Source organism: Aplidium turbinatum, chromosome 14 (genome assembly GCF_918807975.1).
Source record: "Aplidium turbinatum chromosome 14, kaAplTurb1.1, whole genome shotgun sequence".
NCBI lineage: Eukaryota > Metazoa > Chordata > Ascidiacea > Aplousobranchia > Polyclinidae > Aplidium > Aplidium turbinatum.
The window spans coordinates 3,196,124-3,340,302 of record NC_137485.1 but is presented as its reverse complement, the minus strand read 5'-3'; the positions used below and the strand labels follow the sequence as shown (position 1 = coordinate 3,340,302).

The 144,179-nt window shown below is 38.3% G+C and overlaps 9 protein-coding genes across 12 annotated transcripts in view; 5 read left to right on the top strand and 4 right to left on the bottom strand.

The window, feature by feature from the left end:
• The window catches only part of LOC145783053 (putative ATP-dependent RNA helicase DDX56), a 16,247-nt gene extending 1,233 nt beyond the window's left edge, over positions 1 to 15,014 (top strand). Inside the window, exons 1-11 of one of the 2 annotated variants that reach the window (XM_082594820.1) lie at positions 4,360 to 4,542; positions 5,471 to 5,651; positions 6,026 to 6,170; positions 6,907 to 7,129; positions 7,298 to 7,509; positions 7,931 to 8,030; positions 11,435 to 11,532; positions 11,800 to 11,925; positions 12,375 to 12,546; positions 13,140 to 13,335; positions 14,372 to 15,014. In XM_082594820.1, the coding sequence (XP_082450946.1) occupies positions 4,474 to 4,542; positions 5,471 to 5,651; positions 6,026 to 6,170; positions 6,907 to 7,129; positions 7,298 to 7,509; positions 7,931 to 8,030; positions 11,435 to 11,532; positions 11,800 to 11,925; positions 12,375 to 12,546; positions 13,140 to 13,335; positions 14,372 to 14,550 (1,701 nt within the window). In that variant the 5' untranslated portion in view covers positions 4,360 to 4,473 and the 3' untranslated portion in view covers positions 14,551 to 15,014. Of the gene's footprint in view, positions 1 to 4,359; positions 4,543 to 5,470; positions 5,652 to 6,025; positions 6,171 to 6,906; positions 7,130 to 7,297; positions 7,510 to 7,930; positions 8,031 to 11,434; positions 11,533 to 11,799; positions 11,926 to 12,374; positions 12,547 to 13,139; positions 13,336 to 14,371 lie in introns of those variants that run through there. The other variant, XM_082594821.1, reaches the window with a different exon arrangement.
• Positions 15,015 to 23,958: 8,944 nt separating this feature from the next.
• On the top strand, positions 23,959 to 25,494 carry LOC145783653 (kelch-like protein 12). The gene has a single exon (XM_082595538.1). The coding sequence runs from the start codon at positions 23,959 to 23,961 to the stop codon at positions 25,492 to 25,494; it is 1,536 nt and encodes a 511-aa protein (XP_082451664.1).
• A 13,238-nt stretch (positions 25,495 to 38,732) lies between these two features.
• On the bottom strand, positions 38,733 to 39,605 carry LOC145783652 (kelch-like protein 23). Its single transcript, XM_082595537.1, has one exon. The coding sequence runs from the start codon at positions 39,603 to 39,605 to the stop codon at positions 38,733 to 38,735; it is 873 nt and encodes a 290-aa protein (XP_082451663.1).
• Positions 39,606 to 39,621: 16 nt separating this feature from the next.
• Positions 39,622 to 40,275, bottom strand: LOC145783651 (kelch-like protein 12). Its single transcript, XM_082595536.1, has one exon. The coding sequence runs from the start codon at positions 40,273 to 40,275 to the stop codon at positions 39,622 to 39,624; it is 654 nt and encodes a 217-aa protein (XP_082451662.1).
• A 3,974-nt stretch (positions 40,276 to 44,249) lies between these two features.
• LOC145783255 (uncharacterized) lies at positions 44,250 to 48,006 on the top strand. 2 transcript variants are annotated; one of them, XM_082595073.1, is made up of 2 exons: positions 44,250 to 47,026; positions 47,156 to 48,006. In XM_082595073.1, the coding sequence occupies exon 1, from the start codon at positions 44,334 to 44,336 to the stop codon at positions 46,587 to 46,589; it is 2,256 nt and encodes a 751-aa protein (XP_082451199.1). In that variant the 5' UTR covers positions 44,250 to 44,333; the 3' UTR covers positions 46,590 to 47,026; positions 47,156 to 48,006. The 2 variants fall into 2 exon arrangements, with proteins under 2 accessions (XP_082451199.1, XP_082451198.1); XM_082595072.1 differs by having other exon boundaries at positions 44,250 to 47,548; positions 47,622 to 48,006.
• An 18,750-nt stretch (positions 48,007 to 66,756) lies between these two features.
• Positions 66,757 to 84,066, top strand: LOC145783605 (RING finger protein 150-like). The gene is made up of 9 exons (XM_082595498.1): positions 66,757 to 66,963; positions 67,791 to 67,997; positions 68,452 to 68,530; positions 71,197 to 71,320; positions 74,072 to 74,207; positions 75,099 to 75,247; positions 75,796 to 75,892; positions 81,239 to 81,316; positions 81,563 to 84,066. The coding sequence occupies exons 1-9, from the start codon at positions 66,820 to 66,822 to the stop codon at positions 81,668 to 81,670; spliced, it is 1,122 nt and encodes a 373-aa protein (XP_082451624.1). The 5' UTR covers positions 66,757 to 66,819; the 3' UTR covers positions 81,671 to 84,066.
• A 1,954-nt stretch (positions 84,067 to 86,020) lies between these two features.
• Positions 86,021 to 111,078, top strand: LOC145783413 (phosphatidylinositol 3,4,5-trisphosphate 3-phosphatase TPTE2-like). The gene is made up of 10 exons (XM_082595285.1): positions 86,021 to 86,240; positions 91,110 to 91,241; positions 92,339 to 92,456; positions 93,662 to 93,824; positions 104,067 to 104,148; positions 105,787 to 105,937; positions 106,907 to 107,093; positions 107,970 to 108,067; positions 108,711 to 108,806; positions 110,696 to 111,078. The coding sequence occupies exons 1-10, from the start codon at positions 86,041 to 86,043 to the stop codon at positions 110,906 to 110,908; spliced, it is 1,440 nt and encodes a 479-aa protein (XP_082451411.1). The 5' UTR covers positions 86,021 to 86,040; the 3' UTR covers positions 110,909 to 111,078.
• Positions 111,079 to 112,221: 1,143 nt separating this feature from the next.
• On the bottom strand, positions 112,222 to 123,736 carry LOC145783539 (Golgi-associated plant pathogenesis-related protein 1-like). 2 transcript variants are annotated; one of them, XM_082595439.1, is made up of 4 exons: positions 123,653 to 123,736; positions 114,060 to 114,183; positions 113,103 to 113,248; positions 112,222 to 112,699 (listed from the first exon to the last, which is right to left on the bottom strand). In XM_082595439.1, the coding sequence occupies exons 2-4, from the start codon at positions 114,149 to 114,151 to the stop codon at positions 112,437 to 112,439; spliced, it is 501 nt and encodes a 166-aa protein (XP_082451565.1). In that variant the 5' UTR covers positions 114,152 to 114,183; positions 123,653 to 123,736; the 3' UTR covers positions 112,222 to 112,436. The 2 variants fall into 2 exon arrangements, with proteins under 2 accessions (XP_082451565.1, XP_082451564.1); XM_082595438.1 differs by lacking the exon at positions 123,653 to 123,736 and adding an exon at positions 115,173 to 115,346.
• A 16,266-nt stretch (positions 123,737 to 140,002) lies between these two features.
• Positions 140,003 to 144,179, bottom strand: part of LOC145782768 (proton-coupled amino acid transporter 1-like) — an 11,681-nt gene continuing 7,504 nt past the window's right edge. Inside the window, exons 9-11 of the mRNA XM_082594529.1 lie at positions 143,816 to 143,985; positions 143,234 to 143,402; positions 140,003 to 142,830 (exon numbers count right to left, since the gene is read on the bottom strand). Coding sequence (XP_082450655.1) covers positions 142,578 to 142,830; positions 143,234 to 143,402; positions 143,816 to 143,985 — 592 coding nt within the window. The 3' untranslated portion in view covers positions 140,003 to 142,577. The remainder of the gene's footprint in view (positions 142,831 to 143,233; positions 143,403 to 143,815; positions 143,986 to 144,179) is intronic.

The window sequence follows — 144,179 nt, the reverse complement described above, 5'->3', positions numbered from 1 at the left end:
CATCGAGTAATCTATGCTCTGCTCTAACCCTTGCTGATCGCAGTTTCTGCAAATATTTTTCCGCAGTTCCGCGGTTTCCGCTAACCCTAACCCTCGAGTTTGTTTGCGGAAACTCCGATCAGCGACTTCGGCTTTTTTTAATTTTTTCTCTCGATCTTTTCAGGGTACGAACTGAGGGTCCGAACTGTTCAGGGTACGAACTAGGTTGCACCCGTTTCCCTGCTCTAGTAAGGCATAGGTAAATCAGTTATTTAGCTAAAGGTAAAAGCTTAAAACCCTTGGCCGCAGAAGCTCAAACAAAGAAGTTTTTTTTTTCACATTTAGAATGTCATTAATTGTCGTGCATAATCATACCCATAGCCACGTGTTCTTTGATAGTAGGCTATGGACAATATTTCTCGGCGTGTGAAAAACTTTGCCTTGTTTATGAAAGGTTGCAAGTGAAGAGAAAAAAGTATTTGGAGCTGGTATACAAGTCCCCCCTCCCCCCCTTGGTAACTCATGACGGATGCAACCTAGTTCGTATCCTGAACAGTTCGGACCCTCAGTTCGTACCCTAAAAAGATCGAGAAAAAAAATTAAAAAAAGCGGAAGTCGCTGATTGCAGTTTCCGCAAACATTTTAAAATTTTCCCCCTGAAAAGATCGAGAGAAAGATAGCACAAAGCCGAAGTTGCTGATCGCAGTTTCCGTTAACCCTAACTCTAACCATAGACTAATCTATGCTCTAACCCTAACCTTCGCTGATCGCAGATTCTGCAAACATTTTTCCGCAGTTTCCGCTAACCTTTACCCTAACTCTAGTCTCTAACCATAGACTAATCTATGCTCTAACCCTAACCCTCGCTGATCGTAGTTTCCTTAAACATTTTTCCGCAGTTTCCGCTAACCTTTACCTACCTTTACCCTAACCATAGAGTAATCGATGCTTTAACCCTCGCTGATCGCAGTTTCCTTTTAAAACATTTTTCCGCAGTTTCCGCTAACCTTTATCCTAACCCTAACTATAGAACAATCTATGCTCTAACCCTAACCCTCGCTGATTGCAGTTTACGCAAACATTTTTCCGCAGTTTTTGCTAACCGCAGTTCCGGCTTACCCTAACTCTAACCATCGAGTAATCTATGCTCTCTAACCCTAACCTGCGCTGATCGCAGTTTCCGCAAATATTTTTCCGCAGTTTCCGCTAACCCTAACCCTCGAGTTTGTTTGCGGAAACTCCGATCAGCGACTTCGGCTTTTTTTAATTTTTTCTCTCGATCTTTTCAGGGTACGAACTGTTCAGGGTCCGAACTGTTCAAGGTACGAACTAGGTTGCACCCACTCATGACAAAGACAGGATTCGACCAAACATATAGGGTGAAACTACTTTATCTTTGCTTTACTGTTCACCAGTGTTGTACGCGTCATTGAAATAATTTGACGGTGTCAGCGTCAGCGCGAATTGCCTAAAAACTTTACGGCGTAAAGGACTGCATAAGCTCTTGAAGAAATTGACGGCGTCAGCGCTATTTTTTAGCGCTATTTTTTGCCAGCGTCTCATAAAACGGAAATATTTCAACCAACTTCAGGCTAACAATAATAAATAAAGAGCAGGTATTATGTTTTGAGTCTGTATTGTAATTAGCTGCTCAGCCTATTAGTTATTTCCTTGCAGAAAACAAGCATTTCAAAACGTTTGTCTGACAATCTGCTGCGTTTGGGACGCATGTTCAGGGGCGCCGGAGCGATTTTTGACTGGAGTGGCAGGAGTATGAAAAAAGGGCACTTTTGTTGCTGAAAGGCCAATTTTTTTTTTAAGATTTAAGATAAGATATAGCGATAATGCTCATCTATCAGCTCATTATCGAGTAATGATACAAGTGTCCGCTATACAAAGAACAATGGCCCGGAAGGGCATCATGCTATTTTAGCCTATAATGATGTAATATAACTTACTGTGATGGAGAATTTTGTGCCGTGAATATTATTTTGAGGCAAAAATAGAACATTATGATTAGGCTAAAAGCGAATAGCATAAATTGTTATATTGCAAAGTGTGCAGTAGCTTACATGACCTTAAAAGGGCACCGTTGCCCCCTCTTTCCTCCCCATCCACAGAAATTTGAGGGCAGGGGGGCATCCGCTCCCCCTGCTTCCCCCCCCGCTTCCGGTGCCCCTGCGCATATTGTCCTTTCCAAGTGAAAACATGCGTTCCACAGCAGCGCTGGTTGGTATTGGTGTGTTGTATTTCAAAAACAAGTTGAAAACGTTTAGTCGGAAAGGTATCACTGTCTATTTTTTTCTTTTTTTTTGTCAGAACGCAAAAGAAATTATATTGTGAAAAAGAAATACAGTAACAAAACCAACAAAAGGAAAAGGTGGCAAAACCTTAATGGTTTAAGACGTGCATAAAAAGATCTAATATTGCGGTATTTGCATCGATAAATATAGTTAAGCACGGCCACCAAACCTGATACTGTAAAACAAGTAGATGAATTAGTTAAGAATCAGTCGCCTCCTCGTTCCTGAAACAATTGGAGCGCCAATTCTTAAAGCAATGAGAACACGACTGAACCTAACAACATCACAAAAACAAACTAACACACACACACACATATTGTAATTAGGTAATGGACTATCAAAACATGGATTATTTACAAATTTTATACAGAAATAAAGTTTTCGCAGCAACGATATTAAGTAGCCTATAGATTGCAGAACAAATACACAATATGGCAGCTCAGTATCAAGATAAAATAGTTAAAAAAGCTTTGTTTTTTAAATTAATTTCCTGGACATGTAAAAGCATAAGAAGCATGATGATATAGCAGCTGTGCTGTGATAGTTTAGCATGTATAAATCTTTTAACGAGGTCCACTGCACCAACATCGCTCTTTTCAGGGGCATAGAGGCCTTGAAATAAAGTAGGCTATATTTAACGTCCGCTATGCCATTCATGGATTTTTCGCTTTCTGTCTCTGATCTCTCGTTCTCAATACATGGGTAATCAGGTAATCACCATTTGGCAAACTTCTTCCGCATGTATTCCAGGGAGCCATTCCAACCAATGCAAAAGTCGGTAATTCAGATGAGTCGCGCTGGCCAGAATACATTGTGAAACCATAGGTGAAATTCTTATTGTGAAACGAGATTTTCCATGAAAACAAAAAATGACGCTTAGCGCTTGACGCTTAAAATTGGCAAAATAGTTGACGGCGCTATCACTTCCGTCAACTGAAAAATAAATTAACGGCACTAGCCTCAGCGTCAACAAAAATTTGACGCCGTCAAATTGACGGCGTCAACGTACAACACTGCTGTTCACACACTTCAATCCACATGTTTTGGTCAATTCCTCTTTGTCATGAGTTACCAAGGGGGGGGGGGGGGGGACTTGTATACCAGCTCCAAATAATTTTATTTTTTATGTTTTCCTGCAATCTTTTATCCAATGCATTATGACAGCTTCATCATCATCAAAGGTGCAGTATATTATAAAGGTTGCTACCAGTGCAGGCCTCGAAACTGAAGGCGGCCATCGCGGCCATGGCCGCAATTAACCTACAAAAACCAACATTTTGTCCGCCGGGTCTCGCCCTTCCGTCGGCCGCATTTGTCCGCCATGAAGTTCCGATAAATTTTTACGCAAATGGCCTTGTGAATAAAGTACTTTGCCACTTATAATCACAAAGGATTAGAAAGCACCCGATAAATCACAATACACACTGTCTATGCTTGAATTGTTATTATTGATTGACCCAGCAGGACGGTGATGTCTGACATAAGCAGGATGCAAGTGACATCACAATATACTTTATTCAGTCTTCGAAATTAGCGTCGGCAATGCGTGAATGGATCATTCAACGTTGTTACGTGTCAAATTAATGTAAAACAAGCATAAATTTTTTATTGGGCATTGTTATGCAATATAACACGCCGAAAAATTAAATCGATTTGTGCTGACTTGAACGTTGAATCAACCTAAAATTAACTTACTTTTCTCCCCGTGATTTATTTAACTTGAATTACTGTAACAGTGTGTGATGTGCGTATCTTGTTGCTCGCTTCATCACTACTTTTGGTATTATTACATCACAACAAATCAAACAGTGCGGTCGTGATAGACTACTCTAGTATATTTTTCGCTTCTCGTTTTACATGTTTTAGTACAATTGTTTCGTAATAAACGTTTACAGCAATTGCCGAGGCAATTTCAACTTTTATCGTTTGGCCTCGGCAACGTTTCTGCCGAAGTAAAAATGTGCTAATTTTGAAGACTGTACGTTGATGTGTGTCGAAGTTCCGATGGCCGCCATGTGCTTGTGATTGGCCGCCGAACAGCTTGCTTCAGTCGGACATGTTTGGCCGCCGGAAAAAAAAAGTTGTTTCGAGGCCTGCAGTGCACAATAGGCTTCACACAGATTTGTGTAGTTTTGTTGTTTATTTGTCTTCCTGATACATCCACCTGGTTTGCATCGGTGTAAGTGGCAACATGACAGACCAAGCGGATGAAAAGAAGATACAGTTTCATGAAATGGGGTTAGATGACAGAATTTTAAAGGTAAAATTAGCAATTGTTTTAACAAAATGTTTCAAAGTTAATAAGGACTTCAGGCCTCCAAGCTCCTTTATTTTTTCGGCAACCAAGCATGGCCTATCAGAGCTTCCTCCCAGTGGGAAAATTCTTGTGCTCAAAATGCAAAATGCGTTAAAAATTTGTGTTTTTAAAAATCCATTAATTAGTATCGTGTTTTTGCGTTCACTTGGGTAAGAACAAGGCCCTGAAATATATTTGAAGTTGCATTTAAATGCACTGCTTTTCATGTAGATTGTAGAGCTACTCTTACTGCTCATAGCTGCTCATACTTTTTGAGACATTTTTATCAGCAATATTTCCCGACGTGATAGAGACTTTAACTTGTGTGTGAAAAAAGGTTGCAAATGCGAGTGAAGGGTATGGCCCAAAAATGATAGTAACATATTGTGATACGTTCATGCTCACAGAAGACATTGTATATACAATCTTTGTATATACATTATACAAACTTCATTACCAATTAGTATTGTAGCAATTAAAGACCTGTGTATATACTATATGACTTGAGAAAAAGCAGATTAAAGTTTTTTCAAAGTTGTTAATTATTTTATTTCTTTGCAAACACCAGAATGTGTTGTCGCAAAATCTGGTCATTTTTTTAATCAAATTTAAACTCAGGTCTTCAATTATGTTTTACTTATTATGTATTATTATTCAGTTATTGTGCTTATGTTTTTTGTCCCAAAACAGTAAATCTGCCATAATGTTTTCTGCTCAATCACTTGTTTAGGTTGTATATATGGTTAATTATCATATCATCAGCTCAATTGTACTTGAACCTTTTGGACAAACTTATTTTGAAATTTTAAATAAATTTGAAAGCACTAGCGGTAACAAAATTTGTTTAAATCAGATAAAATTTTAGATGTTGATGCTTTTAATCTGTTTTCAGGCTGTTGCAAAACTGGGGTGGTCAGATCCTACGCTTATTCAAGAAAAATCCATTCCATTAGCACTTGATGGAAAGGATATGTTATTGCGGGCATGTACTGGATCAGGAAAAACTGCCACATATTCTATTCCGATTATCCAGCAACTGTTACATAAGAAGAAAACAGCCAGTGAAGAACTAGGTAGCATTGATTAGGATGTTACTTGTTTTGTCTAAATTTAATGCTACTAGTTTAGTGTATATGTTTTCACTTCGTGTATTGCATAATGCATAGTTGTACAATGTACAGACACAATTTACTATCATCTGATGGATTTTCTTATACCAGATGGGCTCGTATATATGATACAGTTTTAAACGTCTTCAATAATGTAACGGATTTACAAGCGATCTGTGCTAGCATCACCTTTTCGAGCAACATTTTCAATTTTGTACATGTTTACCTAAAACGAGATGTGGTTGAATGATGAAATACATTGGCCTGCAATTTGTTTCTTTGCGCAATAGATGTATTGAGCATTTGTAATATCAGTTATTGATGATGTCATCTTGCAGCTCAAGAGGTGCGTGCTCTTATTCTTGTCCCATCTCGTGAACTGTCACGACAAGCTCACACTATGATGCAACAATTGACGTCATACTGCTCTAAAGATATCAAGGCGGTCGACGTCTCCACAGAAGCTGATCCTCAGCTGTTAAGGTAAGCCACCTTTTACAGTATATTCTCTTGCTCCTGTGGTATTGTGCATGTACATTGTACACCGTACGGTCAAGCGTAACCTTGGATTACAACACCACAGTACCTACTGTTTCTCAACATTGTTCAGATTGCAAAGTACTGAACGTGCAATGAGACCAAACCATTACATCAACGTACTAACAGTACAATTTTAGTGGGTACGGTACTGTATTGTAATCGTGGCTGCGCTGATTGCTTTCATTGGTCAATTAAAGGAGTATTCAACCTCTGATTATGATTTTTTTAAAGTTTTATATGCTTGTGAAGCTTTCAAACGCCGTTGTTGTTCCGTTCGAATGCTTTGATTACAAATTCAAAGCGTTGTTGTTATTCCCCGGTCTTCTCAAAGACTCAAACTATCTCCTTTATGCTTCCTATCTCGAAGATCACGATTTGAGAGTTTGCGGTACCATCTGAGGTCGCTACCCATAGTTTAAAAAGTACTTGAGCTCATTCATTGTTGCATTGCGAGATATTCTCTTTGAAACTGAGTTACTGGTCGTTAAATTGTGAGATGATCTGTGACACAGATCCGGTCACTGAAGTTGGTAGTTTGTTGAACTCTGAATTCGATGCCAGTAAACTAAATTTGAAACACCAAGTATCCCTGCACAGAGAGCATGGTTGTGGCTGCTCACCCGGAGAGTTGAACCATTGTCACTTAATCTATCTTGTAAATTTGTTAACCCATTCCCAGGCCAGCACTAGCAGTCAAACCCGACATCGTGATTGGCACTCCCAGCCGTGTCCTAGCCAATGTACGAGCAGGAAACTTAAATTTCTCCTCATCCCTGGAGTGGCTGGTGATGGATGAAGCGGATCTTCTCTTCTCTTTCGGATACGAACCTGACCTGAAAAACTTAATCCCTCACTTTCCCAACACCTATCAAGCCTTTCTAATGTCAGCCACATTCAGTGAGGTAAGAGGTTCAATGGATGAAAGTTGGTGTCTCTTCATAGTTTTCGAAGTATGTCCTGTGAATTTTACGTAGAGAGTATTTTGTTGTTGCATGTATTTCATGTCTTTAAACTCTACCTAGAAATTCAGTGCGTTCGAAAATAAGGAAGCTGATGATTTTGTATCACAGGATGTCGATTCTTTAAAGAAGTTAGTTCTACGTAATCCTGTCACCCTCAATCTCGACGACGGGGATCTCCCCAGCAACGACTCCCTGATCCAGTACCACGTGCTTAGCAACACTGAAGACGACAAATATTTGCTCATCTATGCTTTGCTGAAGCTCAAGCTCATTCGCGGAAAAACTTTAATTTTTGTCAACTCCATCACAAGATCTTACAGGTTACTACGTCCCTCCAGACAACAAAATCCTTCATTTTTACATTGATTCAACGTATGCAGACATTGAATCAATGTAAAAATGACGGATTTTATGTCCCAGACTGTTACGATCAACACGATTTCTTTCAAAACTTGGCGGTTTGATCGATACAATTTTTTAATGTAGAGGCGTAGTTTATAAATTGACTTTACTTCGCTGTAGTTTGGTCATCTTCCGTGGCCTACTCATCTTCTCATTTAGTCATGCGTGACTTCAGCGCTTTAGCAGCCACCCTGGCAGTTGGTTAGCAGTGCAAGAATAATAATATAATTTGTCCCAAGATTCGAAAGAACTATTACTGATGGTTTGAGGAAAAACAATTATTGCAAAATGTAAAGCTAACAAGTGTTGCAAATATTCGAATGCTTCTTTTCTCGGCAGGTTAAAGTTATTTTTGGAACAGTTTTCAATATTTTGTTGCGTCTTAAACTCGGAACTTCCAGTCAACACACGCTGCCATGTCGTGGAGCAATATAATAAGGTAATTGAGTACTGTCTGTAAATGCACAAAGAGTACTTTTTGTAAATGCAGAAAGAGTAGTTATTGTGTTCTAACTTGAACAACTTATATTCCAGAACTCCAACCACCCAATAGTTTTGCTTGATAGCGTTGAGCCTATAACCGTATTTTTCAAGTAGATCTTTCTTTTATCGAGATTTGTAGCAACACCATGAATCAGTGTTGCAGAATTTATAATTTGAAAAATATTGTAGAGAAATGTATTTGCGCATTAGTAGGGTGGGCTGAAAAACACTTATTTTTGGATTTCAAAAAAAAGGTGTTCTAAAAAGCTGCCAAATCGACCTAGAAATCATTTCCCAAAATTTTGGGGGGTGGCCCCCTCAATCGGCCGTGCCACCTGGCCCAAAAGGTCAGTTAAAGGTCAAATCGCCATATCTCGAAAACTACTTGGGCTGGAAGGATGAAACTAAGCTCAAAAGAAGCAGAAACATAAAGTTTCTATCTGTTCCAAGAGAACTTTTTAGTATAGTTGCACTACAAATTGAGATATTTAGAAAAAACACATATTTTACTAAAACGAGTGGTTTAAGTCTTGGAAAATATGTAGAAATTTTCACTTTGGTGACGCATTTAGTCTGGGATGTAGCAAAAACATACCGTATATATAACATTTAAATAAAATCACTAGTAATAATATATATCCAAAAAACCTTTACAGCCTGTTTCATCCTATGATGGGATTCATAAGGTTCTTATTCAAGAACTATCTGAAGATCCCATTACAGGGTGAAACTGGCTGTTACGGTTTTTGGTACTAGTAATTTTATTTGATTATATTTCACTGCTTGGCCATGTGTTTGGTATTGAGCACTTATTTGTAGAGTTAATAGTTCAGTTTATGTATATATAATATATATAACATTCAATGGTTTTACTTGACATGTAAATGTATATAATATTTTGCAAAGCATGCAAAAACAACATAGAATTTAAAGCAGTTAGTTTCTCCTGTAATGTGTTACAAGTACAAAGTCATCAATTAATCCAGCATTGCCTTTTCAGTTACGTACTTGCAAAGTCGAGTGATTTGACATGATTATTGCTATCATCAAATTATGAGTAATGGGGAACAACTATATCAACTATAATATATCATACTTTCTACAACCAGTGAGCAAATCGGACACAAATTAGCAAGAAAACATAGCATAATATACATATCCGTTTTTCTCTGAAATTGGTAGGTTCATTTATGATAGCCGTCAATAATTTATGGGGCACATTGACTACTTAATTGCATGCATCCCAACTCATAGATCTATGTATGTTGTATGAACCGCATTTAACTGCACCTTGCATCAGCACATTTCAATCCTGCATCACATATCTATTATATAGCATAGAGAAATATTATTCAATCTGTTGCTAATTTACATGGTGAATTGTTTTTTTGTCGAAACATTTTCATCAGTTTTCATGAAAGGATTCTTTGTCGTATCATCCCATCCCTTCTTTCAAATGTTGCAACTGAACTGGATGCTTCAGATACAAGTTTGACATGTCTTTCCACAGTTTGGTTATGGCAAGGATGTTCAAGTTACAATGAATTTTGTCTGATTTGTTCAATTTCACTATCACTGAGATGTCTTTTTTAGAGGAGGTTCTTGCAGGCCAGGAAAATCCAGGCTCACCATTTTGTGAAATGCCTTTGCTTTTACATTGATTTTTGGAATTAAAAACTAACGAATTGAACTTGCTGCCCTCTGGCTCTGCCTGTCTTGATCTTCTAGTTCCAGAAACCCTCCTTCAAAGTTGTGGTTGCCTAATTTCAATTCAGGGATCCTTCCACGCAGGGACAACACTTTGTTTACAGCTTGCCTGTGGATACTTTCATCCTCGTGTCCAAGCATCCCCATAATAACTTGTTCAGGATGTGCAAAAAAGCCATTTCTTTGCACAACTTCAAAGGCAATATCAGCAATTTTATGATCCTTTGTAGCATATTATAGAAGTTTTTTGATCCATGTGTAATTTTGTGATTTTGCTTTATTTCAAACCATGATGGAAAATATATCAGCATGCAAAATTTTGCTAGCAACACCAAATTGGTTGAGGGATTTTCTGTTGCAGTATAAAAACGTAAGATGCGACAAGCCAGAGTTAGCCACCTTGAGTGCACAATTGGACCAACCTCGATCAGCTTCAAGTGTATGTCAACAGATTCAACCATCACTGCTAAACAAATTTTGTAAGCTTAATTTTGATCTGCACTGAGATCGTAAATAACATCGTTAGGCAAAAGCGAAAAGTTTTGGCAAGTGTCAACGGCTTTTCCAATAGGCCCAGTAAAACTATCTGGACTATGGTAATGCCATCGAGAGTTGCAAAGACATGGCGCAGAGGGATTTCATTTGCATGTAAAAGGCACACCAACCACTGCAAAGGTCTCTTAAGAAGTACTTCCAGGCGTCTTATGTATCATCCAGAATGAGGTCCAGTCATTGCAGGAGTGCCATCTGTTCCTACCATAGCAAGTTTTGTTTTCAATGCAGTGCCTTCCGTAGCTTCATATACACAATTTGCAATAGCTTTTCCATATTCAGGTGAGAAATGTGTTAAGTAAAACCAGCCTGGTTCACCAACAAATACATAATGTTCTTCCAAGACAGTGGCTTGATAGTGCCTGCCATTATCTGCTTCAAGAAGTGAGAGTGTGGCATCCTTTCTGCCATCGATTGTACGTACAGCCCATTAACGAGATCAAAGAACTTTTCCTCATTATTTCGTATTTCTGCTCTGCTTTAAATCGGCACAGGAATCAATTCCGCAGTACTGATATACTTAATAATTTACAGTTTCTGTGATTTTGCCCCTCAAGTTTACCATAAAAAGCGTTTTTTTGAAATAACATAATTTGTAGTGCAACTATGATAAAAACATCTCTTAGGACAAATAGAAACTTAGTGTTTCTGCTTCATTTGAGCTTTGTTTGACCCTTCCAGCCTAAGTAGTTTTTGAGATATTATGGCGATTTGACCTTTATTTGACCTTTTGGGCTGGGTGGCACGGCCGATTGAGGTGGCCACCCCCCAAAATTTTGGGAAATGATTTCTAGGTCGATTTGGCAGCTTTTTAGAACACCTTTTTTTTGAAATTCAAAAATAAGTGTTTTTCAGCCCACCAATAAAATGTCAAAAGTAATGTCTGTGTGACTTGTTACGTAACTCGGCAGTCGAGTGTAGTGCTTTGTAAAGCGCTAGCAGCAATGCTTATCTGCGATGGATACAGCCAGCAACACACACTGTAATGTTATTATCATTATCATACCTCCCAAGTTACAAAACGCTGAAATGGCAACCCTGACTTTCTCTAACATCGGTTGCATGTGAGTAGATGTTTGTGACTTACGTTTCTTTTTTCAGGGTTTGTATGATTATTTAATCGCCACGGATGAAAGCGCACAAGTGATCACTGAACCGAAACCGAATGAAGAAACATCTAAAAAGACTGGAAAGTACAAGTAGGTTTCATAATTTAATGTTTTTATCAGGTTTAGAATTTGGTTTACCTGAGTTCCATTAGTTGATCTGTCCAGTTAAATGTTCGTTGCGGCAGATATTAACGTTCAAGTTAACCGGTTCCGAATTGCTGCGTCTCTCTTGTAAAGAAATAGATTTTGGCTTGTCTGCTCTGAAACTACCTGGATTGGTACACTACATAGCTTAGGGTAGCAGTGATCGGTGCAGCGCTATCCTATGAAGATTACTTTGTGATCCAAACTTTTTAGGAAAAAGCGACAGACGAAGATGAAGGAATACGGAATATCTCGAGGAATCGACTTCCAGGATGTTTCCAATGTCATCAACTTCGACTTTCCATCGACCGTGCGTTCCTACATCCATCGCGTTGGGAGGTGATCGTTGTTTCATTATATTTTGAGTTCTACATCTCCTCTGGTTTTGTCAATGTCAGGGCACCCCTGGGTCAGTCACTGCTTGCATCGTCAATGGAGAGCAGGACTTCTATGCCATGAAGTGGTTTGTACAGCGAGCATTCCTTAATTATGTGAGCTGCGTCTGCATGTCACCACACTCACGGGCAGCGCTCTTTGCCAAGCCCCAGCGCAACATGTCTGCACCATAGTGTCCCACACCAGTGAGCAGGTTACGCCTTGGTGAGGCAAGTCTCAAGAGGCCATGACCCAACTGGTTTTCAGATGGAGATCCGAATACTTGACGAAGTGGAGATGTGTTGCCTGACCATATTTACATGTGCTGCATGTCGATCAGCGTTTAGTTGATATAAGACTCTCTTCCGACCTTTTGTGTCGGTGCTATCACTAATTAACATCCGCTTGTGCAGAACGGCGCGTGGCGACAAGACTGGAACGGCTTTGTCATTTGTTTTGTCCGAAGAGTTGGAATTACTCCAGAACGCACAGAAAGCTCTGGCCACCGAAGACGACGAAGATGGACCGATGAAACCTTTCAAATTCAAAATGGACGAAATAGAAGGTTTGAGATACAGATGCAAGGTAAGCGGCCACATATCTCAACTGTCTGTTTGTGTGTTTTGCGCCGTGCACGCTATATGCATATTTTCAAACAACTATTCAAGCTCGCTTTAAATTCATCGAGTTTTGATCTTTTCTCAATCATTTGGTATATCACTTACTATAACTAGGGCTATCTTTGTAAGCGAAAAATATATGGTTCAATTCATTACTAGTTGCAATAACTTTTATATTTTGTTGGTGATATTAGCTCACATGTATTCATAACATCGAAATGGACAAAGTTTAGACTTTAGAGAATACTTTAAATGTAAATTAATATTTTACTTAGCAAGTTCAAAACTGATTAACTTCATTTGGTTGGTTAATGGTTATCCTCATTTTTACAAATTTTAACAGTTGTGTTTTTATAGCTGCATTCCCTTCTGTGAAAGAAGTGGCCTATTCTATTGTTCAATGTGCGAAGTTTGCTGCTTTAATCTTCTGCAATTTGTTATTTTCATGTATTCTGTGGCATCCCAGACAGCAAAATCCATCATTTTTACATTGATTCAACTACAAAGCAAAACTTGTAGTAGTCTACGTCATACTAAAGCGCACCTGATTGTTTTTAGGACGCTATCCGCGCCGTCACCAAGGAAGCGATTAAGAAAGCGAGAGTGAAGGAGCTACGGACAGAAATCCTCAACTCGGCGAAACTAAAAACTTACTTCGAGGAGAATCCGAATGATCTTCAAGTCTTACGTCACGACACGGTGCTGCGACCAATCAAAGTCAAGCATCACATGAAGAATGTTCCCGAGTACTTGAGTGAGTGTAGTAGTAGGATTAGGATTTTTTGGTGCATGTTTTTCTATATGGAGCATGTCCTTGCTTACCCCCAACCTCCATTTAAAGACCGGAGTGGTCTTGATGACCGAATGCCTCTGCACGACAACTAACGAGTTCGGCCAACCCGGGATTGATTTAACTTTTCCTTCTTGAAAGATGTTGCCATTGTAGCCGTTGTAGCATGTAGCTATCCTTCGCCTACGCCGCTAACCTGCCTGGCACGGGCATCAAAGTGGAGTGGTTCTATCTTTAGTGCTGTTGCGGCCAACCTGCGAACTGCTTCCATTCGGCAAGCTTTTTCATTATGAGCCACACGCAAGCGGTCCAGAGCATCACATGAGTTGAACTCGGTCATGTCCTTTGCAGACTATGGTATTTGAGTAGATGTTGCATCGTATGTCCCTGTCCGCAACTAGTGTTCCACCATGCTGTGTCAACGGTTTTACTCTTGAGGCATGGCCAATATTTTTATTGCTCATCTATACCGGGAGTGAGGCAAAGTCAGCCTAAATCTTGAATAGGACCTCTTTTTATGCTTGTCATTTGCTTTTAAAAATACTATACCGGTACCTCTTTTGCATGAGGCAGTTTTGAATCTTGATAGCTACCTGCACACGTAATAGCTTAGTGGTGTCGTATTCAGGCTTGTTCAGCAACCATGGCTGCCTGTTTTGATTTAGATTATCTGAATAGACGCGAATAGAAGCAAGTCAATCTATGTGTCCAACTTTTAGCGTGGTTGAGTGCCTTGCCAAAGACACAGTCACATGTTCTTCAACAGTGTTGAACATGCGTCTCTGTAATGTCGTGCAAGCTATCTCACAGCTCCGCCACGCATCTGACCCCGTTCTGGGGTCGCTGGAAGCTTCATGTTGTCGAATGCACTGAACAATTTCTGTGATCGGTTGTATTGTTCGGTTCAACCGTTCAGCACCAACATTTCGCGCGCACGCCTTGTTTCAACCATATGTTTCCCGTCACAATTTTGTTATGGTACATTTATTTATTTTTGCAGTACCCCCTACTTTAAAAAGTATGTACACCGGAAGGCCACTGCCCCAGAAACGAGAGCGACCTCCCCCATCACACAATGTCAAGCAGGGCCAGAAGAGACTGAAAATGGGCACCCCAAACCCCAAGTATCAGAAGAATCGTCAAGATCCCTTGAAAAGCTTTAAATACGTCAAGAAATGATTTGTTGGTTTTAATAAAATGAGATAACTTGGAAATGTTGAGATATTTAGTCCGTGTAGCCTTGTGGTTGCTCTATTTTACTTTTCTTTGCACTGCCTCTGGATACAATCGACTGGGCAATAGCCATTAACCAGCGTATTTTTTTTTTGTCGGAAAACAACAGCAATGATAAAGATACTAATAGTTTACGGAAACAAACCAACAAAAGGAAACGGCGGCAAAACCACATAAGTTTAAAACGTGCATGCGATATAAATTAAGCATACTTCGATGAAAGTAAAGTTAAGCACGGCCACCAAACCTAACAGTTTAAAATAGATGAATTAGTTGAAAGAATCAGTTGGCTTCACATACCTAAAGCAACCGGAGGTGTGGCAGTAGATGAAGCTATGTGGGGACGACTGAACCTCACAACCAATACAAAAAAAAGAAAAATCAAAAATACGAGCATTTAATAAACGTACGGTGTGTTTATTATACAAAAAACTATGTACAGTGTTTCGTTTGTAAATAAAATGAACTGTTCGCAGCAACGACAGTGATTTAGTTTTAAAACAGGAATCGATAACTGATGCGTTCAGGAATATACACTAATCACTGGTCAACACAACTTTTCTTGCATGGAGTTTTTCAATGGATTTAGGGTAATTTTGGGGTGCTGAATCCGAATCTGACCTCAGATTTATCCTGTCACATCAGGTTTGTGAGATATGATAACAGCAAATTGTTACTTTTGTCAAAAGTGGAAGATTTGACGTTGCGTTTATTGCACATAGCCTACACATTGTGCTATATCCAGAAATCCAGGCCATGTAGGCCTAGTACATAAGTAGCTGAAATACACCCACCAACTATAATTTTGATACCAATTTGTTTTCTAAGCAACTTATTAACCATGCCATAGTAACAAGCTAAAAGGGAGGATAAAAGTATAACTGACCCCCACCCCCGTCAATGTTTTGCATGAAACCACAAAGATTTAAGCAAGTATATGGCAATGCTTGTTCAGTAATCTTATTTAAGCTGTTTTGGCCTGTCTAACACTAACCTTTGTTATAGCACTGCATATGTTGATGGTAAACGCAACGCCAAATCTTCCACTTTTGGCAAAAGTAGCAATTTGCTGTTGTCATATCTCACAAACCTGACGTGACAGGATAAATCTGAGGTCAGATTCGGATTCAGCACCCCAAAGTTACCCTAAATCAGTTCTCAAAGTCCATGCAAAAAAAAAATTTTTTTTTTGTTGACCAGTGTTATTATTTGTACATTATATTATAGTGATGATCAATAAAAATGGCATGCGAGTGACTTCGGCATCGGAGAGGGATGGAGTTTCTTGGCGTTTTTCAAATGAATTTCCAACCAAACTGCTGGAGAGTGATGCAGCTTCATTGTTGTAGTACCGTACCGTATTCATTACAAACAAATCTATACAACAAAGTAATGAGAATCAAAAGGTTCTTTGAACAAGTACAATATAGGCTACGTAGCTCGGCTAATTTAAAGGCGTATTGCGTTGGTAACATATTAGCATCTAATAGCAGCCTATCGAAATTGAATAATTTTAGGTGGTGGTGGCAGACGCACAACAGTGACTGTTGAAATAAGCTAAGCAGATACTTGGTGTTAAACAGCAGTACTTGAAAGATTAAATATACAAAAGTTGACGCATGCTAATCAGCTTGAATTTCAGTTCGCAGATGGGCTTTCAGTTTGCTGCAGAATAATGAAAAGGTTTCGATTTCAGTAATGTTTTTGGGGAGATCGTTCCAGACTTTAACTCCACTGAATTGGATGGATTGTTGGGTTAACTTTTTGTAGTACGGTAATAGGGAAGAAAAAATCGATTGCAGTTTCTGGTTGATATGTGATGCAAGTTGCTGTTAAGTTGAAATAACGAGTTAAACTTTTTTGGCAGTTGATTATGTTTCAGTTTAAACATAAATTTGCTAGTTTCGATGGTATAAAGGTTATCAATTGTGAAAAAACTGTCAACATTGTATTGTGGTTCATGCTTGGTAATCATTTTTATGAATTTGTTGCAATTTTTTTGCAATTTATTTACAATGGTAACATGACCATGCTTCCAAGCACTAATGCAATATCTTAGATTGCTTTCAATAAGTGAATGATAGAGAGAAATCAAGTTCGTGGTGTTTAGCCTAAGTAAGATTTAATCTTGCAGATTATTCCGAAATTTTGTCGAACCTTTTGTAGCAGTGAATTATATGAGATTTCCATGACAAATTTTCATTCAGTAAAATACCTAGAAAACTAACAGTGTTAAGAGTTAAGACGTTCAATTGGTTGATCATAAACAGATAGGCTAATGTATGGGTGAAGTTAAAAGACTTTGTATTATTATTATTGTTAAATAAAATGTGCTTAGTTTTATTTACATTTAACCACAGCCTATTTGTTGCCAGCCAGTCTGTTACATTTAACATTTCCATATTAGCAAGTCTATAAAGTTCGCTAATATTGTTACCACATAAAAACAAATTGGAGTCATCGGCAAACATTACAGATTCAGAGTGTTGTAAGCTGTTACAGAAATCATTTATATATAGCAAAAACAGTAAAGGTCCAAGTATTGAACCTGCGGGACTCCAAAACATACTTTGCGTTTAGTAAACATTGATGGAGATATTTCTACTACTTGAAATCGGTTTAGTAGGTAGGCTAACTGCTGAACCAGTCATGGGCTACACCCCTGATACCATAATAGTAAAGCTTGTTTAACAAAATTTGGTGATCAATAGTGTCAAATGCTTTGGACAGGTCTAAAAATATACCAAGCGTGGCTTCTTTTTTTCAAATGCATTTGAAATTTTACTAACAAGATGCAAAACTGCCAGATTAGTAGAATGATTTTCTCTGAACCCAAATTGATGGGGGTAAAAAAGTTATGGTTTTCAAGAAAATTAAACACTAGAAAATTATAGTTACTGTGCATTGTGCAATAGGTTGAGTTGCTTTTAGCAGCATGATTGTTGCTTATATTTCACAATGTAGGTATTAACGACCTGTTTTAGCCTGATGCTGCGAGTTCGCTGTGGTAATAGCGAATTATTGCCACAGCGAACTCGCAGCATCAGGCTAAAACAGGTCGTTCAACATCTACATTGTGAGTACGGTACTGTGATTGACAAGCAAGAAAACTAGTTTCTCATGTAACCGATGTTAGGCTACCCTCAAATTAATGCAATGAAACCAACTTAATGTGATTGCATTAGTGATCAATCCTTCGTTTAGACTGTCAAAATAGCAGTGAAGCTAAATGAAAGTTTCTTGCTTATGAGGCAGCAATTCTGGCAACATCTCCCAACGTTGGATCAGTGTGGAGGTGACGAGTTTAGCTGACTGAGGTCTAAAATTATCGCTTTATCAAAGCACGCTTGATATCTTCAAGACATAACTTTCCTGGGTATAATTAAATTTCCGCAAGATGATGATGTTGTTTTTGCTAGTTTGTTTTACTTGTTTTTGTCATTGTTTTCATGTCGTCAAGTTATAGCCTATCTATTTTGTGAGTCGTGCAAGGCCTATGGTGCGTTGCGCTTGAAATGGCTTTGCCCGTGGTAGGATTTCTTTGTGGGGTTTTCTTTGCCTGCCTTGCTCTTCTTTGCTATGAGCTAAACGCATCAAGACGTGTTCCCCTTATGACCATCAGCACTCTTGATAACGCACCATGGCCGATCTTCATAGCAACTGTCCATACAAATCTTAAATATATCAGCTAAAGCCAGTGGCGGCTCGTGGTATTTATAACAGGGGGTGCTGCAACCGGAGGTATACGTGAAAGAGCGAGCGCAAAATCTGCGATGCCAAGCTAGGGGGTATGGGGCATGCGCCCCATAAAATTTGACCTTATTTTAGTGGTATTTCGTGCATTCTGAGGCTATTTGAGCAGTTAAAACTGCCACGGTTTTTTTATGCATTTTTCAGAAACTAGCTTGAGCAAGGCTTTGATTTTGAACTGCAGTGTTTTGCGAACGGTAGGCTAGGCCTAACTGCCAGAAGAAAAAAATTAAAAACATGAAATTTGTTGCATTTTCAACAGTCTTTTACAATATGTTTACAAATTTTGTGTATTTTTTTGTGAAAATGACTAAAATTTCTGACAAACTACAAAAATGTTGTGTGTTTTCTTTTATTTCTTTGTTTCGGTTTAGATGTCTAAAAAAAACCTTTAAACTGCGGTAAACGTTACCGCTAGATGTCAGGCAAGTGTTAAGCTTTCTACGTTGTCACGGTGATATTTAAGCGTTACCGATACCTTATACGCGAAGAAAGAACCACATAAACTTCACTTTGCACAAAAAAAATTCTCTATAAATGATTAAAAACAGCAGAAAAAATTCAAACACTAAACCTAATGATTTTTTCAACTTTTAGACAATACAAGCCTTCTTCTTTCTAAAAAAGTAAGACCCATGTAGTTTGGCAAACAAAAACCAGAGTTATGGTGATTGCAAACAGTGCGTAATGTTTAGGGCTTGGGGCCTTTAAAGAGCTCGTGGCAGTTGAAGGGTTACTCCTGATGTTCAACAAGTTTAAATAGGCTGTTTTAGCATGTGAACTTTGGCCTTAACTTGTTATCGTAAGTTAGCAATGAACCTAGGTGTAACAACAATAATGATAATTTAATTCAATTCCATTCAATTTTATTTTTTGCTGCTGGCGCAAATATGTACAGAACGGCAAAGTAAACATACGAATTTGACACCAACAAAAGGGAAAGATGGCAAAACCCAAAAGTTTAAAATATACATCGATAAAACAGTAGGCTACCGGTACTAGCTAAACTACCACTATCTTAAAGTTGTACAGCGACCAAACCTAGTCTAAGCTTTATGTTTTTGTGCAGAAAGCAAAGCACATTAGTCTAACCATGTAACAGCATAAGTCGCAGCCACCCATTATCGTGCTTGAAAACGATGAAGTATACTTGCTACAGTAATTAGCCTCACCAGCAACTGCAAAATTTGCAGTTCGGAATTGTGGGATTTTAAAGCAACCTCAGCCAAAAATGACGTCACAATTTATCTTTGTTCTTCTTTTATAAGATCGCAACTGCAGAGCTTGCAGTTCAGAGCTTCCAAATATAAAACTTGAAAAATCATAATATTTTCTAAAATCCAGAAATTATAAAACTTCTAGTCGGTAGTATATATAGAGACAGTGAGAAAAAAACGTGAAATTAATAAAAAAAAAAAAAATGCTGAAATGTGCAGGGGGTGCTGCAGTTGTGCAGTTTCTATGCACGAGCCGCCACTGGCTAAAGCTATGTGGGCTAATAAAGCTATAGCCTAAATATATGTTGTTTTCGTACCATTTTCTTCTTTTTTTTATTTTCCCTTTATATCTTAGATTTTTCTGAAGGTGTTGCGACCGTGCCAAATTTCTTTCAACTCAATAACTTACTTCGGTCTCAAGCACGTTTTAACGTTCGCGTTTTGTCGCTTCTACCTTTTTCTCGACCTTTGCTATGCTGACGTGTATTGTTTTGATATGATGGTCAGAAATAAAAACAACTGAACTGAACTGAATTGTTATCATATTGTGCTTGAAGCGACCAACACCAGCCTGAAGCAGGGTTGCCATATTGGCGTTTTTCCTGCCAAATTCCACAAATTTGGCGTTTTTTGAAAGCGTTTGGCAGGAGAAAATTACGTTTGGCAGGAGAAAATTACGTTTGGCAGTTGGGCATTTTTTTGGCAGTTTGTACTTTAGTGTTTTTTTGGCATCTTTTGGCGTTTTTTTGTAATTATTACCGGAACAACTCACCACTAAAGTTTTTCAAATACTTTTATCAATGAAAGTCCATCAAAAAAGTTTAATTTATGGTCTGGAAACTCTGAATTCCTAATTTATTCAAATGGAAGCTTCAGAGGCCACTGGCGGCTGGCCAGTCACCAACCAAGTCCAAAGTTGGAGTTGGCCTGGACAGCTGGAGGGATGCGTTTTGACATTTATTTTCTTGCCAATGGACTAGTAAGTGTTAACAGGTTATGGTTAATAATGCGATGTCGCACCGTTTGAGTTGAAAGCATAGCGTAAGCCAGAGACCTTGTAGAAATTTGAACCGGAACGTATTTGGCATACCGGCGTCAATGCAGATGCCATGCATTTCTGCTAATAACTGTAGCCTCTTGACATGTAAAGTTAGCAGGTGTAGTGTAGGTGTATTTCCTTTATGCCATTAACATTGTGAAAATCCTTAAACCTTAAAAGTTTTTGTGATATTTACCAATGGTGTTTCTTGACATTGTCCTCTTTTCACCTGTTGAAGTTTAACACTGAGTTTTTCTTGTTTTTCAGACTTTGGCTAGATTGGTTATAAAGCATGCATTAAATTGATGGCCTACTGTAAAAAGTAGGCTACCGTAGATATGTGGGACAGAATGTTTGTGTCGCCAAGCAAGGAAAACAAACCTGAACTAACATACCACCACCAGTGATTCTGATAATGAGGAATGCTATTGCATGCAGGTTAAACTTATAAAACCTGCTAGAAAAGCAGCCCTTCCCCATAGATTCCCCCAGGCCAATTGGTCTTTATCACCTTCTTCTAATGCGCTTTGTTGATACTTGACAGCTTCAACTATTTGGCTGCCCCTACAACCTTTGAAAGTTTGTTTTAATTTACTAGCTTGATACATACAGTTTGTGGTTCATTATTCATACTAAGTGGTCTATCAAGTTAAATGAAGACAATATACCATCAGAGCTATATTTAGCACCATATATTATGGTGTATGGCCTTGCTGGTTAACAGGACAAGCCGCACTAACAGTTTGGCAGTTTTTTTGAAACCCTGAAAAATTTGGCAGTTTTTTGGCGGTTTTTACGAAACATTTGGCAGGCAAAGCTATTTTGGATCTGGCAACCCTGGCCTGAAGCCAAATGAAAGCTGAGCTGCGACGGCAGCTTACCATTACAGCAAGAGGAATTTTTTGCTCGCTTCGGTGATTCAAAATGTATAGCATATGTGTTCAAAAGTAGATTTAGAAATAAATTAGAGATACTACGCCCAATTTAGATATATAACGGCCCTGGGAAGGAATGACATTCGGGACTCAGGATTTTCAAAAATCTGCAGTTTGCAAACTTCCCTTGATTGGACGTTTATGGACAGATCCTTAACGAAAGTGGCAGAGTAAAAGTTTCCGATTGTCGAAGTGTTGTTTTTTGTTAAATATCCACGAGGTGCCGCTGAATGGAAAGCAGTCCTGAAATGCTTTCCTCATGCGTAGGCTTCACCCCGAGAGTCAAACCAGCGCCGCTTGATCATGAAGTTCCTTCGTGTAGGCCAGTGGTTCTTAAACTTTTTGAGACACGCCTCCCTTTTATAATTCTAACAAATTCGCGCCTCACTTTGTTTCAAAATCAAAAAACATTAAACAGAACAGCAATTCATTTCCAGGTAAGTTGCATTAATGCGATGGATGTAACTTTTTGGGATATCAAATGTTTAATTTAGGGATTAGCAGCAGATAATGCATATCTCAGATCGGCTTCACATTCAAGTTTGTTTCTAGATTTTGTCTTTATGTTCATGAGAGTAGAAAAACCATTTTCGCACAAGTAAGTGGGTGAAAATGGAAGAAGTGTGCGTATAGCCACAGCACTCACACTCCTGTACAATTGTACATGTGCACATATTTCTCCCAGAACTCTGTTAGTGGCATTGCTTCAAGGTTGTCCCTTGCAATAGAATTTCATTTTAGCTTCAAGAATACTCTTGTGATTTGTCTGGAAGAATTTCTTTAGTCAGACGAAAGAGATTCCTTGTCATCTGCCATTCTGGATGTTTGGTGTCACTCAAGTCTGGAAAATAGAGTTCAAATTCCTATTTCCAAAGTTGAAGGTGGCATTCCACATTGAACTTAATCTCGCCCTTCAGTTCAATTTGTTTTTTCTCAAGGACAGTATCAAGGTTGGAAAATGAAGCTGCGTTTCCTTTTTGAACTCGACGATGCCACAGTCCCAGTGTTGCTATGAAAAGCTGGATGGCATCATAGTCTTTGATGCGATTAGTAGGCTATTCTTGCCCTGCAGGAGAAGATTTAAATTATTAAGGGCTTCGAAAATGTCCACGAGGTAGGCCAACTTGATGACGCTAAATTCCGAAAAACGCTTCTACAACTTCCGCCGACGACGATTGGCGAAAGAACTCGCTACTTGGAATCTTCATTTTTAAAAGAGTCTTTCTTGCATTGGAAAAAAGCTAAAGGTTTAATTTGATGGTCAAGGTGTTTTTTTTTTCAAGATGACGCTGCGAACGAATTGGTCTCAAACCGTCGTTGCTCAGATTTTGAAAACATATGACGCATTGTTGTACAACTTGGTCTTTTACTATGGCGTCTTTTAAGCCAAATTTCAGATAGGCTAAGTTTTGTCCTACTTTCTCTTTTTCCCCACTCATTTTATGTCAATGGAACTGATTAATTAAAAATAAACCTAATTAAATCAATGCTAAAATTAAAAAAATAGTTTACGCATGGTACTATTGTAGAGTTGGGGATACTGTTGTACTTCTAGCCTCTGTCACTTGTTGATCAGTCGTTGCTATTATTATTACAACTAAAGCTCGAGGCTGCTGTGTCAGAAAGCCATTGTGTTACGAGAGTTAAGGTGTCGCGCAAACATTTAGCAACGTCTAACTAAATCATCACAAAGAATGCGAGATGTGACAACAACACGCTCTACAAACACTGTGCCACTGTAACACAAAGTTTCATCTTCAACAATCGACTGTCCAGCGTAGTTGTGAAGACATGTTTATTCATCATTCATGCAGAGTTTTTCAATTTCTCGCGCCCCCCCCCCCCCCTTGTGAGCCTCACACGCCCACCAAGGGGGGCGCGCCCCCAAGTTTAAAGAACCACTGGTGTAGGCTATAAAGTCTGCCGCTTAACGGGATCACCATCGACGCAACGTAACAACTGAATAGTCACTGCAGACAGTGAAGAGAAAAAAGTGTTGTTGGCAAGTAAACGAACAGGGTGAGGAGGAGTATTTACTTTATGAAGCAGTTTTGTTGTAGGCTTGATGGCGCAATCCATGCCACACATTTTACAATGTTACCTAAAGCTTAATGATTAATTTCAGATCTCATTTCTAGCTTATTAATAGATTTTAGTCATTTATACTGCTTTGACAGTTCTCTATGCAGGCTATTCACATGGTTCAAAGCTAGAAAATTGTTGTGTTAATTCTTCGAAAATATAGCTTATTAATGACTAACATAGCCTAAAGTTGTTCAGCTGTTGTGCAACTGAATATTGAGATTTTTGCAGGAATAAGTTAACAGTAAAATACCTAATAATGAAATCTAAAAACTTTAAAAGTAATCACGCTTTAGAAATTCTGTCAATGTTGAACAATGACAGAATCAAAATGAAAAACTATTGTGATGTCACTTTAACAGCTGGATCTAATGACTTTCCTGGACACAAATGTATTTTTGGAGTGTTCTCAACATTTTTCTCGAAAATGTTTTCTGTTGAAATGAAGGAAAAGTATGAAGGAAAAGGAAATGTCCAAGGAGTGACTGAAGAAACACTTGAAGCTGTTTTAAACTTTATTTACACTTGTGACATCACAATCACAAGTGAGAATGTGTATGACTTAATAGAAGCAGCTAATTACATGGGGATTCCCCACTTGAAAGAATTTTGTGTGGAGTTTTTACTTGAGGAAATTGATGCAACAAACTGTCTACATATTAGATCGTACTCAAAGTTGTATAATCTTGACAAACTTGTAGAAAAAGCAAATTTTGTGATTGCAAACAACTTTACAAATCTAATCAAAGAGAAAGAATTTATTGAGATGAAATTCAAAGAACTCAAAGAAGTTTTTGAAATCGAAGATAAACAGGTGACGTCTGAGGAAATTGTTTTCCATGGAATGATTGAATGGATCAAACATGACGTCGATGCACGTAAGCAACACTTGACTGAGCTTTTCAATTTATTGAAACTTGAAAAATTATCTGGAGATTTCTTGCGTGATGTTGTCAGCCAAGAAGAATTGATCATGAATAACAATGAATGTCTCAAATTGTGTTTTAAATTAACAGTATCTCGAATTCCAGTTAAAGAAAACTGTGAATCGGTTTTTGAACAACAAGAACCCAGCCAGATTATTGCTTTTGTTGGAAAGCAAGTGTTGAAATATGATGTTACGAAAAAAGAAACTATCAAAGTTCCAAACACATTGTTTGATCATAGTCAGGGTTCAATTGCGAGTCACAAAAGGAAAGTTTATGTCATAAAAGGGTGTGATACTAACGCGGTGGAAAGATTAGACCTAGATAACCAGGGGTCAGGTTGGAAGGAATTAGCTTTTACAAATATAAAAAGACGTAAAGGTTCTTCTGCAGTGTTCAATGGTTGCATTTTCAATTGTGGTGGCGCTGTTGATGCTTCACGATCTGGAGAGTGTTACTACATTGACGAGAACAGATGGAACAGCATTGATGACATGAATGAAGGACGTCGTGACTTTGCCTTGGTTTCTACCACTAGAGGAATATATGCAATTGGTGGTTTCAATAATGATTTCTTATGTTCAGTTGAATATCATGATCCTCGCCAAGGTGGTTGGAATATTGTTCCTTCAATGAAAGTTGCAAGGTCTGGTCTAGCAGGTGTTGTTCTCAATGATCAAATATACGCAATAGGAGGTAGGAACATGAATGGATACCTCAAATCAGTCGAACGGTTTGATCCACGAAATCAAACTTGGTGCAATGTTGCAGAGATGCATTATTCTAGATCTTTTCATGGAGCTTGTGTTTTAAATGGGAAAATATACGTTGCTGGAGGAATATCAGATGCTGTTGAACTTTACGATCCAGAAAGGAATGTTTGGGAAATTGAGGCAAATGTCCATGAATTCAAATACGTTCGATTCATTGTTGATATTTAACTTGTGTCGGACGTTTGTTACATAAGTTGACAAACTAATTTGATTTTTTTACGGCATTAAATTCTAAACCAATCGAACTTTGGTTTGATAATTTGTTGAAATGCTATACAAAGTATGTTGGTGTGTTTTAATTTGTAGTTTGTTATTTGATAAAGCTTTGGTAAAGACTTTGCTTTGTTGAACCATAGAGAAATATAACATAGTAACCTTACCGGGATTAACATACTTTTTTACACACAAAAAATATAACATAATTAAAATAAACTCAAACGTTTTCGACACGTACGTGTGTCCTCATCAGGAATTAAATCTGCAATATAGACAAAATGAAAATTTGTAAGATAAATTTGACTTTGCATTATAACTGTAACGACACTCTGGACTGAAAAGCACAAACTGAACAAATGACAGAAGAATGATTACGAGTAAATTATGTGGTGGGAAACAGATCACATGAGATGTAAACTGCAGGCATTGGACAAACAATTAGAACACACACAAAAGGAACGATGAGCCACAGGCGAATAACTGACGGTTGAGAGATGGATTGTTACGTGTGATTCTTAAGGCTTCCATGATCTTTATAGTCTGAAAATCAGATCTGCCTCGAGAGATGATTTTAAATTGGTCGATCGAGGCATTGTCAGTACACGTTTCACAAGAGGCCATGTGCTCTTTAATTGCACTTTTAGTTGTAAGGTTTAGGTTTAAGTGCTCCCCGGCCCTTGTCAACAAATGTCTGGTTTACATACCAATTTATGTCTGGATTGCGTCACGCAAACAACTAAATTTATACACAACATTCGAAGAAAGAGCAAAGGGGGCAGGCGACTTCAGTTGAAAATATTGGTGTACTTTAATTGTTTTATACACAGGATGAATGTCACATGAAAATTTCTTTTTTATAAGTTTAGCTAGGTTTTTCGCAAAACTTGTTGAATCTTTTCCTAGAAAGGATATACTAATAAAATAACTAAAATCTACTTCTTCAGGCGTGTCTTTTGGTTCATCAGCCATGAAGGTGTTTAGGACTTTATTGAAAAAGTGGGAAGGATATCCATTTAAATAAAACATGTTTTTCAATTTCTTGATTTCTTTCTGAAACAACTGGTCATCAGAACGTACCAAATGAGCACGAGATAACAGACACAAGATTAAACCAGATTTCCATTTGCCAGGGCATGGAGCGTTATAATTTAAAAGCAAGCCAGTGTTGGTAGGTTTTCGCCAAATCCAGGTGTCAAAACAATTGTGTTTAATTTCAATTTCAACATCTAAAAAAGCGATGGTATCATTAGATTTTTCAAGTTTAAATTCGATATTTTTATGTTGCGAATTCAAAAGGTTTAAAAATTTTGAGCACTATTCATCATCATCAAAAATGGAGAAAATATCATCAACATAACGTAAATACAGTTTGGGATAAAAATCACTATCAAATTCAAATATTTTGGCTTCGATGTGTGCCAAGAAAAAGTTTTCCAGTGTTGGGCCCAATGGGGAACCCATGGTGACGCCATCTATCCGTTGAAACAAACTATTGTTGTACAGGAACATGCCTTCTGTGGCTAAATGTAATAATTTTATAAAGTAATTTTTCGTAATGGTTGTGTCTCTGTTTACTAACGTGCCTCTGAAAGAAACTATTACTATAATTGCTGACCATATTTTTGGTGCAAACCAACCTAATCGACAGCTCTGACGTGTATGAATGTATACATTGATTTGTTATGATGTGGTGACTGACTATACAAGGCTTATTGTCTTTCACTAGCATCCTGATGATGCCATGAACCCAGGCTACTGTTTTCAATGTGGATATTATTTTAACAACTTTATTCACTTTGTTTGTTATATGGCGCCAATCCCTGAATGATGCTGTCAAAAAAACCTGACCGGCAAACCACCTGGTCTTTTATCTTTTTGATTATCTTTTTTCACATGTACTGTATATGACACCACACTGAATTACGCAACTGATAAGGCATTCAAGTCTAGTGTACGATTTACGGCACTGATGAGACCTTGTTCACGAAATTATGGCCAAGCTATCTGTTTCCGTATTGTGACATAGATTGTAGCGCAATCGTGACGTCATCATTGCGATGCACTGTCACGCTTGAGCTAAAATCTCTCCTTATTTTTTTTCTAATTTACTAACTTGTGTTTTCCAAACGTGTTTCGTCTTTCGTCTTTCTTTTACGATGTGTGAATCTAACGGACGGACGTAATTAAGAGTGTGAAGTGACTATTCCACATCACAATTGAACCCGTCTCTTGTTAACAATATACAATCAATCTTCACTCAACACATGTGGAACTTGAGTAGAAAGTTAGGAAGAAGACAGGTTGGATAGCAGTTCATACATAGCTGTTATCAGAAAGAAAGAACAGACCTCAAGGACGAAACAGTGGTGTCATGTTTGCAGTTATGCTTTAGTATTGCTTTTCATATGCTTTTCCAACTTATCTTCGGTGCTTTACTCGAGAAAGGAGACAACGGATATTACGATGATATGGCTTCAAAACAAAAAAAACTTTAAATAAGAGTTGGAAAAATTTAAGCAAGACAAAAATCAACATCAAGCAGATGCTCTAGCACAAGTATTAATGGAAGACAAATCTACTAAAAAGTTTTGGAGTCAAGTTGAAGTGCCTCAAGAAGTCAACTCTCTTTCTTGCACAGTTGGAGATGCAACTGGGGCTGAAAACATAGTTACAATGTGGAGAACTCATTACAACAGTTTGCTGAACTCAGTAAATAATTCCAAACATGAGAACGTTGTTAAAACTCATTTGAATAGAAACCTGGCAGACCATTATGGTAATGTCAGCAAGTTTTTATGTACCGTACTCCAGAGTCAGTTAGTCCATGAATCCATAAGCTTCCCTTAAAATTAAATCATGCTTCTGGTAATGACAACATTTTTACTGAGAACCTGGCTTATGCTGACCCAATGTGTACTTGAGAATATTTTTCATTATGTGTTTCGTCCATTGGTACCAAGCCGAACATATCCTCTCAACGATCCTGTTACTTGTTTGGGCACTCATGCTATTTGGGCAACATTGTGGGTACAGTCATTGGCAACTGGAGATGCGGCATGATTTGTCACATTTTGCAGACTTTGATTACAGCTACTGCTAGCGTTTGACTGACATTTTCTGAGATTTTTTTACTTTTTGCTATCTCCTAATGATATAAAAGCTTTTTGTTGTCTTGGGGAAGCAGTAGCAAATGAAAAAAAGCAAGTTGAAAAACGCTGAATCAGACTGTTATTGAAAAATTAACAGTCTGACTAAAATCTTCGAAATCAAATTTTCTTTGTTTTTCAAGATCTGAGGATCTTAAAACCTTTTGTGTCATCTGGGAAAACCAGTTAAGAAAGCGTAAAAATATAATTTTTAGAAAAATTTATTTAAACATTCGCCAAAATTAGCAAAATCTAGAAATTTCTGCAAAATGTGACAAATCAGGCCGTATCTTTAGCTTGCCATGGTAGCCTACAGTATACAAAATATCCGTGAAATAGCTGTGCAAAGCAAGAGCACTGGATAAAAGGGCTGGCCAAGTAGAGAAGTGTTATTATTAGCATTAGTTTTTTATTTCCCGGAAAACTTATGGGTGATCAGTGAAGAAATGGATGAACGATTCCCCTCAGACAAGTGATGAAAAAACGATACTAGGTCACGTGTCGTGTCAGACTGTAGAGACCCGGTACTAATTCTCCATTGTTTTTTACACATTTTCTATGTATTATTGGTGTTATTGAAGCCCACATGTTTGAAACAGAAATTGACTGATAAAGCCTAATTTTGAACAGTCCTTTTGAAAATGTGCTCTAAAAGCCCTAAAAGAGTGCTCTAAAATGGTGCTCTAAAAGCATTTTCCATACTTGTCTTCGATTTCTGTTTTGGACTTTGGTCTCACATTGTCAGTAACGGCAATTTTTACATAGATTCAATGAGTGCGCACGCTGGGTCAACGTAAAATATTAGTTTGCTGTATCAGCCTGACCTTACTGTCTATTAAACATTTGGTTTTGAAGTGTGTTTAAATATTTTGCTTTGGAGTTTTGCTTGCGGTTTGTACTTAACCAACTCTCACAGATGTTTTGTATTCTTATTAAACTTCTGCTTGTACACGTTTTTGAAGATTTATTTTGAACTGCTGACTTGGACTTTCGGTCCATTTGTCAAAAATATCACTTCTCCCGATCGGTGCCTTTGCAGATTGATTCAACGTCTGTGCCCTTTGTAGCCTATCAACGTGAAAGAGGATTAATTTTCGATGTATGACGTAATTTTTATTTCTGCAAGTCCTACTTTGATTGAATACTTTGCTACAGTTGCACGGCCTTCTTTTTTCTGGTCTGGAGATGCTACAAACACCCCCAGACAACTATAGTGTTACTCATTACAGAGAAATATTTTGACTGTTTCAATCGTGGTCCGAAATTTATTGTGCGTTTGAATTACCGTCTCAGATTATTGTTCGAATTATCATCAAAACAGAGATTGGGATCATTATTATTTGAGCTATTACAGAGAGAGATTTTAATTTTGAAGGAATTAAGATTCAAAGGCTACCTCTGGTCATTGAAGGAAAAGTTGCGCTCAGCAGTAAGTAGTCTGCTGTTATCGGGGTCATTTATTAATCTGAACTCAACCATCTGTTCAACTATCAACCAATTATATCTTTTATCGCTATAAAAGAATTGAAATCCCTGACCCTGCAAGACTATTACTTGAGTTTGGTGTATGACTGTTCCAATTCTCAATGCTCTTGTCGATCTAAAAGGAGCTATTTGATAAACATAAAATCATGTTCAAGCATTAATTTTTTCCTTTGTGGTTGGTTGGTTTTGAATCTTTATCCTTGGACTGAAAAAGCCTCTGATAAGTTATTCCTGACAGTTTCGTATACTTTTAGATGCTTTGAACCACTGACACACTTACTGAGATTGACAGACTAACGTTTCCGATTGTCAAAGAACACCCCAAGAGCTGAACTCAGGGGCGTTGACAGGGGGGTTTAGGTGGTACTTTTGGACCCGGGCCCGGAATATTTAGGGGGCCCGGATTTAAAATATTCCCCGCGACTTCAAACATTATCAAGATCTTAAAATAATCAAATCTAAAGGAATTGCCATCAGAGGTTAAAACAGCCACTTCAACCGTCAGATGATAAAGTACCGGGCCCCCTTCTGGGTATTGCGATTTCCCTAACCACGATTTTTTTTTTCAAAAATACGTACGAAATATTTTTCTTCACCCACTCTTTAATTCTGAATATATAAATATTTTTGGTGGTAATCACTTCTAGCTACTTGCATCTACATCATAGCCGTAGGAGATGAGGGGCAGAGGGAGACGGTCGCTACCCCACTGAAAAAAAATGTCGCTAATTTGGGCAAAAATGTCCAGTTATTTGGGCAAATCAATCTTACCACAATGTTTCGACGCCTCACCAGTTTAGAAACTTTACATATGATAGTTGTTGTAATTTATGAGATACATTAATATTTTCCAATAAATGTAAATGTATTATCACCGACTTTGAAAACTGTTGCATGTGGTAGCCTATTGTAATCTGGGCAGAATGATAAGTTTCGATTCGACAACTGCAAAATAGAACTGTAGAAAAGCACAGTTGGAAAACAGAGGTAAGCTTATTAATGATATTCACTAACATATAGGCTGCATTTCTTCATGGGTAAGATTTAAAAGCCTACTGGGTACTGGAAACTTTATGAGGCTTTTTGTTTTTTCTTTATATCCCACTAATGTACCGTAGTTGTTTGTAAAAATGTTTGGGCAAAACTATCCAATTATTGGATAAGTCAATTTTACCACGAATTATGCTATGCTCGCAAAACTTGACTTTATAGCTTATCATTTTTAGATATGGTCAAACAAAATAAGCATTTGTTATAAACTTTAATAATATTAATAATTAATAGTTGTGAGGCCACATACACACCACTTTTGTGAGCACTTGATCCCGGCCACTAACTATAGTTATGTACAAAGTGAAAAAGTATATTAAATTTAAATGAAAACAACTTGTAAATTTTCCTGTATTTAGTTTCATGTTTTTGTGAGCTATGGTTCAACTGCTATCTATATTGAATTTTTTTGCATAAACTGCTGTTTGTCTTTGCCAGTCCCAGGGTTGATATGCTCAGCTATTTACTATCTATGACACAGTATTATAGACTAGAGCAACAACAATCAAATATAAAGACACATGTTATGTTGTTTTGAATTGTCATCCAATTCATGCAGTTAATATATCAGGCAATGCAAACAGTGCTATTTTTGTGTCATGTTTTGGTAATGTGGTATGTGTTTTGTGGCAACGATTGAGTTTGAAGTTATTATCTGGGAGTCATTTTTCTTCAGTGCTTGTGATTTAAGTAGGCCTAGCTGCTTCATTGTGAAGTAAGATTATCTTTGTAAAGATCTTCTGAAAAAACCTTGACTATGATTTCATTGTAATATAATATCAATACTTTTGGTATCAAAAGTAGTTTTGTTCAAAGGTGGAAGTTTGATGCACATAGCATGCTGCATGATAAACTGTCAAATTCTTTTCAGGCTGTAGGATTTGAAGCAGCATGGTTTGATAAGTAAACGGATTGTCATTTTAGGTTTTTTCAATGCAAATTTACAAATATTGAGTCTTTGGAGTATCTTTAAATTGAAAAGATTGAGCTACTTTTGGTCAGGCCTTTTATTGAAGTTGGGCTGGAGATTTTCATAAATTATAATCTGGTGACATGAATATTCGGCAATTATTGTTATCCAGTTATTGGTGAAGTTTCAGTTCAAGTTTTTTTTGAATCCAGTTAGGCTTAATATACCGTATATTTTTTTGAGATACACAAGGATGTTTTAATTTGATGGTTTATTTAATTGGGACACAGACTATGAACGTAGATTAAAGTAAGTTCAGCCTTGTTTTGCTGTTGTACGTGTTTTTTTGGCTATGGCTATATTTACACTATATAGTGTAAGAATAGCCTCAGTATTGTTGCCAGATAAGGAATTCTGCCTTAATTTGAGCAAAGTTTAAAGCTGTTGAAAACAAAAACTTGTATTTGGAATTTTTTTTAGTCCTGGGCAAAGATCAAAACCCTAAACATATTCCTAACTCTAGCCCTTTCCTTAATCCTTCCTAACTTTAATCCTAACTCTGGCAACTCCTCATTGTGTAAAAACAGCCACTTCCTTTTTTTTGCTTGTGTTTCGTACATAGGCAAGTTGGTGACTCTCAGAGATTGTGAGTAATTTTGCATTTTTGAAAATCTAATATACGCAAAGACAAAATTTGGGCAAATTATGTTCGCCCCCCCAAAATGTTTTACTCTCCTACCGCTACTCTACTTTACAAAGAATTAATTTCAGCCGAAAACTCCAACAATTTTAACATACCGACGAAGATCATGATTGAGAGCAAGGATTTTGTGGTTTTTGGAGAAATCCCTAATTAGGCTATGCGTAATGGCACAGTTGGGGAAATTCGTGGATACGACAAATCTTTGAGAATATATTTAAATGATATTCCTCTTAATTTTCTACTTTGAACGGCATGTGTCATCCTCATTTTAGCAGCAATTTGTCGGTGAAGGGGGCCCGAAAATGAATGGGTACCGGGCCCGAGAAATCCTGTCAACGGCCCTGGCTGAACTGGAGTCGCTTGATCTTGTGTTTGTTTTGTGCAGAAATCCAGGCGCTTAAAAACTGAGCTATCGTGGCGAACGGGTAATGAATCTAATGCAGCTACTTCGGGTAATGTAGGCCTATGTCATTATTTATCACACAGTAGGCCATCTTGTCTTATGTTCACACCTTTTTTCTAATTCATGCTTTTCAGTTTTCAGTATGAACCAGAAAAAATTAAAATCATGTTTTCAGATATATGTGACTCGTTATGGCAAAACCGACAGCAGATTGAAAATCCGTTCTCTTAAACTAACCAGAAAGCATAGTTTTCATATGTGCTTCTGGAGTTTCATTCATTTTTGCAGGCCAGTGTTAAACACAATCAAAAATGTAAATATTTAGTTATATAAAAGTTACATCAAAACACGTCAAATTGGGAAACAACTTGCTGCAGACCTAACCGCCAGAGATGTTGAATCTACCTTTTCCAAGATCCTGATCCGATTTTGTTTCGACGAGTTCAAGCCCTGACCCCTGATCCTGTCTTGGTCCCATGGTTTTAAAAATTTAAAAGATTCTGTGCTGATCCTGCCAATTTTCAATGAACCTGGATCAAGGCGATCTCTATAACAGGCCTGGACACCACGCGCCCCCAGTCGAAAACTGGAGGCGGATGGTATAAATACACATTTCCTCAATAAGACTACATATTTTTGGAGTCAAGGTATTTTCTGCTAAGCATGGGTCAATAGCAACTATTTGGGGGTGATGCAGGTTGTTTATAACATCATAGAAGATTATAATATTTTGTTTGATTGATGCATTTATATAATATACCGAACTGTATACCTTGTACAACACATGAATGTGCCTTGCTTGTTGGCAGCACAAGAAAAACAGAGAATAACACAAAACCTTGAAACTACTGTAACTCAGCTTATTGCATTCCACATAGAACAGTAACAACCAAATTTATCAGAACACAAGCACCTATTAATTAATGCAAAAAACTTTGTACCTCAAACACCCAACATATATAACATCGCTTAATGCTTATTAACATCAGGGATATCTAAAGAAGGGGATATGAAGGCTTTTATTACGTCAGACAATAGAAGGGCTTTTGTTTATTGTAAATAATCTGTGTTTATCGTAAAATGACAATTGGGACCGATAGTAGTTTAATAAATCTTGTTATGACAACTTGCATTGCGCTATTAGCATCAGGCCTGGATATTGACAGCATGCTCATGGTTGCTTGTTAATTCAACTACTCATATACTTGCTTTAGATCTGGCCTACTGCAAAGACTTTGTTAAAAAAAACAGCTTACTGGCAACTTTTCAACTGACTTTGTAGACAAGTATTCTTTGAATATGCTCTATGTAACGTTTGCTAACTGTCTTCTGTAGCTCATTGTATCAGCTGCACTACAAAACTTTCTACGATTTTAAAAAGTACCACATGTTTAAAGCACTACAAACTACCGCCCTGGTAGTGTCACGAGAATAAGGCAATCGCTGCGAGCCTTATTCGGCATAACGCGCCCAGCTCAAGATCACGCAGCGCTGGTTTGACTCTCGGGGTCATATCATTTTTGGAGTAATTGATCTACTGAAGCTTGTAATGTAAAATTGTAATCCACAAAATGCAGAAAAGCATGGATTTGAAACTGCTCAAGTAGGCTTTTTGAATGAGGCAGCTTTATTTTGAATTTCCTATCTGGCCTGGTTACACTTGAAAATGACACAAGCTACAGTAGATCAATTACTCCAAAAATGATATGACCACGAGAGTCAAAGCAGTGCTGCGTGATCTTAAGCCGGGCGCTTAACCACTGAGCTAACAAGGCGGACTTACGCCTGGCCAACGCAGTTTTTGAAGTCAAGGTTATGTTGGTCAAGCAAAAATAGTAGGCCACACGCTTAGCCAAACGCAGCAGCACCAGTTTTCAAGTTAAAACAATAGAAAATTGATGATGCAGAAATCAGTAGGCTTAACAGCATCAAATTTTACGGTTTGAAGCAGTTTAACATCGCTTACCTTAATACGAGAATGATTCGTTCTTGATGAGATACATTTGAAGTTACATATACTATGATCGAAAAATGCTTGGAACTGCCTATTTCATTCAAAAATTTATTTTTTTTAAGTTGGTACACTATCATTTTAGTGGCAAAAATGGGCCCCCCTCAAACGTGGAAAAAACAAAAAACTACTCATTTTTCCTTTACAATGTTATGCTAGGGGGAAAAGTTGCCCGACTTTTCCCCTTTCGGAGCCCCTGGCTGTGTATTGCTATTGGATATGTGTAATTATAAATGAGTTGATGTCATGGTTTCTGTAACACTCATTGCAAACAGTGGTGGATTAAGGTTGGCAAGGGTCTTTACCAAAGCCCAGTCAGCCTTGCCCAAATTTGCAATGGATCAGAGTCGAAATATATTTTTTCTGATTTTGATAGTCCTGATGTTTTCAGGTTGAAGGTTTTCAATATTTTTTCACCACATGATAATTTTTGTAATGCGACCCTGATTGTAAGTAGTTTCTTATAAATTTCATGGAAACCAAAGATGTAAATTTTGAAACTTAATGTCATATAACATTGTAACATTATTGCATATGAGTCTTTGCTACTTATTTTTGGGATTGAGTTTTTTTGTCACATATCCATGATTGTTGCTTGCATATCCTTTGTACTAACTAGTTAGAAAGTATTTTAAGCAGTACTTAGTCAGTTTGTACCTATTATGTCTTAACACATAACTATTGGTGCAAATAGTTCAAATATAGCATTTTCACTTCTTCACGTTATATAGCTTTCAAACTAAAATGTCATTTTTTATTATTATCAGCTTATGTGGTTAAAATAGAGACAAAAGTTGCATTAGAACATATATAAACATGGACCTTCTGGAAATTTTAAGCCAAAAACCAACATTCTAGCTTAACCAGTTTCCAAGTTATGGAATTTTCATGAAATTTGACCCTCGGATGACCTTTAAAAATTATGGGCCACCTGGGTGTAGGTGGCACAAACCCAAAACCTTCTCAGAAGCTGGTTTTAGGTCCATACGCCACTTTTGGTTAATCTGATTTTTTGATTTGAAAAAAAAAATTTTTTTCACTCCACCCTATCGGACATGTTGTATCGTTCGGTACATTTAATCCTCCCCAATTCAAAGTACTGGGTATAAGAGCCAAATTTTTCAAAGTAAAAGAAAGTGGCGTCACTACAAATTTTCTCTTTCATTGTAACATACCGGTATCCATTATCCAACTAAGTAAACAATGGCTTGCAATTGATCAAATGATAATTTTTTTTCTATACTTGGCAATCCCTCACACACTTCCACTTCTGACAAAACCATTCTGTATAAACATAGATTGCAAACATGCCCTGCTGGTGCACATACAGAAGAAATGTCAATTCCCTAACAACATTGCCAAATAATTTCTCAAGAGGATCTGTTGAAAACTCACTGAACATATATAACAAACTCATGATCTGCTGATAAAAGGCTTCGAGCAAGATCAACTCGACCTAAGCAGTTATGATGAAAAGCTGAGCTTGTTAAACTGGACAACTGTTGTATTTATACTGGTTTTCTTTGAACTCTACCCATACATGCAACTGAATTAGCCAACTGTGTTAAAATCTTCAGCTGAATGTCATTGTCAGATCTTACAACATCTCTGACAGGATCCTTAAAGCACAAATTAGCTCCTAACCCTTTCACATTGACAATCGTCCAAAACTGAAGAAACATTTTTATGAACTTATTTTTGTGTTTTATCAACCAAGGTTTGTTTGAAATTGTTTCAAAATGTTTGAAAAAATACCTATTGACTTGGTTTCGATCACAGATTGTATCACCAATATGTGAACAGCACTGCTCAAGTTTATCGATAATAATGATGATTTGATCATATTGAAAGTCTGCTGTTAAATGATAAACTGGTATCATTTTTAATAACAATTTGTGACCGCCAAAAAATACTTAACCATAACTGCTAGAACAGTGGTTGCTAATTGTTTAGAATTATATTGAGCTTTCCAAAAAATCTTTCTTCCATGGTAAGACATACTAGGCTTGACATAGGCCTAGGCCTATATTTCGTTTATAGAAAGAAATACCGTACTTGCTTCTGGCAACTCTGCAATGTATCTAAAATAGTTTTTAAGTTAAAACCTTGTATATATATTATTAACTTTTGATGCAATTCTAGTAAGAGCGCGCTCTCTCTCTCTCGCTTCACTATCCTTGGGTAAGTGATACATTAATATTTGTTTATTTCCATCATAATCAGATCTGGCTCCAGTAACACAACACTTTCTGCCCAATACCGGTATCACTTATCACATTAGGGTTAGCGGTGTCTCTAAACTACAAAACATATACCCTTAACAGCACACAATTTAGACTAATTAGCTTAGATTCAATTTTAACTCATGTACTAAACATATCTAACACACTAGCCTGCTGGCTGGTCGCCTCAAGCTTTACTGCTAGGCTAATCTAGTTTCACACATAAAAACCTCAAATTCTCTGAAAAAACTGCAGTGCCTAGTTTAAATTTATTGTTATTAACCATATTTAGCTCCCTGAATAAAAATGCACTCGCAAAAATCAAAAGCACTTTGTGTGATAGCTAAAAACCTCGCTTGAACCATCCGCCTCCAGTTTTCGACTGGAGGCGCACGGTGTCCAGGCCTGTTATAGAGATCGTCTTGACCTGGATCCTGTGAAAATCTTTGCTAAGTGCCTTTTCCTACTACCAGTGTTGCCAGAGGCTTTTTGGATTTCCAGCATACATGACAAAATCTTGTTCAATATTTAGATGGCTGTGAGGCATAAACGTAGCAAAAAAACACAAAAAATACAAAACTACAATATTTATCAACTAATATACCGACTACTAACTTATATTGGCAACTCTGAATGCAATCATGTTAAAATAATAATAATAACAATATTTATATAGCGCCACATCCACAGTCAAACTATGCTTCTGGGCGCTGTACATGACAATAGTGATCATTAATACGGTACTTTCAGTCTTAAAACAAAAAGATCACACGGTGAACTTTGTCAGTAGAGGTCGCTATGAGCAAAACAAAAAGATATCACATAAATATGAAAACCCTGTTGCAAATTGACATAATGTTGGCTATGTACATATTCAACAAGCCAAGTGTACCTACAGTACATATTACTTTATAAGGTGAACAAATTTTTCTAAAGCAAAACGTGAGACCCATTTTATAACCAATAAGAATTGCATATTCACTAGCCTAGGTGGTGTTTTCACACAAAAACAAACTTGCATGCATTTCAATCATGCAATGGATATGAAAAAGTGGAAGGATTTGATATTGGATGAAAGTCCAAAAAGAGTTTTTTATTCACCATTGTGTCAAGACTTTTTCCATACGCGGGTGATTGGCTCTACTCGCTTCACCAGAGCCTCGTTTGCTTAATGGAAACATCTTCCAGCGTTTCCACGTCTGTACCGCGTTACTAGTGTGAAATAAATTATTATTTTTAAGTCAAGAAAAATAATCGAAATTAGATATCAAAAATATGCTGATTGTCTGTTAATTTCGAAATTTTTCCCTCAATTTTCCAAACATCCTCATCTGAGTTATAAATTTCCACAGCATCTAATCCCCTTCCAACGATGCAGATTTTTCCATTTAAAACACGAGCTCCATGATAGCATCTTCGATAATTCATCTCCGCAACATTGCACCAGGTTTGGTTTCGTAGATCAAACCGTTCGACCAAATCAAGTGTTCCATTCTTGCCGTTGTATCCTCCTATTGCGTATATTTGATCATTGAGAACAACACCTACGAGATCTTGCCTTGCAACTTTCATTGAAGGAACAATATTCCAACCACCTTGGCGAGGATCGTGATGTTCAACTGAGTTCAAATAATCGTTGCCATAACCACCGATTGCATATATTCCTCCGCTGGTAGCAACCAGAACAAAGTGAGAACGTCCTTCATTCATGTCATCAATCTTGTTCCATTTGTTTTCGGCAATGTTATAGCATTCTCCAGATCTTACAGCTTTCCATCCACCACAACCGTAAATGCGACCATCGAAAACAATAGAAGCACCACAACCTCTCTTTACATTTGTGGAAGATAATTGTCTCCAACCTGACGCTTGGTTGTCTAAGTCTAATTTTTCCACTGTTTTAATGTTCATTCCACTTATGGCATAAACGTTCCCTTTGCAACTGACTACTGAGCCTTCGCTATGATCAAATAATGTGTTTGGAAGTTCAGTTGCTTGTTGTTTTATGACGTGATATTTCCACGCTTGCTTTTTATAAAGACCTAAAAAATGACCTTCTGATTTTAGTTGCTCCTCATTAGGCTGATTGTTTTGTTGAACTCGAAGTCTAGAAAGTGTTGATTGAAAACACATTTTAAGGCATTCATTGTTATTCATGACCAATTAATTCTTCTTGGCTGACAACATCTTGCATGAAACTTCCAGTTAAATTTTTAAGTTTCAATAAACTGAAAAGCTCAGTCAAGTGTTGCTTACGTGCATCGACGTCATGTTTGATCCATTCAATCATTCCATGGAAAACTATTTCCTCAGACGTCACTTGTTTATCTTCCATTTCAAGAATTTCTTTAATGTCTTCAATTTTCAATTCGTTGAAATCTTTCTCTTTGATTAAACTTTCAAAATTGTATGAAATCACAAAATTTGTTTCTTCAACAACTTTTTCAAGATTATACAACTTTGAGTACGATCGAATTTGTAGACAGTTTGTTGCATCAATTTCCTCAAGTAAAAACTCCACACAGAATTCCTTCAAGTGGGGAATCCCCATGTAATTAGCTGCTTCTATTAAATTGTACACATGCTCACTTGTGATTGTGATGTCACAAGTATAAATGAAGTTTAAAACAGCTTCAAGTGTCTCTTCAGTCACTCCTTGGACATTTCCTTTCCTTTCATACTTTTCTCGCATTTCAATGGAAAACATTTTAGATAAAAATGTTGAGAACACTCCAAGAATACATTTGTGTCCAGCAAAATCATTGGATTCAGCAGTTAAAGTGACATCACAATAGTTTTTCATTTTGATTCTGTCGTTGTTCAACATTGACAAAATTTCTAAAGCGTGATTACTTTTATAGTTTTTAGACTTCATCGTAATTTTTAATGATAGCCTCACTGTTTCTTATTTTGTCTGAAAAATGTTAATAATCTGTGTAGTCCATGTTAGTTACACACGAATGCAGCCAAATCGTAGGTTCAATAGCTCAATTGGTCAATTGGTCAATTGGCACCGATAGCTCAATTGGTTAGCGCGTCATTTCTGGAACGAAGAAGCTTCAAGATCAAGCGGCGCTGGTTCGACTCTCGGGGTGTGCGCTTGAGCAATGCACGTTAAGGACTGCTCTCCATTCAGCGGCATCTAATGGATGGAATAGTTCCCGGCAACAAGACTTCAACAATCGGAAACTTCACTCTGTCAATCTCGGTGACCGGGCCTGCGTCAGTGATTCAAAGCCTCTACAAGTATGCGAAACTGCCAGGATTAAGCTCTGCAAGAAGCTTTCCCAGTCCGAGGATAAAGATTCAATCAATCAATCAGTCAAATTACAGTATGTTAGCAACAAATTGTAGCCAAATATATCAACATGGTCGTCTACAGAGCAGCAGACACATTTAACTAGCCCATTTCCTCCTGTTATTAGAAGAGCGGTTGTAAACTACAGAACGATGACAACAAGTCCTTGCATGCCACTCTGTAGGTCTGCGACCTTAACCCTATTCGGACTAACGGGTAGACGGTGTTAGATTTTCAACAGGTCCTTGATAGGCCTGCCTTTCGTTTTACCGCATTACTCCCGTTAATTTGTGTATTCGCCACCTAGCGTCGTTTCCCCTTCATTGTTATGTTATCGCTCTTTGCAAATGGCAACACTCACCACGAGATTGTCTATGGAACTTTCGAGACGTTTTCGTTTTTGCTGCTAGTTTGCCAGCTAACCGAACTTGTTAGTTACTGTAGTTTGTGACTGAAAGTTGATTGATTGATGTTTATGCTTTGTTAGCTGCTTCTCTGTTATGTATTTCTACAGGACTTAAGTTTGACAATTGTTAGGGTGATCCCTATTTTTCGTGTAAGCTGTCTGATTCCATATTTGCAGCTCAATATCTCTCAGAGTTCAACTTACTGGTGAGCTTATTTGTGATGTAATAATGTCTTGTATAACTGAATGTTGACTGTCTACCGTAAACAAACGTAACGTATCTCTGATGTGCGTAAATTGTTGTTAGGCTAATACTTCAAACTTAAATATTGCAGAGTCAATCACTATAGAATCCTTCGCGTACAAGTGCATCATTTGGCATTACTGATCCGGTCATACTACCGGTATGTTTGTTATTCTGAATTGTATGATCAATTGATTTGTGTCGTGAATTGTGGATTTATGTTTACTACTGAATTATTGACCAATAATTTGTCAGCCTAATGGAAATTAATTCTCGTAAACCGATCTTAACTAGGCCAAGTGAATTGCCACGTTTCTTTGTTTTTTAATGATTATTGACCTAGCGCTATGGTTGTACGGTACGGTAGCCTACGTAATAATTGTGTAAGGTAACATCGCGAATTTATTTATTCAGTGCGTCATTGGCCAACCTGTGGAACTTGTGTACCGTACAGTGGATTGAGAACTGTTTGTCAACAAATTTGGTACGTTTATCAGTTCGACTGTTGTGCTTGCTGAATTGTGACTAGTGTCTTATGTTGTGTTATTTCTTGACAGAAAAACCGTATAAACTTCATTGCTGCGAAGCAGTCATTGGAAACCGAGTGATTTCTTCAAGTTGGCGTGCTTTAACAGTTGCTCAGTCCTGCCGGGTGGATTAGGAAAATCGTGACGTCACCGGCGCAATTAACTACCGCACCTGTTGTGTTCGCGTCGCACACAACATCGTTTTTCAAATTTGACATCAAAGCTTAACCATCTTTGAACTGAAGCTGATTTCGTCAATTGAACCAAACTGCTGATCTTCACCAACCTGACGATCAAATTTGCGTTTACTTACCAAGTTCCCATCAGTGTTACGTGACATCTCTCATTTGCTGAAGTTAGCTTATGCTGTTACGAAGCGGATTTGCATACACAGTTATGGATTCCAAAGCCGAAGCTATTCTACAAGCAGCTGATACTTTGAGAGACAGCTACAAGCGTGGTGAACAGCTGATGAGCAAACGTGAAAACCTCACAGAAGTACAGATTATCCTGTTAGAAATTGATAAAAATTATGCTTCTTTAATGGCGCTTTGTGTCGATGTCCCTGACAATGAACAAATTCCAGGAGGTCTTTCAACCAAACGGGATTACATTCAAGGTAAAGAAGAATTTGCTGATAGAGTCAAACAGTGGTTCTCGGAATGCGAGAGGACAGACACTAAAACTCCTCCACTACGCTCACATCACTCGTCCTTGCGTACTCATTCTCACCGCTCCAAATCCGGAAGCATTCGGTCATCGAGTACAATGTATAGTTTGCGTCAACGTGAAGCACATGCCAAATTGGAACTAGCTCGTTTGACAAAAGAGCAGAATGATGCCAGGCGACGAGAGGAAGAAGAACTAGTTCGTATGGAACAGGATAAAGCTCGCTTGTTCGCTCAGTTGGAGCAGGATAAAGCTCGCTTTGAACGTGAGAGAGCCGAAGCTGAAGACCTGCGTCAAATTAAAGCTGCCGAAACTGAAGCCGCACTCTGGCAAGATGATTCTTCTTCGATTATCAATGTTGGATCAATGACACCCGTACGATTGCCACAGCAAACCTTCACTCACAAAGACACACACCTGGAACCTCTGCGTCACGGTGATGAGCGGCACAAACAAGAACCAACTGCAACGTCTGCAAGAATGCCAGACCAAAAGGTAAATTACCCTTGTTACTATACTAGCCGACAACCTGATCTTTCAGAACGACTTCTACCTAAACCAGATGTTAAGAAATTCTTTGGTGACCCGCTCGATTTCTGGGCTTTCTGGCACCGTTTTAAGTCCCATATTTCTGATTGGTTGACACCCGACAGGAAGATGTCTTACCTCATGCAGCACTGCTGTGATGCAGTCTGTGAACAAATAAGGCACCTTGCCGACAGCAGCAAAGGTCACAACTGCTATGATGAAGCGTGGGAAGAATTGAAACGGAGGTATGGCCAACCTCACGTTATTGCGCATGCTTGCGAGGAACGCTTGAGAGCTGTTACCAGAATTTCTCACTACGAACCCGAACAATTGGAGAAGTTGTCCGTCCTGTTAAAAAGATGTTGTTCATCATTGAGCTCAAACACCGAAGCTTCGAACTTGGCTACCGTACAGTTTATCACCTGCCTTGCGAATAAGCTGCCAGTGTCTTTGAAAGAAAAGTGGGTAATTGAAGCTCTGAAAATCAATGATGACACTGGAAAAAGTGGCTGGATTCCAACACTTTGCTGACTTCATAACAAACGAATCTAGGATTGCCAATTCAATCTATGGCGTGAAACTCTTTTCATCAAATGTCGACAAACTTAACAAGCCTGACACCAAAGGGAAACAAAAGGCTGCACTGTTTAACGTAGTGACAAACCCTACTGAAAGATCTGGACAGCTCCGAATTGGCAACAAGCGACTCATACAATGTATCCTGTGCGATAATACACATTATTTGCAACACTGCAAAGAGTTCAAAGCCCAATCCGTCACTGAACGGGAGCAATTTGTAAGGAAGAACAAATTGTGCTTAAACTGTCTTGGACCAGATCACATACGTGCCGACTGCAGAAGCCGAGGTAAATGCACTGAATGCGGAAGCTCATCACATCATTCTCTGTTACATCGGTACTTGGTCACAACTGGAGAACAAATCCAGAGACGACACCCCAACCCCATTGCTAATAGAAGAAATGATAGCCAGCCAGATGATCCCGGAAGAAGACCATCAGAAAGGAACACAAATGAAGTTGTAGAAACCTTCCATTCCAGAACCAGCAACTCGGCAACTTACTTGGACATCGTTCCCGTACGTGTGACAGGAGAAGGAAAGGTAATACATACTTATGCTCTCCTAGATTCAGGTTCAAACCGCACCTTTTGTGAACAAAAACTTGTAGAGATGCTTGAACTGAAACCTGAGCCATCTGGTGACTTCCAGGTGCAAACACTGTCTTCGAGTGGACCATATTCCTTTAATTCTTCAACTGTATCGTTGAAAGTTCTACCAGTAGTTGGCGGCGAAGTGCAAGAACTGACAGATGTGATCGTCGTTGACAAGATACCTACCAAGCCAACTCCAGCGCCTTCTCCGGAGTATCTGCAAACGCACAAGCACCTCCAAGGCATTGACTTGAAGCAACTGGACCATGGTACAGTTACACTGTTGATCGGAAATGATCATGCTGTCGCCCACCGATGCATTGATAGCCGCTTTGCACCTAACCCGAAGCAAGGACCTGATGCAGTCAGGACACCCTTAGGCTGGTTGCTTAGAGGTACTCGACCAAAGGAGACAGGCTTAGATAATTTCGATGCTGAATCCGACATTTCAAATTTTCTTGTCCGTGACACGAAGCAGAACCCTGCTGACCAAGCTTCAAGGGGCATGACGGCCAAAGCCTTGTTGAATTCTGGGATGTGGCTCAATGGTCCAGATTTTCTGAGGAAACCTCCAGAAGAATGGCCCAATCAAACTGCTCAGAAACCACAATTTGAAGATATCTTTGCTGCTTACAAACCAAAGAGGAAAATCGAAACCTTTACCATTTCTACAACTGAAAGCCAAGGAACAAACAGGCTAATCTCCTACTTCTCATCTCTGCGCCGACTGAAACTATCAGTAGCCTGGTTCCTGAGATTCAAATCGTACTTACTGATGCGCATGAAGAACGAAACCCAGATTACACTGAAAGGACCAATCAGTGTGCCAGAACTTGATGAGGCAGAAATTGAGTTAATCAAATACGAGCAGCGTCAGAGTTTTCCAGCCTGGATCAAATCTCTATCCAAAGCAAAACATCCAAACATGCCCAAAGCCAAGAGGATCCCACTCGAAAAACTCAGCCCTGTCCTAATGAAAGATGTTCTACGTGTTGGCGGAAGAATCGACAGATCCGACTTACCGTTCGAAACGCGACATCCTGCTATCATAGCTCCAGAGCGCCACTTAACGGACTTGATAATTGAACATTGTCATACTAACGAATCGAAGCACATGGGTGAAAGCCATACACTGAACAATATTAACCAAAAATACTGGATAGTTAATGCCAAAGTTGCGGTTAAAAAGGTACTTGCAAGATGCCTGCCTTGCCGACGAAGGACCGCAAAACCTAGACAACAGCTCATGGCAGAACTGCCAGAAGCAAGGTTACAAATGTCACAGCCACCATTCTCACAGACTGGCGTTGACTTTTTTGGGCCGCTGAATGTCCGAAACAGACGAAGTGACATTAAGAGATACGGCTGCCTTTTCACATGTCTCACAACTAGAGCCATTCACTTGGAAGTGGCACCAGACCTGACAACTGGCGCATTCATAAATGCCCTACGGCGTTTCATAGCTCGCAGAGGCCCCATCAAGAAAATCTTCTCTGACAATGGAACCAACTTTGTGGGTTGTGAAAGAATCTTGAAGCAAGCCATCGATGAGTGGAATCAGAACCAGATCCACCAGAGCCTTCGACAACAAGGAATAGAATGGTCATTCAACCCCCCAACAGCCAGCCATATGGGCGGAGCCTGGGAGAGAATGATTCGCACAGTACGTCAAATTCTTATGAACATCTTACCAAAACAACCACTCGATGAGGACACATTGCACACATTACTTCTTGAAGTAGAAGACATCGTCAATTCAAGACCACTCACCGATGTGAAACTGGAAGTTGATGGCGACTTACCCCTGACACCTAACCACTTGTTGAAGTTGAATTCTTCATCGAATTTACCGCCAATGTTAAGCTGCGACAGAGATGGCTACCGACCAAGTGATCGATACCGCCATGTGCAGTTTCTGGCAGACACCTTTTGGAAGCAGTGGGTTAAGGAATACCCACGATCTGTGATGTCAAGAGCAAAGTGGCTTCACAGAAAGGAGAATATCCGAAGAGGAGATATCGTCCTTTTGATTGATGACTCTGCTCCCAGACAACGATGGCCACTAGGCAGAGTAATTGCAACATTTCCTGATCGTCACGGCGTTGTTCGTTCCGTAGAAGTGAAGACTGCAACCGGATCTCTGAAGAGACCAATATCCAAACTTTGTGTAATTGTCCAAAGGGAAGAAGATGATCCAGATGAAGATGAGACACCAATAGACACCGTTGAGATTTTGCTGGAAGATCAGAGCGATGAGGAAGAGACTAAAGACTGAACTGTTACATGACAATAGACTGTTGAAAAACTTTTATTCATGAAAAGAACGAGCCAGTTTGGCCCTTCTTTGGCCCGGGAGTGTTAGATTTTCAACGCATTACTCCCGTTAATTTGTGTATTCGCCACCTAGCGTCGTTTCCCCTTCATTGTTATGTTATCGCTCTTTGGAAATGGCAACACTCACCACGAGATTGTCTATGGAACTTTCGAGACGTTTTCGTTTTTGCTGCTAGTTTGCCAGCTAGCCGAACTTGTTAGTTACTGTAGTTTGTGACTGAAAGTTGATTGATTGATGTTTATGCTTTGTTAGCTGCTTCTCTGTTATGTATTTCTACAGGACTTAAGTTTGACAATTGTTAGGGTGATCCCTATTTTTCGTGTAAGCTGTCTGATTCCATATTTGCAGCTCAATATCTCTCAGAGTTCAACTTACTGGTGAGCTTATTTGTGACGTAATCATGTCTTGTCTAACTGAATGTTGACTGTCTACCGTAAACAAACGTAACGTATCTCTGATGTGCGTAAATTGTTGTTAGGCTAATACTTCAAACTTAAATATTGCAGAGTCAATCACTATAGAATCCTTCGCGTACAAGTGCATCATTTGGCATTACTGATCCGGTCATACTACCGGTATGTTTGTTATTCTGAATTGTATGATCAATTGATTTGTGTCGTGAATTGTGGATTTATGTTTACTACTGAATTATTGACCAATAATTTGTCAGCCTAATGGAAATTAATTCTCGTAAACCGATCTTAACTAGGCCAAGTGAATTGCCACGTTTCTTTGTTTTTTAATGATTATTGACCTAGCGCTATGGTTGTACGGTACGGTAGCCTACGTAATAATTGTGTAAGGTAACATCGCGAATTTATTTATTCAGTGCGTCATTGGCCAACCTGTGGAACTTGTGTACCGTACAGTGGATTGAGAACTGTTTGTCAACAAATTTGGTACGTTTATCAGTTCGACTGTTGTGCTTGCTGAATTGTGACTAGTGTCTTATGTTGTGTTATTTCTTGACAGAAAAACCGTATAAACTTCATTGCTGCGAAGCAGTCATTGGAAACCGAGTGATTTCTTCAAGTTGGCGTGCTTTAACAGTTGCTCAGTCCTGCCGGGTGGATTAGGAAAATCGTGACGTCACCGGCGCAATTAACTACCGCACCTGTTGTGTTCGCGTCGCACACAACAGACGGGTTTCGTCCATACCTAAAACTTTCATCGATTACATAAAAGTTACTGGCTCAAATTAGCTGAAGTTTTATGACTTTTCCTAAAAATTCTTCTTCTTTGTTTTAGTAATAAAATGACATTTTTATGTGGTAGCCTATAGTTTTTTAGTTATCAGCAGTTTTTGACACCCTACTCCTAAAATTGCCAGGTCATCTGAAAAACTTTATCATCTTGTACAAGCAAGTTAGCAAACATTTGTATTGTTTTGTGCCTTCCAAGATTTACTGCGTGACCTACACGACTACTGACCATTTCGGATTACATGCATGACTGGATCGTGTGCCTTTAACGAAGATATTAACGATTTCAGGAGATTATGACGGAGACATCAGAAAATTTTTTAAAAAAATGACTAATTTTAGCAAAAAAGCAATAGCAAAAAACTGGTAGAGTATGTGTGTCCACTTAAAATTTTAACCAGTTTGTCAATAATTTTGCTTTACCTTTGCGAAAAAAATAACCTCGTAACGTTTTTATATCAAAAGTTATTAGCAAATGAAAGTGTGGATGGAATAAGTCCACACGTCAGGCCATTACCTCACAAAAATAGCTTAGTCCGAATAGGGTTAACAATTTGCGCAAGAGATGGGCTACTAGCATGGAACCCGTATTATCTAAGAAAAAAAAAATGTGTAGGATACATAGTACTGCAAATAGGACACGACTGTTTCAAGCTCTGATCAGTGTCTCCATCTCCAAATGTACTAAACAGAACGCCTTATTAGCATATAAAATAATCTAATGTGCATACATATTAGGCTATATAAGAAAAACAAAGCTCAGAGCAGTGCCGAGGCTTCTGTGTGCGAGCTAGCCTATGTGCCGTATCTCTGAACCGTTACATCGTTTCACTCGCTAAGTTTCATAATCCCTGGTTTCATAGCCGTTTTACGTAACGTCAACAAATATATTTCGTGTCGAAATATAAATAATTCTTTGCATTGGCAATAACGCCTTTGCAAACTTTTATCTGCTGCAACCAGTGCACTCTCCCGGTGTTAGGGTCTTTTTAACCAGACTAGCCTACGGTAAACTTAAATGGCTGTTAATTTTATCCGAACGACGTTTTTGCTTTTTTTTGCGAACTGGGTCTTTCGGGGGCTTCTGTGCCTATCCCTTCTTTACCATTTAATAAATATTCAAAGAAGAATCACAGCAATCGATGTTTTTACGTTGACTACAGACATATTTTTTGCAACTATTAGTTATACAATAATACCGGTAGTTTATTTGAAAGCCAAAATTTATTTTTTATTTAACTATTCGTTTGTAACTCAAGTCAATTGACCGATATGGTTGTTATAAGTATGAACTTACTGTTGAACACGAGTTTTGTCAATGTTTTTGTGTTAAAAACATTCATCGTAATAGAGCAAGTACAATATAGTTCATACCAAACGTAGAGAGTAAACAAAAGATTGTCCAATTATACTTTACAATTTTGGTAGACAGGTGATTTTGTCCAATCATAGACAAATAAAACCTAACAACCAGACGGCATTTAATATGATAAGATGAAAATAAACTAAAAATTACAAAAATTTTCGACCATACTCACGTTAGCCCTTTTCAAGTAACCAACTGACTGATGTTCTTCATAAATTGAAAGTACAGATCTGATATAGGCTCACACTCACACATACAAAAATTGAAAAAGGAAACGCATAAAAAGGAAACGGCAAGGCAGAGGAGAGGCAAAATCACATGACGCTTAATTGCCTAGAAAAAACACAAATCAATGACGCAAAATTACGTGGGCACTATCTATTAAATGTCTTCATCTATCTGCTAAATGTTTTCACGTAATTTTTGCGTCATTGACTTGCGTTTTTTCATAGGCAATTAAGCGTCATCTAAGAGGCTTTTGGACTCGGGCCAAGAACGATTTTAATTCCCCGTAAGCATTCCAAGGGGTCGGAGAACTTGAAGAAACTACCTCGTATTCATTGGATATGGTGCGTATTTCTTGGAGGGAATTAGGAGGACATAGGCCTAGGTAGCTGAGTTGCATCACAACAGAAGCACTATGCTTTGCTTTTATTTAAACATTTAAAACTAACATGTTATCGTGTCCTATATGACGGAGGTGGTTAGCTATTAAGTAGCCTATCATCTTTCCTCCGCGTTAATGTTCCTTCTATTGATGACGCAATTTTCCTTTGTGATATGTAAGGGGTAGAACTTGTCTTTCTTTAAAATTAAACAATAGTGTTACGGCCAATCTCTGTACAAATCAAACGTCATATAAAATCTCTGTACAAATCAAACGTCATATAAAACCGTTCAAGTCTACTGAATATTACGTCATGGAAGTTGCTAGAAAATGTGCCGAAATTGCACCATTGTTCATAGACTTGTTTCAGACCTGTTTGGGCCTGTTTAAACATGAATGCATTGGTTCACTAGCTCGAACACCTGTTTTGAATTGCGTGACAATTGATTTCACTATTGCGTCACAGTTACTTTCTACGTGAATTTGAGATATTGATATCTATTCTGGTCATTCGTAAAATGATTGCTTGAAAGTTGGCCGCTCATTTAACTGTTGGCTTAGTGCTTGCTAGCTGGACAAAAGTTCCGTCTTTTATCCAAGTAATCTGTTGTGTAGTGACAGTTTAAGTGGTGTAGGCGTTGCACCCCCTCGTTTTCGGTAGCCTCGGGCTAATTTTACAGGAATACACTGTTTGAAAAGAAGTTCAAGTGTGTGTTTCTTCGGTCATTATATACAGACGAACGGATTAGGGAACTTTATGTTAAAATTTTCCCAAGAAGAGATTATGGTTTACCGCTGTGACCATAAAAAATAAAAGACGAAGTTAGTTAGTTGGTAGGCCAAGAAGCACTTAGAAGCAAAGAAATAATAAAAGAAGATCTTATTGGTTGGTAGTCTAAAGAAGCAAAGAAAATTAAAGACATTTCTTCTCGGTAGGCAACTGAAGAACTTTAAGCAAAAAAGTAAAGACATTTCTTCTCAGTTTGGTACAGAAGAAAAATAACTTTGACATTCATTGGCAAGAAAGAAGATTAAAGGCAATCCATCTGTGCTTGAAGATTCAAGTGGAAGAATCCAAGCAAGTTTTGTGGACGTTTGGACTTCACATACTCGTACAGCTACGGTATCGTGCATTTAAATTCTTTTTTGTATTTTTTACGGTCTTTGCAGTTAAGTTTTTTATAACTACTGTAATTTTGTGTGTTTGTGTAACTTAATTTTTTAATTGTTAAATTTAGCCCTAACATTTAATATGTCTACACTCGGTGGTGACAGGGACTCGACCGCCGTCGACTCGACTGAGTTTAAGCCTGATGATGTTCTTTGCGGTCGGGCAGGCCATTCTGGGGAGGGACCCATTAACGATGAGGCTAAGTCAGTTCGAGAGGCCCGGCATCTTAGACGGGATATTTTGACTCAAATTGGGAAACTTTCTGTGGCCCTAGGTTCTTTGAGTGATAAGCAGGAACTGTTAATTTTTCGATCTAACTTATCTACTTTAGAAGAGGAATTACGGCATTTCCATGCTCTCTTGAGTAAAATTTTTAACTCTGCAATCTTAGCAGAACTTCGTGATAGGGTAGATCCCGAATTTAACTCGTTAAAAAATAACTTCCAACAAAAAGAAAGTGAGTTCTCAGATAGGTTGGATGCTGACATACATCCTGAAGATAGCGCCTCAAATGTAAGCACTAGGATGTCTGAGAGCTCGTCACGGATAGTGGCACAAATTAACTTACAGCTAAGACGAGAGGAGCTCCAGATACAAGCCGAAGCCGAAGCGAGAGCTGCTGAGGCTGCCATGAGAGCTGAGGCCATACGAACTGAAGCTGCCGCGAGAGCTGAGGCCATACGAGCTGAGGCTGCCGCGAGAGCTGAGGCCGAAGCGAGAGCTGCTGAGGCCGCCGCGAGAGCTGAGGCCGTACGAACTGAGGCTGCCGCGAAAGCCGAAGCGAGAGCTGCTGAGTTCGCACTCAAAGATGCTCAGTTGAGGGCTGAACAACGTAAGGAAGTGGCATTAGCTGAATATCGATCAGAGGTGGGCTCCCGGCGTAGCTCTAAGAAGGGATCTTCTAGGCATTCCAGAAGTGAACAACAATCACAGTTTAATTTACCTAACCTTTTCCAGACGCCTGTTCAATCTGTAAGTGGACCTGTACAATCCACATGTTTTCCAGCTGTTTCAGGAGGTCTCGGGGCCGCGGCTAAGGGTCTTCCGAAGGCTGTAGAGCCAAGGTCTGCAAATTACAACCGAACTCCTCCCCCAGAGCGTACAGGTCACGGGGCCGCCATTAGCAGTAATGCTTTGCCCCCTTCAAAGTTTTCTGCGCCGCTAGTTTTTGATCGCCCAGCTACACGTAATTTAGGTGGTTGTGAGAGGCGTATCGTGTCTCCTGATTTTAACGTGTTTGAGGATCGTGATCAGGCTGTGCATGTGACTGAGCCCACTCAGCCCCTTAACCCTTTGCTTTTCAACGTTTTTTTGGAAGTTAACTGCTCAAGGGGGGGCCATTTTTGGATCAAATTCAATCAGCTGTTACGTGTTATCCGCTTGTGCTATTTCAACAAAAGTTGGACTGGTGTAAAAGCAAATCATTTGTCTATAAGTTTGAAAAGTCATTATTTTAAAATTTTATATGTTAAACTTGATATTTCAATTTTTGCAAAGGTACCCAAAAACGACAATTTTGATTTAACTTGCCGCTATTTAATTACCGTGCTAATCCGATTTCATGCAAACTTCTGAATAACAAAGAGCTCGATCGAACGCACGAAGTGTGTGTGCGGTGTGCCGAATCATTGCATTGATTAGAATTTACGACTTGCGAGCAAATCTTATTGTAATCTACTCACTGATTCTAAAATAGTTACAATCAGAGTAACATTGTTACACGAATTTGAAAAAAACAAAACTGCGTTTGTTGTCTTACATTTTTATCCTAAACTACAGTAATGCATTCCGAAACTCATGGCTAGCTTCTAGTTTTATGGAACCAAATTTCTCATAAGTAGCCTAACACCTTAGCCTGCTTGAATAGCTGTTTACATCTTCGTTTGTGTATTTTATGTCTACAATTGAGTTTGTAGTATGAATATTTTTAGTAGAGAGAAGACAATTGAACAAGTTGTTGAAATTATCTGAAATTTCTAAGTTCAAATTAGGTGCTTTTGAAATTGTGGATTTGTGTCAAGTCGCAACACAAATATCATGCAGGCCACATCATAAGTCATTTCGCTTACGGGTGTTTATAAACATGACTCATAAATTACATCCACAAAAAATACAGCATTTACATCAACAAAGCTAAGTTCGAAGCTCACTTTTTATTGAAGATTGTGTCAATCAATTTGAAATAACATTTTTAGTCCGCTAGCGTCGAAACAATACAACAGCGAATTGAGGAACATGCGTAAACAAAGGAAATGTGAAATAACCCACAGTCAGCAAATCTACATAAATTTAACGTTTACAAAATATTGAATCAATGTAAAAGGACTGGATTGCTGGCTGGGTCCTTATTGTTTGAAGCACAAAAATACGCGTAAAGGCGACAACATCAGCAAGGCAGCGATTATGTTTCTGGCCAAAAAAAAAAATTAACTTTTGACTTCAAAGATAAAAATGATTATAACGAAGCTTCAAAGTTTGTCGTAAAAAATATTTCAGAGATACAATAAACATAATCATTTTGTGCCAGATTGTGAGAAGACTTCCAAGATTCTTTCCAAACATTTGCATGATTGCAAATTATTTTCTATAACTTTATATTGCCAAAAAATGGCTTCTTTGTTGACACAACGTGGCTACAATTCTATAAAAAATTCTTAGGCCTACTACATTGAAGTAATGAAATTTTTTTTGCGATTTTGCTGATGACGTTTTACAATATCCGAGAAGTAAAAAGTAATAATGATGAATTATTTTACAAAACCGTGGTTTGCAAGCGCTTTACAAAAAATTGTTGGGGAAAAATTTACTATTAGACGTAAAATGTTTGTAAAAGAAAATTGTCGGTTTACGTATTTATAATGTTTATTGCGCTGTTATCGAATTATAAACTGCCTGTATTGTCTACCTTTGTGGTTGCCGGCCAGCTTAGACCAGCATGCAAACTACGCGTTTTTGGTATTTGCATCGTGTTATGATTCTCGAAAATTTCCCACAAGGTCTTTATTTTCATCGTGATATTTTTGTGCCTTTTCTGTCCTAAACTTGAAGTCATTGTGAAGCACAATCCACATCGGTTTTTAGACTCAGTCTTCATTGAAAATCTTTTGTGTGGTGCATCATTTCAAGTAGTGTCTTCCCCTAAGCTGTTACACAAACCGCCTAGAACCAGGTTGATTATTATGTATCTTACAGCCGTTGAGAGCCCGTTATTGTATGTGTGGAATTATTACTGTAGATGTCGGACTAAATTCATGCCAAAGTCGAGCAAATTCTGCTTTCGGGATCCTTGCCGTTATTTACTGTATTTTTTGTTGATAAGTTTAGGCAGCATTTTTACAAGATAAATGAAGACATCGGTATTGTTCGTCACTTAGATTTAGTTTTCTCAGCGTTGTTTATTCATTCTTTGATCCACTAGTTTGTCTCACTTTTGGTATAATCGGATCGTTTATAAATGGCGGGTCTTCACAATAGCCGGCCTCTTATGCTGTACATTGGCGCAACGTATTCAGATGTTGAATCAATGATCAAGAAAGCTGATTTGTTTTTTGTCTAATGTGACGCCTAAACTTATGCCTTGTCTACATTACAAAATATTTTGTAATGTACATGAGGCATTATCATCTTTATTTTGCGCTCTTTGGAACAACACACAGTGCACGGTGAAACAAAAATGCAGGACATAAGAACAAGTAGGCGACATAAAGCAGGGAAGGGACGCCATCGAGTTAGCTGCTACGTGTAAATGGAGCCTATCTCATAATTTTGAGTGTATCTCACAATTACTGTTTGCAAAAACGCTATTTCTCCGGCTTCTCCCAAAAGCATTTGCAGTCATACATTTCCGCAATTGCAATGCTTGTCAATGAGAGTATTTCCATAGAACGTTTATTTCGAAACCAGGTTTTCGTGCCTTTACCCAAGATTTCTTATTGTAACGTTTTTTATTCGTCAATGAATATTATCTGCTTGAAACAACTGTTTTGAATAGTTTGTGGCCTACATAGCCTACTATTTTGATCGTGGATTGCTATTCTTCTTTGTAGAGCTGATAACGCAAAAAACGTTTGCTATTATTTTTTCTAATTAACAGCTTTGTGATCACTGGATTTTCTTTTGTATCGCAAGAAATAACGCGCTTTGTATTATTGAGGTCAAACCAAACAAAGGAAAACAAGAGGACGTTTCTCTCTGCTCGCGCATATCGATGCACGAAGCAATTATGAGCTTATGGCTTGTTATCGCAATGTAATCCATTTCACGCTTTGCTGGAAGTTAGCTAGAAATAGCAAAAATTCACCAAAATCTTGAATTTACAAGAAAACTGCACAACTGTTAGCATCAAATTTAATATCATCAGATCCGCCTGACAATTTTAGGAAAAGTCAAGAAAAACCAAGTGCATGGCGTTACTGTGCTTCAAATAATCAAAGGAAATATGAGGGGGGGGCCAAATCTGGCCTCCCTTTGAGGAGCAAAGTGTTAAGGGATATAGCTTGTCTTCTCCCGCTAAATCGAGTTCTCAACAGCAGGATTGCTTTTTTGAATACCAAAATAGTAGGACGTTCTTCGATAAGGCGGCCTTGATTGGTTACGATGGTAATAATATGCCATTTGTCTTCTTTAAAAATCGTGTTATGGCCTTGATGGCAGCTTCGCCCTTTAAGGGAACTCGTTTGACTTTGTTGCAAGCAGCTTGTGTTAGAACAGCTGCACAAACGATTGCTAATTTGGTTTCCGACACTCCTGGCTTGTCAGAGGAAGACAGGATAGAAATGTCGTTATCTCGCTTGTCCCAACGTTTTGGAGTTCGTGGAGGTCTTTTCGCAGAACCAGAAATTAGAAAGTATCGCTATGGTAGCAAATTGACTTCTATCTCTTCCAGTGATTTGAAAGAGTTTAAAGATGAATTGTCGCAGTGTTTGCTTTACGCGAAAGCTTATGGTCAGCGTGATAAATTAGAAGGACGTTTTGTTTTGGATTTGGGTAAACGACTCCCGTTTGACGCTAAGCAGCGTTATCTTGACTTTTTAGGTGATCAGTATGGTAGCACTGAGGAACCTACTTTTCAGAGTTTGTTTGATTTTGTAGTACGGGAGGAAACGCGCAAGTCGACTGATTTTAGCATTATGCTAATGGGCGATTCTGGTGAGTCGCAGCATTTTAAAAAGTTTGGCAAAGGAAAATTGCCTTCATGTCCGGTTAGGCAGACGTCGGTAAAACCCCATGATAATGTGATTTCAGGGAGTTCGCAGTACTCGACTGCTGTTGGCGCACCGCGCGGCGGTGTGGCCAGACGTAGTGACATACCGGCATGTTTTTGTTGTTCGTCACGTGGTCAAGTTGAATATCATTTTTTGTCTAATTGTAAAAAATTTTTGCGCTTGACACCTAAAGGTCGGAGAGATGTCATTGTGAAAGCTGGAAAATGCTTGAACTGTTTGCGCCAGCATATGGTTAAGGACTGTAATCATGCAAACAACTGTCGTCAGTGTGGGCCTAACAACGATAGGAAACACTATTTTCTTCTGCATGATTTTTATGTGACGTCATGTGATTCTCTGGATTCGGTCGATAAAGATGATGCTGGTGCCAGAGTTCCTGTGCGTAATGTTAAGATTGGAAATGTTAAAGCAGCCTTTAACCGCGTTACTGCTGCTCGTGTTTTGAATCCAATGACTGGCAAATCGAAGTTGGTGTATTGTCAGCATGATCCTGGTTCGCAGTTGACCTTTGTTTCGAGTGACTTGGTGTGCGAACTTGGTCTTAAACCGTATGATAAAGCGTCGTTTAAAATGGATACTCTGGCTGGTCAGAAACCTACTTGTGCTGACCTTGTTAAACTCAACATCCAGTCGTTAGAGACTGATGAACTGTTTTGTGATATAACCTCGGTGGTTAACCCAGCTTGGGCTGACGATGTTAAAACTTTACCCCATAAACAAGATTTAAGTGGTTTCCGTCATTTTCATGACGTGAATATGTTTCATTTGAATGATTGTAGTACTGTAGATGTACTGATTGGCAACGACAACGCTTATTTGATGTGTGCAAAAGAAGAGCGTGTTGGTGACAATCGTAGTGAACCGCATGCTTTGCTCACTCCTCTCGGTTGGTTGGCTTGTGGTGGTAAGTCACCCTTAGTTGAAAGCGTTGCTAAAGTGTGCAGAGTGCAGACGTCTTCAGAGTCGGATGTCATCTCTGGCTTTCAGCGTAAAATTGAGTCTCGCGATATGGAAATAGCAGACCTGAATAAAGTCATTCAGGATTTGACTTTGCAAAATGAAACCTGTGAATTGTCTCGCAATGATATTTTGGCTAGAGAACTTGTCGAACCGAATATTGAGTTGAAAGATGGTCGATTTGAGATACCTGTTCCGTTGAAGGAAGATATTGATCTACCTAACAATTTTGTGTTGGCGTCAGATAGAGCTGCTGATTTAAAGAAGAAGGCTTTAAAACAATCTGAATTCCGAGGAACTTGTGTAAATGATGTAATGTCTTCCTGTCCTGAATTGTCTGACTTGTTAAACCCTCTGGCAGATGTCTTGGCTAGATTTCGGCTTGAAAGATTTGGTTTCATGGCTGATGTGACCAAATACTTTTTTCACATTTTGGACTCTTCAATTCGTAAGCCCAATTTTATTGAACTGCTTACGTATACAGGCAGTGCCGTTCGGATCGTGAACGAACGCCCTTTGGTACCTTTGAGTGACGACCCTAGGGATTTTACTGTCATCACCCCTGCCTCACTTTTGACCCCATACTTAGACCCATACTGTGCTGTTGGGCAACCACATGATCGTGACCAATTAAGAAGGGATTATCGGTTCAATTTGTCACTTTCTCAGCAGTTTTGGAGTAAATGGATCGATTTTTACTTGCCAGGTCTTCAGGGCCGGAAAAAATGGCTAAAAATGGCCGAGAATTTGGAGCCTGGTCAACTTGTAGTGGTAGGTTCTCTCCAAGACATTGGTAAACGTGGGAAGTATCAACTTGGGAGGGTGCATGAGGTAGTTCCACAAATTAGGAAAGGGAAGCCTGTGGTTCGTAGAGCCAAAGTTGCCGTCTGCAACTATGATGAGAGTGCGGGGAAAGTGAAAGTAGACTACGTGTTGAGGGATATTTCGTGCCTCGCCCCCGTAAAGAACACCTAAGTGTTATGGTTTGAGCCTGGTTTTGTCTGCGGTGGCCGACCCTTGTCTGAGCCCAGAACAGTCGGTTATTATCGCAACCATGGTATATAGCGTCATTTAGCGTGTACCTATGGTACCAATTTCATGTATCGTCGTGTTTATTCTTATTGCTGTTCATTCTTTGCATGCCCTTTGTAGTTGCGTATTAACTTAAACGTGAGTGATTCAAAAAATTTGTGTATCGTGTGTTTTATTCATTGGCTCACGATTGTCCTTCAATTTTTTTTTAGTTATGCCATGTTAGACTGTCATAACTAGGGGCCGCTATGTTACGGCCAATCTCTGTACAAATCAAACGTCATATAAAACCGTTCAAGTCTACTGAATATTACGTCATGGAAGTTGCTAGAAAATGTGCCGAAATTGCACCATTGTTCATAGACTTGTTTCAGACCTGTTTGGGCCTGTTTAAACATGAATGCATTGGTTCACTAGCTCGAACACCTGTTTTGAATTGCGTGACAATTGATTTCACTATTGCGTCACAGTTACTTTCTACGTGAATTTGAGATATTGATATCTATTCTGGTCATTCGTAAAATGATTGCTTGAAAGTTGGCCGCTCATTTAACTGTTGGCTTAGTGCTTGCTAGCTGGACAAAAGTTCCGTCTTTTATCCAAGTAATCTGTTGTGTAGTGACAGTTTAAGTGGTGTAGGCGTTGCACCCCCTCGTTTTCGGTAGCCTCGGGCTAATTTTACAGGAATACACTGTTTGAAAAGAAGTTCAAGTGTGTGTTTCTTCGGTCATTATATACAGACGAACGGATTAGGGAACTTTATGTTAAAATTTTCCCAAGAAGAGATTATGGTTTACCGCTGTGACCAAATAGCCTATTGTGTTTGGAAGTTGAGTCCATATTTCTTTGCGGCATAAATAGCCTTCCCATGAAAGTTTTCAAATATTTGTTGAAATTTAAATACTTTTTTTTCAATTGAGTTAAAATCAGCAACTTTTCAAGGACATGTGGCCACAACTTCTCAAGGACATGTAATCTTCAAAGTTTGTATCGTGAACAAGGTTGCCATATCAATCAATCGTGATTGGCGTTTTTATTGCAAAATTCGAGAAATTTGCAATAATTTGGCGTTGTTTTAATGCGTGTGGAAGGTAATTTTTGGTTTGACATGTTTGCATTTTTTAGCGTTTTTTTTTTAAGTAGCCTAGAAGTTTAAAAAACCCGTTTTTTTTATTTGTATATTTACGATAGTAGCCTATTAGAGTTTTTGTAGAGAGTTTGTCTTGTTGAACCACAGGCACACGAAGTCCAGCAACGCAATCAGATTTAACATATTTAAGTTTATTACAGTAATAGGCCTACTGATATTTACAGAAAACAAAAAAGAAAACTACTGTACCTGGAAAAAACGTTTGAACGTTTTCAACATCACAAAACGTTTTCTGAAGCATCATGGTTCAATTGAAATTAAGCAGGCCATAAAGCTTGCAAAGTTATTAAAAGCTTACATTGTAGGCTTTCATTGGTATGTCACAGACTCTTGCAAACTGCCTTTGAATAATAAAAGTATGACAATTCCATTGTAATTGCTCATCCAAAGCAACAACAAATATGTCAAACTTTTCTTCTTCTTTTATGCTTTAGTGTTGGTCACAGCGGTAAACCATAATCTCTTCGTGGAAAAATTGTAACATAAGATTCCCGAATCCGTTCGTCTGCATGTAATGACCGAAAAAGAAACACTCCTTTGAAACGTCTATTCAAAATTGTATTTCTGTAAAATTAGCCACCTGGCTGTCGAAAATGGAATGCAACGCCGTACACCACTAAAACTTGTCACTACAGAACAGATTACTTGGATAAAAGACGGAAAATTTCTCCAGCTAGCAAGCACCAAGCAAACAGCCAAACATGCGACCGACTTCCAACAAACAATTTTACGAATGACCAGAATGATTTGCAATATTTCAAAAGCACGTCAGCAGTTTCTGTGACGCAATAATGAAAGACAATTATGAAGTCATTCAAACAGGTGTTCAAAGAGGCTGATGCAATATTTCATGTTTAAACAGGTTTGACACAAGTCTTACGAACGATGGTGCAATTTTGGCTCATTTTTTAGGAAAAATTCCATGACGTAATACGCTAAGATTCAATAGACCATATCGGTTTTTATATGACGTTTGATTTGGTGAATAATTGTCGGGAACAAGTGTAGACACTGATGACTAACTTTAAGTTTTAGCTCGTCTTTCTTCATTGCAGAAGACCACATAAAAAGTTTTCCTATAATTTAGGAAGTGGCTATTTTTACCCACTTGTTGTCATGGTTACAATTAGGTGTTGCCAGAGTTAGGAAGGTTTAAGGCAGGGATGTCCAACCTGCGGCCCACCTGAGATTTTTGTGCGGCCCGCTAGTCATTTTCACTCCAAGTAGTATTTTGAATTTCATGGAGAAAAAGAAACAAAATGTGAACTTTATAGAAAATGAAGAATGGTTGAATGATTTTTTTTTTCTTAGTTGACCTCACAGAAATGCTACCTGAGCTCAATTTTCATTTACAAGGGAAAGGTCAGTTGTGTAGTTCAATGTTTGAGTGAATAAGCAGCTTTACCGGGAAATAAAAACTTTTCATAGCACGATTGAAAGCTGGCGAAATTGTATATTTTCGTAGTCTATCAGAAAAAGCTCAAGACAGGTCTGTAAAGTATGAAAAGTAAGCTAAATTATGAGAAGATTTGCTCGAAGAATTTACAGTCTGATTTTCTGACTTCAAAAAGATTTAAATTGAATTAAAATTATCCAGTGACCCATTTTCATTTCAGTGTGATAACGCGTCACCCGAATTCCAACTTGAACTGATTGAACTGCGAAGTCGAGAAAGTTTGAAAACTTTTTGTTTGTTTGTTTATCTTTATCCTGCATTGCGGGAAAGCGGACTTGAGCGCTATGCATCGGTATAGGCCTTCCGACATACACCTGACCCACGCTGCAGCCGACAGCAATGTCTGTTTCCGGTTGTCTACTCTACTTATGACTAAAATTTGGTACTACCCACTACTTGAAATCGATCACTGGGTAGAGGCAATTATCGTAAAGTTTCTTGCCCAGAGAAACAACAGCAAGTGCAGGTGGCTGGAGTAAAACATGCAGACTCTCGACTGCGAGCCCAACGCGCTAACCACTCGGCCACGGCTGCCGCTGCCGACTTTACAGAGAACACACTCTTCCAGTGGCGTACGCAAGATTTTCTCAAGGGGAGGGCCATTAAAAGTAGCGTAGCCAGGAATTTTTAAAGGCGGGCGAAGCCCGACGGCGTTTTCGCTTAAGACGACACCCAGCGGCGGGGGGTCTGGGGGGCCTCCCCCAGAAATTTTTGAAAAATTACTTTGAATTTGGTGCATTCTGAGAGCATTTTCAACAAAAATGTGGGTATGAATATTATTGTAAAATGGTGCTGTCAGGTGGCATAGCAAAAGGATAAGATCATGTTTTCTTCGGCATTTTTCGGAAATAAAGCTAAGTCTCTATGTTTTCTTGTTGTTAATTCCTGGCTGAGATGTTTGAATGTTTGGTATTGGCAAAACTCGCTCTTTTAATGCAGTTTATTTTAAAATTTTCAAGGAAATTACCGTTCACACGCATTAAAACAACGCCAAATTATTGCAAATTTCTCGAATTTTGCAATAAAAACGCCAATAACGATTGATTGATATGGCAACCTTGTTCACGACACAAACTTTGAAGATTACATGTCCTTGAGAAGTTGTGGCCACATGTCCTTGAAAAGTTGCTGATTTTAACTCAATTAAAAAAAAAGTATTTTTTAGACTGAAAGCATCATTCCCAAGCATAAAGAGACTGAAAGCATCATTCTCAATATCGTGACGTCACACGCGTGCCAAAGCGGGGTTGTAACCCCAACCCCCCTCCCCCCCCTTGGCTACGCCACTGGCCATTGATATCCCAGACGTCTTCATGATATCCCAGTATGGTTTTAGTTTAGACTTTATCCACTTCTCTCTCACTTATCGCTATAATAGGCTTACAGAACACTATGCTGCATTGGCATACCTGGGGTGGGGTAGGTGGATTGGGCCATGTATTTCGTGGCTTAGTCTATAAAACAACATTGTTACAGTAATTGCTTTGACAGAGCAATGCAAAACATATTAAATGCCTTAATCTACGTCGTTAACTACTAAAACATTTTTAAGGGGGGGGGGGGGGGGGCATGGCCCAATGCCCCCCCCTGCGTACGCCACTGCACTCTTCCTTTATTTTATAAAGAATTACTATCATGAAATGAATTTATTAAGTTAGTTAATTTGTCCAGAAAATTATTGTTTATGTGGGGCAGCACATATTGTTGCGAGCAGTCATTTTTATCCATGAAACACATCAAAACTGCAAAATGAAACAGACCGACCGACAAACACTATAAGCAAACATCCTAAGAATCAACACAACGTCCTTTGCAAATGTTGATAACCTCTTAGCCGGAAAACAACATCAAAAATTTCATTGACTTTGTATTGTAGAAATAAATTTTTGTTTTTTTTTCTATGTGTGTGTTATTTGTTCTTATTTTCAAAGATGACATTAATGGTTTTTAATTGTTTCTTTATGTAGCCTATCTATTTTTCTTGAAATTTAATAGGTCCTGCGCCCATTGATTTATTTCAAGTGACAATGCGGGCTGCGGCCCACTATAATAAAAGGTTGGACATCCCTGGTTTAAGGTATAGGTTAGAACAGGGGTCACCAAACTTTTTTCTCTGAGGGCCGGATTGCTGCGAGATTAACAGCTGCGGGCCGGTTGTAAATTGCGAAAAGATACACAACTATTTAGAATCTCCATTGACTTGAACTGAGCACAATAAATAATAAAGTCAGCGGTGGAATAGCAAAGTTGTGATGAAAATCGAAAGGTTGCTGGAAAATTTATCCCCTGCTGACTGCTGTGATACACTACAGGGCATCGTGTTCTTGAAAAAACATTACATCTTTATAATTTGGCCTAGGCTGTCCCTATTTGTGGTGGCCTAATGATAAAAACAGAATTATTAGCAGGTTGTGTGTTGCTCAACAGCAACGTCAGTTCTTTACAAAAAGTTTGGTAACTTTTTTCCTTAACTGTTATAGTGCAGCTGTTATTTCTGCAGCACTTGACGGGCCGGATGAAATTAGTTTGCGGGCCGGTTCTGGCCCGCGGACCGTAGTTTGGTGACCCCTGGGTTAGAGGGATGCAACCTAATTCGTACCATGAACAATTCGTACCGTCAGTTCGTACCTTGAAAAGATCGAGAGAAAAAATTTAAAAAGCCGAAGTCGCTGATCGCAACTTCTGCAAACATTTAAAAAATTTCCGCAAACAAACAAAAACTCTTAGCATCATTACTAGAAATTTTAAAATGTTTGCAGAAACTCCTAGTCCTATTAACCCTAACCCTTTTAAAATGTTTGCGGAAACTGCGATCAGCGACTTCGGCAAATTCTTAGGATCATTACCGGAAATTTTAAAATGCTGCGGAAACTGCGGAAAAACGGAAACTGCGATCAGCGATGTTCTATTTTTTTTCTCAATCTTTTCCAAGGTTGCCAACCTTGCGGTTTTCACGCCCAATTGGGCTGGTTTTCGTCCTGAGTTGCTGGATTTTTTTGAAGGTTGCGGTTTTTCGGGCTGGTTTGAGTAATGTGTCTCAAAACAACATGAGATTGCTAAAACCTTGTAGGGACCCATGATGAATATCTACTGCTTTCAACCTTGTGCAAAATGTAATTCTCACATAACATTTACGTTTCTTAAACACCCACTTGTTGTACACAAATATAGTTTGATAAATAGTTTTCTACCCAGGAACCCAACAGTGAGAATAAATAGTTGCGTTTCTTAAGAAAACTCACTTGTTGTGCACCGGGATAATTTTGATGGATCATTTTTTACTCAAATAACCTACCACCCGCAGCTTTCCCAAGTGAGGCTGTTAAAATGGCCATTTATTGCTTTCAATCTTATTCAGTATACCCGCAGTTCACCTCTGTAATGGAATCTCACTAGCAGGAGTTCACCCTAGTTCGTAATATTGTTGGAATTTGCCAATTTTAAATTACGTAACTGTTTGCTTTTTCCTTTTTCTGAAAGTGGTTTATATACCTCTGCACAAAACAATTTTAACAGAGACTCATAATATTACTGAAAATTAACTCAGACTCATAAGATAACTTTTCAAATTCAAAATCTAAATTCAATTCGAACGAATAAAAGAACTTGAGACTCATTGCGTTATCTCTACGCCATCGAAGCTTTGTAACGCCAGCAGCGTATCGCAAACGTTACTACCAGCAAACGTTACTACAAAGTGTCTAATGCTGAGTGTTAGCTGGGTAGTTATCGCTATTGTTAATACGTCATCAGACAAGTGAAAAGTAAGTAAACTGGTCGGGCGAGTGAAAAATCATGCGGGCTAGTGAAAACGGGGAGCAACTAGTCCGGTGGGCTAGTGAAAAAAAAAATTTAAGATCGACCCCTGTATATGAAAGTTTGAAGCATATTGGAAATTGGGCTGGTTCAGTGATCAGTTTGGGCTGGAAACATTTTCAAAGGTTGGCAACCCTGATCTTTTCAGTTTGTTTGTGGATACCAATAGCTACCCAACCGATACTCAGGGTTGGAAGTCGTTAGTCAAAAAGCAATGACTATTTCACTATTCGATCGTGCCCAAAAAAGCAATGACTTTCCGCTATCGATACTTAAAAAAAGCAACAAATAGCAATTACTAAAAATTGACTGGCCAAAAAAAGCCCAAAAACAAGCAACCCTCAAACTCAAAAAAAGGTACCAAAACTCGAAAAAAAAACAATCCCAAATTTGCGGGAAAAACGCAAGGTTTGCAACACTGTTAACGGCTCTCACTGGCATGGTTTTTCTGAACTGTGTTGCCGAAAAATTTTCCTTAATCCTTTAAAGTTCGAAAACCGGAAGGGGACTACGTAGGTCAGATAGTAATCCGAAAACCAAATCTCGTAAATTTGTTTTGACGACAAAGTAAGTGAACAACAAAAAATGATTCGGCAGTTCTCCTAAATTTCGATTAGTGAAAAACGAATAATGATTTCGTTGCTTGCATAAAAAAGCAGTGAAAAACGCGCATTCGATATTTATTTTTAAAAGGAATGGGTATAAACATTCGATATTCAGAAAGCAACGAATAACGCTATCGAATAGTGACTGTGACAACTAGTCGTTACTTCCAACCCTGCCGATACTCCGATACCCTAACCCTTTTAAAATGTTTGCGGAAACTGCGATCAGCAACTTCGGTATTTTTTATTTTTTTCTCTCGATCTTTTCAAGGTATGAACTGACGGTACAAATTCTTCATGGTACGAATTAGATTGCACCCGGGTTAGAGCATATACGGTATCTATGGTTAGACTACTTAGGAATAAGGTTAGGGTTTTGATCTTTGCCCAGAACTAAAAAATATTTCCAAAATACAAGTTTTTGTTTTCAACAGCTTTAAACTTTTCTCAAATTAGGGCAGAATTCCTTATCTGGCAACGGTTTTGAGGCTATGTTTACACTATAGCCACAGCCTATAATTTAATCAGTGGCGTAGCCAAGGGGGGGTTTTGGGGTTACAACCCCCCCCCCTTTGGCACGCGTGTGACGTCACGATATGAGAATGATGCTTTCAGTCTAAACAAAATGCCTAATTTTAAACAAAATTGCATTAAAAGAGCAAGTTTTGCCAATACCAAACATCTCCCAAACATCTCAGCCAGGAATTAACAACAAGAAAACATAGAGACTTAGCTTTATTTCCGAAAAATGCCAAAGAAAACATGATCTTATCCTTTTGCTATGCCACCAGACACCACCATTTTACAGGAATATTTGTAACCACATTTTTGTTGAAAATGCTCTCAGAATGCACCAAAATCAAAGTAATTTTTCAAAATTTTCTGGGGGAGGCTCCCCAGACCCCCCGCCGCTGGGTCGTCAAAACCCCCCCTTTCAAAATTCCTGGCTACGGTACTTAATTTAATGACAGCTTAATGAATTTCTTACGCAGCATGTCTCACACTTGCTAAAATGCTGAGCTGCCATACTGTGTTTTGTGAGAAGGTTTACACGGTAGCAATTGTTGTTGAGAATGCTAAGTCTTGGAAAGCTTGTAATGCATAATTAAACCAAAAAGATATCTACATCATACATTGCAAAACTTTAATACACCAACAGACATTTTAAAGCGTAGGCCTACTGTGTACGGTATGCAATTTAACACCTGGTCCTTTGGATCTAATAAAGAGATTTTAGTAATCGAGTAACATTACTACATGTATTACTGTAGTTTATTAAGTAGTATCGGCAGTGTTCTAGATTCTTGAAACGGTGAAATATGGTACGATATAGAATGGTATTTAGCCAAGCAAAGAATTTAAATGTTTCTAGTCCACAAAGATAAAGAAGCAAGACCAAGAGAAAATTAGTGGGAGAATAGCATCAAGCCAGCAAATGAGGATGAGGTTTTCTTGTTAGTTTGTGATGCTGATGTTACTTGGTTAGAAATGTGTGGTTTGTTTTTGCAGATTGCCTTTTACTCAAAATGTGCATTTATAAATTGTAACCTTTTATTGTAAGAAAACAAAAGTATTCGCAAAACATGACAGTAAAAAATTTGCTTTGTTTGTTCTGTTTCTTTTATGTTTTCTGCAATGCAACAGCCATTAGCGTTGTAGGGCGTTACATTGGAGCTCATGTCTTGTTCAATTATACAAATGGTGATGACGGGACTATCAGAACTTTGGTATGATTGATGTTGTATATAATACACATTTTTATTTTAGATTATTTAGCCTACTTCAATTTACAAACTGTCCATCATCATTGATGAAAACTTTTCTTATATAAATAAACAAGTCATCTAAGAATTGTGAATAGAATGTTGCTCATAGCTCGAAGGTGCAGATTTTTGTCTGACACGAGTTCTTATTCAGGAGCTTTCACCAGATAAAATCATTTTATAACTGACAATAGCTCCTTAAGAGAGTCAAACAAAAACCTGCAGCTTCAAGGTTTGAGCAACATTCCACTCGCAAATGGAAAGTTTTGTACCATCAATCAATTCTTAAAGCAATATAAGAACCACCAATCTACTTAAAATTGTTTGCTTGGTTGTTCATAAAAGTCTACTATTGTTAAATGTATATAAAAATCTTGGAGCTGGTATACAAGTCTCCCCCCCCCCCCCTTGGTAACTCATGACAAAGAGGAATTGACCAAAACATGTGGATTGAAGTGTGTGAACAGTAAAGCAAAGGTAAAGTAGTTTCACCCTATACGTTTGGTCGAGTCCTGTCTTTGTCATGAGTTACCAAGGGAGGGGACTTGTATACCAGCTCCAAATTCTTTATATCATATAAAGTTTTACAAGAATTGTTGCTGCTAAGTTCTGCTAATTAATATTACTTAAACATGTTGCTCATGCCCAATGTTGGTTTGCATGCTCGTTTCTTTATCGATTTGCCTACTTTAGTAGAATATTATAACCATGTTTGATATATAATTGGCACATATACTTTTCATTATAATGTACCAGTAAAAGGTTTTATTCATCAACTGTCATGTTAAAAGGGGTCTGCAGAAGAGGAAGAAGGTGCATATGGATCTGACTCCCCAATATCCAATGTGTCTGGTTTGATACAATTACCTTATCATGGTTTCTATGAAAATGGTCTCGAATACGGATGTAATTCCGAGTACAGCCATGTCAATAAATCACAAGATTGGATAGCTCTTGTTGCAAGAGGAGAATGCGATTTTTCTCAAAAGATATTAAACGTATGTGCCTTTGTTTTTTTTCAGTTTTACATAAATGAATTTACCTAACATTGATTGATAGCATGACTTACATGATTGATAGCTTAAATGAGATGATAAAAGAATCAAAGGATGGTTGAACCATCTCTTGTCTATAAATAAATTTATTAAGTGCTTTCAGTTATATTGAGCACTTTCGTTAAGCACTTTCGGTTATATTGAGGTTATTTGTACAACTTGATGGGGTATCGAACAGTACATCCATTGTGATAAACTGACCAGTGATCATGCATACAGAACACAGGTATCTATCAACTCTAAAATATCTGACATGGAAAAGTTGTTGTTTGAATGTTTTTCATACTTTTTGCTGTTTCAAAAATGTACTAGTAAATATCATGGCCTACCTAGGCATCCTTCAAAACAATTATTTTAAAGAAGGTTTTTGTTAAGTTGATTTCCACGTAATGTTTAGGCACAGCATCGTAATGCCAAAGGTATTCTTGTGTACGATTACAAAGGACAACCTACGCTCATGCAAATGAGCCACCGAGGTAAATGATGATGTTGTAACCGATATAAGTGGCAAGTTTATTGTTTATACCTCAACTAGCTTAGGTATCACTCCTCAACTCTACTTAATGAAACTGTTTTACATTCTTTAGAAATTCTGCCTATGTTGTTACATGTATGTCTGTTAAATTTCTGTTTATTGTAAAATGTTTATATATTAAGGTATAAGAGTTAGTTTAAAACTTACTACATTCTTTTGGTAGCAAATTAGTTAGTTTAAAACTTACTACATTCATAACATTCATATGGAAGCAAATTAGATGTCAGCATAGGCGTCGAAATAGGGTGGGCAGGGTGGGCGACGCCCACCCTGCCGTGAAACGAGGGTGGGCAAAATGTGTTTCGCCCACCCTGTTTTCATGCCACTTATGAAGTATTCGTTACAACTATTTTCGTTTTTCTTAAACGCTGGACTATCCAACCAACTGCAGCGCAACTTCTTGTTTTTCGCTATGTCTCTCGCTAGGTATCCGACAGAACAAAGCAATTCCGTAACAACGCTGCGTGGAAAAACGGCGGTACGCACTGCATTGTTGTTGCTACGGCAACTGCCACAGTTGGCAATTCCTGGTGAGAGAAAGCCACGTTTGATCTTTTCTCCAAATTTGCGTCGGCAATTTGATCTTTTCTCCGAATGGTCTCACTTTCGTTACGTCACAATCAAACTTCAGTTCCCGGTCAGCGTAAGGGAATGTGAATATGACATCATAATGAACATGACAATAAAATAACCGACACAAACTAAAGACGTATTATACTAAAAACAATCGCTTTTACAAATGCGGCAAATCCGAAGGCGCCACTTTAAAGATAACAGGTCACGAGTCACGCGCTTTTTAGGTCGCAAAGGAAAAAGAAGTTTGTTTAGTTTAGCAGCGCTCATAAGATCGCAAGATGCAAGAAAGAAAACATCCAACCTATTAAAGCTTAATTGCTGCAGCGACGCTAAACGCAGTCTTTGCGAGAAAGACTAACCACACTTTTCGAAATTAGCGTCGGCAATTGCCGAGGTGATTGTAAGGACAACAAGATTACAAGAAAAAACTAGTTTTCTTAGACTACACCAGACTAGAATGTTGATTCAATCTTACTATTGCTGGATGTTTTATTTGGGTTACTTCCTACTTCGCCGGCGCTTAGACATGTGCCCAGCTGGGAGAATCTTTTATAAAACTATCACCCTATAATTCAGGCCTCGAAACTGAAGGCGGCCATCGCCGCGATTAACCTACAAAAACCGACATTTTGTCCGCCGGGTCTCGCCCTTCCGTCGGCCGCATTTGTCCGCCATGAAGTTCCGAGAAAATTTTACACAAGCGGCCTTGTAAATTAAAGTAGTAGTACTTTGCCACTTATAATTACAAAGGACTAGAAAAGAGTTAAAGCACTCGATAAATCACAATACACCCTGTATATGCTTGAATTGTTAACCTTATTGAGTGATCAAGCAGCTGATGTCTCACGATAAGCTGGATGCAAGTGACACCACAATACACCTTATTAATGCGATAAATTCAGTCTTCGAAATTAGCGTCGGCAAATGGCGCATTAGCGTCGGCAATAAAAATGCCGAGGCCACACGAGCGCTTGTAACGTTAGGGTTAAACATTCCTCCCAGTCGTTATGGCACAGCATAGATTTGTTTCCTAGTCAACACCCTGATGGATCTTTATGAAAAAGAAAGAGGCCTGTGGAGTGGTATCAAAGCCCGAAAGCCGCATAACGTGGACGCTTCATTGCGAACGGCAAAGATGGTATAGATTTACAGCCAAGCGATGAGCCTCTTGATGTGTCTGATTCCAGTGATGATGCGACAACCTCGTGCTCCGATACAGCATCTGATGATTCCGATTCTGACAACTAGTTCTTTATCAAACAGACTTTGTGTTGTTCGCAGTTATCCCAATTGTGCCGAAATTATGTTAGTGTATACGTAAATCGAGGCAATCTTCTCGCAGGGAGCTATTAATATGTTACCTGTACCTGGTTGAGTAATTAACGTTATTTTATGATAATTCAACATCGCTAGATGTCGAATTAATGTAAAACAAACGTAAATTTCGTATTGGGCATTGTTGTTACGCAATATAACCCGCCGGAAAAATTGAATCGATTTGTGCTGACTCGAACGTTGAATCAACCCAAAATTAACTTACTTTCCCCTGCCGGTGAGTTTTTTAACGTGAATTACCGTAACAGCGTGCGTATCGCGTTGCTCGCTTTATCACTACTTTTGGTATTATTACATCACAACAAATCAAACAATGCGTTCGTAATAGACTACTCTAGTATATTTTTCGCTTCTCGTTTTACATGTTTTAGTACAATCTTTTCCTAATAAATATTCACAGTAATTGCCGAGGCAATTTCAACTTTTGCCGTTTGGCCTCGGCAACGTTTTTGCCGAAGTAAAAATATGCTCATTTTGAAGACTAAACCATTGCGAATTTGCGAACATACACATTCAATGAAATCTGTTTGAAAACTCTCGCCAGAATTCCTCTCTTCTAAGAAAAAATCGACGCCTATGGATGTCAGTATTTGAATGGTATTGCCATTTGCACAATGCTGATTATTATCACTAAAAGTGCCTACTAGAAATTTTATTGTTTGAAATTTTTTATAACAAATCCCATTGTGACTGCAGGGGCTGTTGGTATTGTTGCTGTCTCAATAGAATTTGAGCTTGGCAACACTGTGGGCATGCTTGTCTGGGGCGGCCAAAGTGTCTTTGCAACTATCACGAAAGGGAACAGCCACAGTCCCAATGGGTAAGAAACGACTTTGACATTGTTTTAACTTTTAACAGCACAGATTTCTTGTACATTAGAATTAACCTCTCCAGGTATCTGGGGTTAATAGGTTAGTGTGGTTACTGGTTAGTCCCATTTCCCTACTCCAATTTCAAGGGTTCACGTCTTCTGGGTGCCTGCTTTGATACATTTTCCGACTTTTGATAGCTGTCTGAATGAAATTTTCGTAATACAAACAAAATTTCATTCGGAAAATTTCTGTCAGAATGTTAGCCGCATGCTAACAGTCTAATTGAACAGTTTTTAAGTTACTTTTTCTCATTTTTTACTGCTTCCATAAGATAACAAACCTTGTACGTCATTACCATTGAACAAAAAGTAACAAAGCTTATAAAATTTTACTCAAACAGTAGCAATAGTGGTGGTCAAAATGTCGCAAATAAGGCCGCGCCTCAAGGTAGCCACGGTGATGCTTGTTCACTCAAGCCAGTGAGATCGCCATGGGGTTCACATCTCATAATTGTTTTGGTTTTTCAAATTGTTCCTCACACCAGATAACTAGCGCAAGCGGCATAGGATTGAGACTTGAGTCATAATTAGTTTATTAAAGCTTTGTTTGTTATTGTCTGCAGAATTCTTTTTCACAAAGCTTAATTCATGATAAGCCAACGTCATTCGGATAAAAATAGAATGCGTATTTAGAAAACTATTTACAGGATATATTGTTGGCGCACGCACGATGCTATAGTCAACACTGTCAGCATGAAATTGTATGACCCAAACATAAAAACATGTTGTTCATACATGGGGGGTCATAAAACTTAAGGAAATATTTTGCTAAACTTACCCTGGAGGAACTGAAAATTATTATATTTTACAATCGCACAAAAAAACGTAAATTTAAATGAATGTTTGGTGCGGCAGTGTGGGATAGAGCACGTGACGAAATATCGAACTTCCTTATTGAATGCATAGTTTTATTTTTTCAGAAATAAATAAATTTATTCTGTGAGCTGAAAAGTTGGTTTTTCCGGAAGCAGTGGATAACAAAAAGGCACTGGTAGCCTTAACTATTCAATAGGGAAATAATGAATGCTTTTAACATCATGCATGCATTCACTTTTGTATTATATGATCGTGGATCAATCACTTTAAATAGTTCATACTCGCAACTCTTGTCTGTCAACAACAACAGCAAGACTGACATTTTCTATTAATTATTAACACGCGCTCCGTTTGATCCTACATTAAAGGGATAGTAAAGGAAAAAACTGACTTGGCGATTATACATGTTCTTTGTGTTTAACATGCTACCATAAAACGATTTTCAATAAACTTTTGCCCCATTGCGGTCTGATCAGCATTCCGTGCGTGCTTTTGTCAGAGCTTTCAAAACGGGAATGGGCGTGAGCAGCGAAGCGTGCGACTGTACAGTCTACGTCACTATAGGCGAGCAATCAGCTGATCGAGCAATAATTGTTACTGCGGGCGATTTAATTGTAGGCTATGTATGTATGTACATCAAAACATCAGATTTCAACATCAAAACATCAGACAGTTTGCTCAAAACATCAGATCTGATGTTAAAACATCAGATGTGGTAACGTGGCTTTTGTTATTGCTGTCGATAATGACGTATTCTGGAGCAGTGTTTCCACTTTTTTGTCATTTTGAAAAAATTAAAAATAAATGAAACTTTGGGCCTTGCCAGTGCCATTCAAAACAAATTATTTTCGGTAATTTTTTTTTGAAATGTGTTCTTGAATGTTCAGTTTACGCATTTTAATGCTTAATTCCCGTTAAATTTAATTAAATTTCATTTAGTATGCCTTTAAAACCTTGTCATTCAAACCCAACTCATGACTTTCTTTGAGATGGTTACCTTCCTAAACTTAAGAGCGATATCTGGTGGTGTTATTGATATTCCAATTGACTTCCGTTTCTGAGAAAGCAGCCGATGAGCTTCATAATGTGCAATCCCAATGTATATGAATTGTGGATGTCAGTTCACCTGTTGCACTGGCATGACTCAGCTGCTTGAGTTATCAGATCGTTCGTGATTATAAACTCGCTGTGAACCAACGTCGTGAGTAAAAGGTTCAATCTAGGTCGCCGTGGTTCAAGCCCAATAATATCTGCCTGTGGTGGTATGGACGCCACAGTAAATTTAGTGTGATGGATGAGTTGCATAGATGAGATGAGTAATGGGTGAGCAACTGTTCTCTTAACAAAAATTAACAACATCGTAGGCGCCATTGGCGACTCCCAGACAGTAAAATCGGCCATTTTTACATTTAAACAAGACGGATTTTTGCTGTCTGCTCTGTGTTATTTTTGTGGGTGATCTTGGCTTTAGTTATGTCTGAAGCTATACACAAGACAAGGCATGAATACAAAACGCATGTCCATAGAGTACAACATCGTTAAATAAGACAACATGGTAATAACTCAGGAACACTTTAAAACGCTTCAGAGACAACATGAACATTTTCATTAGAGGTTATGGTCACAACAGTTTGTTTCTTGTTCTCTTGGAATATTCTGGTTTGTTGAATCACTATTCTGGAATATTCTGGTTTGTTGAAGCATAGAACCGAAAAAAAATTGAACTTAATTTTCTAGTCCCGGAATTAAGTTTCATGAGTACCCGGAATATTCGATTTCAGGGTAATCTCTCCATTTTGGAGAATCTCCAATCCCGGGATTAGTCTCAAAGCACAAACAAAGCTGTTAGCCTGAACAGTGAACATGTCATGTCTCTACATGTAGGTCATTGGAACTACAGAAGACTTCGATAATATTTGTAAGTGTCGCCTTCATGGTTCTGATGCTGGTGTCCCTGGCCTGGCTCATATTCTATTACATCCAGAGGTTCCGGCTGGTGCACACCCACAACAGAGGACGGGTATGACGTTGTTATTAGTTGCTTTATTCTGGAACCTCACGTAACAATCACCCATTGTGGTTCCCACTTATATTTTTAGTCGCTTGTTCAGTGTCGCGCGGTGACAACGCCAAGTCGCGTCATTTCCTTGAAGAAGAAACATAATAGTCTTCATGTCTGTGCGAACAATATTTAATAACACGATGAAAATAAATTTATTATATAATTAATAATGAAACTTTGATGTCGAATTGAAACGAAATTTCTAAAACACTTACACTCTCTTGAAAAGAAAAACGTTGTGTTTTAGCAACAGAAATAAGCAACTTCTACTCCACAGATCTAATTTTGTCTGAAAGCCCTGAATTTTATCGTGTACAACTGTACCTTTCCTTGCATTTGCATATTGAGCGGGTTCAAACTTGAAAAAATGTCGGAAGCCAATGCACCAATAAATTTATTGTCGCCAAAGTGCTTGCTCAACTTGGATTTGCATTCTCGAGGAAAAATCTCGATTTCATCATGTAGGCTAGTTCGAAAACTCGAGACAAAACAAGGCCCCTAGAGAGCCATCGACTTCGGTGTGATAAAGGAGAACAGAGTGTTCTGAACAGAGACCAGAGTGTTCTGTTCTGATAACTGAAAAAATGAAGTTTGCTTTAATTTATGATTCAGTAAATTTACCCCCTCGGTAGGTAAAATTTATCCCCCGGTTAAGAACCCCTGCCTTAAACCTTGCCAGCTGTTATGCTTCTGCAAGTTCAAACATTAAGCGGATTGTTATGGTGCGTTACAAAACCACGTAGCGCTTGCTGGAGCGACGCAACATTGTGGTCCACACGTGTTGAGGAAGTTGCCCTGTCACATGCGATTGATTTACAAAATGATTCAATTATTTATATGTTGTCATAGCAACGTCAGCAAGAAGTTGTTCGGAAGGTGATCGCGAAGATTCCGTCACGATCACTGGAGCATGACGATCAGCTGATCGGTGAGGGCACGTGCGCCATTTGTTTGGAGGTTTACAGCGGTGGGGACCGGGTTCGAAACTTACCATGCAAGTAAGTAAGGGAGTCATGACCGGTTTTGTTTGGCAGCCAGTGCAGCTGGAACATTGTGGTGATTTAAATAATAAACCTGACTGACGAATGACACGAGTTGCACGTTATTTCATACTTATTCCATGCTTATCTTAAACTTTGGTGGTCGAGCTTGAGTCATTTGTTCGAAACCTCACTAAGACGAAACGTTTGTATAACCATGCGAACCATCCAAGATTTTGCTTTCAGGACAATTTTTTAACTTTCATTCCATAGGCTGGTTTCGTTTTCAAAATTTTAAATTTTGCAGATACGTTTCATGCACTCAAATTAAACATACCGGCTGCATAGCCGAGTGGTGAGGGCCCCTGTATGTCATCACTCAAGATTTAGCTATTTTGTCGTTGACAAGTCACGCCTGAAGGTTAACAAGTGTCAAGAACATTGGCTTTCTTGTCTTTTCGTCCACTTTTTAATTTTCAACAATTGGCAAAAGCCTAGATACGACCAATACATCATCATGTAGACTATGGATAAAATATAACTAATATTTTGCAACTTATTTTCAGCCACATTTTCCACAAGAAATGCGTCGACCCATGGCTGCAATGCAAACAAACCTGTCCTATGTGTAAAGTCAATGCCATCAAAGCCACAGAGATGGGGGTAAGCGAGCTTTTCTGTTTTGCTTTAAATTTTAAAAGGATTGTATCAATTGGTATGTGATCTTGTTATATAATATTTTGTATCCATTTGCTTGTCATGCTTCAACTGGTGCCGGCGTAAAACTTTTTTTGATTATGCGGATTCTATGAGCAGCATTATAACCATATTTGGTTTTGATATCTCTTATTTCTGTTTTCATAACCTTTACGCCCTCCACAACACAGTGCAGGTCACGTTTGGTCTTGCCTGTCAGTTTGTGGTGAGCAAGGAAACTACTTGGTCGTGTGTGACTCATCAGATTCAGGGTGTACCATTTTGCAAAAGTTTTTTAGAAATTAGTATTGCGGCTATGTATTACGGGTTTCTACTTTTGTTAAAAAGTATTTTGGTGGAGTTTCAGAATTTTCCCGCCAAAACTGTGGTTCTGCCGCCATTTTGAAAAAATTTTGAAAAAATGGCGGCCAGATAAGATATTATGGAAATCTACAGCCTTAAACTGGCGCAATGTGAACATGTAATATGCCAATTACGGGGTTTTTGGGGTCACAGAACACGAATCTGAAGTCAAAAACGCTCTACGACAACAATTTTGCAAAGTGAAACTTTACCACTTGATATTTATGGTGAAATTTTACAGACATGGACACAACCTGACCAGGAATACCTTACCCCAGAATGAATATTCCTGAAATATTGTCAAACTTTTAAAATAACAACACGATTCATTTACAAACACATTGAGTTAATCACTCTCAAACACGATCCATCCCTGTTTCTTCTGCATGCTATTCCTTATGCTTCAGTTCTGATTGATTTTAATTCCCAGTATTTCATCAACACAATAGCCTACCAGAGTTATGCAAACACTCAATTCACTAAATTCTTGGACGAATTTCTTTAACAATTGAGTTTGGCTAAGGTAGCTTTTTTGTAATCTAAGAACTGTTCTTTGTGCTATTGCACAACAAGCAAGAGAGCTTGCCGGTGGCTCTTGTCAAAACGCCTGTCAATAAAATCAGTGATTAGCTTAATCCCGAGTTCCACAATATCGTTGACCACCCTTACGTTCAAAACGAATTTGTTGAGTTTCTTATGATCACTGAAATTTTTCCATTCTGATACTGGCATTTGTAGCCACTCTTGATCAGTAAGTTCCAAGTTGCTTTGCCAATTGTTGCCTCCAGCAATGTACAAGCACCTTGCCACTTTCCTGAGTTGGCTGCAGTTGTATCAAATACCATACCACCAATGGCACCTTTCACTCTCTAGTCTTCCACCAATTTTTTTACGGCCTGTTCCTGAAATGATCCGGTGCCGTCTGGTATCTCAGGCACCGCAGCAGCTACTTCATTTTTGCATTAGGCTACCTTCCTCATCAAAACTAACGCCAGACACATACACACATCACCGTTCTAATGAAACATTTCCTCTCATTTTCAGAATCTTACCGTCCCAGTGAATTATTGTCAAATCAGAGGCCTGGAATCTTATTAGCCAGTCTATGAGCTGTTGTGACTGAGATATTAGTAGGTCGACTTGTATGCCGGACGCTTGAGCCACCACAGCAGCCAAGAACATTGTTCTTTTCCAATAGCTCAATCCAAGTCGATCAGATATTAAAGCTGTAGGCGACATAATATCCATTTTCTTTCTTTTCCTTTCAGGAGTTTTCCAGTCGTCACTGTCACTTTCTGTTTCTTCATCTCTACTAAAGTCCAACTTCACTGTTTTCAAATTGTCAGCAACATCCTCTTTCTGTTTCCTTTCACCAGCTGCGCTGTGTCGTTTTTCTCTAGTTAAGCCATGTCTCATCTGCAGAGCATCTCTGCCCAATGCGCAATCTACTTGATCTCGCTGGAGCTGATTTTTCAGATATTCCAAATTTCTCCCAGTAAATGATACCAAAATGCATGAGAATTGACCGCGAGGTAGTCTTATATATAATAATTCAGAGGATCCTTAAGCTTTTCTTTCATATCACGCAAACGTTTTTTAAATGAATCACTATTATTCCTCTCACGCCTAGAATCAAGTTCTAGTTGATACCAAGTTTGATACAAATTCTTCAGATGCCGGTCTATATCGGCATTTTTAACAATAACCTTACACGATTCCTTCTCTGTTCCAAATTGTTTCTCGTTTTTCTTACCAAATACCAAACCGACGCCAAAATGATGTTTTCATGCCTGTCCGGCGAATTTCCTCCCTTGCTATCACGATGGGTTGGTTGATCATTCTGTGACTTTCGTCTTTGAAGAACAACAGCCTAGCTAGAACGTCAGAGCTTCTAGGAAGCTTAGAAATACCTAGTCTTTGCTAGTGTTTCCAATGAGGAAGTACTTTCTTTTTAGTTTTTGTGCCAATTACCGATGTGTTTCACCGGCCGTCTCATTCAGTTTCATAACTGATCTGAATCTTGCGTAGGATCACTTGACTAGCTACTCTTCGTCACTGTAGCTGATGATGATCTTCGTCGTGTAGAAGTAAGGCATTTACCCAGTTGGGAGAGTTCACTTCGGTTTTTCGAACCTTTTAGTCTGCTGTGGGGTGCTCTGTTGCCGTCCATTAGTTAGTAAGCAGGTAAGTTAGTAACTAAGTAGGCTAGGCCTACAGGCTACTGTAGAGTGTAGACTAGTTAGAAGGTTTTTATCGGATCTGAAAGTACACGAGAAAGTACATGTTAATTTTTTCCTCATACTGATTGATATAATCACACCGACTAGAAAAGTTTATGCATACATGCATTTCAAGGTTGAAATGACAATAAGATGCACTTTTCATGTAAATCTGCAGTTCAAAAAAGTGTGGTCACATCTATATGTCAAAATTCACTTTGCAAAACTGTTGCCGTAGAGCGTTTTTGACTCCAAATTCGTGTTTTGCGACCCCAAAAACCCCTTAATCGACATATTATATGATCACATTACGCCAGTTTAAGGCTGTAGATTTCCATAATATCTCATCTGGCCGCCATTTTGAAAAAATGGCGGCAGAACTACAGTTTTGGCGGAAAAATTCTGAAACTTAACCAAAATACTTTTTAACAAAAGTGGAAACCCGTAAGCGTAATACATAGCCGCACTAATTTCTAAAAACTTTTTGCAAAATGGTACACCCTAAGCCATCAGGTGTAATGACGTCGCAACTGGCTGGTGTAAATATTTACAACGTGATTTTACAACGCGAACAAACTTTTTTGTATACACAAAAAACATAACGTTGCTAAGTTATATATTATGTTTGCACTGATGTATTTTCTAGCCTTAGATGACCAACTTAAACTAAAATTGTTGTTTAAAGTTTTGATTGTAAGGATTATGTAGTGGATCTTATTACTGCAGGCCTCGAAACTGAAGGCGGCCATGGCCGCGATTAACCTACAAAAACTGACATTTTGTCCGCCGGGTCTCGCACTTCCGTTGGCCGCATTTGTCCGCCATGAAATTCCGAGAAAATTTTACGCAAGCGGCCTTGTGAATAAAGTACTTTGCCACTTATAATCACAAAGGATTAGAAAGCAGTCAAAGCACCCGATAAATCACACTACACCCTGTCTATGCTTGAATTGTTAACATTATTGATTGACCAAGCAGCTGATGTCTGACATAAGCAGGATGCAAGTGACATCACAATACACTTTATTGATGTGATATATTCAGTCTTCATTGCTGACGCAGATGCATGAATGGCGCATTAGCATCGGCAATAAAAATGCCGAGGCCACACGAGCGCTTGTAAGGTTATGGTTAGACATTCCTCCCAGTCGTTATGGCACAGCCATAGATTTGTTCCTTTCCTTAGTCAACACCCTGATGGAGCTCTACGAAAAAGAAAGAGGCGTGTGGATTGGCATCAAAGCCCGAAAGCCGCAAAACGTGGACGCTTCATTGTGAACGGCGAAGACGGTGTAGATTTACAGCCAAGCGAAGAGCCCCTTGATGTGTCTGATTCCAGTAATGACGCGACAACCTCGTGCTCCGATACAGCATCTGATGATTCCGATTCTGACAGCTAGTTCTTTATCAAACAGACTTTGTGTTGTTCGCAGTTATCCCAATTGTGCCGAAATTATGTTAGTGTATACGTAAATTGAGGCAATCTTCTCGCAGGGAGCTATTAATTGTTACCGGTACCTGGTTGAGCTATTAACGTTATTTTATGATAATTCAACGATGTTAGATGACGAATTAATGTAAAACAAACGTAAATTTCTTATTGGGTTATGCTGTTACGCAATACAACCCGCCGGGAAAATTAAATCGATTTGTGCTGACTCGAACGTTGAATCAACCCAAAGTTAACTTACTTTTCCCCCCGTGAGTTAGTTAACGTGAATTACTGTAACAGCGTGCGACGTGCGTATCTTGTAGCTCGCTTTATCGCTACTTTTGGTATTATTACATCACAACAAATCAAACAGTACGGTCGTGATAGACTACTCTAGTATATTTTTCGCTTCTCGTTTTGCATGTTTTGGTACAATTGTTTCGTGATAAACGTTCACAGCAACTGCCGAGGCAATATCAACTTTTGTCGTTTGGCCTCGGCAACGTTTCTGCCGAAGTAAAAATGTGCTAATTTTGAAGACTGTATGTTGATGCGTGTCGAAGTTCTGATGGCCGCTATGTGTTTGTGATTGACCGCCGAACAGCTTGCTTCAGTCGGACACGTTTGGCCGCCGGAAAAAAAGTTGTTTCGAGGCCTGTTACTGAATGTAGCTGACAGAATTGTCTTTGGTGCTGCTTTTTCTTCTCTGTTCCTTTTTCTTAATACTTCACATTCCATGGCGTCACAAATGTCTGCAATAAGTTCAGTTGTTTAAACGTGAACCACGGCCACCTGAAGACGCGGCCTGGTTTGTGACATTTTACAGATTTTGATGACTGCTACTGTCTGACTGAAAGTTTATCATTTTTTTAAAAACTTTTTGCTGACTCGTAAGTCGTAATGATACAAAAGCTTTTTGTTGCCTTGGGAAAGCAGTAGAAAAAGTAAGTTAAAAAAACATCCAATCAGACTGTTTTTGAGTGATTAACAATGTGACTAATATTTTATGATTCAAATTGTCTTTGGTCTTGCACGCCTGATGATGTTAAGACCAATTTTGTCGCTTGGGGAAGACATTCAAGAAGACGTTAAAATATTATTTGTAGAATTTTTCACTCATACAGTTACTAAGATCTTGGCAAAATCTGGAAACTTCTGCAGAATGTGACAAATCAGGCCGTAGCCTATACTGTATCTCTAAGTGACCGTATGTGGACCTTGATAATTGCAACAACTAGGTTCAATTTACATCTGTGGACGCATTGCTGTATTCCATTTTGACATGTTCATTCTCCCCAGGAACACACCAATATGAACTTCTCCTCTGAAACAACCGACAGTGATGTAGCCACTGCCACCGCCGCAGCCATCGGACGGGTATGAACTTAATGGTCAATTTGTGTTTGTAACTTGGTTTAAATACATTAAGACACGCTCACCGTTAATGAACACGACTGCGTAGTGGTTCCTTGAATTTCTCTCTCAAGATCATGGTTCGGCTCTTGTGTTGGGTTTTTTAAATCAAAAAAATAAACTAATTGATTGTGAACAAATCGCAAATATTTTTTTACAAATTTGAAGCCACTATTCACTGAACCTAATTCGTTGCCATCTATTTTCCAGGATCCCGACCCGGTGACGTCACGGATCGATGACGTCAATGCAAGCGAAGAACCTTGCGTTAATGACAACATCGAGCGGCCCCTGAATCCGGAGACCCCGAAAGTTTAATTATGACCTCGCTTTGCACTTAGCACTGTTCTGTACTTTGAGATAGTTTGCTTAACGTTAACGCTAGTTACACACATGCCCATGATGCACGCGCTGTACTGTGATGCCACGTTGTGCCATCATGCAACCAGTGTTGTATAAAGCATGTGGCTCTGCTTGATCAGCACGGAGCAAGCAGAATATCATTTTTATAGGAAGTTATTGTTCCAAAATTTGTGTTGTGTGAAAATCGCTGAAGTTTTATTGTTTTTTCTTTTGCAAACTTGAGACAACGAATCCGCCATTGCTGTTTAATCGCAATGAGATCAAATTTCTGTGATTTTTAAATGTTTTCTGAAAGTTCCGGCTTTATTCTTTTGTACTTAACCAGCAAAATGGTGAAAATTTTGTATAGATCTAATTTTTAAATGAATCATATTTTTTTTTAAATTCAAACCAGCACCACTATGTTACTAAAAATCAGAAGCTTATAGCGCCAAGTTTGAGATGACAATCGTCATTATTGTTGCTTTTACATGTTGCAGGTATGTAAATTTAAATGGATTGTCTTAACTTGCAGCTTGAGGCTGCCTGTATTGAATTGTTCAACGCCTGACTTAGGATTCAGTCACGTCTCCAATTTGTGTTTTTGTTTGCACACTCAGATATTAGCATTTAATCAGGGGGCACCTGCTTAGTATGTGTGTCATCGTGTTAGGCAAAAATATAAATAAATTCTTGATAATATGCGCAAAACATAAGTAGGTGTTCCTTTCTACCGTTAAACTTTTATGGCAACTACCCAGACAGTGGAATCGGTCGTTTTTTGGTCATTTGAAATCGATTCAATAAAAAAAAGACCAATTTTGCTGTCTGAGATATCATGTTTTTTCTCATTGTGCAAGCATTGTCTGTGCATGCATGCATGACGCACTTCACCGGGATAACCCAAGTATACGCGTATTATTGGTGTAGTTCTGTTCAAATTATGCAAATTGTTTGTATCAAGCGCAATGCCTGTGATGTCATAATATGTACTTTCTTCATGGCACTTGAGGAGGCCAAATACTTCAAAATTATTTTTTATTTTTAAGAAAAATGTAAAACACAATGGACTTAAAGACATGAAAAGTCCTTGACAAGTTATCATCATCATAACTTATATTATACTTAAATATAAATTGCGTGTAGATTTTACATGTACAAAAGTGGGTCAAGTTGCCACTGTAGCCTAATATTGCGAAAGAGCGACCCTACCACTACTTGTTGTCTTAACAAACGCTGAAGACTGTTATCAAATACCCTGTAAGTTCGAAATGACGGCGAAAACAAATTAGTTTAAAATGCATTTTTACAAAATATTTTAAAGGTTTGAAACGAACAGTTTGTTTACCCACGTAAGTGTTTTACGCCAAACATTCCTGACAAAAGGAAGGCCTATCAGGCTACGTTTTTTCTATTTTAAACGTGAAAGTAGCTGGTGGCAAAATTACAGTTGAAGAAAATTTTGCGCCTAGCCTGGTACCGCTAGATAAAAAAGCACTTTATATCATATATTCCTCTCAAACAGCAAATCAGTCGTTTTTTGCATTGATTTAACGTCTGCCAATGCAAAAGGTGTAGATTTCCTGTCTGAATTATAGGTTGCCGACAAACGTCATATGAAGTAAATTACGTTTTATCAACAGCTTCATTCCTCAGAGTCTTCATCAGAGTTTGCTTATTATTCCATCTATATAATCTAGCGTCTCTACAATTTAACGTCTCTTGTTCCCCTTATGCCAACGACAACGAATGTCTCGCAAAATCCCCACGCTTGCCTCTAGCAGTGCCCCTGCTAGGGAAGATTCTTGTGAGACTTACTGAACAACTGCAAAGTATACATATTATTGTTGAATCACAAGCTGTTATAGTGTTGCCAGCCTTATATTGCCGTCGTTCTTGGACTTTAGTAGATAACCAATTAACCAGGGAGACCAATATACAAACATCAGCCTTAGTTGAAAACAGAATAATTAAGTCCACGGCTTCATTATGGTTGAACAGCAAGATTTTTTTCTGCAAATGTTATTGTGCATAACCAAAAGGAAATACAGGAGCCTATTAATTTTGATTTGTCTCAATACAGCAATAGTTTTTTATGACGTAGCAGCACTTCATAATTATATTGTTGGACTTGCTACTGTTTTGTGCGCCTTGTATTGTTGCAGGTCTGAACGGTTGAAACTCAGGAATCGACTGCCATGGAAATCCTAGCAAAATGTGTAGCAATTTTGTTTGTCGTTTGAAACGCTGTGGTTTGAATATGTTTTTATAAACTTTTTGTGTTGTGTTTGAATGAAAACCCCTCCTACCAAGTGCGCTTGAAAAAGCATGTTTTTATGCGTTTATTAAAAGCAACGCGAATACACAATATAGCAGGTTCATTGTTTGTATGAGTAAGTCAGTTTGTTCTCGGTGACGTCACAATCTGTTATGTTCACAAGTCAACAAACATGCCCATTGCCCATGTGATCATAGATTTTGCGTGGTGTTAGAGAATTGAACCACTGACTCAGGCCCGCTTGCGAATGTTTTGACTTCAATATTCGGCTGCATAATGGAGGGTTGAGTGCCCTGGTTCGATGGGATTCCAGTTCAACACCGCTCAAGAGCATGTCTTTGGCAAGACACTTAAAGGCATCCCGTCAATCGTATAGTACCGCCCATCTAACTATAGCTCTTTGTCCGCCCCGTTAGCTCAGTGGTTACGCGCCCGACTCAAGATTTAGCGGCGCTGGTTCGACTCTCGGGATACATATTTTAGGACTCTCCATTCAGCGGCACTCGGGAGATGAAATAATTTTCCAGCAATAACACTTCAACAATCGGAAAACTTCACTCTGTCAATCTCGGTAAACCGACCATACGTCAAAGGCCTCTACATCAGTGACGATCGGTGAGGGAAAGCAGTGCTTATCTGAGCGAAAACTACGCAAAATATAATGACTGAATTCTAGGTTTAACTTATTATTTTTATCAGGTCTATTTTAACTTGAAAATTACTGTGTTCGTGACTAGAGTTACTCGTAGCGCTTGTGAGTAGTCTAAGTCCTCACCAAACCGCATGTCTAGCCAATTAACGCAAACGCTCCTGTCAGAAACAACCACTGAGGCTCCAGGGAAAGCAACTTGCAAAGTTGCTTTCCCCACGTTAAAGAACGCCTTCGTTTTATCCAATCCTGACTCGTTTTGCAAAACGTCACCAGCTGCTTAGCCAATCACATGTGTTATGGTTAGAGTTGCTTTCCCAGTGACGCCAATGCGTATAATTGCTAGACTATCTCGTCGTACGCACAAAATGGTTTCTCGTCACGGTACACAGCATCATAAAGGCGAAAAGATTGTTGCTGTTTTTTGATGTTTCCTCGCCATGTACTTTAGCCTACTAGCTTTCATAGTCATGCCTTTGCCCTTTTTACAGCGTTGATATAACGTTACTTCGCCAATGAACGTTCAGGTGCGGATGCAATATTTAGTTCGTTAAGCTTCTATACGCAGGAGGCAAACTTATCCAGCTTTTTGTACAAATTGCTTGCAGTTGTAATGTTTAGGCCTAAGTGTTAGTTTTTGTAGTGTAGGGCTGTAGGCCTAACTGAATATCTGAGAATGAACGTTCATGACGAATTAAATATTTAGCCAACTATTATTCCATGTCTAACACTGGATTTTGGTCCTGCAACGTTAAAATTAAGATTGTTCATGACTTCTAGACATTAAATGGATGCATGATCACGACAAAGGCGAAGCACAATTTGACAGATTTTTATTTTTGATTTGTTTTGGAAATGCTCTCAGAGCGCACCAAATTGGAAGTGTTTTTGAAAAATTTCTGGGGGAGGCCCCCAGACCCCCCGCTGAAAGTGTTGCCTTCGGCAACACGCCTTCAGGCTTCGCCCGACGGTTACGCCCTTCGTGCCTACCATCTTGCTGCAGCATATTTCCAAGTTGCTTTCCCAACGGTTTAAGCCACCGAACGTCACTGCTCTACATTCTACAAGTATGCAAAATTACAAGGAAAAACTATCAGAGGCTTTGTCAGTCCGACAATAAAGATTTAAAACCAACCAACCATTATTTTAAAAAAGCAATTTTGTTTCAACAAATGTTGTGGCCACGTTTGTCTGGAAGCTGCTTGTCGCGGCCAGCCTTCATATTTGCTTAGCATAGTTTTTGCATGAATTTCTTACAGCAGAATAGCCCGAATCAATGAAGCCTGGTATGAAATCAACTCAAGATGCTCCTTTTATGACGTCACAATCAACAATTTTATTGAAAATATGACTTTAGGGAAAAATTATTAATCCTGGTAATTGGTGTTTTCAAAATTAATTTCATTTAGAACTTTACAAATGGATGTGCGGTTTTATGTTGATCATACTGGAATTCGGGTGTTTGGAGTGTTTTTGATTTTTCTTGACATAATTCTCATGATAGTGGATTTGAGTCTGGGCATGAAATCACACACCATCCAGACCTTCTATGATGGTACGGCATTAACTCTCTCGTGCACATTCATGATCGATTTGTTTCTACGACTTTACGCTTATGGGTAAGTAAGCAGGTGTGACAATTATAAGTTTTTATCGTAGCCCAACTTATTTTATGTTGAGTAGAAGATTTGATTCAAATTAAAGTAGACGGAAAGGCAATAGGAAGCCAACCTTTGTGTCCACCTTCAGGCATATTAATGTGTTTGCCAGAGACAATCGCGTGTTTTGATCCTTTCGAGAATCCTTTAAAAGCGCTCTGTCAACACTACAGTACCCCCTGTCAACACTACAATACTCCCTGTCAACCCTACAGTAGGCTTATAGCCTAATAGGTACCGTAGATAACAGTGGCGTAAACCTTTAGGAAAGCAACTTGGATATATGCTGCAGCAAGGTAATAGCCGAGAAGGGAAAACCGTCGGGCGAAGCCCAAAGGCGTGTTGCCAAAGGAAAAACTACCAGAGTCTATGAGGCCTCTCCCAGAAACTTTTGAAAAACACTTCCAATTTGGTATTCTGAGAGTATTTCCGAAACAAATCGAAAATAAAAATCAGTCAAATTGTGCTTAATTATAGCCTATGGCGTGATCATACGACCACACTGTTTAGTGTTTAGAAGTCATATACAATCTTAATTTTAACGTTACAGGACCAAAATCCAGTGTTAGGCATAAAATAATAGTTGTTTAAATATTTAATTCGTCATGAATTTACATTCTCCAACCTTTAGTTAGGCCTACACTACAAAACAAGCATTAGACATTACAACCGCAGCGAATCGTACAAAATGGTGGATAAGTTTGCCTCCTGCATAAAGCATTAACGAAATAAATATTACATCCGCACCTCAACCTTCATTGGCGAAGTAACGTTATATCAACGCTGTAAAAAGGGCAAAGGCATGACTATAAAAGCTAGTACAGTACATGGCGAGAAGACATAAAAAACCTCAAGAATTACAAACTTAACAAACAAAAACAAGTCAACAAGTAAATTACAAATTTTACAAGTTGAACCCCCAAGCTATCGACTGCCAGCCCCAAGCACTAACAATTACGCCACGATTGTCAGTTCAATGGTACAAGGCTAAGCATTTTCTTTCCATAATATTAACTAGGCTAATTGCTTCTGTTGCATTTCCGAATTCCAATTGGTTATCACGTTAGTACTATCTAGGGCAGGGTTACTCAACTAATCTTAACAAAGGTCCAGTTTGACAAGTAGAATATTTTTAGCGGTCCGGTGAAAAGTTATTTCACACGCAACCACTAAAGTTAAACTATCTGTACCAAACGACTTTTTTATGTAAAATTTAACTCGAATTGGATTTCTGAGAAAGTGTTGGGGAGTCTGGGAGTCGAAGCCCCCCCCAGCAACTTGGATAATCACAATAAAAATTGCTTCCTCCCAGTAGAAATATGTTTAAAGAACCCTGAAACGTGGCAATGAGGTTATTCTTCCAAAAGCTGAAGGTCCACCATCAACACCCAGAAAGTCCGGATTCGGACCGCGGTCCGCCAGTTGAGTAGCCTTGATCTAGGCTATAGGCTAACTCTATTGTAATAATTAAAAGCAGCTGCTTTACAGAGTAATAAGCTCATGTTAGGCTGATTCTTTCTGTTGACTCTATTACCAACTGTTTAAACACTATAACACTGTTTAAACACTATGTCGGCAGCAGTGGCCGAGTGGTTAGCGCGTTGGGCTCGCAGTCGAGAGCCTGCATGTTCGACTCCAGTCACCCGCACTTGCTGTTGTTTCTCTGGGCAAGAAACTTTACGATAATTGCCTCTACCCAGTGATCGATTTCGAGTAATGGGTAGTACCAAATTTAAGTCATAAGTAGAGTAGACAACTGGAAACAGACATTGCCGTCGGCTGCAGCGTGGGTCAGGTGTATGTCGGAAGGCGTACACCGATGCATGGCGCTCAAGTCCGCTTTCCCGCAATGCAGGATAAAGATAAACAAACAAACAAACTATAGGCCACTATCAAGGGTAGCTGTTTACTTTGTTACTGACATGAGAATGTATAGCCTACACCAGGGCTTCCCAAACTGGGGGTCGCGAGTCGCGACCTCAAGTCGACCCCTCAAGGGGCCGCGTAACGAACTTCAGGGGTCGCAGAAAGTACACTAATTTGCACAAGGTAATGCATATTAACACGTCTGTGCGAGATGCTGTAACAGTTATTAACTTTATTAAAAGTCGCGCACTCAATAGCCTGCCCGTATTTTTGAAAAATTATGAGGTGAAATGGAATCGGAGTTAAAACCTCTTCTACTGCATTGTGAAGTGAGGTGGATTTCAAAAGTCAAAGCTTTAAAATGGCTAGCCAATTAACGTTGAGAAGTGAAATCATGATGTTTCCAACAGAATAAAATTCAGTCTTGGTCCACTATTTTCGCATTTAGCTTTTGGAATTATGCCAAATGTCAGATTTGCTTGAAAACTAAACGAATTTAATTTGTTCCTCCCAGGAGAAAACATCAATATTTTGCATTGAAATCTAAAGTTGATGCGTTCAGCAAAAAATTGAACATTTGGAAACCAAAATTCCAAAATGATTTGTATGAAAATTTCTCACTTCAGGTACCGTTCCAGCCTAAGCAACATCGAAACTGCCTTGAGACCTGCATTAACAAACACTGAGCCACGACAGGACTTGCTTTGTGGCAGAAAGCAGTCACACCCATCACACTGAATAAATGTGTTTGCTTTTTTGTTTTGTTTCCAGTAGGCTACGCATAGGCTTAGTTGTGATGGTCAGAAATGAAGATGATTATGTGCCTGATCTGATACAGACCTTGGCGATCATGGTCTTCCAAACTTCTCTGTCATTTGCCATTCGTATAAAATCGTTCGTTTTAACTGTTGTGTTTGTGGCCCATTGATTCAAGCTGTTTAAATAAGTTAATCTTTGTCGACCTCTGCTTCTTTTTCCCTGTATCATCCCCAATAGAGCTAATTTTTCCAAATCTCCATGTCTGTGAATATGACCTACAAATTGCATCTGACGCCTTCTAACTGTTGTTATTAATCTCCTTTCTGCATTTGCCAATTTCATAACTTCGTCATTACTCTTCTTTTTAGTCCAAGATATCCTCAACATCCTTCTGAGAAACCACATCTCAGCAGCCTCTAGTCTTTTCTTCATATCTTTACTTATTGTCCAGCATTCACATCCGTAGGTTAGAATTGATTCTACATATGCTTTTAAAACTTTAATTTTGGTCTTTATTGTCATGTTGCGATTCCTGAAGACTGTGCTCATTTTACCGAAAGTATCCTTTGCTATGGTGATTCTCTTTTTAATTTCAGTGCCACTTTTGCCATCGGAAGTTATAATGTATCCAAGATATTTAAATTTTTCAACTTGTTTCACTGTAACACCATTGAGTGTTAGGTTGCAATTTGGATAAGTTTTCTTTTTTGTTACCGTCATGCATTCTGTTTTTCTTGAATTTAATTCTAAACCCATTGCTTTACTGTTATTGACAACAGAATTTAATAAGTCCTGTAGATTGTTTGCAGATTCTGCTATCAAGACTGTATTATCAGCGTATCTCAAATTTGTTATATTTTGTCCTCCAACCTTTACTCCATTCATATATTCGATGTCTCTCAAAATCATCCCACTGTAAACGTTGAAAAGGTCGGGAGATAGGACACATCCTTGTCTGACGCCACGTTGTATCGGTTTGAATTCGCTAAGATCGTTATTTATACGTATTGCAGCCGTTTGTTCCCAATAGAGGCTTCGTATCACTCTGAGGTCTTTACCGTCGATATCTAAAGAATGCAGTATATGGAATAATTTGGCATGTTGAACCTTATCAAAACCTTTAGAAAAGCCTATGAAACATAGATAAAGATCCTTGTTTTTTTCTATACATCTCTCTGTTAACATTTTTAATGTAAATTTTAGTTTTGGTCTCAATCTCATCATCACGATTCGAAGTAGGAACTTTGTTAGGTGATTCATAAGGCTAATTGTTCTGTGGAGTGAACATTCTGTTGCTCCAGTTTTCTTTGGTAAAGCTATGAATATGGAACGTACCATATCACTAGGGATGTTTCCGGTGTCATAAATATGATTTAAGATCTCAGTGGTAAGGTCTAAACCCCACTCATCTAAAGCTTCGAGAATTTCAACTGAGATATTATCTGGTCCAACTGCTCTTCCATGTTTTGTTTTGTTCATAGCGATTCTTACTTCTTCTTTCATAATAGCAGGACCTTCCATGGGTTTGGAGATGCCTGGCTTGTTTCCGCGTTCGTCAGAAAGGTCAGAAATAAACAAAAAATAAAAACAAACTGAACTGAGTGCCGGTAATTTATTTTTGGTTTTCGTTTGATCTAAGCTTTTCAATAAATATCACAAATGTATATTTCGCATTGTTCGTCATTTTAATAGTAAAGGGTCGCGAAAATTTTTAGGAGATTAAAAGGGGTTGCGAGCAAAAAAGTTTGGGAAGCCCTGACCTACACTACATAATGATAATGTTGTGGTTAATTTATTGTCGCTCTACAACAGCTAAGAATTTTAGTGACATGGCCCATGTTTAATTTTTTATCAGGTTTCCGATGATATCACATTATGACCTCACTGCGTTATGCAAGAAAAACCACCGTACAGTAGCCTACCATCTGTACAATGTTTAAAGTCTTTGGTATGTTTTCACTAAGAATCAAACCCAGATCTATCAGCACTAAAGCCGAAGGCGATGACCAATAGATCACTGGGCTAGTCATAATAATGCGTAGTAGGCTATATATTGTTTTAAGAATTTTTACCAACATTACTACAACAACTTTACCGACTTTACTATTAGTACAATGTATATTACATGCCCATTTCTCCAGTTTGCTTGTTAAATGCTAGCACTAAAAGCGCACTGCAATTGTCTGTAACAAAGATTTGTCACAGTTACAAGGAATTCTTCACAAACGTATGGGAAGTCACTGACGGAATAGTAATCATTGTCACCTTCGGCGTCACCATTCTATACACTGTTCTCGACCAGTTGCTACAGAAGACTGAGGCTCAAGGCCTTGGAAGGTAAGCTGCAATTGCACTTTCTAAAAACCAGACAGCAAAATCCGACATTTTTGCCGGAATGCCGGATTTTGGCTGTCTTAGGAGAAGCATGGAAAATGATGTTGTTTATAAGTGACGTATTGAAATTAGACTTTCAACCTTGCAATTTGTGTAGTTATCTTTGATAAAAAAATGTTTAGGCTTCCAGCAAAAAGAATATGGGTGTTTTTATTTCACATGCTGAAATCCTTTGCTCGTATTTCAGACAACTAAACTGCCTCGATTATCTTAAGGATTATTTGATTTTCGCAAGTACAGTTTTTACGCAATGCATCAATGTAAAGACATCGTAAACCTGTTTGAGTGTGTGCTCATCTTCCCCCCAGAGATCTGGGCCATACTGGAGCGCAGTATTCTGCAGTCGAATAGCAGAGAGTCAGTGCACTACAGACAATTCTCTTATCTGGCTTCGACACTGGTGTGCACGAAGAAATCGTAAATCTGATTAAAATTAAACATGAACCCTGTCGCTAAAAGACCTTAGTTGTGTTGTAGAACAACAATAAATAAAAACATGGCATTATCATTATTGTTAAAAAAAGAGAGTTGGATTGTTTTTTAAGCTTGAACCATTGAACGCCACTGGACTCAAGCAGTTTTGATCTGAAAGCTCCGTTAAGTCAAAGTGGAGATTTTGGCGTTTCAAGAATCGAAGTTGTTCAACAGAAAACTATAGTATTGAATACGTTTGGTCTGAGGTCCTGCCCTTGGTAAAAAAAATTCTTTACATAAAGGTTATAAATTGAAGTAGACGTCATCAATCTAAGTTTCAACACATGGGGTTCTCTGCTATCCGACACAAATCGTTCGAAAAGTGCTTCTTTTAATGAATTTCACCTGGTTCTCTTTTGATTCTCAAATCGAACAGTTTCGCTAAACCAACTTCGGCTCTTAGAGAGTCGACCTTGGTTGAGTGAGGTCTGGCTGTGAAGTCGTGCAGCCGATAATGCTGATATTTTTTACAAATTGCTTGCAAATAAAAAAAAAAAATTCTATAAAGGTTTCTTGGTGAGTATAAACTAAAGTTACACTCTGTGGTAAGGTGTTGTTGCTTTCAGGTTGATTGTGGTGGCGCGATTGTTGCGCGTCATCCGTGTGACGCGAATCATCTATTCTCACCGCCAAGTCCAAAAATCGGGAAGACGAACGGTCTCACAGAACAAGCGGCGCTATCAGGTTTGTTACGTCACTATTTGCTCCTTCGATACCAATAGCAACCAGAAAAAAGTGATATGTTGGTCAGGGATGTTGGTTAAGCTCTGGATTTCGTGAACAAAGAATCGCAAGATTAAGGGGCACTTGTTCGACTCTCGTGGTATGCTCTTCAGCAGCGCATTTTAAGAAGTGCTCTCCATTTAGTGGCACCTAGTCGATAACATAATTCCGACAACGAAATAATGTATTCTGTTAACACAGACCTAATCATCGTGCTATAGCATATATGCCGTGATTGTGATATACTACACCAGTGTTATAGTATTTCTTCTAAACACTTTAACCATTTGCAGCATTTTTCATTTTTTTAATCTAAAACGTATTAACTTTCAGGACCTAAAGTTCGTTTCTAAGATATAAGCTTATTCATGTCTTGTCAGTTGTAAAGTTGAAAATAGGTTTACCGCCTTTGGGAAGTCGTTAATTTATGTGTTATATTTAATTGCTTTGTGTAAAATAATATTGTCAGACTTAAAAATCCACAACATAGTGCAATCCATGATGCTTTTGCTAAATCAATCAATCAATAAAGCATTTCAAAGGGGCCGGAATGAGTGGAGGATCCATGGGCGATCGTCTCCCCCCTACAAAACAGAAAATTAGCGTTGTATATGCAAGGTCGGATTAACGTAGACTACCTACCCATTATTGTATTTTACTGAAATTTTCCCCGTCCCCCTTTAAGCTACTTGCTGGACCCGCTTCTGAACTAAATAAACAACTGAGGACAAACAATGAGTTTGAGGTCGTAGTTCAGTAGGTCCCGGTTCGATCCCGAGGTGACCTACGCTTGATGTATTTCGGGAAGCAACATGTTATCATTATTCAATTCATCAACACTTATACAGCCCTCACACGGTTGCAATAGAATTGTACGTACAGGTGTCCACTAAGTGGCGGACATGAGCAAACATGAGCCCTTGAAGCGCAAAGATTTACTTTGCCACCACAAGAATCAGGTAAAAACTCGCAAAACCTCAACAGTATATGAACAATGTACTGCCATTGCACCGCACAGCTGAAATGCTAAAATATTAGTAACCGGCAGAGGGCGCAAAACATCTATTATCGTAAACATTGGCCATCAAAGCTTCCTTATCGTTAATAATATCTGTTTGCATGCATCAACTATTCTACTTCATAGTTTAATTAAGTTCAATGCGTAGAAAGATGGGTTCGACTTGGATTTGACCTACGTCACCGATGACGTGATTGCGATGTCATTTCCGAGCAGCGGTTTGCATACGTACTTCAGGAACCCCATGGAAGAAGTGAGAGAATTCTTTGAAACGAAGCACAAAGGAAAGTACAAGATATACAATTTGTGTAGTAAGTATAAAGCTAGATCAACAAACTTGATTTAATAATCATTCGCTATCTCCGCTTGCAGCAGACTGCGCATCAACATGTGTTACTTGACAGGGTTCCATGTGATGTTATGAGCCGTACTGCTTCCATGCTGGCTCAAGGCAGATTGGAAGATATGTCACCAGATTATTACCCGATTTATCCTCACTGCGTTATGCAAGAAAGAACACAATCGGTACCCTTTTTTAAGTCTTTGGTATGACCCGACCTGGAATCGAACCCAGGGCTACCAGCACCAGAGCCAAACTTGATTTTGGTGTGGTATATTTGTTCCCTCATACTTTGAGAAGCTTCATGCTGAAAGTTCATCGATAGCATGTAGAGGATTTGAACCACTAACGTATATTTGGTCACCGAGGTTTACAAATTTGAAGTTGTACTTTTGGACCAGGGCCAGGAATCCTTTCAAAGAGATTAGAAAGCAGAAAGAATAGCGCGTATTCTTGTTTGATAGCACACTATTGCTACCAATTATCTTCCAGCTTTAAGGATAGCTTTACATTTTATGGAAGAAAACTACCTTTTATGACATGGTTTGCTGATTATTATTTTCCTCTTCCTTAAAATAGTTTTTACTTTTTTTAGAGGTGTCGTTTTTAGAGATTTTTGTTTGGTAGACAAAGATCCAAAAATATCATTGATACCAAATTCATTCTCCCAACGACCCTGTGCCCAGCTATATTCTAATAAGACAAGCAACGTTTTGTGGACAAAAAAATTGGTTTACTGCTTTTTTGTTTGCGGTATCTATTTAAATCTTTTTAACTACCAGCACCAGGCATAAACTTGGACACTAAAAAACAAACCTTGAAAAATTTGACGTGTGAATCAGGAAAAGCATATCCCAGTGAGTCATATGTGGAAATTTTAATGTCTTTCTACCCCACTCAAATCACCAGTAAGATGGTCAAAGAGCAGTGGTCTTGCCCTTTGAGATAGAAGTGATATCAGTGGCGCTTCCAGGGGGGAGGGAAAGCGACTGGGGCAACCACCTCCCATAAAATGCAGAAAAATAATATTATTTACGGTGTGTTTGCAAGGTCGAAATAATGTAAACCTACACATCATTGTGTTTTGTTGAAATCGCCCCTTAAGGCTACTTGCTGGATCCGCCCCTGAGTGACGTCATGATAAGTGAATCAATATTAATATAGCACGACGCAAGGGGTGAAGTTCACAAACTTTCCTGTTGCTATGCCTACGGGCCACTGCAATTAAGAGCACCCATGACTATAGAATCTGGGCGATTGTCTTACTAATTAATTCGCTCTTGCATCCCTCCGACGCGGTTTTCAGAAATGTATTAGTTGATTGTCTGGTTGTTTTGATTGTGACGTCAAAATTACGAAAATATTATGTCTGAGTATTTTGATTGTGACGTCAATATTACGAAACTTAAAACGATTTCAAGTGCAAGTCATCGAAACTATTGATATTATCTTTGCGTTTCCAACTTACGATGATATGTTTCGAAGTTTGTAGGTCAAAGATGCCTTTCAGTTCATGACTTATCGAAATCTCATTTTAGAAGAATTGCGAAGTACAATCACATTTTACCTGCTATGATCGCCTTGTGGGATAATTATCGCTTTCGGTGTTGTGTTTTTGTATGACCTCATTGCACTAAAAATGCCATTTTTCTGAATATGACTTTATCATTTTGTCAGAGAAATTCCTAAACAAATCCGAAACTGTTTTGAGAAAAGTGTAAATTTCTTTACTTGAAAACGTGCAGTAACCGTGCTTTACTTTGCTGAGTTCATAAACAACAAACAAAAATCACACATCAATTGTTTGATTATAGCAAATAACAAAAAGCAAACACAGATGCCATGTTAAAGACAAAAGCTACACACAAAAGTTACACATTATAGCCTATGTGAGGACCCAGCATCGTGCTGCAGAACCCCATAAAAGGTAATGTTACTACAAACGCCAGGCATGCGGCCATATTTGACAACATTTAACGGGGTAGCAATATTGTAGCCTACGCGTTGAGACAATTCGCTTTTTTACGAAATATTATCATCTTCACATTCTACAGAAAACAATGTTTTTATATCTCTAGGCTTATCTCAAATGTTGCAAAGTTTAAATGTACTTCATTTGTTCAAGATTCACAACTGTAAACAAGAAATCTTTAAACAATCTTTTAACTTGGACCAGGCTTGGACAAACCAGGATTTTGTAAATTTAGGCTAATAAGAACAATGGACGATCGATCGTTGTGGAAAATTACGGTAGCCGATGATGATGATGAAACAAGAAAGAAACATGCCCAATGTTTGATCTTTTGGTACAACCTAATCTACTCTAGAATAGAACTCAAGTTTAACAACTGCAGAGACGAAGATAATAATCACCAGTGAAACGTTGGAGTATGCAGACGATGTTGAGTTCCTGGATGAGGAAAGACAGCCACTTGATATGCTACAATCTATTGCTACAAAGAACCTGAAAAACTACAATCTTTTCATGAATGAGACTAAAACTGAATTCACCCACATATTTCTTGCAGACACAAATGAAACTGATACTGATAGCCTACCGATTCGAGAAAACGAAAAATGGCGTATACACAAACTTTTGGGATCATTATTGTGCAGCACTGCCGATGTCAAATCCCGCTGCAATTTAGGCAATGTCGCTTTCAGATCACACTGGAAACTATGGAGTAAGAGATCGAGAACCCCATTACAGTTGCGACTAAGATTGTACAACGCGTACTGCATCCCGATTATGATCTACAACTGTAATAGCTGGTCTGTTACCAAAGGAAGTCTTGAAAGATTGGATGCCTGTCATCGAAGACATTTACGTGTCATAACTAGTCATACTTGGCCAAACAGTCTTATCTCGAACAAAAATCTCTACAAAATATGCAACAGTGAACCATTGTCTTGCAAGATCTCCACCATGAGATGGAACATGTTTGGACACATTCTGAGACTTCACCAGGACTCACCTCCCCAGAAAGCCCTTGAATTTGCAATAATTGGCAGCAAAAAGTACCAAGGCCGAACCGGACGCCACCGTACCAATTTATTACAGCTGCTGAGATCTGACATCAGAAAAGCCGGCCTGGGATCCCTGCTCAGCACACCACATCTCCATCGATTGCAAAACATCGCAAAGGACAAAACAGAATGGAGATCCTATCAACCTTGTTGAAAGACTGATCGAAGCCAGCGGATGCCAAACGATTTGGCTACACTGGCGGCGGAGACAGTTACAATAATAATAAATAATTGAAACGTTGGCTGCATAGCCGAGTGGTGAAAGCCCTGAAACGGCAATCAAAAGGCCGCCGGTTCGATACCGCTCAAGAGCATGTGGCTGTGTCTCTGGCAGGACACTTAAAGGCACGCCTGAAGGTGGACACAAAGATTGGCTTCCGTGCCTTCCCGTCCACTTAATCTAAATCTTCAACCACCGGGTGTAAGCCTGGATGCGATAACAAACCAGTGAAACAATGAGCAGCGTACTTGGTAGTGCAAGCGTGGACGTCGCTATAAAACCATCTGGACTGGGAGTCAAACGCTAGGCCTCATCTTGCACGGCAAACAGGATTGCCATGTTGGCGGTTTTAACGCCAAATTTGAAAAAAAAAAACACTTTTTGTAATATGGCACAGTCGCAACACCTTACGCTATGGCAGTAATCATGCTGTTGATAAAATCAGACTAAATGCAATATTATTAAAAGCATCATCAAGATTAGGGAAAAGTTGTTTTTTCAAACCTGATGTTTTGTAAATAGGCTACTGCGCATTGATAAAACAGAGTTTTTTTAAACTATTTACAATGCTGAAAAAAAAAAGGCCAAAATATATCACAATACCAAGGTTAAAATAGCTTTCTAAACGCACTAAAAAACGCTCAAATTTCTGAAATTTTACGTTAATACCGCCAATATGGCCATCCCGTTTGCCGTGCAAGATGAGGTCTAGCGTTTGACTACCAGTCCAGATGCTATTATAGCGACGTCCACGGTGCAAGGTTCATCAGTCCTTCAGTAATCAGTGCATGCGACTAATCACTCGCGTTGCTGTTCAATGATCTGAAGGGTGGATTTTTCCAGGAGTGCAAAACTTCCAGGCGGCTCCTTAGGCATTAGACGGTTGAAGCACAAATTAACAAGTTGCCAATTGTTCAGAAATTGCAACTTCGCATGCATCTTCAACACTGATTTTTAGCTTTACGAGTGTGCTTTGTACTTCGATACCTTGGTTGTTGCCACAGTTGCAGATGTAATTAGTACAGAGGTGCACGTTTCAACCACCATCACTGCGGTATAGATCAGCTCATTCTTACAGCTTACAGGGTGGTCCAAGACTGCGAACATGAAGGGCCACATTAGGGTCTGAGAAAAACTTCACGGGCCGCATAGTGAGACATGATAACGCGTTGCTGAAAGTAGAAACGTTGTTAAATAAAAACTTAACTAGGTTGCGATTTTGAACTTCTTTTCTATAGATTTCGATCTGTTTTAGTTACATTCTTACTGTTCGCAGGCTATGAACATTAAAAAATCTTGTCGCTGACAAAATACAGTTGCAATGAAAGGACTGAGTTTGCTGTTCTGATCGACCTAATGTTTTGCTGCACGCCTAACTCACTTTTTAATCTCTGCTTGCGACTCAAAAAGTGATTTTCAGCTAGTAAAAAAGATACGATACATAACACGTCAACAAATTAGCAAACCAAAACAATTTATTGTTTTTTTGCTTTTGCATATAGGCCTAGTGTCGATCTCTGGTTTAAATTCAGTGGTCGACACTCGACAAACGTAAGCAGGCATCCAGGGTTTCATCGGCCATTTTGTTCCGTGTGTCGCTTTTTAATCGCTTCATAACCGAGAAAGTGCCTTCATAAAGGAGAAAGTGCTAGCAACAAAAGCAAAATATCAACGCACGTTTGTGTCGTCACAAACAGACATTGTTCCCCCATAGTTACCCAGACCCGATTATGCGGGACTTATTTAGGGTTGTGGCGAATGTAATGTAGCCTATTTATAAAAAACGTAGGTGTATTTTTAAACCTTGGATTTAGCACTGATAATTCCGGCATGCACAAAGTGTTCGCGGGCCGCACAAAAGCTTCATGCGGCCGCCTGGCTTAATATGTTCAAGCAAAGGTAATAGTGATTCAGTGAGCAGTAGATCAGTGGTTCTCAACTTTTTAACAGTCACTGCTCCCTTTAGACAATTGTCAAAGTTACCGGCCCTTCGCCTTCTCAGAGTGATCTTCAATGAAATTTCAGTGCCTTTTTTCTGAAATCGGTACATTTAAAACACTTCTTCAACTTCCTTGGGTTCCCGAGAAGATCGCAGACCTCAGGGCAGTGATCACTGTCACCAGTATGGACGATATTACAATGTCGCATTGCATGAGTTAGCAGAAACAGTATTTTACTATACAGTGGTAACGACTTCCAAGGCTGGTGTTGCAAGTAATTGTCATCGAAAAGTGCGCGTGATTACGAATAGATAACCTTTAGATTTCAACTTGACGTGACACCAGGTCAGTGAAGAGAAATGCTTTATGTGTGTGCTCATTGAATGTCGCGTCTGCCCCACAAACATTGTCTACCGTACCATGTATATGTAGACGGCTGTATAATATGTATAAGCCACGCAACCGCACGCTGTTTTATTATATTGAAAAATAGACCCCCGATATTTTGTATTCCATTAAGCCTTTAGGAAATATTAGACTGCAAAATTCTTTCAAATGCGTGAAAAAGGTTTGGTGTAGGGCTTTGCCCAAATCAAAACAAAGTTATCAGAGAGTTGGCTCGCAGCACTCCCCCGCCATCAAATCTGGCTCTCCTAGGGAAAAGTTTGGATACCTCTGATGTAAGCTAAAAACTTTGGAATTTTATATTTCTAAAGACATACAGTGTAGCTGCTTGGTGTTGTGTAAACAGTGTGCCTTCCAAAATTGTATAAAGTATTGATCTCAGGCCAGTACGAATTTCTCTAATTTATTGTTCAGTGTTGTCATGGCGTTGTCATCAGAACAAGACCATTGAAACTTTTTAGCTGTTTAGTGGCGTCATTATGGTAATTGGAATGCATAACTCGATTGTTTTAACTGTGACGTCATTAATCCTTTAATCGAAAAACTCATCGATCAAATATTGACTTAGTGTCTGTCAGCAGGTTACAAGTTTGAAAGTGCGACTATTGTTACTATGATGTAATATAAGTAAGAAGAATGTATCCATGGTTAAATGATTACGTCATCAACCAAGCTTTGCAAAAATACTATTTTGCTCCTTTCGGTGGATCTGATATGATATAAATTTACTGCTTTTTGTCACTAAATAAGGCTTTGTTTTTCATTTTGCATGCATTTTTCACCGCAGTTTCACAGTGTTTTTCTAGATCAGATGTCTAAGCGGTTTTATCATCATTTTGCTATAAATAGTCGGTTGCAAAATTGTGTAGCCTACTTGCTTAAATTGCTTTCTCAATCATTTGAAAAGCGTTGTTTATTGGTTTCACCAAATAATTTTTATATTTCATGCTATTTGTTCAGTTTAGGTTATGTTGATTTCTGGCCGTCACGACGAAAAACAATATATTGTATGCTAAACATAGCAGAGGTCCAGATTATAAATTCTAGCTTCTAAAAAAAGAGCCCTTAAAGTGGAAAAACCTTTTTGATAAATTAACGATACTGAGTAGGCCACAGCCGACTAGAAAAGTCAATATCTTCTTTTTTCGTTTGAGGCCGCCGCAGGTCACGTTGTTAAATCCAGGCACAACAACCAATGGGTTGTGTGTTCATCGAACGTTGTTACGTTCACATTATGTGTCTTGGGGTGGGTATAGCCTGTGCAGTCTGAGAATCTGAGCCACATGCACAAGATGGTGAGTCGGTGAGGCTCCATTGGAACATGTTGCTGTTGAAACGGCCCACCCCCCCCCCAGTTCGCAAGCGATTGAGCTTTACCCATTCCTTCCTAGGTAGTTTTGGTCTGGGTAGTGTATTGGAGTCAATATCATCATTGTAGTTTACAAATAAAATTTATTCCTTTACTTTGCTATATTTTTCTGGTTTGTTTTCTGTCATAATTCTGAGGATATTAAATACTGTAGCAACTTATTTTTAAAAAAATTTGATGATAATGCCGAAGAGTGTCTGAAAATTCTAACTTTCTTTTGCTTATATCTTGGTCAGCAAATCAATGTATGTAAATCAGTTATATTTGTACACAAAAATGAAATACTTTGCTTGCTATAGAGCAGGAGTGGGCAACGTGCGGCCCTTTGCCATTTTTGTGCGGTACTTCATCTTCTTCCAGCTATTTTTTTACCCAAATAAGGCTATTTAAATTAAGGCTATTTTCATCTCGATTCACACAATTTCGAAGCTTAAGAAGTGATATGACGGTCTTTTCACTCCCCTGTAGCTGTGAAGTAAGTTTTGTGCCTGTAGACATCCAGCTTGAATTGAATTCACTGCAGGAGTATGACATTCTTGTACAAAATTTCAATAAAATAAAACTCCATTGCTGAAAATATGAATTAGTTTTTATTTGATGTGCGGCCCTCCTGTAAGCATTAAATTTTCCTAACTGGTCCTTGTGTTAAAAAGGTTGCCCACCCCTGCCATAGAGTTTTTTTCAAGGAAATCTTTTGGAAACTGTCTCGTCTGGATTTAAATAACTTTCATTGACTGATTGGACTGTTTCCATGTTTAGCAATTACTTGATTCTTAATAGGTAAGCCTCTCTGCCAACAATACAAGTTAAAATTAAACACTTCATTTGGCATGTTCTAAAAATAGCTGAGGTGCAGGCTTTATGTCCTATTGCATGAATACTCCACTACACTACTAGACTACATTAAATTTTACCTCATCACATACTGTAAATACAGTAGACATACGTATCCTACAAACATCAAGCACAATTGTACATCTATCGTAAGTTTGGAGCAATGGTGGATTTAGTCCAGCAGGGTGTGAGTTTGGCAGCTTGATGGCCTACAAACCAAAATTAATTAAATTGCAGTAGATAAATAAGCCATGAGGGAAGAAAGTCATACGTTTGTCTTCACCTTGTGCTTGCGAAATATAAAATTAAAAACACGAATAAAAAAATCCGTTGTACTGAGATTTCTGTTTCATTTATAGTTGGTTGCCCCTCAACTTTTATTGTTGGATACCACCGCGCAAGGCTGTTGAAGATAAAATGTGCCCGGTACAAATGAGATCTTTGCCCTCCAAATCAGAATATTTATAAGAAAAACGCACTGCATCTAAAAAACAAGCTGTGGTTTCTTTATGTTTCCCGCCCCCTAAATTCATCCCACGCTTGTGTCCAAAAGTATCCCTGGACACCCCTGTCAACACTACTGATTGATCATCATCGCGCAGAACCGTTGAGAAGATAGTTTGTGCCCGTAAAAGAACCTCTCCAGACAGCCACTATAAGACAGATAGTGCTGGTTGTCTGGGCCTCAAACACGAAACCTCTCAAGTCTAAATAAAAGCAATAGAACTCCAAAATATTAGTGTTTCATTCGTTTATTTGCCCCCTTGAAAAAGTCCGGGCCTTAAAAAGTATCCCAGACCAACGTCTAAAAAGATTCCCTGTACCCCCTGTACCTAGCACTTCTTCAACCGAGGGAAGCTATTTGTAACCTATGTGCGTTTCGCAACCTTCCCATCAGAAACTTTTAGGCTGCAGTCAGAATACGAAAAGAGCCGATGACTGAAGTGTCACCTTTTAAGTCAAAGTTTTTGCAAAGCTCGCCCCGTTTGACTCACCTTATAAGGTCACGTGCGACGTGATGCCTGTATTTGAGTTATTTTTACGCAATAATCATGGCACGCTGAAGCAAAGCGAGGAAACAGGGAAATGAAACCACCAATGGAGTGCAAAAAAATAACTATTGCATCATGAGAAATTAATTTAAAAATAAGCACAAAGACCATTTCCACAAAACTCTTAAAATAATTTAAATGAAAATTGTTTAACTTTGTTGTTTTTTTCATGTCATTTTTCATGTCCTATTTTTTTAATTGATGCACGATCGCGGAAATAAAGACTAGGAGATGATGATGTAATGAAACCCGTACATTTGTTTTCACAAGTTAAGCAGACTAAGAGAAAATAAACCTTAAACGTTCTTTGCTAATTGGAACGCTGGAAAATCTGTTTTCTGTTATTTCAATTTTCATGATGGTTAATGGTTCGTCTTATTCATGATGAAGATGATATAGCAAGGCAGTGACGAATCCATAGAGGGGAAGTGATCGTTCCACTAAAATACACAAAAGTAACTTTATTGACGGTGTGTTTGCAATTAAGGTTTAAGGTTACCTCCCCTTTAAGGTTACTCGGTGGATCCGTCCTTGAGCAGGCGACAATAGTTCACAAAAAGATGCAACAATTCTCTAGCATTGTTTAGGAAAACGACATTTTAAACAAGAAATTATAGAAAAAGTTTTACTACACTTTATTGCATCCGACATTTGAAAATTATAAACCTTATTTTTATTGTAAGAGCACATGAAATATAAACAATTGCATGCCAATGCAATTGTGTACACGCTAATTCCAATGCAAATGCCGACGCAATAGAGGTTACTGTTGTGTTTCAAAGTTTTACATAGTTGTTCAATTTGTTATGTGTTTATGGAAATATAACAATAAAGAAACGGTTTTGCTTGTGCTAGCCTAGCTCAGCCAACAAGTCAGTCATCTGTTTATATTCTGTAGAGTGTAGACGCTAATTACGGTGAAAAACTTTACTAGGTGTTACACAATTCTTCAAAGAGAATTGTATGTGCTACTAGCAATATTGATCATCATTTCGTTCCTTTCTTGTATTGAAAGTTGGAGGTAATGCGCTATTGTTTACGATCATGAGCAAAGTAATATCGAAACGTTATCAATAAAAATTCTTCTTCTTCTTCTGGCTTTATTTCCACTTCAAGTGGGGTCGCCGGTGTAGATTGCAGTCCTCCACATCACTCTGTCGACAGCATCTTCATTCACTTCCACTATTTCCATATCTTCTGCCACACCAACTCTCCATCTTCATTTCGACCTTCCTCGCTTTCTTTTACCAACTTCCAATTGTCTTATTCTTAATATTAGTATTAGTAATATATAATACAACTTCAAGTAAAAATTATTTTTACTCGACGTTTAGAAAATTTATACATCATTTGTTCATCGTTTCAGGTGAACGAAGCTATGACGCCAAAAATTTCGACGATCGAGTCTATCGAATCATGATAGATGACCACAATGTACCAACTATCAGGTATTTCAGTTCAGTTTAATGTCATTCCCCACCATCACACCGAATAGCATAACTGCCATGACATAGGTCGTGATTAAGTGGTGATAGGTTTTCTACTGTCTTCCAAAGCTTTTGAAAGCTTAGACCCGGCAGTTTCGGACACTTGCTGAGGCTTTGAAACACTGATGCAAATTTAAATCTCCTAATTTGTTTGTTGAGAACTGTTGTTTGTAAGCTATCCAATCCACAACCTAGGTCTCAAAGCCTATTGGGGTTTTGTCATACCTCATCCAGGGATTACCCTGACCTCTTCATTCATGAAACAAAGAGGTTTGGAGTTCGATGAGGACAAAGTTTGGTCAGTAAAAACGCTTTTAGCTTGTATAGAAATTGAAACCCAGAATATGTTGCCGCATCCAGAATGTGAAAGCGATAACTGCAGCTTTGATGAAACATAAAAACAGGGAAGGCTCATTAACAGCCAGTAAATCAGTTCTTATTTCATTGATTCAACGTCTATGTTTTGATCATAGTGACTCAAAGAGACTATAGTGACTAAAATTTACCCGGTGTGTAAATAAACGCATATTCATATTAAACACAATTTTTGTATTTCACACTCAGTTACGTTTAAAGCTATCCAATCATCATCACAAAAGTTAATGAGACTTGTGCAACTGTTCACAGTTTTTCACAATCTTCTGCAAATTGGGAGCAAGTTTGCTGGTAGATATCCTCATAACACCATGCAAGTTGGTGTCTGTCAGCAAAGACCTGTTCTTCGACTTGTTTATTTTTAAACAAGAAAATGCTTGTTCGCATATGTATGTGGATCCAAACAGTGTCAAAAACTTAGCAGCAAAGGTTTTAAGTTTGGAAACAAATCGTCAGACAATGACTTGTAAAAGTCAGGCAGTGAATCTGACTTAACTTCTCTTTCAAGTCATTATTTGCTTGCAAGTCCAGCAGTTCCAGCTGTAAATCCTCAGGAGCCGCATAAACTTCTGTAGTGAATGGAGAGCTGAGCATATTAAACTGCGGTTCCAGGTTCTTTAAGTCTTGGAACCTTCTGTCGAATTCGATGGCCAAGGTATCCAACTGAACTTTATACTTTGCTGCAAGTTAACCAGAAATGTTTGCTTCTTGCAGCAAAGGAAAGTGACAAAACTTGTTGTTGCCAGCTTGTCTGAGGAACAATGACAGCTTCATTTGGAATGATTTAATGTGGACGTACATCTCGTGTGCAAATAAACCATTGCCCTGAAGTTTTACATTCAATTCGTTCAACTTTTCCATGATATCAATGGCAAACCTAAAGTCCAACCTCCACTCTTCATCAACTATGTTGGTACTAAAATCACATTGAATGCTTGTGTGTGTTTACGCACTCAAACTGACGTGTGTGTGTTTACGCACTGAAAGTGAAGAGAAAAACACCTCGTAAAGGAAATAATAGTTTGTCATGTAACCTGTTTAATTAAAACAATAAGTGATGAGTTTCTGCAAGTGCCGGCGGGCCGCATAAAATGGTCTCACGGGCCGCATGCGGCCCGCGGGCCGTAGTTTGCCCACCCCTGTTTTAGAGTGTTTATGTTATTGGCATATCAACAAGGCAACATATTGCTCTAAAGTGGTGCAAATGACATCTCGTTTCCATAGAGACCTGATGGACTTCATCGCCGACGCTCGTCAGTGGATGACCAGTGGGCCGGATCACGTGATCGCTATTCATTGCAAAGGCGGGAAAGGTCGGACCGGTACCGTGGTCTGTTCCTGGCTGATTGAAAGTGGGATGTTTGAGACAGCAAAGGTAGCCTGATTGGTGCTGACATTGAGGTTTTTAACCTTTCTGGCGCAGTTAGTACAGTAGCCTACCATTTACTTTTGAAACGTTTTGGTCTAAAGTTTCGTTCTGTTTCATATAAACTTTACCATTGTAGTTTTTCGTTTCGAAATATCGAACAATCTACTTCGTTCCATTGCTGACTCGAAACAAACCGCACGAGATCTTCAAAAACAGAAGATAAGCAGTTGAAGTGCCATAGCAGCGTCATAAATAGAATATTGTCAAAGAGAAATTTCCTCCTTGAGAGAAGTGTGAATGGCTACTGCTTTGTGATTGGTTAATTTTGTCTTACGATTCCGAACTGCAGTAGGTTTTACAAATACGCCTAACGTGTGTGGCACGTTGCTTAAGTACGTGACCTAGACAGCAAAGTCTTTTATTTTTTGCGTTGATTCAATGTCTGCAGACGTTAAATCAATGTAAAAACGACGGATATTGCTGTCTAGGAATATATTGTGCAATGTGCTGTCTGCGGGTACACTATATAGAACAATCACATCGTACTTCAATCGTTTGAATTATTTCTTCTTCATAGATTGCTAAGTATATAGTCTCTTAACGATTAGTATCATCTCCAGTTAAGTTTGTTCAAACATGATCTTACTTTACGATTATGCCAAGAACTCAATTCCCAACGCAACACGACCCAACAGAACTGAGCGCATTGACAGAAAATCGCCAAAATTGAGACTTTTTATTGACACCATGTTACAATCAATTTATGTGAAATAAACTATTAATTTCATTTTATCTTTTCATTTTTATTTAAGAATAGGTTACTATGTTGAATTTTTGTGATTTGAATTGAAATATGAGTGGGATTTGTTGTAATAGAAATACAAGGAATGCATTGGAAGAAATCTGTTTGCGTTAAGTTTGAACTTATTCTAACAGAACCTTGCTTTACATTTGTGTATTTTTCTGCTCCTTTAGGACGCCTTGAATTATTTTGGCCTGAGAAGGACAGACAGTAAAATAGGGAATACGTTTCAAGGAGTGGAAACATCATCACAGATTCGCTATGTCGGATACTTTGAAAGGATAAAGAAGGAATTCGGAGGAGTTGCACCTTTTGAAAAGGAGTTGATCGTTACTAGAGTAATCATCAAGTCTATTGCAGGTGAGATAAAGTTAATTAAATTTTTGCTTAATAAAATTAGGGAAATAAAACAGAATAATAATTACACAATTGCTTAATAGTTACTTAATGAATTAAGTTTGCTGCATATGTTACACTTGTATGAACACATAGAAGATTGCTTTTTACAAAAATGTTTCACAAAAACTTCAAATGACGAATTTATTGTTTCTTCGATAGCCATGTCTTCCTGTCCGATGGTGATATTTATATTATCACATCTGGTAGATATGAGGCATTAGCATCAAACATACTGCACGAATAAATGCCTTTAAATACTAGACGTAGAATTCAAGTATTGAAGACAGGGATTGTCTGGATAAAAATGAAACTGAATTTTCGATTTATACAAATTAATAAATTACGGTACGATACATAATGTTTGTGTGTCACGGTGCTATCCAGAAGTGTCGATAGGTGATCTGCGAGTACTTTTAGACCATGCCACAATAATTTTGGGAGTCTGAAATTTTTCCTAGTGAACTGGAATGAGGAAAATACTTATTCTCTGGAGTCCTATTATTTTTTTAGAAATAATTTTCAAGGTTTCCTTTTATTGATGCTTCGCTCAAACTATTTTCTCAATAACCCAAACAACCGTAACTGAAAGCATCGCGTAAGCTCTTGCTCTACCATTGAACTGCGCCAAGTCTTGTAAAGAGTTTAATTGTACCTTCAGGATAGAAAACATTCGAGTAGATGTAGCATCGTTTGCTCCTGTCCGCATTTGCAAATTGTGCTGCCGAAGGAATATCCCAGTTCTGAATTAAAAGTTTCATTTGCCAATGTAGAATCGTATAGACGCTTTTTTTCCTGTGGCTGAAGATTTAGATTAATATTTTTATAACTTCATCACAGGAGTTGGACAAGGCAATGGGTCAGACCTAACTATGCGCATCATGTTTCATGCAGATGAAGTTTTCCTTTGCAGGTTTGGTGAGAGCCTCAATTGCCAAGTACGTGACGTCATGTTTATTATGTATCTTTTCCAAATAATCAAGTTGATCTATTCTAGGTTCTCAACTGAAGACATTTTGCTAGATTCTTAGATCTAAATTATATTTGTCAAAAAAGCAAAATTAATAAATACTAAGCAAGTCATGATAACAAGAGGCAATACTGACACCAAAAGAAAACGAATGAGTATGAATTGACAATTTTGTGAATGATTTTTGTAGTATCCAGGCTTATCCCCAGTTGTTGAAGATTTAGATTAAGTGAACGGGAAGCCAATGTTTGTGTCATCTTAAGGCAAGTCATTAGGTGTTCTGCAAAAGACACAGGCACATGCTCATGAGCGGTATCGAACCAACGCCCTGTCGAACCAGGGCTCTCACAACTCAGCTATGCAAGAAATGATTCGAAATTGTTGATTTTGTTACTTGACGAAATCTTGTAGTCGCAATGCTGATAGCAAAGGAAACAAAATGAAAGCGCAATTTGTTCATTTGTTTTTAAAATGATTTCACATTGTTAACTTTAAAAAATATAATCTGATGTGTGTTTTACTCCTGCTTATAATGACGCAGTGTTGTCAGATTTACAAACGCAGTCGTGATTACAAGACAATCCAGCAAACTTTGCGACTTTAATTTTCAGGCAGTGTACAGCATGGGAAATAATGACGTCACATGCTTTGTAGTTCACTGCCCTCCACTCCATGGCGACATTAAATTTCAATTCAACTCAAGCGATGTGAGAATAGAGTTCAGGCATTCTTGGTTTCTAAAATACGTTTATATGATCTTTGCAAACTATTTTGATGTAGTTGCAATTGAAGTAAGAAGTAAAAATGATATTAGTAATGATAATTATAACCCTGTTTGACTTCGCGTCCATTGTGATGACATTGTAAGCTGCAGTGCGATTGCAGATGCATCACAATAAATAGTTGGAAGCAATGAAGGAGCATTGAGTCATCCTCTTTGTCATGTAATTAAGTGTTTTGGCAAGACACAGCCGCGTGCTCTGGAACGGTGTCGAACTGACATCCCTTTGAACGTCGCACAGATGTTTCCACCTCCACATGGCCACACCAGCTCAGTGGCCGAGGAGTTTCCTCTTCGACTCTACTTCTGGTAGATCTGAGATTGATTCCAGGTCGGGTCATACCAAAGACTTTAAAACGATACCGATTGTATTCTTTCTTGCATACCGCAATGAGAGTAAGTCGGGTAATGATGTGATGACATCGTAAACCTGATACAAAATTAAACATGAGCCCTGCCGATAACAGACCTTAGCTGTTGTAGAGGAAAAATCAATAAATATCATAACCAGGGCTGCGATTTTTTCTTGTCGAACGACCAAAAATTCTGAGTTTGTTTCTCGAATAGTAATAAGAGTCAGATAAGCGTTTGGCCGCGAATTACCGCACAAGTTGTGTGGATGTACGTCAGCGTCACTTGTTAAAGTTTTTAATCGCACGCTGGTTGAGTGATTGCAAAGGAGTATCAAGCGCTAAGGTGTTCACCTGTCTGACGTGTATATTGCTTATTTTGCTCCAGGAAGAGAATCGTTGTAAACGCGAAACTAAGAATCGCAAAGGAAAAAAGCCCTTAGGCTATTCCGCTAGCGTAACCTACCGTGAGATTTTTTTCCTTTGGTATCTCTTTAGTCTCGCTTAGTACGTAAATGGTTATGCACGTACCCGCACGTAAACACAGTTAGGAGCGGAATATGCAAGTTACCAAATGTTTGATGCGTTAGAACTTCGATTAAAGCATTTTCCCTCAGTGTTCAAAATATTCATCTGGAAGAGAAACCCTTTCCATAAAAATAGCGGCTTTTTTCAATTGCATGTCTGAACATCTTATCGGAAGCTAGGCTGTTTTCTAGATGTGAAAAACTTTCGTAGCAAATATCCAACAAAGTCATTTTAACAGTGCAATACTGTATTGTTAATTGGCTCAAACGGCAAAATACAAACTGGCATAGACGTTGACAACTAAAAGTAGCCTAGGTTATTTCATCTATATAAGAAATCCGTTGTGTCGAATAGCACGAAACTTGTGTGGCGAAATGTTTGATGCCAGGCGTTAGAACTTCGATCAAAGCATTTTCCCGCAGTGTTCAAAATGGCGGTGCGGACGCCTTGGGAATTTCTCGCGTGAAGCGTCGCTTTTAGGCTTTGCCTTGAAGTACCTGGCGCAAGTAAATTCACGTAAGTCGGCACTCTAATGACTGCATCACGTGATGCTCCCCCTCCAGATGCTTCCTCGACCTGACTTGACGTCCTCTTTCAGTTTTTTTTTCAATTTTTTTGTTTTTTTCCGTAAGGCACGGCGTTTGTCGAATAGTGACAGCGCGTGTCGAGAGGCATTGCCGCCGAATAAGGCAAAAATCGCAGCTCTGATCATAACATTATTATTATTGTTACTCGATCACGCAGCCGATTTGATTCTGCTCCACTTCAGCAACTTTATAAGCACGTTGAAGCCAGGATGACAATCCTTGTGAGATCTCTTTGAGTCCTTGCGAAAAACGTGTTTTAATGACTTACTGGGATAAAATCAATTTCGATACATTTTTATTGCTGGATCTTATATCTGGTCAAGATGTTCAAATCACGCCTTTGTTTCCAGAGTTCAGTGCCACGCGGTTACGACGATTGTTTGCTTTACTTCTGGCTCAACACAGGATTTATTGATGATGGTCAGGTGACTTTGACACGTGACAAACTTGACAATCCACACAAGAAGAAGACTTGGCACGTTTTCAAGGAAGATTTTTCAATTCAAGTTTTGTTTCATGATGCAGAGGCGTCTTGCAACCAAAATTTGCGTATGTCTTTGTAAGACACTTGTGACATCACAAGAAAGAAGCTCCATCCTTGATATGCACGAGACCTGACGCTGTGATTGGTCAGTTTCTCTCCACGATTGACAGAAGTTAAAAAGTGTATGCAGCCTTGTTGCTGGAAGAAATTTGTGTGTTTGTTCGCTGACTGCCTAAATTAAAACTTTTAATGCATGTGATTTCGCATGCACCTGCTTGGTTTTAACTGGTCGGGGTGTCTTTGCAACCCAGGGATTCATAGTATAGGGATCGCCAACTCGGCTGGATATCTGACAAGCGGAGTGAAAAAGGTTGCCAGATATTTTTTAAACTTTTAGAAAAAAATCTTATTTTGGCATTTTTAAAGTAGTAGTTGCCCAAAACTTGCCCGTAAATAAACAAACAAGCTTTGGGCGAACACTACTCTTTAAAAATGCCAAAAAATTAGTTCTTCCAAAAATTAAAAAAATATTTGGGTTGGGACCAATTTTGCACTTCGCTTGTCGGATATCCAGCCGAGTTGGTCATCCCTATACTATGAATCCCTGTTGCAACCGTAGGCTATCTTGTAAGTAAACAAAATCAGTAGGGCTTGAAACTTGTTTAGTTTATTGCTAAAGCTTTCGCCACCGTGTTGGAGACTTTATAAATTACACAAGTTCCCGAACCTGAATGGGTTTGTTTGCTCATAATGTTTAATTGTTCGGTTGCATCGTAAATGAAGGGGCTTGTACGCACAACTTTTCATCAATAATATCGAGGAACCAGAACAGAGGTTGAGAGACATCAGCGTCCGTTTCATTATTTGTATCTGCAAGCCTGGCTTCAGTTCCAGGTTGGATTGTATTAAAGACTAGTTGCATAAAATAAAATTTTCTTTGGCGTAAAGCAGAGATCTATAACAGTGAGCAAAATATATAATATAACAATAAACGTCACACGACCGGTACAAAAGTACATTAACTACATAATTGACCTTAAAGATCGCAACAGTGACGCCCTGTCTGCGGTATCTACATTATTGTACAGTTTTTCAAGACGACCCTGGATTGGTTTAAGGGCCCTGGGCCAGCGAACGCATTTTTGATCTCTCGCTTGCGAAAAGAGAATTTAACCTGATCAGGAGAGTTGTAAACTGCAAAACACCCTTTCAAACGTCAGAATAACGTCTTAAATGGGCTTTTTGATCACAGCTCTCCTGCGGCTGTGTTACTGACTCTACTACGTTTCGTCTGTACATCACCGGGGGTTACAAGCTAATTCCATCTGTTTTCATGTTGGTCTTGCATCTGACTGTAAAAGCTCACGCGAAATACATTTAAATACATTTTAATTTATTGAAGTGCAACAACAGTGTCAACAAAATCATTTACAGTATAGTACGATAATAGATATCACCATGTGAAGTCACCCAAACATTTTCTCAGTTGTTTGGGAAAAGAACAATTAAATACATGCGGCTCAGAACTGGCAATGTCAGCAAAGAATGGAATGGGCTTCCCTTGTGACGTGTGGTTTGACTTGTACCCACGGATGAGACGCATTGTTCTAATATGATTGGACGTGGATAGTTGGACTTGGACGATTGACATTGTCTTTAAACTGTCTGATATAATTTCCTGGAGGATTATACAAGGCGACCGCAAAGAGTGTGCCTTGGCCGTCATCCGCAACCCCAATTCCAATTTCTTTTGTGTTTTTCCACACAACTTGGGAAAAGTGAGTAATTTTTCCTCCATTTTTAGAGCGACCAGGTCTGTCAAAGTCGTAGTTTTTAATCTCCGCATACCATTGGTTGCAAATCTCGTCTCCTGAAAACAATAATTCATGTAACCCACTTTTCACATGAGGCTATAATCTGACAGTCTATTTCAACGTTTCTTTAATCCGACAGGACTGATTTTTTCAGAAAGCTACGTCGTTTAATGATGGCCCCTCTAGCTTGCCCAAGACGCCAGTCCTGTCTGATTAATTATTAAGAACAACGTCTTATGAAACTATGGCGTCAGAAAAACTTATGTGTTGAAATTCAATGATTATCATTTTTTTATGAAGTTTTGTATGTGGAGGCCATCTGCCAGCAGTGGCATGACCGGCTGATGATGATGATGATGAAGTTTAAACTTTTCCAAAAGGTTGGTTATATTAAAAATCTATTATACAGCTTTTATCATTAGTACAAAATTACACAGATTTATTTAAAACAACACACACCTGTAATCCTCCGATCTTGAGATGTGTGTTTGTAAGCTCCATTTTCTCCATATCGCTCGTTTTTGCTTCGTTTCAATAACCTCATTCTAACGAGGGTGTCAGCCCATTCTTGAGCCAACCTTTCCAGTTCGGTATTTTGTATCAAACTGCAAACAAAAAGCGATTTTATAGAACAACACCCTGGAACAGCTTAATTAAAATAGTGTTTTTTATACTGGTACAAAATATCACATCTATCGGTTCCGGTAGCTTAGCCTACTTCGAAACAGCTCTATTAAAAATAACAATGCATGGGGTATACGATTGGTGAACTTGCAAATCGTAGGTCATTGTGTTATTATTAAAATCTAGAATTTTATATCAAAAAAATAAAAAAATTTAACACCAACAAATTTTCTGGAATAAAAATTGATGCCAAACATTATAAGCAGGCTTGTCATGATTCGTACAATAGAGAGGGGTGGTTGAAATAAATTTTTGTGATCCAAACAGTCCGGGAAATGACGAAAGCTTTAATTAGTTCACTATATACTAAGGTTTGGTAGATACATTTTAGTCCTTCTATCATTTTCCATAGTTAAATAGAAGACTAAGATGAAATCAAATCATGAGATTTTCAACACGGTGCCCATAAGACATGAAACATTTCGAATGAACATGTCATATCAAAGTGAACCAGCAGTATGTTAATCCTTGCTTTAATATTAGTTGAATTCTATGGCACACAACAGCTTACAAATTTGCATACATTTTTGTAATCATCAAAAAAATCTTGTGTCAATTTCCATTAATGGCTGCACATTTGTGTACGTTCAAATCGATTGAACAGAACCGATGCCATTTTAGTGTGTTTGCTTGTTGATGTATAACCGACTTGTGATGTAACAAGGAAACTTTATTTCATCACAAGAGTAAACTACCAGGCGACTAGCGTTGCGACATAAACGTGAAACTTACGCAGGATGCCCATGGTGGCCCCTCAAAAGATTGTGTTGATTGAAACACTCTTCCCTGAACGTTGCTTTCACATTTCTAATCGATCTAGACATTCTTGATTCGTCGGTTCTTTTTGAGAGATGATCTGAGAATACAAATTCGCAATAAACCAAAAGAAATAATCATCGTCTTGAATGAAACTGCTTGATTTCAATTTTTAGACTATTTTCAAAAATCCCATTCTATTCTGATTTTTTTTTTGTTTCCGAACAACACAGCTACGTTTCGTTATACTAAATGTGCCGAAAGACCTCGGTTCTTTTCTGTTGAAATTAAAAAACAAAATGAAATAACACTCGAAGAAGCAAACCTGGATGAAAAAGCGTGTTGTAAAAACTGCTTTTCAAAATTACGTTTAGACCACAATTGCATGCACATTCAGGCGTTGATCGAACTTTTGACAGTTGTTACTCGGATTTTGCCATGTATCTTGTAAACAGCTTTTAGGCACACAAATGGGTTTCTCTCATATATTCTTTATAACTGTTCATCACTTGAGGTTTTACGCCAAGGAAAAATATCTCAAGTGTTAATAAGTTTTATGTTTGACACAGTTGTGGTCTCAGCAACTAATTTTAGAAGATACCAAATGTTTTGGAAACAATATGGCGCTTTCATATCATTGAAAACACGAACGAAATAGAATACAAACAATTGTGAAAGTAGCTTTGCTGAAAAAAGTAATCAAGCACCAGCTAGACGATTTTGAAATGATTCAGTTAAGTTTTGAGTTTGGCTAGACTAACACTATTAAGGCGTTCTCAGAAATAGGTTAAGCATTTGTTTTTTGATGATGTTGTGTAAAACCTTTGAAAACAACAAAAACAAGTTGTGTTTCAAAATAAATCGTATGGCTTGTAATCGTAAAATTGTATTGCAATTGTTAAATAAATCGTAATTTATTGTTTTAGAAGAAGCCAGAACAGAAGAAATAAGCAATATATAGTTTGTGTTGAAAGCGAGTGCTTCACAAAACTAGGCTAGAAAGTTTTTCCTTAACACAAAATTTGGTAAATTGTCACTACATGTTGTCAAAAAGTTATAGTAACAACTAACAAAGCATTCAATCCTTACTTTTCAAAGGAAAACCTTCGACCATATATGTTGACATCATATAAACGAATACAGCGTGAAAAAAGGGAAATTGTAAGTAATACATTTCTCTATTTGGTTAAATTATTTAAACGATAAAATAATTGAAGAACACTTCATGTGTGCAAATGCTGCAACAAATCTCAGGTTAAACTTTAATATTCTTTGGTAGCCAACACCCGGTTCTCTAAACCAGGGTTGCCTAAACTTTCGACAAAAAACGATAAATTGGCCTAATTTTACTGTATATACTGTGTACGACGACTAGCCAGTCATTCGGACATTTTTGTGCAAACGTTTAATTTTCTGTGATATCAGTGAAGTGCTGGGCCTTAAATAAGACATTTTCATTATTTGTTCTAAAATGTCCGAATTTCAAACTAATAGGCTACTTAAATAAAGTAAACAATATCACACCAAATCAGAAGAATCGATTTATTTAAATACAGAGCTTTCGCCACACAAGTGTGGCTTCATCAGTATAAACTGCAACAATAATAAAGAATGATATACAGTAGAATTCGCCTATAGTGACACCTGAAGGGACCGCGGAAAAAGTGTCACTATAAGCGAAGTGTCACTATAGACGAATGATGACGTCGTTGATAACTTCACTTGTGCAGTATCTGCGCATGCGCATCCCATGTTGGTTTAATTCAAACCGTCAACAAATCAATCCTTTATGGTTCAACCTCTGCATGCGTTAAATCAATGTAAAAAGATGGATTTGCTGGCTGGGAACTGGCGAATGCTGATAAGGACAAAATATGATTCCAACTTAAACTGGAAATACACCGTAAAGTGTCCTTAATAGGCTTAATTCTCCAATAGGCTACTGTCCGAATTCCTCCAGGATTACCTGGCAGCTCTGGTCTACAGTAAACAAAGAAATGCCAAGATCAATACTTATCTAGTGGAATGTTTGTAAGATCACCAGCAGTCAAAATTCAAATACTTATGGAGGTCAATTCTGATGGATAACTTTGAAGTGTTTTACTTCAAAGTAATGCTCAACTGCTTTTTGGCAACTTAAAAAAATTAATTTTCCCTGTTTCATTTTGATCACTTCACTACTACCGCTTGCTTTCTATCTGCTGCATGAAGGCTATACACAAGCAAGTTACCATAATTACGGGGAAACTTGAAGGTGTGACTTTTGAAAGTTTATTAAAATTAAACTTTGCCATAGATTTTCTTAATTCGTAGATAACGCTCTCTTAGTAAACGCATCCAAAATGAATTTCAAACTGGAAACGCTTGGGAATTTATATAGAATTTAAGCTGGAGACATTTTTTTAAGTTGAGCGACAATAAAGCGAACAGAAATGAGAAAAGCCTCGACCACCATTTTAAAAGTTGCTGCGTTGGGAAATCACTTTGACATCTCGATAAATTACCGAATCTATGAAGAATACAGAAGATTGATCCCTCAAAATCAATGTTTCCAATCTAAAATATTTTCATTGATAGTAAAAGTTTGATTCACGGTAAAGTGATGACATAATCAATTTCCACTTGGGTAATATCGTACGACAAAACCCAGCCGATCAATATACTGCAAACATTCTAAGAACTAATGCTTGTAACCTTGTTTTCTCCTTTATACCAATCTCAGATTTGACTCTTTGATCTCGATCCTGCGATCTTTTCTAGTGTTTACCTATATAACGCCATTTTTATTTGGAAAAGTATGACTATTCTAGTGCGAGTCGGTTCAGTTGTCGGTCTTTCTGTTTTAGTCGAGTTTTAATTGCTACATTCATTGACATTTCTTCGTCAACACAAACTATCAAATCAAAACTTTTCTCAAATGTTTCCAGTCTAAAATACAATTCGGTCAACTACATTTCATGACTCAAAAGTTACAAACAAATTGCAATAACTATAGTTAGATGAAATATAAGACCAATACCCCACCACCACAGGTTCGGTCTGTATGTATCTGCACTGCAACATGCTACTGACTGAGTGCATGGTGGGGAGAAGCTTTGTATAAAATACCTGTATTTATAGTAAAAAAAGCATTTCTGGTGATTAAGTTGTTGATTCGGTGATTCATGTTATACAAAGTAAGACCTGCACTTGCCTCTTCTAAACGTAAGCTAAAGCTTGTGTTTGTGAAAGCGTTATTTTGCTTTACCTCAATATGTAGCGGGAACTGTGCGTGGTATTGCGTGATAAGTTGCGTGAAATTTAAAAGATTATTGTTTATGCTAGTAATGAGAATTAATTTTCTAGCGAATCAGTAAAGCAACTATTGACTATATTTAAGGTATTGAAGTTGCCTGCATTTAGAAACAAATTTGCCAATTCTGTCACAGATGTAAAGTTTCTATCAAAATGGCCTCTCAAGACCAACTAGCCTACATAAATGACGGCAGTGGTAGTTTATCCATCGCTTAGATGATCCTTAACGACTCTAAATGAAAATGCTTGTTCACATCTTAATATATGCAGATTATGGTATCGGGTTCTGCTTGTAAAAAAACGAATGCAATTTCATTCCTGGAAAGATGTACTGATTTATATATATTTTTTTTAGACATTGTTTATTTCCCTCAGTTGCATCATCATACAAAGTTATGATAACTTCACGATGACGTTGTAAAAATACAGAAACAATCCAAGGTATATGCCCTTCAGAGTTTTTCTAATGCAAGCCTTGGAATGCTCTCGAGTCAAACCAAAGAATTAAGTGACCGCATGCTGAAAACCGCAGATTATAAAGGTTAACTAAAGGTTAAAGGTTAAATCTTTTTAAAATGGAATTCATTTTTTAAATATTGCAAAATAGCTCGTCATGCGCTTCATTGTGCTATATTTGGAAGATCTAATAAAAACGGGAATTGCGTCTGTGAGAGATAATTCCCATCAGGGATTGCGCGTGTTCGAAATAATTACCTTATCATTTTTTTATTGACCTAAAATTATTCTTAATGGACTACATGGACTGATGTCAATGTAATATCACCTATGATTACACCAACGATTGAGTTTTGTAATAAATGTACTTTTTAACTGGATGGTTTGAGCTTGTTAGAAACTTTTCTAAAAAAGCCGGTTTATAAATCCACAAGCAACCAATTAAAACCCATAGCCTCAATAATGGTCACACTTGGACCAATAATCAAACTTCACATTTCTGTCTGGGTGCAACTAGAAAGGGGTGTCAGTTACATTGAACCTATGACTCCATGTCAGATAGAAATGAAATTGTTTATAAAATTTTTCCACTTGGGAACAGATAACACGATGCAATAATCACGAAATTTACAAGAAAGAGGAACAGTGGTTGCGCAAATGCTAGTTTACTACGATTTTTTAAAAAACTTTAAAACTTATATTTGAAATAAGATTTTTTATGTATATACAGTAATTCTATGTTGATCCAACGAAAACGTGATCTTGGCAAGCGACACACAATATAACGTGACCTATGACAGCAATTTTATCAATAGCCAACATCTATAGCCTACGACTGCGGTTCCCCTTTGTGGGTTGTTTCCATTTACCAGTCTTGCTTATTGTTGGTGATGCATGTGACTGATTTCATCGCCGATGTGAGGCAATAAACATGCTTACAATGCATTTCTTTAGTTTTTTTTCAAGTGGTAGCTCACTAACTAGAGCTTCATAAAAGTCGATTACACCAATTTTTTTAAGACAAAATAACCCTTAACCAGGTGGTTAAGTTAGTTGAAAGTATATTGCAAACTGAGCTTTGGCGTTTCATTCATAAAATGTCCATAAATTTACATGCACGATTTCTATTTAAATGAATTTAGCCTGATGATTGTTTTGCCAAGAAACAATAGGCAGCTTTTAACTGTTTTTAGTTTCTGCTGTCATTAAAATGTACATACAGTATTTCCGATGTGAGCTACCTATAAAATTATCGTACAAGCTATCATCAATTCATCATTTATGATGAAAAGAGAGAAATTCCGACAATAATCAAGCAATTATAATTGTTATTTTAGGTGTGTTCTAAAATTAATAGAAGAGTTGTTTAAACGAGTTTGGAAATCACTTACGTCACCGTACATATTTATCTTACGTTGTGCTTTTACATCGACATCTTTTTGAGAGTTGATTGTTTATTTACGCTAACAGCTAGTGGCGCCGTTAGGGTTCGTTATCGGAAGGAAGACTGCTGTAAACTTTGAGGATCAAAAATTATGAATCAAACGTTGCTGCATTCTTATCGAATTAAGATTTAATTCAAGTGGGTCACCGACGAGATGGAGTAGGCTAACAACGAAATGGGTCACCGACAAAATGGGGTCACCCAGGTATGTCGTAGATTAGGGGTTAAAGGAGGTTTAAAAAAGGAGGCTTAGGTAGACCTTTGCCACCCGATTAATGTCGTCTAACGATGAAGCAATTTCTCCTCGTGACATATTACCTCTGTTTATACATCACTTCAAAATTGCTTCAGGCTAGAGACCAAGCGCAGAATTTATTGTCATCAGCATTTACTATGTAGAGTGTTTATAAATAATCATCTTGTAATGTTTCAAGTTTATTACTTTCATTGTTGACAAGCAATATTCTCATTAGATTTTTAGTTATTTTGAGCCTTAACTCATCTATTTTAAGTTGGCAACACTGCTGGTTTAGTGTTTTTTATGAGCTTCTTATGTTCTACCGTTTTTCTCATGGTGTCACCTTTCGCTATTTAAATAGTTGCTGCTTTGACGTATAAAAAAATTACGCTGACACGTAATACGTTAGTAACGCTGAAAGGTTACGCTCGCACGCAAATGTTTCTTGGCACGCATTTGGTACGTAATACGCAACTTTTTACGTGGATGCACAGACACTGTCATACCATGCGAAAACTCAATAAACGGTTTTGACCTCAGATTTATAAGAAGGAATTGAGAAAATTTTTTCTGTTATCACATTTGGCCTATTTTTACATCATTTGCGCTTTCAAGCGATAAATTTGTTACCAAGTCGTGCTTGTGTCGTCAACTTGTGGTGGTGCCAGAGAGTAAACATTGCTCGACAAGAGTAATTACTTTTTGTTACTGAATGGAAATAGATTTTATGGCTTTCGTATGGTTCAGTGCAGGTTCGGAAGCCATAGCGTCAGCAAGTAAAAAATTAAACCTCATTTCCTCACGCAGTTCCCCACGGAGCAATAATATTTTTGACAAATATTTGAAGACTTTACACAACTCCTGAAAGCGTCTTCTAGTTAGTTAGATAGTTTTCTCCTGAAAAGTCTGTTGCTCTTCCACGTATTCCTATCTTTTACTTTCCGTTTCATTTTGTCATAATTAATGTAACTCCTGCCTTCAAACTATCTAACACTGCAGTTTTTAAATGCGTTAGGCTACCCGCAAGTCCTCACAGAAAGCTGTGTTGGACAACTGAGTTTGTCTTCATTTCTTTATCGCGATCCGTCGCGACCTCGTTTTAAAGCTTGCAGTTTGTCGCTTTATTTCAGACACTTTCTCTATGATTACAAATACAAAACCGAACTTTAGCTGACCCAACGATTTTTTTTTTGTCTTAATTTAAAACCCTTTTTGGTAATCAGACTGTGACATATTTTTTTATTAAAACTTTTGTAAGCAAGCTATTATGAATCATTTAATTAGAACGTCTAAATATATCAATAAACAATATTTATTTCAAGTGACATCCAATTTTGTGTTTAATTTAAAACAATGTTGAAAAACTTGTGATGAAATACGTCACGGCCATAATTAGATATTGTAAGATGTTGTCTTGTGGTGACTAACACAGCAGCCAGCTACTATGTGGCTTACACAAGGATGTGACATGTGTGGTGTTGCTCAATCTTGTTGGTCTGCTGGGTATTTGCTGATGAGCATCAAATATTTGGAGAATACATTGTGGCAAGAGTTGTGTATTTGAATCAGTGTCAATACATGATTACTACCTACATTACAGAGAAAGATATTGTACGTCTTTTTAATAAAAGTTAGCTCAGTGGTTACGCGCCCGGCTCAAGATCACGTGGCGCAAGTTCGACTCTCGGGGTGTGCGCTTGAGCAACGCATTTCAGGATTGCTCTCCATTCAGCGGCACCTAATGAATGGAATAATTCCCCAGCAACAACACTTCAACAATTGGAAAACTTCACTCTGCCAATCTCGATAACCGGCACTGCGTCAAGAGCCTCTAACAAGTATGCGAAACTACCAGGAATAACCAATCAATGCTTTGTTAGTCCGAGGATAAAGATTCAAAACCAACCAATCAGGTCTTTTTAAAAAAAATAGAAGCTGCGACATCTCATAACAGAAAAATAAACTGACGTTTGGAGACACATAGACCCTCAAACAAGAAAAACTTTATGTTGCAGGGCGGTTATGTAGATACCAGTGCAGCCGCTGGGTCATTAATTAATAACATAGTCTACAATTGCCAATCGATCAAGTTCATTTCAGTACAACTTTTCACAAGATTGATGATCAATGTATACTTATTTGTGCTTCTCGGAAAAAACTTGATCGCTATCTTCACTGAAGACTATGATTTGATGTAAAAAAAAATTATCCTGACTGTCTGATTATACTATCACTGTCTGTGTAACATATAAGTATACAGCAGTGGTGTACGGTGACCATTTTGTCGGGGGTTTAGTGTTTTAATAGCTGTTCAGCTTATATAACATAAACTGATATGATATGCGTGTGCTTGAAACTGTCTAAAAATTTGAACACCCAAAAATTGGTCACCGTGCGCCATTGATATACAATATCTCAGCTGGCAACAGACTAGGCCATTTGATGGTCTCATTACCTCCATGTCAGTGTAGGAACCTCTTTCAACTTTATATCATGCACATATCCTGCATATTTCAAATGTGAATTGTTTCTAAGTGTAGCAAGTAAAAGTCGTGTACATTACTAGCTGAGGTTAAGTTAGTATTTGCAAAGTAATGAAAAATGCAAAACTAAGACCTATCAAAAAATCTGACCTACCAAAAACATCAAATAATTGCAAATGTTGGAGTCTTACTTTCTGATAATGTGGCAGTTTAAGTGACAATTAATTTCATGAAAAACTAAGATAGTTTTGCATATAATTCTACATCCGGAAAAAGCGGAAAACATGCATGCGCAACATCAACCCTTTCAAATTTTAGAGCAGATAAACTTTAACCTTTGAATGGATAACGTAAAAATACATTTTCACAGTTGTATAGGTTCTTAAATCTTTTTACTCACGGAACACCAAGTCAAAAAACAGTCCAAAATAAACCAGAAGCTGAGTTTTTAGTTTTGTTTTTTAACTGTGCTTGACGTTACGTTTATTGGAACCATGCTTTGAGTTTTTGGTGAGTAAGTAGGGTTGCTCATTATCCTTCACAGGTTTAGTTTGTTTTTTATTAGGCTAGTATGGAACACAAGAAGATTATCACAAACTTTTTAGCCTTCCGGATTTTAGCCATCCATCCGTAGAAAGTGGTTTGGTGTCATAAAGTATAAGCTTTCATACAGTTTATGCTAAAGAGAATAAGTTAGTACCTATGAACACTTCATGATACATACAAGCAATTTAATACAATTGATAATAATCCATTTAATGAACAAAGTTACCTGATAATCTTCTTCTAACAAGCTTGATATTATTAACCACTTTCAAGATTCTCAATGGAAAGTTAATGTTAAAATAACTTCTGAAACAATCTTGAACATTTTTTACTCTAGATAAGGACTCTAGTTAACCTACCCTGGTTAGTCGTGGAATCTCTACTTTAAAAAGAATATTCACTGTATATGAGAGCTACAAATGAGAAACAACAGCAAAAACCTCGCTTATTGTGAGGTGTTGCAATGCTCCGTTTTAGCAACGCTGCCTTATAGAACCTGGAAACTTCAAAATTTCAAGGTCTGGCTAAAATCTCCAAAGAAATTATACATGAGATGTGAATATTATACGACTCTACTACTACTAGTAGTAAAATAGCATCGGAAACTGTAGACAGGAACTGACGTAACCCTATCCTGTCTTTTCGCAGAACGTCGGCAGCAATTGCTGAGTGGTTAGCGCGTTGGGCTCGCAGTCGAGAGCCTGCATGTTCGACTCCAGCCACCCGCACTTGCTGTTGTTTCTCTGGGCAAGAAACTTTACGATAATTGCCTCTACCCAGTGATCGATTTCGAGTAATGGGTAGTACCAAATTTCAGTAATAAGTAGAGTAGACAACCGGAAACAGACATTGCAGTCGGCTGCAGCGTGGGTCAGGTGTACGTCGGAAGGCGTACACCGATGCATAGCGCTCAAGTCCGCTTTCCCGCAATGCAGGGTAAACATATGAAAAACAAACAACAAACAAACAAACAAACGTCTATAGTAGCTTTAGGCTCTACGGCAAGTTCGGCAACCCTATGCTCATGAACAATATGATATTATGCGATTGGAGAAGTGGCATCTAAAGGCTAAATACAAATAAATTACAGAATGACTTAGTTACTCACCAATGTTATTTCCTCCAAACAATCAATATCCAAAGTTTTGTTCAATGCAAACAAGTGTAATACAAAATAATTTATCAATATGCTGCAACACCAAAAGTTCCAGGTTAGTTACATCATAATTAAAAGCATTGCGACGCAAAATACCGAGTGCCCACTTCAGTGACGTCCATAGAATTTAACTCCACAAATTCTAGAAGTCTCTGATGTGAGCCAAGTGTCAACTCGCTTCACAAAGGCAGCGATCATAGCTTCTTCTTCTCTCGTGTTGTCGCTGCATTTCAGGACACCCGTTGGTTAGCCACTGCCCACATCGTCAGTAGATACTAGGCCTTCTATACCATGGGGTGGTCCGTACAGCGGGCTATTTTTGATTATGTAGGGCTGTAGGCTATCGTTTCCATTTCACCACACTGACAAGCAAAATCATCGCTTTAAAAAGTATCCAGTATCGTTGGCAAGGTGTCTAGGGGGTATTTTTGGTCCTGGATCTGGGATGAAATTAGAAACTCGTAACTTTCCCAAGAAGCCCAGGAGCTTGAAGAAGTCCCTGCGTATTGTTAGAAGTGTACTGATTCGGGACCCAAGGATCTCATTGGTACCGAACCCAAATTATCCTCTCAACCCCCTGAAGGTATCTGCAAGGGGTATCACTAAATCAATTAAACAACTACCGATAACTGGTAGACCCCAACTTCTTAGAACTTAGCTCCAACGTTGCACATTAGCGTGCGTGGTATTTTTATGTAAATACAGTGGCATCATAATGTTTATGGCAGTAGTATCAGTAATATCACGACTGTTCCAATGAATACGATATACGTGTTATGGCTTTAACGCTTGCTAAGTCTTGTAAAATTGACAGCTAAGCTTTAGATTTTTATATAGTGCCCCAGACAGCAAATCAATCATTTTTTACATTGATTCAACGTCTGCAGACGTTAAATTAACGTAAAAAAGTTGATTCGTTGTCTGGAGCTGTATCTATCGCAGATATGCGTTGCTTCTCACGCTTTACAAAACAGACAGTGTCAGTACAGCCGCATAGAGGCGCGGACAACTACAAAATATTTTCCTATTCCTTTCGCTGAGTGCCAAACAGAAGCAAAATCTAGTTGTACAACTTTTAAAAAGTTTCTGGTATGACCTGGCAGGGAATCGAACCCATGTCTACCGAGCCAGAGGCGGACACAACAACTAAGCTTCAGAACGGTTTTAAAGTCAATGCAAGCAAGTTGTAAAAACATCTAAACCAACCTGCAACTACCTGCAGTTATGACATCACAACGTTTGGTCTTTTATTCTGCAACCAATTCTTCTCAATTTTCGCTTAGTCACGAATTAATTTGTCATGGCACGTGCAAGTTTGACTCATAATTTTATGAAACGAATTTTTTGCATGACGGAGAGCTGTAGTTCTCGGCTGCTTGTGTTCGAATAGAAGACGAAACGCAACTTTTGACAGGAACCGAAAAACTATTTTTGCCAGCCATACCAAGCTTGGCCATATAAAACTCGAGCAAAGTGCAAGGCTGGCATTTGGAGCAATATTCAACCCACGAGTCCCAGCCTCCACTTACAACTATAGCTCGTTTTGTTGGTATTTGTTTTGAATTTTTGATCGTTTATCGATTATATATTGATTATCGCAGTACTGCTAGGGATGTAATTTCTGTGGAAGGGGCTGAGGAAGCCATTTAAAACAAAAAATACCAAATTTTATAAACCCAATAAATAAATATGGAGAACAAACACGTTATTTCCTGGCCGTCTTATTTTTTAAACAAACAAAAAATTCCACAATTTTTTTCAGACAAATTCGAAACAATTTGTTTTTATGTAACTTCAAACTGAAGCGAAATAAGACAAAAAAGTTGCGTCAAAAAAGTGAATTAGGCTATTTTAATTTTTTTAATTTTTTGAAATACTTTGAGTAGCTGGAAAATTTTTGTTGTGTATTTCGCTTTCAAGCTCGCAACGAAATGTAACTAAGCTTATTTTCTTTCAAAAAATAAAACAATGAATTTTGTGTCGTCACGTAACATTTCAAAATGCTCAGCTATTTTTGCTTCGTACGTTTGAATTGTATAAACAAAACCCTTCAAAACAGCAAAGTTGACCTCATCCATACCTCAAGTCAAAAGCGCAACTTATTTGTAAAAAAGCTTTTAAGGTGGCTCATCTCAGCATGAATAACGTTGATCTCATCGAATGTGTTTTTCCGTGTCTTGACCACAGAAATCAAACCAGTTTTACATGATTGTGATTCTGCATTGTTACTGAAAAATTGATGTAACACGCATCCATGTTTAATATTTTATATTTGGCTCACCAGAAAAAAAGGTTGCACATGCCCTGGGCCGTCAAAACGATAATTTGGGCCCAGTACCAATGAAATTCTCAGGCAGGCCCTAAATCAAAACACTTCAAAGAAAAACTTACAATATTCAAAAGATGGTACCTTCAAGCTCCTGGCCCCTTGGAAGGGTAACTTCTGAAATTATCCTGGACCTGGTCCAAAAGTACCCCCTTGAACGTACCCCTTTCAACGCTTCTGCACATGCCTGTGCTAAACTGTTTGAATCCGAACATTGCACGCAGCTGGTGCGCAGCAACATTCTTTACAACTGACAACTTGTCATTAATGCTGTTGAAAACAAAACTGCTTTTGAACATGCATCACAATGCATTAGCTTCCCTAGTGTGCATTGTGATGCAACTGTGGTGCAGCGTGATAGACCAAGCCTTATATATTGCAAAGTTGTGCAATAATCCCACGCTACAACGCGGCGGTTAAAGCAACAAAACTTTCTTTCTTTTGCTTTCAATTAAACAAAGGACTTTGGTATGACCGAAGATAACTAACTGGCAGCAGTGAAACACCAGATGTTACGTCTGGAAAGTATAATCTTCAGAAATGGTAAAATTAGTAACTAGTGCAATGCGGAATCACAAACAATTGAAATAGACATTTCATTGACCGCATCGCTAAAGTCACGATGCAATTGGGTAGAACAACCCATTTGTAGACACAAACCCCTTTAAGTACAAACTACTGGACCTATAAAGATTTGGCAACAACCTGTAAAAAAGTATCGAAATTAATCTTCAGTAGTTTCAGTACTTCCATATTAGCTTTGTACTTTGTACTTTACAAATCTCAGGTAGAAAGTTCACTTCTAAATATATTGCACATGAACATGAGGAAGTGTCTTTGCGGAAGGACAAGGTGATTTGCGATATACAAACACTTATATGACGTCTTGTTCTATCCTAGGCCCTTCAGCTTTGCAAGGTAAGGTGTTGCTATTGGCGGTTGGTTAGTTTAGTGACCTGCGCGGCAAAGATCAGAAGTAGAACAATGCCGAACTGTACAATCTTACTAAACGACACTGTGTCAACTCATTTCACTTGACGTAAAATACACGTTAGATTTGTGTTTTCACAAAAAACTTTTCTAAAAAAGTGACATTGTAACCTAATTTGAATGTGCTATTTTTCTTCACGATTGCCATCATTGCATTTAAAATCGAAGTTCATGCCCCCCAATTGATAATGAATGGGCCTTCAACCCCTGTACAAGATAGTGGTTTAGTACGTTAGTTAACTATATCACACCAATGCGTAATTACGTCGGTTCAACGTTGCTGGAGGCTGTGATCTTGCAAAGTTTTCGCTTTACAAACAATCCAGACACTAAAGTGCGTCTGCAGACGTTCAATTAATGTAAAATGACTAGTTTTGCTGTATGGTAACTTTGCGTGGCACAGGATACACAATACGAGGTTATCTGCGTCAAAGATAGGATCTTGAAGAACATGGTGTATTTTAACGGATTCTATTAATTACGATGCAACCTACATAAAATGCCTAAAGGCTGTTTCTTTACCAGCGCATAGATTGCATTTTATTCGATAATATCGGTTAGTGTAAAATTCAAGATAATATCAAAGCAAAGTTAAATACACCTCTGGAATGTTATCAAAACATTGCAAAGCTGCAGCTAAACAGAATCCTTCCATCCTTTAGATAACTTTAGTTGGAACTGCACTCAGTGGGAGGTGGTCCTAGGGAGTTTTAGATAATTTTAGAACTTTGTTCAAAGAACCGCCCTCCTACAGGCACTCTCTGCCACCCACTTTCTGCGGGCTTGTGAAAGTTTCGAACAGTATTATGATGACGTCAAAATCATCAAAAATGAAGGTGTCCACATGAGCCGGAGAAAGAAACAATTTCAACCAAGAATCCAAAAGAATCAGTAAAACTAAAAAAACCACATAAGTTACATCATGGCTACCTAAAGATACGGCCTGATTTGTCACATTTTGCAGAAATTTCAAGATTTTGCTAACTTTGGGCAAATGTTTAAATGAATTTTTCTAAAAATTATATTTTTACGCTTTGTTTACTGTTTTCCACAGATGACACAATAGGTTTTAACATCATCACATGTTGAAAAACAAAGAAATTTTGATTTCGAAGATTTTAGTCAGACTGTTAATTTTTCAATAACAGTCTGATTCAGCGTTTTTCAACTTACTTTTTTCTCATTTGCTACTGCTTCCCCAAGGCAACAAAAAGCTTTTATATCACTAGGAGACAGCTAAAAGTAAAACAATCTCAGAAAATGTCAGTCAAACACCGGTAGCTGTAATCAAAATCTGCAAAATGTGACAAATCAGGCCGCATCTCCAGGTGGCCATAAGTTACTTTTAAAATTGTTTTAAACTCACAGTGTTTGTTTTCTCAAGAAAATCAAAACTGGTGCTAGAGGTTTTAATATTACAAATTTGTAATGTTTCAAATTTTCTTTTTTTATCAATTTCAAGCATTCATCAAGCAGTCTGGTCCTGGTGGCGAGGTTCTGCTGCATTTTCGTACCCCACGCGAGGGCGCTGGAGGGTACATTACAGCGGTATGATTGAACGAGACTTTGAAAACGTTAACGGATGAAAAGTTCTTTTTTAGATGATTTTCACAGTGCACATTTCCATAATTGATTTCATCGGCTGATTCATTTTTATGTTTTCATTTACTAGTGCTTTTTCAGACTGAAGAGCTTTATCAATAAATTACACAAGTTTTCGAACCTAACTGATCTTATCATTTGTTAAACAAGCAAGATGGTTAAAGATGAATCTAATTGTCATTATCATTTCATTGAAACTATGATGCCGAAAACATACATAGAATGTTTTTTGTAGCGCCAGTTCTATCCCAGACAGCAAATCAACCGTTTTTGCATTGATTGAATCAATGCAAAAATCGGTTGATTTGCTGTCTGGGACGAAATTGCTTACGAAGGATGAATTAACTTTGTAATCAGGTTGAAACAGATTTCCCCATCCTAGTAAAAAAGTTTTTTTTTTGATCCATGACTGAAAAAGACTGAATTCTGCCAACCTTTCCAGTTGTAAGAAAATGAAAAGGTGTACTAGCAAACATCGAAACATTGGCTTCTGTCCGTAGTTAAAAATGTCTTTTTAGACATTTTTTTTTTAAATAATAAAATAAGTCATGTAATTTTCACTTTATGTGGAGCTACATGTACCGGAGAGGTTACTGATATTTTTTATTGATTTTAATTCTGTAAGTATCACTTTGACCCATGGTTAAATTTTAACTCAATTTCGCAATTAAACAACCAGTAGTGAACTTTAAGAAATATAGAATGTAGTATTGAATGTATGCCAGATGTGATTGATATATTTTGTTGTATCTCCAAGTCTCATGACGTATATTATTATAATTGCCCCAAGTCCCTTGTTTAAAAGAGGTTTATGACCTTATATAGAGCACCATTGTGACATCATAGCCGACTGAATGCTGCATTGTGAAAGATTAACTTAAAACAAAACGCATATTGGATTTTGTCGTCACGCAGAATGCTTTATAAAAAGTGAAAATTATTTCGAAAATACATAAAATAAAATCATTTTGTCACATTGCCAATATCCTTTGGTGCTGTGCTAAAAAGAGCAAGCTGCAATTGAAAATTTTTCATGAATGTATAACCTATAACTACGCAATAAAACTAATTAAGTGGAGTGAGGGAATTCATGAAAAAATGTTTGTGCAAAAATTTAAAAATGTTTTTTCGATGTTCACATTCATTAGAATTTTTTGGGAGGAAAAACATTAACTCATTCTCGCACGGCATCATTTAAAATGCTTGTAAACGAGTGACGTAAAGCTTTGCTTAGTAAAAACATCTTTATAAAGTTATTCATCCTTTTTACATGCGTGTCGTTTCCTTAAAAACAAAAATTTAAAATTGTGGAACTTTTCAGATTTTACGAAATTGCATATCAAGTTTAGCAAGGATGTCCGGTAAAGCCGATTGAGTTTTTCAAACAAACTGAGAAAAACGACGTGGCAAAAGAGTTAAGTATTTTCACTTGAAAACGCAAAAAGCTACACTGTAATGCAATAAAATCTACTGATAAAACTGTCTCATGCAAGAATTGCTCCACACACATTTTAAAGTCTTTCCTCGGAATTGAACAACATACAGGACATACAATAGTGGCAGTAGCATTGACAGACTGGTGTACGGGAAAAAGTTTTTACCAAACCTGGAGTAATTTTAAAGATCTAAAATCTTCTCCAGCGACTGAAACTAGAAGAATACACCGCGTATTGTTTGGTGTTTTATTGTGGTAAATCTTGACCCGCTCGGATAAGGCAATATGGAAGAGACATTTAATCAAACGAAACTGAAATGGGCTATTGGCAACCTTTCCCAGCAATTGCTGCCTTGATTGAGCTAAAGGCAAGCATATTACTAAGTTTAAAACTGGTGTTCTTAAATGCCAACATAGAGTGGTTTTCGATGTCAGAAAACACGTCAAAAATATAAGAAAATTAACGTGGTCTACCCTTTGCACGGTGGAAATAAAAAAAAATAGATCCACAGCCAAATGATCTTTGCATTAAAGGGCAGTTTCATGTAAGTCTATGCTTTTAATGTTTCCATTTCCAGACCGACTTAGTGAATGTGTGGAATCACGTTGGGCTCATTCTGAAAAAATTAAACTACATTACAATTAAAATGCAAAACATGGGCAGTCTAGGGTGTAATCTTTAGAAACACATTGTGACGTAATAGTCTAGATTCTAGAAAGACAAAGAACAAGGCGGCACAGGAGTTTTAGATTTAGATAATCAAGCTAAAGCCCCAGTGATCTTAACCCCCATCCCTATGTGCTTGCTCGAATAGTTGGTTGCTATTAAAACCAAGTTGCTACTTAGCTCAGGAAAATATCAACTTGTAGCTATTTTAGTTGGCCATTTTAAGAACGCTAAATATGAAAGTAATTATTGGTTACTTTAACATTAATATCGTTGGTACATCTGTGCCCAAGGCAGACAAAGATTAACCTACTTAAACCAACAAACCGACAAAACTAACACCAACATACACCTAATACACAAAGCAAACAATAGAGAATCTTGGAAACTTTTCATGCAAGAGGCAGTCAATGCTTGGAATCAAGTGCGACAATAAAAGAAGAAGACCGTTGGTAAAATGCTTATCTAAGCACGTTTAACATCAAGAATATGGCAGACACGTAGGCATGAGGGGGCTTGGAGGGCGATGCCCCTCAAAAATTATTTTGCCCCAGAAACATGTGTTTTAATATTATTACAACGTTTTAATATTGTTGTAATTCATGTTGAATAGCGTTTGATCCCCTCAATAATTACTGTTACTCTCCTAAAATTTTCTATATACTGTAACTAGTCATTGGAATACGATTGCTGAGAGGTCATGCAATAACTATTGCTGAGGGGTCATGTGGCATTTTTACAGCCATAGTAGAAAATTGGAAACTTTTGCAAATTAACATAAATTTGTAATAAATTTCATAACTTATTGTGTTATTGGCAATTTCGTTGGCCAAAAATTAATAAATTAAAATGACGCATCATTAAGACAGTCCCTCAGTCCCAAAAGCTCAAACTAACAGTTCTATATTAATTTAAATGAGCCAACACATTGAAGATTTACGCAATTCTGGCCAATACAAAAATGTGAATAAATTTATGATCAATTTGTAGCAAGTAATGTTTGTGCCCAAAGTAAAAACCCCATGTTTTAAAATATCCCATTGACGTCATAATGGTGCGCTAATGACGACACAGTGACATTGTAAAACAATCTTTTTTGAATCAACAAAGTTTTCTTGTTCAACGTGTGCCCATAACTATCCCATGATCGTCATCCCATGCTTCCCATGCGGCACGATGGAAAATTCGAGAACCCCCCTTTGGAAAATTAAAGACATGGGATCAGCCGTCCATGGGTTTCAAAACACGATTAAAGTATTTTTATCCAAACATGACGAAAATCTGTTGGATGAATAATTTTGTCTTTAAATATGTTTAAATGTTGCTTCTTTTTCAGGAATACATTGGCACAACAACTCATAAAAGTGTCAAATATGAAAGCAGTAGGCACAGCGTCATTGCATGAATGGAAAGAATATTAGACAACAATTGACCATATGGTGGAGACATTATTGACGATTTAATGCTCCCCTTCCTAGGTTTTTCGACATGCACCAGAAAAAGATGCATTAGTTAGAATGGCCTGCCTGTTTTACTGCATTGCTAATACTTTATAAGAATAATAACAATATGTCTCTTTTTGTTTTACCTAAGTTTTATATCTGTCCTGTCCTAATACCGAAATTACTGTACGCAGTGGCGTAGCTAGGGAATGTGCCGCCCGGGGCGGATTCAGATTCTGCCGCCCCTTCAAGAAAAAGCATGTGAAAATGAAATTTTTTTAATTGACTTAAAGTGGAATTATTGTATGTTTTGAACCAGTAGCGTAGCCAGTAATTTTGAAAGGGGGGGTTTTACGGGCCGGCGGGCGAAGCCCGACGGCGCCCTCGTCAAAGACGACACCCAGCGGCGGGAGGTCTGGGGAGCCTTCCCCAGAAAATTTTGAAAAATTACTTTGGATTTGGTGCATTCTAAGAGCATTTTCAACAAAAATGTGGGTATAAATCCACTAGTATAAATATTCCTGTAACATGGTGCTGTCCGGTGGCATAGCAAAAGGATAAGATCATGTTTTCTTGGGAATTTTTCGGTAACTTAATAAAGCTAAGTCTCTATGTTTTCTTGTTGCTAATTCCTGGCTGAGATATTTGAATGTTTGGTATTGGCAAAACTCGCTCTTTTAATGGAGTTTCGTTTAAAATTAGGCAAACTTTGTTTTAGAGACATAAAGACTGAAAGCATCATTCTCAATATCGTGACGTCACATGCGTGCCAAAGGGGGGGTTGTAACCCCCAAATCCCTCCTCCCCCTTGGCTACGCCACTGTTTTGAACGTTGCCATTCTGTTTGCTTTTATTTTCCGTGTACTTTTGCATTATCAACAAAAAACAAAACGTCCTGTCTGAAAGTGCCGCCCCCCCAGACGTGCCGCCAGGGCGTAATAAAACAATGATTAACGCCAAATTACGCGAATTGAAGTTTTGAGAAATTCTATTTTGTTCTCATTGTTTTGACTGTGCCACGGTCAATAAAATGCAAGAAAATCTGTCCAAACAATCATAAAAAGAATTCCATTTTTCATCAAATACACCGAAAGAAAACAAAGAAATTTGGCAGGAAATCGCATACCCTACAACTACTGTATTATGAAAACTTTTTATTATTATTAATATTTAACTTCATCTGACAAGAATGTTCATATTCGAATATTAATAATAAAAAATACACAAAATGGCATACAGCCAGTGGCGTACGCAGGGGGGGGGGCCATTGGGCCATGCCCCCCCCCCCCCCCTTAAAATTTTTTTAGTAGTTAACGACGTAGATTAAGGCATTTAATATGTTTTGCATTGCTCTGTCAAAGCAATTACTGTAACAATGTTGTTTTATAGACTAAGCCAATACGAAATCCATGGCCCAATCCACCTACCCCACCCCAGGTATGCCAATGTGGCACAGTGTTCTGTAAGCCTATTATAGTGATTAGTGAGAGAGAAATGGATATAGTCTAAACTAAAACCATACTGGGATATCATGAAGACGTCTGGGATATCAATGGCCAGTGGCGTAGCCAAGGGGGGGGGGGGGGGTTACAACCCCACTTGGCACGCGTGTGACGTCACGATATTGAGAATGATGCTTTTAGTCTTTTTATGCTTGGAAATGAGGCTTTCAATCTAAAAAAAACTAGCCTAATTTTAAACAAAACTGCATTAAAAGAGCGAGTTTTGCCAATACCAAACATTCAAACATCTCAGCCAGGAATTAACAACAAGAAAACATAGAGCTTTATTTCCGAAAAATACCGAAGAAAACATGATCTTATCCTTTTGCTATGCCACCTGACAGCACCATTTTACAGGAATATACATACCCACATTTTTGTTAAAAATGCTCTCAGAATGCACCAAATTCAAAGCATTTTTTAAAAATTTGCTGGGGGGGCCCAGACCCCCACCGCTGGGTGTCGTCTTAAGGGAAAACGCCGTCGGGCTTCGCCCGCCGGTTGTCAAAACCCCCCCTTTCAAAATTCCTGGCTACGCTACTCTCAATGGCCCCCCCCCTTGAGAAAATCCCGCGTACGCCACTGCATACAGCTGTGGATTAAACAGCAGCTGCGCAAAAGTAACTAGAAGATATTTCAACACAATCACAGACTGACACAATGCGATTTTAGTTTTTACAACAAATTAATACAAAACAGATTTTATTCCTTTTCTTTGTTAATTTGATGATTCTGGAACTTGATCCCATTTGATGATTTGTGATTTTTTACGTGACAAGCAAGAACTTAGCAAAAAGGGCAACCTCTGTATCATAAAAAAAAACATAGAAGCTGGACCATTCATTGGCCTATACTTCAAGTCAAAGATGCACATTCTCTTCAACAATCTAGCGAGCGACCTCCCAAGTAGGTTACAAACTTCCATACACCGGTGGCAGTGCACAATGATAGACAGTAGCATAAACAGGGGTAAAGGACTTAGCCTACTTATGGACCCTGGATACTTTTAGGAACCCCGAACCTTCCCAGGAGACACGGAAAGTTGAGATAAATACCAAATGTTGCTTTTCTAGACTGCATTTACATCAAGCCCAATCTATTTTGAAGAAAACTTTTGCTTTTTGAAGAAAACTGCTTGTTTAATGAAAAAATAAAGAGCCCACAATATAGATACTAAACTAAGTTCATGTTTGACAAACGTTTCGAAAACTAAACTATTTTTATCTTCAGTGCTAATGAAGTATTCACTGCTCCTTCAGTGCAAATGTCTTCATCGTTAAATACTATTCATTATAGCATTGAAGCTGAACACAGTGTAGTTTTCGATACGTGTGCTCAACAAGAGTTAGCCTAGTAACTGTTTCTTTCCTTAATGATTTTATTGGTAGCGTAGTCACCAAACATATTATTTAGCAGTGTCTTGTTTTAAAGACGGTTGAAAGGCATTGGTATAGTGCCCAAATTAGCCTCTCAACGACTCTGGTTATAAACTTGACCTGTTTTCGATGAACAAGTTGCATAACCTAACAACTCAATATTTAACTGTAACCACGAGAACTAGCTGATATAGCAAAAATATTAAATTATGTTAAGCTAACGTGGCTAAGTCTGAACGTAGGCTAAAGATGGCTAAGTCTACACTCAATGAAACTAACTGGGACGCCTTCCAAAACAAAGATTATAGGACAAACTCCTGCAAGAAAGCCTACACGTTCAATGCATAACCAACATCAACTCAATTGCACACTACGAAGCATGGAAATGACAAACCGAACCCCAGCCAGCAAATCAGTCGTTTTTTTACACTGATTAGATGTAGAAATGTAAGATGTTAAAGCGACTGATTTTCTGACTGGACCTTGCTAACGGCTTGAATGCATTGCGCAAGTTTTAAACTTTTGATTAGTCAGTCGAAGCAGGAGCAATTCTTTGCCAATCCTTGCGTTTGGAAACTGTAGTAAATAAACCAACTCAGTGGCTGAATGGTTGGCACTAAGTGGATCAGTGCTAATAAATCCTGGTTCGATCCCCTGTAGTCATAGCCTGCAAAGGAGAAGTTGGCCAAGTGACTCTCCTGTGTCTGCTACTAAGGTTGATTGATTGTGAAAATCTTTTTTGAAGAGCTTCAATTCTATCACTTCACAATAAAGATATTAACGACCTGTTTTTGCCTGATGCCTAGTCAGGGAACTGTGCTCCGTAAGCTAGTGCAATTCGCTGTTACCACAGCGAACTCGCAGCATCAAACTAAAACAGGTCTTTAGTATCTACATTGTGAAGTAACCAACGGTCATGCTACTAAAAGCGAAACACGATCTATTGCTTAATCATCAGTTTTGCATACGTGTAGGCTATAGGTTTCGAGCCCCTGACTCATGCCCGGTTACCGAGATTGGCAAAGTGGAGTTTTTGATTGTTGTTGTCTGTCAATTATTCCAGTCTAGGTGCCGCTGAATGAAGAGTTGTCATTGACACGCGTTGCTCAAGTGCACATCCCGAGAGTCGAACCAGCGTAATTTGATCTTCAAAGTTTATTTGTTTATAAAGTTCGGCGCTTAACCAACAACCTATCTGGACTGGCATTGGTTGATTACAAACGTCATATTCGCGTTCTTCCATATATCAAAAACCTCTTGTATACATTTACTCATCGTCTGTAACGTCAAATAAACCTACCAAGAAACTGGGTTCACATGATGTTTAAATTAAACGATCCTTTTTCTTGTAGCTTTTCTAATCGATTCTTTTGCTTTTTAAAATCTGCACCTCACGCGATTTACTAAATAAAGAAGCAATCTTCTTGCTGGCGAGTTTTTTGAAACTGTCAAAACCCATTGTTTACGTTTCAGCCAAGCTAAGACCTTTGAGCGGATGCACAGGATAGGATATGCACATGACTGAGCAAACGGTTCTTGGCATTATGACAACACAAAATCAAAGCAATGAAGACGATCTTGTGCTGCATCGCACACACAATTGCTCGCAGTTTAAAGAAAATAATCAAAAACAATTGCATGCGTGCAACAGGCAATGAGGGAAGCTGCGCTACACTCACTAGTGTTGACGTGGGTCTAGGGGGTATGTTTGAACCCGGGATGATTTTAGGAGTAGAAAACTTTTCAGAAGGCCAAAAAACGTTGTATTAACTTTACCACGTTGTATTATTTTTAGGCTTTATTTGTATTGGAGCCCAGGAATGTCATTGGTATCGGGCCAAAATTAGCCTCTAAGCCAGTGGTTCTTAACCAGGGTTTGATCGAACCGCTGGGGTTAGACGAAGCTGTTTCAGGGGTTCGGCGCGAACGTCCTCTGAAACATTAACACACGGCCTACTGAATGGTACATCAGCGAATATTTTTGGAAAATATTGTCCAGCCGAAACTTGATTATGGTTTACGTGATGATAAATAAACATCCGTGTGTTTGGTGCGTGATGGAATGATGCCATCTGCATGTAACACAGAATTGTTGTTGAAAACAAAAATTATTGTTGAACTGTCAATTACGGTTGTTGAAACGGTGAAACGGCTTTGCATCATCGAATTTTTATGCAGCTGTGTGAAGAAATAGAGTCACAATAAAATCCTTCTCTACCACATTGAAGTGCCATGGCTATCGAGGGGGAAAGTCATAAATCGCGTTTTTGCTTTGCGTACAGAATTATTGGAGTTCTTGAAAAGTCATAACCATCGGCATTCAAAACACTTTGAGGACTCAAGTTTTATCCTTACTTTGGCTTATTTGGCTGACATCTTTGGTGTTCTCAATCAGCTGAATTACCAAATGCAAGGGGGTGGTAAAAATGTAATACAAGCTGAAGAGCAAATGAGTGCTTTTCAGAGGAAATTGCAGTTGTAGTGGCAGCGATTGGAAAATAATAACTTTGCTAACTTTCCACGTCTGGATAAGGTGCAGGTAGCAAGTAGTTCCGATACAGCAATTGAAGTTGCAGAAGTTCAGAGGCTTATGTCAGTATTTACTGAGCATTTTCAGAAGTTGCAAAATTCATTTCAAAACTACTTTCCTGAACAATATCCAGCATGGATACGTCAACCATTTTCTTATGATAGGCTACTACAACAGCAGATATAAACAGTCCATATTTGGATGACATTATAGAGCTTCAAGAAAGCGAGGTGCAAAAAATAAACTTCAACACAACAAATCTTCAAACGTTTTGGTGCCAACAAATGGAAAGTTATCCTCTTACTACAAAAGTTGCCCTTGAAGTTCTCATGCCATTCGTAACCACTTATTTATGCGAGCATGCGTTTTTTATTCTGGTGGATGTTAAAGCAAAAAAACGAAACCTGCTTGCATGCCAAAAATGGCATGAGAATTGCTGTTTCCGAGACAGAGCCTCGATCTCACTATTGGTCTCAGAAAAACAACAACATAAGTCTCATTGATACAATAATGCAGTACTATTAAAAGTAGTAATAAAAGGTTTCTGTAGACTCTTAACCTCAGTTCTGGCTTCTCGGTGTTACGGGAATTGCTAATCATAAATAATTGTAGGATCCACGTGAGAGGATTCAACCAATCGTATAATAATCAATAAAAAATCAACCAGGTTTGGTAACTACAAAAATTTATTGGTAAAATCTACCAATAAATTTTTGTAGTTACCAAACCTGGTTGATTTTTTATTGATTACTATTAAATGTGGTAGATTTTTGTTTTTGTGATAGCGAAAATTTGGGGTTCAACGAAAGCTTGCAGATTAGCGTAAGGGTTCGTCAGATTAGTAAAGGTTAAGAACCACTGCTCTAAGCAAACCTGGTTGCACTTAGCTGCCTGCAGAAGTATGGCACTCAATAGCAAATTTCAACAAACATTCACCAACTATGCCGATTTTTTGCACAACATAATGATAATTGTTAGTCACCGGTTTGAAGTAGCTTGTTGGAGGGACCTTTTGATTGGGAGACCGAAATAGCTGTTTGTGTTTTAGTAATCCACACCACAATCATAGCTTCAGTTTCGTTTATAATATTGATTGATTGTGGAAATTTGCTCGGTATGACAAGCTTGGCATATCTCTTTTCTGTCTTGAAGATATGGTAGGCTACTGACGGGTGGGACCACGAAAAGATCATACCGGTATTACCATACATTACACTGCCATACTAATCCACTGCCGATACACATCACAATCATTGCTTCTGTTGTAATATTGGTTGTGGAAATGCTTATCCTCCAACCAAGAAATCTCCTTTAGGCTTGAAGAGCTTCCTCTAATCCTGGCTGTTTCGCAAACTTGCGGATGCTTTAAACCACTAACGCAGATCCGGCCATCCAGTGGACAGAAAATTGTTGTCTGTGAATTATTCCGGCCACTAGGTTAAACAGAGAGCAGTCCTTGAAATGCGTTCCTCAGGCGCACACACCGAGAGTGGATTCAGCGTCGCTTGAACATGAAGTTTTTTCGTTCGTACACAACAAAGTAGTACGCTTAACCAACTGAGCTATCGGGGCGGACAACAATATAAACCATGTTGCTGATTTGTTTCCACTTAATTATGTTACAGTGGGCTACTGTACTGTACAAATGAAGTATAAAAAGTGAAAAGGTGCCCTACAGGAAGCTATGCTTAACATACGCAGCAACGTTAACAGACGGGTTTTGAAGGCCGGGGTTATAGTCGCGTTCTTAATCTTTTTTGGTGCAGTCCTTAAACAGACCTTCTTCTAGAAAACATGATTTTTCTGTAGGCTACATGTTTAGCTTTTCACAAATAACTTTTTACTTCCTTTGTTATTTCAAGGGCACTTGTTGTAGGACGATCTTGGAGAGGAGATACCGGAACAATCACAGCGTTTTATAGAATGACGACAAACCTGTACGGAGAGGATGAAGGAAATGATTTCGTATGACATTTGAACAACCACGAAGCCTGTCATACTCTGATTGGCTGGTTCCACTTTCACGTTGCTGGCCTTAGCTCAGCATCCGTATCACTGGAACTTGTCAAAGGATCCAGGACATAATTTCCAGCCTGGCGCACTTGCCCATAACAATCATTTTCCCAAGCCACTGCTAAGTTTACAGCTCGTAATTTCCCATGACGGGTTTCGCTCAAAAGCGCACGATTCAAGTGTCGTATGCAATCTACATCTATTGAAAAATAGCACAAACGATTATTTTACTAAAGTGTTAAAATATAAAACACCAAATTCTACCCACTCCTGTTTTTAGATTTTAAGTAATATATCGAAACAGGATTTGACGGCAATCGATATCCTCCACGCTCATAGCTGGGCAACCCACTGAAGCAAGTCTGTATGGCGGCACAAGAGAACTCGAATATTTCCAATAATGTTTTGCACACAAGCACAAGAGTACAAGTAAGATTGTATTGGTCTACAAATTCTAGAAGGAATCATTATTGATAGAGTAGGGTGACACCATGTCACAATGCAACTTTAGTACGGCGAAAATGAAGCTCAGCGAACAACACCATTTAACGAAACTAATGAAATCTACTGTTTTGCGTTAATTCAGTGTTTTCTAACGTTGAATGGATGTAACGACAACAAATTTCAAACCGCGGTAAAATAATGTCACAGACGAGGTAATACAGCGAGATGACGTACTTATGACGTCACGAGAAGTAAACACAATGTAGATACAGTATTTGCAACTGAAACGTCAAGCAAACGTATTTAACATTGATGTCTGTGTTAATCGCAAGACACGCTGACAGGATACGGGGTTTTAGGTTCGACACCGCTCAAGAGCGTATGGCTGCGACTTTGGCAAGGCACTTACTAAAATTGTTTGAAGATGGGCACGAAGATTGGCTTCTATGCCATTTTACCCACTCAATCTAACAGAATTGCCTTTAAAAACTTTATCCAAGTAACAAAATGTAAAATAGCATTGAGAGATCTTTGATAAAAATGTAGCTTTTGGCATGACTTAAACGATGCTTATCAACTGTGTGTGTGGGATCAAATTTCGTGGAGCCAACAGAACCGTTTTACACACAACGTTTGTAGACGTTAAATGAGTATTACGTTAAAGGAGCAATATAAAGAGAGAAGGTCTTGCTATTTGTATCCAAAAATATCACATCAGGTGGGTGTAACTAACCAATCTTTGCATGGACCAATATGGGGCTCCACAAGGCTCATTTCTTGAGGCAGATAAAGCCTGCTTGTCTGATGTCTGTTGCATCTATGGCCATTGAACGTGACTAACAATAATTGTTGGTTAACTATACCTCATTGTTACGAACAATACATAACAATGGAGGCAACTGTTCGCCAACAATGACGCATAGTTGTCAGTATTGCGCAACACTGAGTGATAGGAAGTCGCTTGCTCAGTGAGATACAAATATTAATAAAAAGTGCAAATGGCGAAACAACTTTCAGCAGCTCTCACAACCAAGGGTGAGGAAATAATGAATTATTGCATGTCGACAAAATATTGTACTATATCAAATGAGATTGTTACCAATTGCCAAACATGAAATATGAGAAAAAGAGGGAAACAGAATTTTAGTCTTGCAAATATTGAATTGATGCATGTCCATAAAATATTGTATAGTAGAAGTCGCGTAATTCATCACCTCAAAAGGATTAACAGAAAGTGTCGAATTATGCAATCAATTCAACTTTATTAATTATGCAACCGGGACAAAGATGTGACAAGTAAGGCGAACTGACAGATTAAACGATGAAGAATTCTGCTGTATGTATATGGAATGAGATTGTTTAGCAAGTGTCAAACATGAAGTTTAATAATTATTTTTGTTTTTCTGATAACTAAAAGCAGAACGCAAGAAAGTTAAACATATTGAATATTAAGAGTCTCCTACAAGTCAGCAGTTGTGAACTGAGCAAATGACAACTGAGCAAGTAACAACTGACCTAGCAACATTTCAGCAAGTGGCTGAAGTTGGTAAATGATGAAACTGAGCAAGTAACAACTAAGCAAGCCATAACTTGGAATATCACAAGTCAGCAAAATGAGTTGGACAATGGACAAGCGATGACCAAGCACGTCCGACGTGAGCAGGTAAATCTCATTTGTTGACTTGGCAGTAGTTGAAATGTAATTGCTGAGTTGTCGCATGCCGAATGAACACATCCTCAAGTTCCGCAACTGCTCACAATTCGTCGCCTCAAAAGATACCCACGCTCCAAATGAGATTATTGTGGACACAGATTGTGGACACGGACGATGCCTTATCATCGGTAGTCGGACTACTCGGCATGCGACAACTCAGCAAGTACATGTCAGCTACTGCCTAAATCAGAAAAGAACATTTTCATCAAGTATCGGCTTGGTCAGTTTTTACTGGCATAGGTTCATAGCTCAGTTGTCACTTCCTCAACTGCAATGTGCTGAGATCGCAACTGTTGTTGTAGGACACTCTTATCACTGATGGATTAGCTTGTGAGTTGCGTTTTAATTTTTGTGTTTTAATTCTAGCATGAGTGTAACAACGAGCAGGTGAAAACATGCTGAAACGGGCTAAATGCAAAACTAACAGGACAACAATTCTAACGAGTATATGCTTTCAGTAAATCCGACACGCATTATGGGTTGGAAGCTTGACAGATGGGTTTCTGTACCAACTAAATAAAGTTATTAAAGTGTCTGAGATAGATTTATGATTGCCAATCGCAAGCTGCGAGTATTCTGCCACTACGCAAACTGTGATAAGTAAATTGATTACACAAAATAACACTATTATCACTAACAGTATTTAACAATACATAAAAAACACAAATCTTTGTCACATAAACTGCTAAAAAACAAGTAGGGCTAAAGTTGAATGCCCGCCCCACATATTCCAGTAGACCGCCCTTACTTTTCGGCCACGGCCGATAGGAATAAGATCCGGTGAGGCACAAAGCAAAAACTTGATTGTAATATTGCACTTAGAGCATGGAATAAATCTAAGTAGTTACGTCATAATGATTCGTTAGGTAACTTTGCGTGAAGTTTGTGAATGGGGCCGGGGTGGAGTGGTAAAAGGGGAGGGAGGAATTTGCAGACCCAGCACCCCCGCTGCATATATCGCTACTGTCGTCTTCGGATAAGTCGATGATGATATTGTGTATCGCGACGATCGTTCCAGCGACAAAGCCGATGAGGCCGAAGACGGTTATAAAAATATCTTTCGCGATGGAGAGCCAAGATAGGCCCGATCTGTGAAAGAGTACAATCGTAAGTTGAACTTTCATTACGCTTTGTAAGAAAAGGAAGAGGTCTACCTAAAAATACTTGTCGGCTCTGATTGGGGCATTGAAACAAAATTAAGTTAAACTCATGCTGACCGAACTACCTTAGTACTAAACAGCATTTTGAGCTTTTTATAATGAAACAAACACAAGTGTTCAACTTTTATGCGACCAACTTTGATTATACGAAGAACACAGAAACAAACGTCATCGTTTGAAATGGTTGTACAAGAGAGGGGGGCTGTAGCTTACTAGCAACACAAGTATCTCCAAGTTTGTTTTTTCATAAACAAAGGCTTGTGTTGAATTGGAATGATTCCCAGTTTCAAAGATAAAACTCCAATCTGACGTCACAAAGCGACCAGTCTTACCTTGTGTCGTGACCATTGCCTAAAAGTGGATCTTTGCTGTCGTCTAGCGGCGCGTAAAAAGTTAAAATATGAATCATTGGAGGGAAGATGAGAGCGAGCATGGACGAAGAGAAGGCGCCGATGAGAGTGATGTAGTCACCCAGGTTGGGAATAGCCACAGCGAAGGCACCTGCGATGAAAAAAACATGTCACAATGAAATCGTCGTGACGCGTAATTCAACGTGAATTTAACGTTATCGCATTAGTCGTTCAATTTCTTGGTGGTTTGCAACAAAATAATATGTTGAACTCCCAAGAATAGTGGAACAACCACACAAAAGATAACTTTCCACCCAGAGGCATATTGCGGATGAATAGCTGAAACTAAACGAAACAAGACTTCATGGTCAAGCTGAGCTTCACACCATCAACCTCAGTGACTGGGCATGTGTCAGCAGTTCAAACGTCAAAAGTTTAAAGGTTAAAAGCCTCATAGAACGTTGCTTGAACATTGCAGCAACATTGGCCATGCAACAACACCAAAACATAAAAGCAACTACACACACATGGCAGAACTAATCAAGCGTAAAGCTCTAAACCCACATGTGACCAAGACGAGAGAAGTACGTAGGATAAGTTGCCATAGCAACTCGTTGCTAGGACGACAGTGCGTCTTGATGCCATCCCACAAGACCTCGATGGCAACATAGAACTGGACGGCGAAGGTAACAGCGATGGCCATTGTTAGCAGCAGTTTGACGGCTTCAAATATTCTGAAATATATTGTTCGATGTATTTATAAAAAATATTACACCTAAAACATCAATTCCTCCGCCAACAAAGATACCCTTCAAATCAGAGTCGCATATGGAACATACTTGGACTCTGATGTTAAAACAATCTCACATCTATGGAAATATAACACTTGCCAATGCATGGAGGAAAGTTATAAAAAAAATACTGCGGA

What these genes read in the sequence shown, in the direction of transcription:
- LOC145783653 (XM_082595538.1), top strand. Translation starts at nt 23,959, where the DNA reads ATGAAAAACTATTGTGATGTCACTTTAACAGCTGGATCTAATGACTTT.
- LOC145783652 (XM_082595537.1), bottom strand. Translation starts at nt 39,605, where the DNA reads ATGTGTTTTCAATCAACACTTTCTAGACTTCGAGTTCAACAAAACAAT.
- LOC145783651 (XM_082595536.1), bottom strand. Translation starts at nt 40,275, where the DNA reads ATGAAAAACTATTGTGATGTCACTTTAACTGCTGAATCCAATGATTTT.
- LOC145783255 (XM_082595073.1), top strand. Translation starts at nt 44,334, where the DNA reads ATGCTTGAACTGAAACCTGAGCCATCTGGTGACTTCCAGGTGCAAACA.
- LOC145783605 (XM_082595498.1), top strand. Translation starts at nt 66,820, where the DNA reads ATGACAGTAAAAAATTTGCTTTGTTTGTTCTGTTTCTTTTATGTTTTC. An exon ending in ACGGGACTATCAGAACTTTG is followed by an intron (nt 66,964 to 67,790) that starts GTATGATTGATG and finishes TCATGTTAAAAG; the next exon opens with GGGTCTGCAGAAGAGGAAGA. An exon ending in AACAGCCACAGTCCCAATGG is followed by an intron (nt 71,321 to 74,071) that starts GTAAGAAACGAC and finishes CTCTACATGTAG; the next exon opens with GTCATTGGAACTACAGAAGA.
- LOC145783413 (XM_082595285.1), top strand. Translation starts at nt 86,041, where the DNA reads ATGGATGTGCGGTTTTATGTTGATCATACTGGAATTCGGGTGTTTGGA. An exon ending in CACAATGTACCAACTATCAG is followed by an intron (nt 104,149 to 105,786) that starts GTATTTCAGTTC and finishes TCGTTTCCATAG; the next exon opens with AGACCTGATGGACTTCATCG. An exon ending in GTGAGAGCCTCAATTGCCAA is followed by an intron (nt 108,068 to 108,710) that starts GTACGTGACGTC and finishes TTTAATTTTCAG; the next exon opens with GCAGTGTACAGCATGGGAAA.
- LOC145783539 (XM_082595438.1), bottom strand. Translation starts at nt 115,257, where the DNA reads ATGTATTACTTACAATTTCCCTTTTTTCACGCTGTATTCGTTTATATG. An exon ending in CGAAGGTTTTCCTTTGAAAA is followed by an intron (nt 114,184 to 115,172) that starts GTAAGGATTGAA and finishes TTGTATTCTCAG; the next exon opens with ATCATCTCTCAAAAAGAACC. An exon ending in TCAAGATCGGAGGATTACAG is followed by an intron (nt 112,700 to 113,102) that starts GTGTGTGTTGTT and finishes TATTGTTTTCAG; the next exon opens with GAGACGAGATTTGCAACCAA.